General features: G+C 36.7%; 4 protein-coding genes across 4 annotated transcripts; 2 read left to right on the forward strand and 2 right to left on the reverse strand.

Annotated features, from left to right (window-relative positions):
* Window positions 1–19,778: 19,778 nt before the first annotated feature.
* On the reverse strand, window positions 19,779–38,519 carry LOC139696414 (serine/threonine-protein kinase dyf-5-like). Its single transcript, XM_071595169.1, has 10 exons — window positions 38,419–38,519; window positions 38,287–38,341; window positions 38,090–38,211; window positions 35,784–35,996; window positions 33,670–33,841; window positions 29,440–29,615; window positions 27,831–28,028; window positions 22,156–22,329; window positions 20,116–20,445; window positions 19,779–19,997 (listed from the first exon to the last, which is right to left on the reverse strand). The coding sequence occupies exons 1-10, from the start codon at window positions 38,517–38,519 to the stop codon at window positions 19,985–19,987; spliced, it is 1,554 nt and encodes a 517-aa protein (XP_071451270.1). The 3' UTR covers window positions 19,779–19,984.
* Window positions 38,520–72,360: 33,841 nt separating this feature from the next.
* Window positions 72,361–111,957, forward strand: LOC139696416 (uncharacterized). Its single transcript, XM_071595170.1, has 3 exons — window positions 72,361–72,501; window positions 107,723–108,091; window positions 110,636–111,957. The coding sequence occupies exons 2-3, from the start codon at window positions 107,837–107,839 to the stop codon at window positions 111,035–111,037; spliced, it is 657 nt and encodes a 218-aa protein (XP_071451271.1). The 5' UTR covers window positions 72,361–72,501; window positions 107,723–107,836; the 3' UTR covers window positions 111,038–111,957.
* A 2,330-nt stretch (window positions 111,958–114,287) lies between these two features.
* Tcs5 (TP53 regulating kinase) lies at window positions 114,288–115,630 on the forward strand. Its single transcript, XM_071595069.1, has 2 exons — window positions 114,288–114,674; window positions 114,789–115,630. The coding sequence occupies exons 1-2, from the start codon at window positions 114,479–114,481 to the stop codon at window positions 115,361–115,363; spliced, it is 771 nt and encodes a 256-aa protein (XP_071451170.1). The 5' UTR covers window positions 114,288–114,478; the 3' UTR covers window positions 115,364–115,630.
* A 6,581-nt stretch (window positions 115,631–122,211) lies between these two features.
* On the reverse strand, window positions 122,212–134,838 carry Dhrs4 (Dehydrogenase/reductase 4). Its single transcript, XM_071594841.1, has 7 exons — window positions 134,602–134,838; window positions 134,336–134,513; window positions 134,086–134,163; window positions 133,817–133,963; window positions 133,571–133,705; window positions 128,776–128,831; window positions 122,212–122,962 (listed from the first exon to the last, which is right to left on the reverse strand). The coding sequence occupies exons 1-7, from the start codon at window positions 134,736–134,738 to the stop codon at window positions 122,848–122,850; spliced, it is 846 nt and encodes a 281-aa protein (XP_071450942.1). The 5' UTR covers window positions 134,739–134,838; the 3' UTR covers window positions 122,212–122,847.
* Between the last annotated feature and the right edge of the window lie 9,341 nt (window positions 134,839–144,179).

Genomic DNA, 144,179 nt, shown 5'->3' on the forward strand with positions numbered 1-144,179 from the left:
CCGGACTTCTTTCTGTTCCCGAAGATAAAGAGGAGTTTGAAAGGAACGCGATACGGGACTTTGGACGCCGTCAAAGAGGCCGTGACGACGTGTCTTCGAGAGGTTCCCGATGATGCCTTCGCGGGAGCGTTCCAGGAATGGGAACGCCGCTGGAACAAGTGTATCGACTCACAAGGGTCCTATTTTGAGGAATATTAGCTTAAGATATGTAAAAGTGTAATAATTTTTTTTTCCTGAGCTCAGTACACTTATTTTCCGGACGAACCCTGTATACATATGGAATAAGATCCTAAACAAAATATGGAGCAAAATCAACGTAAAATGTGTCTGCACGATGACCTCTGTTGTGGTGCTAAGGTGCTTGGTCACTGTGTGGATTATCTTAAATTTTCACCAAGGATGTATCTGGATATTTCATGGATTGAAAACTCATCTTTCCACCTTTAAGTTACTACTTGATCATTGGGGATAGCAAAAGGAAAACATAATTGAGGAGAAGATTGGCTTGGAGAGCTGAACCAGGCTTATCTTAAGCATGTTGGCTGAGGATAATGCAAAATATATTTTTTTCACCATTTTTCCACATCATTCATGAATGCATAAATTTAATAGTTTTAGTTTTTTTTGTTTCCTTCTGATCTTGATCCAGTGGCCTGAAATTACTATAGGATAATGATTACCCAACTGGGTACTCAATTATTGATGAATTCATAAAGAAAAGATAAGCTACAAAAATGAGATCCCTTATTGAGTACTGGTACCAACAGCAAGAGCTAAGTACAGAATATATACCACATGTTGAAAGTTCCAGCAACAGAATTTTTAAGCATCTCAAAGCATCCAAAGTTTTATCCAGTACTTTCCAGGCTAATTAAGCATGTGGCCTATGAAAGGGCACCTTCCTCAGAAAAGAACCAGCTTACTGCTCATCAATGGTTCCAAATGCAGATGTTTTATTCTTGGTTCTGCATTTCTCAGAAAAAGATGCACGTGACCTCATGAGTAGATGCTAGTCTGTCATGTTGCTTTTGAAGATTTCCCGGATCCATGTCAACAAAACTGATAGCTGACAACAGACAATGAATCTCTGATAGTTCATAATAGCTATATGGGACAGTGTATGCCTTCATTTTTCTTACAAAAATGATTCTAATACTCAGGTGATTCCCTGAACCATCATCCAATCAGAGCATGCACTCCTAGAAATGCTTCAATTCCTGTAATATTTGGGTTGGACCAAGCATGGTGTGTAGAAAATGGATTTTCTATTCCACTTGCCTGGGAGGCAACAATGCTCTTGATAAGTAATGGTCACTGTAATGTTAAAAGTTCCATCAATTTTGAAGAAATAATAAGCACCTTCACTTTTGATTGGACAGGTACTTCCTGAGATCTGCAGGTCCATGCTTTTCCTTGACGATATTGTGACGCCAACACTTGTAAGAATTTTTAAGATATATCCAGTGCCTTCTAGCAAAGTCCACATCTCACATGTCATAGTCATTTTCAGAGGTGTCACTTCAACAAAAATTATCTTCTGATTCTGTCATAATTTCTGGCTCCTCATTACTGCAAGAATCATCACTCATCATCAAGAACATTTAAGATGAACTTTTCATGCAGAATGCGGCACCCATAAAGATCAGTAGGCATGGTTTGTGTTGCTCCATACACTAGATTGATACATCAAATGTGCACTACAAGCTGACATGTGGACAAATTAATTGTTTCACAAGGGCTACTGTGACCTCCAACACTACCTAGCAACACTGTTCATTCTACCAGTACAATATGTAACTTAAAAATACTTAAACAATATGCCAAGATTAGGACAAATAGTACCAAAGTTTGATTTTTCCTGATTTACAAAATAATAAATGCATGCATACAATTCACAAACTTTCAGATATCTTATGGATGCATACATGAACAACGAGAATTTTATGAGTCTGCGATACAACAATTTCAACTTTAGGTCATTTTGACCAAATCTTGGCATTCCATAAGTTAATAAAAGACATTTTTAAAAATTGTATTGGTTTTTCCTTGAGCAAGTAGGTAACAGAATATGAAATAATCAAATCCAAAAGCTGGTACATAAAGTAAGCCTGGCAAGAATGTATGAATAATTTATGCACAAGATTTATTTATAAAGTTTGGGTGACAATTTTTTCCTGATGTGTTCTGAATTTTCATGAAAAGCTGAATTCAGACCATTGGTTAAGTGTGCACATGATCGCAGATCAAATTGGTATTGATAAGATGATAGTGCACACCATTATCACTGAAAATTTGGCAATGTGAAAGAGATACGCTTCACTTGCCCCAAAGGTCTTGTTGGACAACCAAGAGCAGAGTCGAGAGTCTACTTTCAAAGATATGTAACGACATCGCAACAATTTCACAACTCCCTCACAGTTTCAACTTGGCACCAGCAGACTATCTCCTATTCCCTAAAGTGAAATCCTCCCTCAAAGGACACCACCTAAGGACCCTAAGTGCCGTCAAAGAAGCCTGCATGCGTACCCTGAATGACCCTCCGGAATCCACCCACCCACAGGGAGCCTTTGAGTTGTGGGTTAGCCTCTGGCAAATGTGTGTCTACCCTCAAGGGATGCACTTTGAAGCATTTTGAAACATTAGAGCAATATCTGAAAAAAATCTATTTTTCCAAAATATATCCTGAGACTTTTTATATTAGCTATGTAAAGAAGTGAAAAATGAGCTATGCACATAAATATCAAACTTCATGCAAAGGCAAAGAGTATGTAAGTTTTTCTATAAATGCCATGAAGAAAATAAAAAAATTAGTGAGAAAAAATTTCAAATTAAAGTTGATAATAGCTTCTCTTTCCCAAAAGTTCTAGTTATATAGTGTTAAGCTTTGTCTGAAGTTCAACACTAATTTTCAGAATATCATTTTTATCACCCATCTTTATTTCCCTAAATTGTCTATGTAAAGTTAACAATTTTAAGTGTTAATTTTATTTCTTAAACAAAAATTTAAAAATCAATAACCAAGAACAAATATATTTAATTTAAATTGACAAATAACTAAGTTTTTTATTATATACATTAAAAAAACAATTTTAATGTGGCTTTTCAATCTTCATTAATAAAAATTAAATCAGTATCAGCAGTTTGAGGCAGCATACAAAGTAGTGGTGAGCCACATACAGCAATCAGACCACAAACTGTGCATCAATAGTACATTTTTTGTGTGTAACCTCATTTATATACATGAGAGAATGTTTTGTCAGAAAACTAAATTCATACTATTAATCAGGTAACTCAATTTATATCATGAGACATTGTCATTGATAATTACTCTACACATTTTTCATTACATTAATTGTGTATGCCTACCATTGGTTCAAGTCCAGGATGAGGATCCGGTGGCTCATGTCCTAACAGTTCTCCTGTGAGCAATTTTGATAGTAGCTGACAAGCCAAGAGTTCAGGTTTCTGTACGGATGGGTTGTTTGATCCAAATGCAGGAATTTTCCATGAATTTGATCCAGGTTGAACCTTCTCAGCAAAATTAGGCCCATACATTGGAACAAGGAAACCCTCTCGAATGATAAATTGATCAATCACTTGATCAATACCGTTCAGAAAAGGATTAACCCGGCAAAGAGAAATATAATACTGGAGAATATAATCCATGTGGCTCAAGTGATTCAGTAAGTGTATTATCTAAGAGAAAAATATTCAAAACATATTGTAAGAAAACTGCTCTTTTGGGGTACAAATGAATTGATGCCTATTGTATAATATCTTAACATGACCATCATAGTATCTTTAGATTTTTTTCAAATGGCATATAATAAAATTATAAATAATTTCATCCCTATACATATAATACAAAATTGACTATGTCTTTGTAAGAATTTTGATAATAATGATGTGTCAAAATCTTATTTTAGGGAAGCTGTGGGAATGGGAAAGAGACGATATTGACCTTCGATTATTAAAATATTTTTGAAAGCTACAGGCTTTTGCCTGTATTATTCTTATGGTAACAGTACCATACTAGTAGGCAGCAAACATTTGGTATATATGCATTGCTATTTCAGCACATAGCTATATAATGAGTACATTACTACTGCATCCATCCATACTTACAAAAATCATGTCAACACAGCAACTTAATTACCATTTTTTCAGTTTTTCTTCATGTTCTTTTGTGAGGCAGTAGGTCATTTCTTTTTATATCACACTGTCATTGAAGGTATTTTTACATTTTATTAAATCTTATACTTAAAATGCTATTTTCATAAGGAAAGTACTTGAATATAAATCCAGTCATTTATTTAAGAAGGCGAATTAACACCAGTCAAAGGTTCATTATGAGCTTCATTTAAGTGTTGTACATCATTGAAATATCTCACATTCTTCCATGGCCGTACCACATTATTTGATTCCTGACTTTCACATTGATTGATTACTTGAACTATGCATTTACTCTGCATTTATTACATGGAATGTCATATTCTATGAAATACTAGTGCACTGTCAGCTGAGTGGATGAATTTTAAAAGTGGTGTCATGCTTTTTCATTTAATTAAATCACCATTTGCATTAGGTACTTCATTAAACATTCTGTATGAAGCCCTGCATGTTGTAACTACCAGTTGTAGTTTTCATGATCAAAGCAACCTGAAATTATTAACTATGTATGTTTAAGTTAAGAATACAGAATTTCATTTGAGTGCATGGGTCATGTAAATCATAGCATCAAAAGTTTCTGGCCTTACTTTGTGAGAGTGTGATACGGGAATTTCTTAAAGTCCCTATATAAAAGAGGTGTGTAATATCTGTTTTTGAATGCAGCAAATAACTGCATGAGATAAAGCATACTTTTCTTATTATTCTCAGAGAGACTCAATGTTAAAATCTCATTAGGAAATTCTCACCATGACCTGTGCAGTGTATGGAGTAGGCCCTGTCCAACACATTGTTTCCGGTATACAGGTGTCACATTGAAGCTCAACTTACCTTAATTGCAATAAACTTTGTAGGTAATATTTAAACAGTAATTATAAAACTACAAAGTACCTCATTGTTTTTGGAGTAGGCTATTTGATTACAACGACTGTGGCGAGGAACAATGTCTAGATGCTTCTTCAGTCCACTGTAATGTTTCTGTATGGCCTCAATGAATTCCTCCAATGGTATATCTGTAATAAATTATGTAATTTAAATGCCCTAATGCAATGGAAACATAATAACTCGGAGTGAAATATAAAAATAATCCACCTACTTCTTGGATTGCCATTTGTCAATTCCTTTATCCGCCCCTCTTTACCTGAGAGCCACCAAAAGGAGGGAGAAGGAGAACATTGGGGTAGTTCCGATACGATCCGGTATAAAAGTTGCAATATTGGTTTAGCTATTTTTGAGGAATTAACCACTGCTACACTGAATTGAATCCATATTGTTATCTGTTAGTTGTGAATACAGGCTTATAAAACAAAGTAATGAACCCGAAGGTTGGTTGGATAGGTGGCTGCACATCTCACCTTGTCAAATAGCATATGAAATGTATACATCAGGTTAGGGGGACCAGTTCCTTTCCCCACGTTGACTGTGGTTTCCCATAAAGTTGTGGAACCCAAAAAATCACAAAGCTCTGGTGAAAATGAGGGTGCCCAAAGAATCAAGCCTTTGTCCTATGCCCACTAGTCCTGTGACCCACCCACTGGAATGCTATGTCCCTCAGACAAAAGGTCATACCAACATTCAAAATTTCAGTTGAATAAAAGAATATTGATAAATCCATTTCTGAAATTTGTTTTAAATGCAGGGAATAGTATACATAAACAAAACATTGCGAATTGCACGAATAAATTTGTAAACATTTTCATCGACTTTTATGTCCACTCACGAAAAACTATTTGAAGAAAGACGATGATATAGTATGATGAAGTTCTCTAGGGTCTTCCACCGGGTCAGGCGTTCCATGTTGGCCGACGTTTCGATGCCCGACTCGTGCATCGTCTTCAGGGATGATGATTGCCACTCGGTTTTTGGCCGCCTTTTATACATGCACGCTCGGACTCATGGACACTCATCAATACCTTAGAATATTCTGCAGCCTCATTCTGAAGTTCATCATCCCTGAAGACGATGCACGAGTCGGGCATCGAAACGTCGACCAACATGGAACCCCTGACCTGGTGGAAGACCCGAGAGAACTTCATCAAGCCGATACGCCGGGAAAGCACCAAATCTTAATGATATAGTATGTCGAGATCATAACATTTCAAACCTACATTAGACAATTGTTTTGTGAAGTGAAGGAAAACTTTTATCATTTCGTCTTCTCTGATAAAATCGCAATATTCGCAGGGGTCATTCGTTTGGGTCAACGCGGAAACTATGCCCTTTTCTTAAACCCCCTCTCCACTCCAACGAGCGAGATTTTGACCAATAATTTTGTTTTGCTGGGATAACAATCTATTACCCTGAGTTTTTTTTTAAATGCATGCTTAAAAAGTTCAATTACGAAGGAGAAAACGTTGACTACCTGGATGGTTTTGGCTGACGAGCTGGGTATTTTTCATTGTCTTCCGAATTGCTTCGTCCCCATTTTTCCATACATTGGTCATGGTTTGCACGAATTCTTTCGCTTTCAAATTTTTTGCGGACTCCGATTGCGAAGCCATCGTCCACAGGGCGTATAGTTTAGAATCAACCAAATGAGTGAGCTGAAAGAACTCCTTCAAAGATTCCTTGTGTTGCTCCTCCAACGAAACAAGTTTAACAAGTTCTCGTTTAAGTGACAGAATCTATAAGATATCATATTATACTGTTATAATGTTTAAGAGACATTACGGAGGGTTCTGCATTTATCCATTCATTAGTATTCAACAAAACTCTACTTACATCCTTCTGCATGCTTTCGATGATGGAGCAGCAAATGACAGGCCGTAACACGACGTTGCCCGCGTTATTTGCAATATTTTCTCTCAATACTGACATGCTATCTGTCCAATATATCAGTTTAAACTGACGCAAGTGGTAACTAATATTAGGTATTGGGTATGAAGAATTAATTTCTTCAATGCTTGAAACAAAATATCTCTCTTGTCTTTCAACTTTGTATCAATCAGAGATATCTGACGAATCCATTTACTAGCGACAATGTAAATAGGTTAATTAAGTTAATTACTGATGACGGTTGGCTTAGCCTAGATTCCACAATAATTGTATTTTAAATAAAATGATGGACGATATGCTACCATGGGAATAATATGTAATTAAAAACAACATTTAAAGTTTAAAATGCCACTCAAGGCGTTCACCATTGTTGCTCCCCACCAGGTGGACGATCTTCATGAACAGAGGAACGTTGATTAAACAGTATAATTTAAAATACAAGAAAGCGAATTTGAACAGCTACAGACATTAGCAAACATGCTTGATGAAAACTCCGCCGAGGTTTGCCGCCCCTGAATATTTTAAAGGGCAATGACGGTTTCGACCGAGGAGGATGTTACCCGAAAAAAACCTAGTTTGCGTAAAGCTGCGGGTGCCTGGGGGCCGGAAATCCAAAAATAGCCACAGGACTACAACATCCCTAAACTTCAAGAAATTCATCGAATAAAGCACTGAAATAGTTGACTACTTATTTGGTTGACTAAGATGTTTATGCCATTGGGGTAATAAGGCCACTACTAGAGAGGTAAATAGAATACAATCAGGATGTATTAGTCTATTTCAAGAAAGCATTTAATAGTGTGAATTGGTAGAGTTAATGAATGTATAGCAGAAAATAGGATTCGATTGGAAGGATAGGAGAATTTCGCAACATGTACGTGTCTCAGACTGCTCAACGGCGAGTGGCGGAAAGAAGCTTTCGATCAATTGAATCAATCGAACTTTGTAATCTACCAGCGACTTCTTAAATATTATTTCTAGATACGGCACAATTTCCAAAGATAGATCCTTAAATATAAGAACGGATATTTCATCGGGTCCGGAGGATTTATTAAGTTTGATATTTTTCAGCAAAAGTTATACTCCATTATATGATATTTCAATTTTGGTTATTGGTTGACCGGCACGATTTGGTAAGCTATCGGAGGTATTCTGGGAGGTATTGGTGAAGACGCTTTGATAGATGGAATTTAATAAGTTAGCCTTTGCCAAACTCCAGGTTACTATTTCGCCTTTATCATTTTTAAGTGAATAAACAGTTGACTTATTTCCCTGAACTTCTCTGACGTATAACCGAAATACTTTTGTATTTTCTTTCGAATTTTTCGCAAACCTTTTCCCTTTGAATCCACTTAACGCTTTCCAAAATTCATTCTTGGCATTCGCCCTAAATATCTCATAATCAAAAGTGAACTCATTCTTTTTGCCGCTAGAGATATCATCCGCAATATTTTTCATCTTGGCGTGACATAGCTTTTGACGTTGTAATGCCTTTCTAACATTTGCGTTGTTCCATCTAGGTTCCGTGCTATCTTTTATAAATTTCCTGGGAATGAACTTGTTGACCGCCAAGCGCATGATTTGAAGGAATTCAATTTCTGACGGGCATTGAGAAGGGATTATGAAAACGACTCATCAGAACTTGGACATGGAGCGTGGTGGGGACATGGTAATTGAGGGAAGATGATAGACGCAGATTTGAGGTGTTTGAAATGAGAGAGTGGAGAAGGATGGAAAAGGTGAAATGGGGAGAAAGGAAAATAATGGTAGAAGTTCTAGGCATGGTGGGGGAGGTAGGGGGATTTCACGACACTTGGCGAATAACTCATGACGTTTAGAACGATCTTTGAGATCCAGCACTTTGATTTCACACAATTTAAACCACTCGGCCGAATTATTTCATAGTTGTTTGTTTTTCAAAGCCATATATACACGCATGTATACATGCACAACTCATCACCTCCACATTTAAATGCCTCCCAACAGGGCTGAGGTAATTCCAGGTAATGGCTTGGAAAGCGTTTGGTGCTCAATTTAAAGTCCTCGATTCAAAAGAATTTATGTTTGCGCATTTTACAGACCGCCGAAAGACAAAGATAATTCATTACTAGAATTAGATCAGCAAATCAAAGGTTTCTTATCCCAAATTGAGCAGCCTCAGGCGTGATGTGGTGGAAGTTCAACATAATAAATAACTGATCGTAGCACTTTCCACTTGATATCAAGTGGAAAAGTGCTACGATCAGTTAATCATTACGTTTCTTATCCCAACACAATGATCGCGACGTTATAATCGGTCGGGATTTCAATTACTGGACTACTGACTGGAGCACATATAGTTTTCAAACTGGAGGTAAAGACAAAGATATCTGCGAATCGCTATCGAATTCTTTTACGGTAAACTCCTTGAATCAACTTGCCACTTCACCAACTAGGGGTGATAATATTCTTAATTTGTTAGCAACGAATATTCCCGAAAAAGTCTTAACTATGGAAACTATTAAAGGAATTAGTGACCACAGGGCAATAAATGGCACGACCTCTCCTGGATGAAACACACACGGGGAATATGTGTACAAGCTAACAAAAAATTAGGATTTATTAGAAGAGTACTGGGTAAATGTGATGAAAAGGTCACAGAGAAATGTTATCTTTTGCTGGTTAGGCCTCATTTACATATAGAATATGCTGCCATTATATGGGATCCTCACTACGTCGAATAAAATACCGAATCGGATCTCGTACAGCGTTGAGGAGATAGATTAGTAAAACGTTTTTATGATAAATTTAGTGTCGTATCTAAAATATTAGAGCAGCTAGGCTGGAAATCACCCATGGAGAGAAGGTTAAATTACAGATTAAATCTCTTGCGTTAATTGGAAGGACGTCTCTTTAGCAGTGACGTTGAAAATGTAATATTACCCCCATCGGACTGCGGTAGGAGAGTTCATGTCAATAAAATTAGAGAGATTAAATTTAGAACAGATAGACTTATCATCATCATTGGTCGTTCAATCCTAAGATTGGTTGACTGCAACCCTCCACCCTACCCTATCTACATAATGCTAATTTGCTTGCTTCCAGGAATTTTTTGCAATGTACCTTCTTCTACATTTGTTCTATGTATTTATCCCTTGGCCTTCCTCTTTGGACTTTTCCCTCTATTATAATCTTAACGAATCCGCTGTGCCTCAGGGTGTGGCCTATCCATCTGGTTCTTCTTTTCTCTATGGTGTTCCATAAGGTCCGTTCTTCGTCTATTCTTCTGTATACTTCTTCATTTCTTATTTTATCCGTCCATGTGATCTTAAGCATCCTCCTTCAGCACCAGATAGACTTAAGATGTCACTTTTTCCACAAACGATAAGGGATCAGAACAACGTCCGACCGCGGTAGGGGTACAAAATTTGGGTCAAATAGTCAGTTGTGTTTTCACCCCCTGCCACACCCTAGCGGTGGCTTGTAGGGTACATAAATAATTAAATTAAATAAATGTCAGACTAAAATCATGACATTATACACTTTTGCCTAAATGTGACATAGCAATAATTATTTTATTCTAATCGTTACTCACTAAGCGGTCCTCAGCTTGAATTGGAGTCCTTAGCCTATCAGACGCGCATCGATCATGAAACAAAATGTACCTCAGCGCCTCAAACCGTTAAAAACAGGCAAGAGAAGCTTGACTCGGCTCACTTCAGACCCAAGGTCTTTTCATACTGGTCCAGCAGGACCGACCATTCCGAAACTCGTATGGTCCTACAGATAAATCGACCATACATTTGACCTCAGAATGTTCACATGGATTTTAACGATTCCGAGTTGGTGGCGGACCTCACGTTTGGCCCAGAGGCTGTAAAACGTTTGGCCTGCAAGGAGGGCGGTCAAAATTCGGATCTTAAGAAAAACAATCCAGGCACCGGAGCTAAGAAGAAAACGAGCTCTTATTCTTCATATTAATGATAACGAGGGACTTTTTTGAGCAAATAATGTTGAGAGACACTCGAAATGCTTTTCAAGTGAAAGAGCATGTTTTTATGAGGTAATTTCAAGCGTCTAAAGTTATATCTTCATTCCTGCGCGAAGCTTCGGAGATGTTACCGAAGAGAAAACCACGTATCACGTGGTCTCAGCACGCAAAAGTAGTCAAGTGATTTGGAGTTCCACGGAGTTTATTAAATTCCATTTTAATATTACCAGTTGCGATAATATTACCCTTACGATAGTTCATGGTTTGCTTGCAATAGATAAAAAAATGTTTTACGCGAAAAAATAACGACGATTTATCCTTGGTTCGTCGCCTTTTTCCACAGATCGATATTTTTACACGGGGTTTGCCTCGACAAGAGCTATTGCAACTAACGACACTGCTTCGCTCCTATTATATTTGCTTGCGGACCCTCCGCAAATCGTCCGCTGGCAAAATATTTGCGCTCACACATCAAATTGATGTGACGTTCGTTCACCCTGGCACCTCTATCTGTGATTTCCATAAAAAAAACATGCAAATGCATTGATGAGCGCAAACACCAGGGAGAAGTTAAAATAGGCCAGGATATAGCAATAAGACACATCGCAACATCTGGGAATTTCTAATTTAACGAAAACTCATGTGCCATAATATTATCGATATACCTGTATGCCTTAGCTAATTCTCTCCATTTTTATTCATTATACTCCGTTAATATTTTTAAATGCAGCTTATGTTCCTGCCTAATCGGTCCTCTATGATCACCTTGTTAAGGCAATTTCGACAACTGCCACTCTATTCCATTGACGGTGGTGACGAAAGTAATTTGGACCCACTGTACTAAAAATGGCTCCCATTTCATTTACGTACGTTAGGCTCAAAATTCGGACCTTATGATATGAGTCCCAACGCTCAGAATCGCAGCACTCCATAAGTTTACTTAAGGACAAACCTTACGTTTGGCCGCCGTTACGTATGGTCTGGGATTGCAGAATAATCCTGCCCGGCTCCCTTCATGTCTGTCCCCGATCCCATAATGTAAGAGTCATTGCAATCCCTACAGAAGGCCACAGTTCATCCGCCTACTTTGTCAAGCCTGGACCTGTGAAAACCTGATTTACTTTCAAAATCGAGATGCTTGGCAGTCTTTCCCTTGCTGTTAATACTAATTTACCCGTGAAAAGAATGACCGCGTAATATTTACAAGACAACACAGGAAAATATACTAATACGTCTATCTTTTTAATATTTCTTTTCGAGAGCAGTAGTGAAGAGCTGAGAGAGCCAACTAACATACCTAAGCTTTTCTTATTTCATATAAAATTTGTCTTCACAGAAACAGCTCCACTTTCTTTTTTTAATATGCACGAAATCAGCAACAAATAGACAATTTAGCATTATCCTCATATCTTTAAGAGAACACTTGTCATAGGAATCACCTCTTTGTAGATTCAGATCAGGAAGTTTACCTCCAAATTTGTGATAATTTGACTGCATAGCTTTTGGGCTTTTACTCATATTTGAAGCATTCTAAACTGTTCTCACAAAGGAAGGATACACAGCAAAAAAACTGATAAATCTGTCGCAAGAGGCAAAATCATACATTCACACACACGCACCTGCACATTACATTGTTTGTATTGGGAATTGCCGGATAGATGCCAGCTAAAACTACATGTACTGTAAAGAGATAGGAATCATTACCACCACCAGGAGATACCGGCTTCCTGGGAGGGCCCCAGGAGTAAGACAAGTCCCCTTGACGCCATCACTGCTGCATGCGATGCGTGAGTAGACCTTGACATTACTTATCAATACTTATAAAGAGGTTCAAATTACTGAGGTACCCGTGATTGCATTGCATTGCATATTGGAGAGCCGAGTTTGATCAATAAACTGTTTCATTCTGTTTAGCAATAGTGACACCATAGATAGGTATTCTAAGTACATTGGACCCTATTACATTGGAGTGATCGGGAAATTCATGTGTGATGCTGTGATATCCCCAATAACAGAAAGTGGATTTATTTCATTTCCTTCAACAATTGCCAGTTATAAATACTTTTAAGCTGGTTCAAGCTCTTTGATTACCTGATAAATATGAGAAACTTTTTTTTATCTAGTCTTAAAAATAGTTAATGATCTTATTAAATGACTTCATTAATCACATTTTTCTTGTACTTGTAACAAGGTAACCTTTCCTTCATGAGTAATAAGAAGAAAATTGGCAGTGATGGCTTATTGCTTAGTTTCATTTTAATACTTGAGCATTACGAAGATTGTCTACTAGCCTAAAGTCTCTTTCTTATCCAAGTTATCTCTTCTGAGAATACAATAATACTAACAATTGAAGTGAACTTTGTATTGAAATTGCCCATTTCAATACAAAATTCATAAAATGAATGTCATTATTTCACTTACAAATTGATTAATCCATCTTTATCAATTTGGAAAGCACATTAATTCAATGGAGGAAATACTAGATATTTTCATTACCTGGGATGAGTAATAATTGAATTCTAATTGGCAAAACCAAACCAATTACAATGCAGATTAATCATCATATTCCTATGTTTGGCAAAATCACAATGGCTGAGCTTATTACTATATTTCTAGCCCTCTTAAGAATTTCAGCTGTGCATATATGCGGGAATCAGTATGGTGTGGTGGCTAATGCACTGGCTTCCCACTGAGAGGACCCAGGTTTAAATCTTGGAGATGGCATATATTTTTCAATAGTATCCTGATCCGTACTTATTGTGCTTTGTGGAGAGCACTTTGAGTGAGTATGCTGAAATATTAAACTGCAGACCCTTGTCGCCTTTGATTGAGAGTAGGCTAATGCCGATGCCGGGTTTCTCTGCACCCTTCCTCCTTTCCCGTCCATCTATAATGGCACAAATGGCCTTAGCTATTGGTTGCATCCCATAAAACTACTACTATGTATACTATTCTTTTAAGATTCAACATTTTCTACTCAAAATGTATTGAAAATCATAAGAGCAGAAACAGCAATTATTTATAAAGAATCTACAACAAAATAATAAAACAGAATATTTTAAATAAAACGAAATAACTAAAATAAATATAAATTCAATTTTGAGTACCAGGGATCAGATATGTATGTGCATTTTTGAAGATTGAAGAAAAACTTAATGAATTTCAGGAAAATTATTAATTTCAGCATATATGGTTGTATCACATAGGTGACACCTGCAGCTACTTACACCTTTGGCTATGAAAACAATTGAATCAGATTGAAAAATTTTAGTGAAATCCACAAGTTTTGATTGAATCTTTGACATGAAATATCACTAGGTCTTTTCACGAGACCATTTTGGTTAATGTCAACAAAATAGTTACAATTACAGCATGGAAAGGGCATAAAACTTTTTACTAGTAGTAGATAGGATAGTTTTTTGCACCTGATGTTGCACTATAAACCGAATCAACTTGGAATAGTGTGCCTTACTCTTGTGGACTGAATCAAAGTTATGAGACTGAAAGTTTTCTAGAGCCAACTTAGTTTTCCAATCATGTGCTTTGAAACAGAGTTATCACAGAACTTTTGAGTGAGCACAGCAATTAAATGTCATATTCTGGCTAAAAATTTCAAACTTTGTAAATAGATAAGAACAATTATTCTGACACCTGCCATCTTTTCATTCAATCTTGGTCTTCCTCCGAAATTCTTCCCATTATTGTCCCTTTACATTCTTAGGTAAAACAATAATTTTCTAGTTCATTATATAAAGTTAAATAACCATTATTACAAAAGTGCCAGTTCATTACCAGCTAATTCAGTTCATGCTCTTCTCAAGTTATGCCAAAGCATAATGGATAGTGCATCCAGTACATGTGGTAGGTAAATAACTTTTTGTCGGGGCTGAAAATAGGCTGGGCCAACTTGTTGGTCTATATTGTTTCATATTCAACTCCAGATGTTAAAAATAGTTAAAGCATGAAATATTATAATTTAAAATAAAATATCTAATATGGACTTCATTTTGGCTTGGGAAGGGAAGGCGATCAGAGACCGCACCGCAGGACTGGAGTGTCACTATAGAGGAGATTGAGAGGGATTGATTGAACCCCCCCAAGACCAAAAAAATGTATGTAAAAGAAGGTTGGGCAGGGTGGTTGGGGCAGTTAAAAAATAATTACATTAGGCAAAGAAGCAATTACTGTGCACAAGGTGAGAGTTGACGACAGGTACTTAAAGTAAAGATTAATAGAAAAGATTAGTGAAAACATCAATGCTGAGCATAGTTTTGTATGATTCATGAACTCGGTCTTTGAGGCAAGAATATAAGTTTAGACTGGAGGCTCTTGAGATGTGAGAGTGTAAAGAAAAATAGAAAAAATAAAATTAACAATGAGGAAAACAAGCAAAATTCTAGGTATTTTAGGGGAAGAGAGAGGTTTTTTGATGACAAGTGATTGACGTTGATGAGGACAAGTGATGGATGTAGGAGATGCTGGAGGGCAATTGGATGTTGAAGAGGTATTAGAGGAGAGAATGCTGGGAAAGTGAGGTGGAAGGGGAAAAGAATATTCTACCACTATTTTGCACTGCTGGTAGGAATCCAACAGTATTTTTCCTCTGGCATTTCCTTTCCCTCATATTTCATTTTTCAATGATAATTAAAGTTTATTCTCATTTTAATTTTTTTATTTTTAATATAATACATATTTTATTATCTATCATTTAATCTTCATTAAACTGGTTTATAAAGTGAAAAATTATGTCATTCCAAAACTTTGAATTCACCTATAAAAAATTACGACATGTTTTAGACTCATAGAGGTTATAAAAATAAAAATACAATCCACATAACTGAAACTGATGACATGTTGTCCAATGGGTAGAGTGCTGGGCAACTACCTGGGGGACCTGAGTTTGACTCTAGGTGATACTTCTGGGCACCCTCAACTTCACCCAATTTCTGCAAGGCAGCACAGGTCGCCTAACCTGTGTGAATTTCACATCCCATTTTGCTTTAACATAAGGTGAACTCTACCATCACCTATCATTATGTAATGATGGGGTGGATTGCTTTAACTGTTAACTAAATGAAAGTACAATGCTTACAATCAAAAAACACACTAAGGGGCATTTTTCAAAATGACTTGGCCTCCTCAAAAACATGCATTAAATAAAGGTATCCCATCCTATATATTTTTTTTAATTCCATCAGGACCATGTACAGGCCACTCATTAGAATTGAAAGCTTTCCATGCATAGATTTTATTTTAATTAAATATGAGGATAATGATGTACCCAGTGGAATAATTATTTAGATAATTTGGCATATTTTGAAATAAAATAAAATATTATACAGGCCCTCAAACCTCTCCTGCCTCAAGCTAGTCACTTATCAGACTGGCCTTTTCAAAATTTTGGAGCCAATATGATTTCTGCCCACTGACTCTCCATCATACATAAAAAGATCTAATAAGAGTCTCGGAGTTCAACAATAATTATATTGATGAAGGTATAAGAAGATATCACTACTATCCTTGGTTGGAAACTGTATGCTTCCATTATATTGAATCGCTAAAATTCAGAACATCTACGCAGTTGAACTGATCTTGAAACACAAAAACTTTTGCAGTATGCACCTATCACTCAAGTGGCAATAGCTTGCTTGGATTTTAACCCAGGCTTGCTAATTTGGTCATGAAAAATGTGCCAATTCAAATCATATAACTTATTTTAAGTGATATACGTACCACAATATCATTTTTTTCTAGCAGAGATGCGAGATTTCTGGGCATCAGAAAGCTATGGAGTGTTGAATCGCAGTTAAAGGATAATTAACTCAAGAAAAAGATTCAAGGATAAAAAAAAGAAAAAATGTTGCTCACGTAAGTGCGATACTTTCATTTTCCTTAAGTCTCATTTTCTCCAGAATAACTCCTCTTAATTTTTTTTTGAACCTTTGTCACTCTTTTCCTGGAACTACCTGCAAATATTGAAGTTTCTTTAATTTTTATAAAAATGTCCAAGTCTCCCCAATTGTAGGATCTTAATAGTACAAACAACCAAAATCATACTATGAACACAATAAAACAGAAATTAATAGATGGATAACAATATTATAATGAATGAGAAAAATAAATCAAAATGACCTCGAAAGAAATGTATGTAAAGAAAGAAGGGAGGGAAGATAGCAAGAGAAATATTAGGATTAAAATGATTCATTGATTAAAATTACAAAAGTATCAATCATGAGGTAAAGGGCACACATTAAATATAGAAGAAGGATGAATTCATCAACAGTCTCCAACTGGATAAAAAAATGGTGAAATTTCCTGGATTCCAAAAATAATTCAAATCAAACCCTTTCTTCCAACTGGTTTTCCAAAATTTTTTCCTTGAAATCAAATACCTTTTAGAATATGTGAAATGCTGCTTGTAAAATAGTATGATTTTTTTTTAAACCAATGTTTTCTATATTAAAGACACCCTATTGGCCAGAATGTTAGTAAGTTAAAGTAAATCCTTGTCAGCATGGGCTAGCAGGAGAAAAATTTCTCTTGTTCATGGCATCATAATGTACTGAACTACATTTTCCAGAAATAATCATAAACCATTTCTATCCAAGGTTTAATTTTTGTTCATCAAATGAAGAATTGCATATATTTATTACTAATAAGGATTGACAGAATTACATTATTTACTTTTTTTGTTCCAATGCATTGAATTTAAAATAAACTTTTAATGCATTCACAATATGAGCTTGGTTTTATCTCAGATTTGGGCAACAACTAGGAGGAAAAGAATTTTTGAAATAATAAAAGTGTATACTAAGTAAATACAGTAATTTTGTGAATAAATATCTGATAAAATAAGTAAAAAATTTTGGTTGTGTCAATTATAGAACTCTAATTAAAGGACAGAGAGAATAATAAGGAATGCACAGGCAGTACTGCATAATTATAACCAATGTGCACATAGGTACTTATACATACTTTGAAACTTTTAGAATGCTTCTGCATCATTATCATGGATGAATGTCATTAGTTGATTCTGCTATTAATACTATACATTCTAGTCCATATAAATCTGAGAGAACTCTCCATGGAAGAAGTAAGCAGTGCGGTCTTTGTGGATTTTCCACTGGATCAGGGTTTAAGATGCTGATGTTACAATGGCTGAATCCACCATCTTCCTCAGGGAGTTGATACTGGGTCATCATTTTTGCCAATTTTTATAGCAAAAAAGATGACCCGGTATCACTGCCCAAAGGACAACAATGGAATTAGTCATTAAATGTTGGCAGCTGAAACCCTGACCTAGTGCAAAACCCACAAAGGCCACCAGAATTGTATACTATGAAAACACCAAACATTCCATACAAGCTGAGGAAGTACTAGGAGAGAACACTCCATTATTTCAGACTTTTGAAATGAATACAATGCGGTTTTTGAGCACACAAAGCTTCTATCAAATGTAATGAATTTATAAAACTGGAAAGCAACTGAAAAATGGAAAGCAGATACTATGCAACATAATTCTGGTTATAATATATTTCCTCATATATGATCTAATTTTTAACTCAGTGGCTTGTTTATCTCGGGCTGGTTTAATAAATACATTATGCTGAAAGAACTAAAATCTCTAGCTACTAAGTTAAATAAATAAAATTTTAAGTCATCTTGATACCTTCCTGGTCAATTTAAGACCAGCCCAACAGAAAATGATCCATTACTGTTATTCTAATAGTATCTTGTACATTTCTGGCGACACATGACATCGTGGCCCCATGACCCCAAAAGAATGAAGTTGGCAAGGGAACTTAGGGAAGTTTTCAGATATTATTCAATTAGGTGAATATGGGCATGAGCAAATTTCAGCTTACTATACATTTCTCCAGGTTTAGGACAATCACCAAAAGCCATGTGCTTTGTTTGCATACCTTAATAATATTTGTATTTGTATGCCTAATAAGTTTTTGATGTGTACTCTATTATTGTTGCATTAGCTAATGTGAATAGTAGGTTATTTATGCCAGATATATGTTAGCAATGACAACTTCCCCTGGGTGGTAAGCCATTTTGAAGAATGTATTAAGTTACAAATTAAGAGATAAAAAGAAAAGGTTGTAAATTTCAATGTCTCTGCAATAAGAGATTACATTCTCAATCTGTTCCATGATGTGATGCATAATTTCTAGCCAATGATTCATAATTTTTGTGATGTCAAACTAATGAAGCTACTAAGATTGGCAGCTAAGAATATTTAATGCATATTATTACAAAATGGCAGTGCATGTAAAATGTTATGCAAAGTCTTAAAAAAGTGTAATAAATCATTATTAACAGTTTCCCTGTTGATGCCCTAATCCAGATGACAAGAAAAAAACCCACATTTAATGCAATACAATCCTGAAATTTGTTGAAGTTAGCTCATATGCGATTATGTATAAATTCATTGCTGATAATGAGAATTTGAGATGGCTTGTGGTTTTTTATAGATGGAGATTATGAGCTATCATTAGATCAAGATTCTACTGTTATTAAGGAGTCACACAAATGCATTTTTTTATTATAAATAACGGTAAAACCAGATAATTTTAGGTTAAAAAATCGGTTATATATTTACATATATACAAATTATTACACACACACACATTATTAACATTTGTTCATTAGGTAAAATATGCAGCACAGCATTTGAGGCTCACTCAACACACTCAAATTTATTGATGACATTAATTCCCAAGGTTCCCAGTATGGGAGATGTTACACTTCCATAAAAGTATCAGTGCAGTTAACGCTTAGTTTCAAAGGTTAGTAGAAATCTTGACAGCAAAATTAATTAGGAGGTCATGATTTGTCAAAAGTTATATCCAGTAAAAATAAAATTACAAATTTTTGTTTGAGCATAATTGTAAAATTATGATACTTCAAGTACCTTTCCCTGTATAGGAGGAAACATTCTGTGGAAGAAGTCCATTATACAACTTTCCAGGGATATATGAAATGAGGGCCACCACTTAGTCACACCATACATCATTCATTGGGTTTCATATGAATTCTTAATACTTCAAGATTTTCTTAATTCATTCACTTAAGGTACCTGGAATTCAAAGGTTTTCATTTTAAGTATTCTGGCCGATAAGTATAATACATAAGCAGTTTCATCAACCAATATAATATGTACTTGGCCAAAAACACCAAAATAGGAATTCACTTACTTTGCTGCCCAATCAATTCTTCCAGTAATTCCTCTACCAACATTTATGCCATGGTTCCCTGGCGCAACACTCAACCTTCGTGGAGGAATATTACTCCCCACAAGACTTTGATTAGCACTTTTCTCAGATAATTTACTTTCTTCGTGCTCCTGGTATATCAACACTTTGCTCCCCTTGTTCAACCCTGGCTGTTTAGGCAAACCATTGTTTTTTTGTAACGAAGGAACAACTGCACCTCCCTCAGGGTCAGGTCTTCCAATATCCATATTCATCAACCATTGTGGACTCAAATAAGATGCTCTTCTATCATCATATTCTATCTCTTTTGGCCTGAATTTAAGAAGGGAAAAATAAAACTAAGAGAAAATAATGTAATTTCAAACCCAAACTAAAAGGTGAAAATCCCAGAATGTCACATGAAAAAAAATTGAATACATGAGAGAAAGAAGGATAGTATGCTATGAAATATGTTTTGGAGACATGAAAAATGATCTAAACCTTTCAAATATGGTTGAGCACATTTCCATGGAATACAATCATCAAATAATAACAGCATGCTATGTCATATATACATACATATGTGCCAAATATTTTAACCAACATTTCTGACATAAAGAAATTATTTTTCCCTTTTAATAATTTTGAAGCTATTCAAGCTTGGGCTGGTAAAAGGGACATCAGAAACTCTATCCTTCAACATGGGAGCCATTTCCTTGGTAACACACCCAATGGCTGATTTAAACATGCACACTTTCCTTCTACTTACCCAATAAACCTTAGTATATTGCCTTATTACATTTTAAAACTGTAGGCTCTGATTAAATGGAAAATTTTAGCCTCTATTTAGTATAGTATTTAGTGTTTGAAGTGGCAATCCAAGGCCGACAAAATTTGAATATCTAAGGTTGCTTATCCTTTGTTTTTCCTTAAAATGATGTTATGAAAACATTCAAGAAAACTTTTTTGATTCCAACCTAACCACAAACCAAAAAATATTTTGGAAAATCACCCCTAATATGCATGATTTCTTAGATAGTTTCAAGTGACCAGTGGCCAACAAACCTAATGTACATGCTCAGGCGACATTATAGTTTATAATTTCCACAAAATAGTCCATTTGCATTACCCTGGCTGATGATGTCACATAAGAGGGGTATCATGAGCAGGAGAGGTGGCAGGAGAGGAACTTAAAGAGCTATGTTTACAATTGACATCATGTGCATTCCATCATGGACTTTGGTCCATGTGAGTTCAAATTTAGAATATTCGCCATTTAGGGCAGTACATTTTAAAGGTGCATGTGACGAGATGTAAATGAGCTCACCTACTTGGGTGGAGAAGAGAAAACTGACCCCTCTTACTCTTTTCCTATCATCCTCTTTTACCCCGAGCTGATGTTCATGCATGCCGCCCCTCTGAGTAAATATTGCTTTCCCTATTATATGAGATGACCTAGGTACACTCAATCAGTAGGCTACTGAGTGTGGGCCAGGTTATCCTGAATGGAATATACCTTCCCACATACCAACATACACAAAATGAGATATTTCAATTTCAAGCCACTTGCCACAGGTTAATAGGTCAAAAATATAAAATAAGTACTGGTATAACATGGTGACAAACAGTCAACTAGGTACATATGCAGACATTTATATTATCTCTAGTCTCTTTATACTGTATGAATTGATCATAAAATCATGCAGTGGCTGCTATTTTGAGGGGCATATGCCAAAAAATTCAAATATATGCTTAATAACATTCATTAGATTATATATAAATTGCATCTATATCATGATGGATCAACACAGAAAATGTCTTCCGTGGGGGATGATTGCACATTTTTTCTGCTACTAATCACACATTTGAATTCTTGGCAGGAATTAAACTTGATAATTTAGGGTCAAACTCTTTCATGCATTCCATTATACTCCAAAAAAATTCCTTAATTTCATGACTAAGAAATTATTATATAAAAAGAAAATTTTTTCTCTAATATGCCTAGTTCCTTCCACATTTGTATTGATGCAATTTTGCACAAACCTGGAAACATTGGTGCTTTGACCTGCAACATATCTTGCCATATTCAAGCATTGCTGTTTTGCACTTAATTTTGTCTGGGTTTGGAATGTTGCTGGAGCTATAAGAGGATCCCACGGTAACTTTTCTTTGGAAGGAAATTGACTTCTTCTGAAATCAGGTTGCTGATGCGAGAAACTGAAACAAAAATAATAGATAATGACAAAGCGTAAGCAGATCATAAAATTCAGGCTTATTTAAAGCTTTTTAAACAATCAATATATTTCCTACATGGAGGTAATCAATTCCAGCATAATTAATCTCAAACTATTTGCGATGACTTGACCATAAATTTAAAAAAGTAGGAACTGGATGTCTTTGAATAAGAAAAATTACTATTTCCTATGCTGATTTCATAAGAATACTTACTCTGTGATATAGATGGCTTTCACTCAATTAGCTGTCAGACTCATTAACAAATTTGAGGAGCCAATGGAGTAAAGATACCAATTGGAGGTGGTAGAGGGTGTTTATGGTAAGGATGGAACAGGCAGGAATCAAAAGAGAGGAATTATCACAATTTGTATGCAAGATAGGTACATTCATATGCTGTTATCTATTCTTTTACCATTTTCATTTATTGCTCTATTAAGCTCAAACATCTTTGATTACTACATTGAAGAAGTGGTCATACATACCTAAGTTTTTCAATCCCTTTCCTTTTACCTTTGTTGTAGTGATAATTGCAATATTTTCTTCACTCTATCGAGTTCATCTGTGAATGTGACCTAAGTTTAACGGACCAACAGGGAATAAGGTTAATAATGGGTGTTGAAAATGGCCATCAACGATAAAATTGGAAGAAAGAAAGAAATGGTATGAGGGAAAAGTTAGGGTCAACAAGGAATTACAACTTATGGATAATGCTAGAGAATCCACTGATCACAGACATCTGCAGACGCAGTTTGATGTTACAGCACTTGGATTTCATATTGAGAGGCACAAAATAACAAGTTGTCACGAGGTTAGGGATGCAACATAAAGGAAGATGAAGGAAGAAGAAGGAGTGTACATGATGGACAAAGGGCACTTAAATAAAAGGGTTAAAGGAAAGAGAAAAAAAGAAAGTAGCTATACTAGTTTGATCGAAATGTTATCTTCATTAGGCACAAAATAAGCACAACTGATGATAATAAAGTAAAACAGAAAGAGGGCAAGGGGAAGGGAGAAGAGCTAGGGGAAAAAAAGTAGTGGAAACATGTGAGTAAGGGTGGGAGGAACAGGGTAGGAGTATGATAATGTGGGATTGAGAATGAGAGGTCACACCTACCCACACCACTACAAGGTAAGGGGAAAAAGAGAAGTGGGAACATGTGAGTAATGGTGGGTGACCTATTTCTCCCCTCATCGAGTCATCACATGTTGGCGATATATATAAACATGTGTACCTATGCCACGTACCATTAATGTTTAAATGCTACAGCATAGAGAAAAAAGTTGATCCATAAATATATTTTCTATGGAATTCCAAGTCCGTGTTACTCTCCTGTCAAATTTTTACATGGAAATTGACCGTCCTCTATCAAAAAATTTATAATGAACCGAACTCCAAATCTTCAGACTTACAACCAAATTCAATGTGCCCCTCTTCACAGTATTCCAGGAATATAATAATCACAAAAAGGCTGAAGTATCGGTCATTGACGTAGCATGGACATTTGGAGGAAGATTCTAATCAGAAAGAGGGAAAATGAAACTGTTGAATTCAGGGTCTATTCCCAGGGTCCATAACCTTTGAGTTGAACATCTGTGATTGTTAAATTTAGCATTATTTTCTAAATTAGTTCAGCACAGGGTGGCATCTTACCCTTTTTGAAGCGCAACAAGCAGTCATTTTGCAACATTTCTTTCAATGCCAGCTGCTAGATAACTAGGGTTTGCAACCACTGTAGGTAAGACGTGGCAGTAAGTCACAGCGGTGAGATGTAGAGGCGAGATGCATGGGTATAATGTGGAGATCTAATGCAGGAATATAAGCCATAGTGGCTGCTATGTACTGCATTTGAGCTGCAGGAATTTATTTGCATCATTTGCTATCATTGTTCATGTTCTTGGATCCATCGCGGGTAAGCTTGACTAATTCTGAGTGGCTATCACCATGTACAACTACTTGGATATGTTTACAAGAATTTTGAAATACCTAGGGGCTGACGACTAGGGTAATACCTGCAGGCACTGGCTATGCTTAACTCTTGCTCAAAAAAGGTGGTTATTTCACTTAACATTAATCAGGTGTGTAATTACAAAATATTAACATTAACAAAAAAGCAGTGCTATATGATTTTGGAACTAAAAATCAACAGTAATTTGCAATTTAATGCTGAATTCCAAAGATCTATTGGCTCTGATGGTAACATAAGGGCACCAATCTATGCAGTAGGGAATATGAATCACCCAGCTAACTGCAAGAGTTCATGATCCACTGGTAATTTGTCGCACCATCCAGTACCCCAAGTGGATGTAGACATCATTCAACTATTCACCAAACAAATGACCAGTTGTTCAGCTGAAGTTGCTCACATTTTCTTGGAGTTTATTTTATTCGGAGAGTAAAACTAAGTAGGTGATGCTTAAAAAAAATACTGAAAAACACTATCCAGCAACATTCAAATGTCTCTGTTTTACTGCATATTTAAATCGAGGTTAATGGTTTTTTATTTATTGCAACCAAAAGCCTATCACATGCATGCAGACCACTGTATTTATTGTATACTTGTGAGTGTATGTTGAAATCAGATGGTATCCAGAGTTTCAAGAATAGGGTATATACCTGGTTACTTGCTCACCCACTATACTCATTGGATGAATTCTTTTGTGACAATTTTCATCACATTTAAGAAAGTATGTTTATATGTTAAATAATACTTATATTGACGACATTTAATATGGTTGTACCATTTTTAAAATGAATAAAGTATTATTATTATTATTACTATTACTAGACTATAATAAAAATACTTCAACCGTTTAGCTGACTGGATCACTAATTCTTGATTATCTGAAACTCTGATTTGAAGAGCTACCCACTACTTTTCCTCCAGCTGCAACCCATTCCATTCCTTGATTACCATATATTTCACATATCGTATAAATTGAAAAAACAGGTTATAAATGATACCCGTGTCTAGTAATACTCATCCTGACTCTCCATTTGCTATCCACACCTCTGCAGTCTGAGACGTACAGGTTTCAGATAGATTATGTATCCTTCCAGTCTATTCCTATCTTCAGAAAAATATCCACTCATTCTTCCTGGTTTACTATTTCAAATGCCTTCTCAAAATCTACAGAGCATTTAAACGGATCCTGGTAGTACCCTATGTTCCTTTCTACTAGTGACCTCATTATAGCTGGAACTTCATATGTACCACTATGTCCTTTTTCAACCCAAAATGATCTTCCCCGAAGGACTTATTTTCTCTCTTCTCCATCTTTTTGTTGTTGATCCTAAGTAATACTTTACCATGTCTGAAATCGAACTTATAGTCCTATAGCCATCACATACTGCTGCTTCCCCATTTTTTGCCACAAAAATAGTCTTCTGGCCATTTTCCTCCCTCATAAATGCTATGAATGAGCCCATTCAAACCATTCCTTCTTCATTTCTCTTAAATTCTTAAGTAGTTCTGCAGGGCTGCTATCTATTCCCACGGCCTTCTTTGGTTTCCTTTCCTTCAATACCATTTCTATCTAGCAATAAAATATTCCTGGTTCTAAGCTATTCTTATCAATGTCATATTCCATTTAAAAATCCAAAATTCTTAGCCTACTTTTCTGCTCATATAGTTCCTCTATATATTATTTCCATAATTTTAAAACCTCATCTCCTTAAAGTAATATGTTACCAATTGAATCTATCATAGTGTAAATGAAATTTCCTTTTTTCCATCCCGACAGTTCCTTCACTTTCTGTACACTGATCCTATGTAACCCTTTCTATGTAAATTCTCCATAAACTTGCAATGCTCTTACTTTCTTATCCAAAATTCTGGGTTCACATTCTCCCATTTCCTTTTTTCATGCATCTGCATAACCATCCTCCGTAATCCATGACTTCCTCACACTTTTTCTATTCAAAATTCCTATTTTTGATGCTTTATATATTCCTTGCCTGAGATATTCTCATCCTTCTAATGTACCTATCCTCTTTCCCTCACTCAGTATTTTATCAACTGGCTCCTGGTAATCCTCCCTTTTCACCCAAGTAAATTATTTTATCATTTTTATATCATTCCTTTTCTTCCTCATTCTCTTAAATATAACATTACACTTTTTGAGCATTATACAGTGATCCGAGTTCATAACAGTCCATTGGAAACTATGTGAGCTGATCACAATATTCCTGAATCTATAATAGCCATAATATAATCTAAATGGCATCTCCTGGCATTTTCCAATAGTACCTACATCTACTGTGGCGTTTAAATGATGTGTCAGTTATCATTAACCCTTTTTTCTTAAAAACTCTTTCATTTTATACCCAAGGTCATTCCTTTCCCTAACTGTAATTTCTTACTGTACTCCCATTTCTACCTTCACTTACCCCCACATTCCAATTCCACAGCACTGCCAGAGATTTTCTTTCAGAAAAATTGTCAATCATTTTGTGTAACTGATTGTAAAGACTCTATCTCTTCCTCCCTATGACTGCTTGTCAGCATTTACACCAGGAATACCACAAGACTGACTGAGTCTGCTCTTATTTCTATTATTAATATTCTTTCATTCACCTATATAAAACGTAATGGAGAAAGTAAAAATGGCATTCTTAACTCTTCAAGTACATTCTTATTCTACAAAATCTAACTCAGACAAAGCATTGTCATAGTCAATACTTCAACACCAACAGTAATTCACATCAATAAAAAATGATAAATACAATGCTGAATATTCTGAAAAGCCATTGCTGACAGGACAAATAAATCTGGAAAAAAATTTGGACTGGGGGAGGACACCTAAAATACCTCACTTAAAATGCACATCAGAGAGTAACTCCACTGAAGAAACTGTTTCAGCATTCCCAACAGTTTCTTTGAATGTGTCAAAAGCAAACAACAATGCATTTAAATGTTAGCTTCAACCTCATGAACAATGGGTAATACACATGACAATTATTTTGTGAATTTACTCACAGTAATTTTCCAGAAAATCTCATTCTTTTAAAGCCCTTAGGTGTGTACATGCCTTGGCTTAACTGGATCAAGCAATCAGCTGGAAATTGAGGTAAGTTTCCATTCCTAGTTAAGATGAATATTTTTCAAAGTGTAAAATTCTCAAATTTGTTTTCTGTTTTTTTTGCATTTTAAATAATTTTTCTCTCATTGCCCACTGCTGAAACATGATTTCATGTTAATCTTGTCAACTGCTCAACATTCATGGAGTGAATGTATAAAATCTGGCTTGTGGGGAACAAGTTGTTTTAATGAATTATTATACATACCAATGTCATAAAGAATCTGAATCATGTCATGCCGCAGCACACAAGGTTAAAGCTAATGTTTAAACACAGGTATTAACCTTAGAAAACTTTTTAAAATTTTCCAAGGTCAATATCTTTTTCTGCAATTATATTTAGCACCCATGAACAGCAAAATTTACTTTACTAATTATAATCAAGAATGTATTTATTCCTATCTTACTCAAACATGTAGTCTCCTTCTTCCTGAAATCTCTTCCTTGTGATATGTGACGGTACTGTGTGCAAAGGCAGAGGCTGAGGTACCATACTTTTGGGAAGACCAGCATTAATTTTGGACCCAGTATTGATGTGCGTCAGACTCTTAGAATCATGATGATGAAGTTGACCAAGTTTCTGGCTCATCGTAAAATATGGATACCTAATCAGTGGGTCAAATGAAAGAAGTCACATTTAGTTCAACCAAAGTAATGATTGAAGTTCTTTCTGATGCTCACATATCACCAGTTCCATGAAATGTAAGTCCTGTTAATGATAGGTATGACATATTATCATTCACAATAGAAGTTACAATTTTACTGCAGCTTTTCCATTTTTCATTTTTATTTTCCAATAATAATAATCTGTAAAAAATGTTATCCGGTGGAAGAGTACTATGAACTAGGCAATTGCGATTACATATTCAAATGAAAACCTGATGATATAACCTGATAGGACAAAAAATTAAGGTCTAGATTCTTTTCTAGGAATTCATGGGTTCCATGAATCACATGGAATATGTACTTTGGAATCTCTGTGAAGGATGTATTAAATTCAAATTATGGAATCTAATTTTAATGGTGGCACCTTAAACAGATTCTCGGAAAAAAAATGAATTATGACTTTTGCTGTTTATTTCAAGATTATATAAGCTTCTGAAGATGCCATTTACCTGTGCTCTTCTTGGTCTTGAATAATTTGAATAACATATGACTTCATCTAACAAATCATCCCAAAGAAGTAACAAAATGAGAGAGATACTTAGTAGCATCTGCTAGTAACACTCCAAGAATCAACATAAAAAAACAGCAATGCTGACTGTGCAATAGATATTGAATAAAATCTCTTTGACAAGGAAAACTAATATATTCTAAGGCTGATTGGAGTGGCAATTGAGCTTCACAAAACCTCAGAAAATGTCAATGAAGATAAAGAATGCATGCTCTTTCAGAATTTGGAAAAGTGTGTTCAAAGGACTGATTGAATAGTATAACAATCATGTAAGCCTCTACTACCAATGAGCTCTGTCCTGATTACACATGGCCCCAGCATCTAATCGCAAATGTTTCTATGACATTTCAATATGCTAAATTTCTTCATTTTGTAGGTTTAAATTCTCAAAGTGGCAGGATTTCTCAGTGGTATCCTGACCTCTATTTGAAGCTGTCTGTTCTGTCTGTCAGAAAGGATATTAAATTGTGGACCTCTTGGTGCCTTTCATCAAGAATAGGCTAATAGCAAACACAGAGTTTCACTCCACCCTTCCCTCATCCCCTGAAAACCTTTCTTAAATACCCATCTATCCCTTTGGTGTAAAAGTCCTCAGCTGTCAGTTACCTTCCCTTATAACTCCATCTTCTACCAACAAAAATATCACCTCAATATTTGATACTTAATACATTCTTCTTCGAAAATGCTATGTACCCTTAAAAAAAGTCACAATGAAGTGAACCACAGGAAAATTGCCTAAATATTTAATACAAGACCAACATGCACCTATATTAATAAGTATAGTATGGAAAATACTAATAATAATTCATAATATAATGGATTTTAAATTTGAAATAATTTACCTAAGAGACTGGTGTGCTAATGGCCTCCTGCTTGGATTCCAGCTCAGCATGTCATTCATAAAATTTAGAGCCTCAGAACTGGCATTTTTTATAATTGACTGAAGAGGAATGCTAGGAAACTGTGGAAATTTGAACTTCATTGCTCCAGCTAAGTAATGTCCTTCTGGCCAGTCCCGCTATAATAAGAAAAAGGAAATTATGAATCAGCCAGAAATACCTATAACAATAAATTATTGACATGAAACAACTACAGAAAAGACAGCAGAACGAACTTTTACAAAAGTAAATCTACTTTTAATTACATATTATTTAAAAAAAACAGTGGAATCTTGCTTATGGAATACCTCGTAAAGTGATTAATTCCCATAAAGGGCAATAACATTGGTCCTGAAAACGACTCACTAAACTCACACCTTTTTGCATAACAAGTTATGAGGAGAGGGGAATTCCCAGATTCATTGTGCACCTGCTGCTGCAGTTTGTCTCTAGCAATCATTCCCCTTGCATATTTAGTGCATGGTTTTAAAATTGACCCCAAAAAAAATTCGTAAGAAGAAAGCCATAAGAGAATGAAAATAACAGTAGAAATGAAAAGTAAAATCAATCGGGAACAAGGTATGAGCATGGCTGATCTAGAATGCACATCAATAAATGGTCAACATCAACAATTGGCCTATTCTTCAAGACGGCTAAGACTAAATAGATAGATGCTTCAAATAGAGTGATGAATATCTATGCAACAATCACGTATTCTCAGTGATGTTGAAAGGTTGCTTCTCATATGTATTAACAGAAGGCAATTGCAATGCAACACCATTACCAAAAATATAATTTTTGAGGAAGGGAAAGTGATTTTGCCATTAATGAAATGCATTACTCCTTTCTTTGTTATAGCTGCTTCCCTACTTTCACATCATCTAATCACCGCTGTCTACTTTCAATAAAGTGAATGCATCATGCTTCTATTATTGTAGTTTATTCAATTTTTTTGTAGCAGCATCATATTCCAATTCACAATGTTACAGGCTTTTTTCAGATGAAGGAATGGAAAATTTCAGTTGATCTTTCTGAATACTCCTCTTTATGATGAGCCAGAGCAGACCTATTTTCTCTTGTTCCACTTCTACTTCTAAATCCAAAGAGGACTTTATAAATACTCTTGAACTCTCTTCTCCAATTTTTTAGTTTATTTTTCTTGCAAGAATGTCTGATGCCTTGGTCATATCACTGATAGTTCAGAATTTTTCACATATTCTGCAGTTTTCTTTTTTGGTATTTGGACAACTGCATTCCTTTTGAAGTACAATGGTGATCCTCCTCTCATATGCATATCACATATCAAGTTGTATATCTGTATCAGACTCTTATTTCCAGAATTTTTCATTAGTTCTGAGGGTGCATACTAAATCCTTGGTGCATTGTTTGCTCTTATGTCCTTTACCGCAGCATCATATTCAGACCAAAAGCTAATGTCAGTGCCTCCTATCTCATCATCATTAACAGTATCACCTTCATCTTTGTAAATGCTCTGAAAAGTGTGTTTTCCACCACTTACAGGTATTTGCATTATCTGCAGACTTCCAAAATCTTTCTCCTTTTTTATTCCACATCACTAGACCATATTTTCTGATTTTCCCCTTCCTGGCCTTCTCCAACGATTGCAATCCAGTGTAAAGTTTAATAGATTTTTTTCCTCAACAAACTTTTTATTACTTCAGCAACGTCATCATATATCTCCTCCACTTCATCATCATCATAGTCAGCATTCAAGTTAGCTTGTAAACTTGAATTTATCACTACGATATACATGGGTTATGTTGCAAACTTCACCAAAATGATCTTTATGTTTTATGTTAACAAGAAATTCACTCTCATTACAGCACTCTTCAGCAATATCATGCAAACTCCACATTTCCATTCACAAAAACCATGCGAATGATCTTGTATCTGCTGCTCCAAAAGACTCTTTCTTTGGGCTATTCCATTGCACATAGCCTAAGAGGTGTAACCCTACTCTATGCATCTCTACCAATACATTGTCTACCCTTCTAATGCCCAGAGTGATTATTCATCCCAAGTTTTTACCCTAAATTGATTGATACACTTGACTGATGTAATCTCTACAGTAGGTCTGACACACAGGTCTAAATGAGGAACTAGTTGACCTGAAGAATGTTTTATTCAAAAGTGTTCCATCATGTCTGTTATTTAATTAAATAAAAGAAAAATTAGATTAATGTTACGGTGGTTTCCCATTGTTTATGAAAGTACTGCAGCCATCAAAGTAATTTTTGCCATTCCTGCAGTGAGATGGATGTCACTATACCGACCACTATGATCTCCACTTTCACTTATACAAAGGAGGAATGCCGCCTCATCCTCTGGGTAATTGGTAGCCTAGAGTTTGGTGGCAGCCATTTTTCAAGCCATAGCACCTTCAAATTATTTCATAGAATGTTTGGGCCATTTTACCTAAGGATGGTCTTCTATGTTCTCAAAGCCATTGATGCACTTGATGGCTTAAGGGTCAGCCATGAAGGGAATCACATTTGCACATAAACATTTTTTTACATAGTTTACATAGTAAACACATTAAAATATTTAAAATTACTCAGCATGATCTTATTCTCTCATTCACTCATGTTATCCCATTCCTCATTATTCATACTCTCATGATGATGCTGATTTTAAATTTCTCTTTTTCATGCATATCAATCATCAGTTTGAGAAAACATAGATTTGACTAGAGTTGATGGTCTTCAAGTATGCAGAAACATATACTTGAAAATTAATACATAATTTCTAGAAAATAAATTATCAATATATGGCAATGACCAAAAGGCATGTTATTAATTTAAGAAAACACTGCATGGTCATTTGATGAGGACAAATAGAAATGTTGCATTGAAAAAATAGTAGTCATAAATAAAAACAATTGAATTAGTAATCAAAGCAAATATTATTTGGGTAAAATAAGTAAAATACAGTGATGATGTATCTAGCTGTATTACAGCTGAACAGGCCAACAAGCGATCATAAGGAGAAATAAGTGGACAGTATATACAAACAATTAGAGGAAGAAATTGGAATGGAAGCACCTGATAGTAATGGGGGATAGGAATACAGTGGTGGGTAAAGGGGGATATTGAAGAGAGTAGGAGAGTACAGCTTAGGAATTGTAAATGATTGTGCAGAAAAATCAATTGATTTTTGCAGAAGAAGGGGCTTGATAATAACTAACAACTGGTTTCAACATTATTACATACAAAGGAATCCTTGGAAAATACCAGTTAGATGATACCATGGTTTAATATACTTAAAAAAAAATAGCAAAACCAATTATTTTGGTAGATTTTTTATGCTTCAACATAATCTACTTTTGACTCTAAACACTTTCCCAAGCATTTCTTTAACTTTTTTAAGTCATCAAAAAAGTAGGATTTTGGAAGGCTCTTAAAATAGGTATCTGTGTTGGTAATATTTTCCTTGTTTCACACAAATCATTTTCCACGGAACCATTTTGTCAAGTTTGGAAATAAAAAAGTCACTGGGGGCCATATCTGGTAAATATGGTGGATGTTGTAATAATTCAAATTGAAATCCCATAATTTTCATCATTAAAACTGCACAGGTGTCCACCTATGCATGTCTTGATGGAAGAGAATTTTGGTCTTTGCTAAATGATGACTTTTTTCATTAGTTCTCCACTCAACCAAGAGTGCCAACACTTGGATTTTCTAAGGAGTAATTGAACAAATTTAATTAGTATCTAAGTTAAGACAGGAGAATGAAAATGGTTGGGGTAAGGTGATTGGAGCTTGAGAACAGGATAGAAAGAGCAGCAAAGAAAATTATATGAAAAATACAGGGTAAGAGAATTAGAAGCCATGGATCATGGGAGAGGTGCAAAAGACTATGGATGAAAGAAGAAAATGTAACGGTGTAAGCACAAAATTGGAGAGAAGATTATATAGAGGACTAAGTATTATATTTTTGAGAAATTAATAATAATAAGGGAAAGGCAATGTGGTGGAAAGATGATTGAGGATATGGAGAAAATTTAAAGACAAGGAAAAGTTAGAGGCTCTACATATTTTGCTCATTCATATTCAATTAATATCCAATGTATACATTTTAGTCATGGATCAAAGACTCAGGCACTGTTTCTATGTACTTAATAGCTACCAAATGAATTTCTGTCCTTATTAACTTTGATGCATACGTACGTACCTTGTCTGGAGTCCCAAGAATGGATGTAATTTTAAAGAGCTGATCAATCTCACTACTCCCAGGAAATAAGGCTCGAAAAGTATATAACTCAGCTAAGATGCAGCCCACAGCCCAGAGATCAATAGGACTGCCATAAGTTGTAGAATGAAGCAAAACCTCTGGTGCTCGATACCTGCAGATGAAAATACTACATAAATATACAATGTGACACTGCTAAAATATAATACCTGTACTTCAATGAAAGACTTGTACAGGCATTTAACTATTTTTATATAGTACAATGGTGTTAGCATATATTTGAATTTATTTATATTAATTGAAAATGTGTGTGAAAAGTAAAGATCACTTATCTGAAACCTTTACATGGGAACAAATATGTTCAGTGGTTTGCCTCAAACAAACCTCATCATAATTACATGTACAACCCGTCATGAGTAGAGTCTGCAATGATCTAAATATGCTGGTATTATGTCCAACTATTTTGATATCCAAATACCAGCCACAGTAACTTAAAAATGCACATACTTATGCCTATATTACTATTTGAAAGTAAAAAAAAAACATTTTCTATAAGACAAGATCAAGAAAGTTCTGTATTCTGCTAAAAAAAAATTAACTCTAAAGAAGAAAGAAAATGAAGGACCACTAGTATTCATTCTTGAACATGCTACTGTTCCAGCCATTTGGTAAATGTGTAAGAAGTTTATTTAAATTGCAGCTTCATTCAATGACAGAAATTGGAGTTTTATCAACATGTGACCAAGATTGTTAAAGGAGAAATTTTTGAATGCTGAAATCAAAATTTCCCATTGGGATCGGTCATTTATACAAAATTTGACTAAACTAAATGTGGCATAACCCAGATAATAATCACTTCCTAGCAAACTGTAAGTTAACAAGGAGGAGGAAGAGTTGAGTTTTTGGACTGACATGCACAATTAATGAAAATATGGATGACAATATAAAATATAAATAAGATTTTTTCTGGCACTGAAACAATCTGTGAATAGGTACCTACAAACATATTATAATTCTGTCTGCTTTATAACTACCCATTTGCATCCATGAATCAAAAAACGAATGAGTTGTTTGTGGAAGCTAGTGCTTAAGTATTTGTTAGAATTACTGTAGCAAATCCATCTAAAGCTTCAAAAAATGGTTAAAATGGTTAACTCCAGATATGCATTCCACAAAGGATCCATGATATGGCAACCTATGGGGGTTATGTTAAGAGCCTGCAGTCTGGATACTCGAAGTACCTATAAAGTATATTACAGCTTATTGAACCATTGTTATCAACAGTGAAATTAACCTGTCACCTATCAGAAAGACTGAAAAAATGTACACATGGAACCATTACAGATATTTCTTAAACTGTAACAATAAACATCTAATAATAACAAGAAAATAAGAAACACTGAAATTTCAAACTGGAGAAGAGTACAAAATTTCACACTTATTACAACAGAGCCATCAAAATAAACCCTTGCTTTGACCCTTCGGGATGAAAAATAAACAATTATGCTGAGAAAAATTGCACTACTAAGAACATCACCAACATTCACACATATCTAAGTTAATATATAATTGAGCAAAAACATAATATGAAAATTCATCAGGCAAATCAGAATTTGATCTCAGATTTCTGGCTAAATGTTAGTCACAGATTTGAACTGTAAATGGAATAATTTTATTAGAAATCCTAGCAATAAAAATTATTTTCCACAATTTTTGTATTATTAACAAGGCAGAGGAAAACATGCAGGAACCTCCTTTCACAGAATTGTGCCTAACAATTTCAGTGGCCATCTCCTCTGGACCACCTCGCAAATTAAATACAATAGAGCTGTGGAAACGGCTTAATTTTTTAAAAGCCATAACCTGCCTATTGCATCTCTTTTGGTTCCTTCAAAGCCACTAGCTACACATGAGTCTCCCAACTCCCAAATGACTTGAGCCAGCCCGGCCATCCCAAAAATATTTTTAAATGACAGTAGTAAATTAATTATATCAATAAAAAATTTGATACAAAAATCTTTATCTCTTGAAAAGGCAATGCTCAACTCTGAAGGACTTAATTTAAAATGCATTAAAATCAATAGTTTACACATTACCATCTTGTGGATACATAATCAGTATAAGGAGGACTGGAGCGAATTTCTCTCGCCAAGCCAAAGTCTGCTATTTTCACCAACTCTGGACCACAGCACAAAAGATTTTCTGGCTTTAAATCCCGATGAAAGAAACCATGTCTGTGCATGAATGATAATCCTTGCAACACTTGATGAACAATATTTTTCACAGCTGACTCAGGGAAAGGTTTTTTCCTAAAAATAAAGTTAGAGGCATATTAACTAAATTCCTAAACATTTGTGTATTGACCTACGGGTGAACGGCTCGCGATTGACCCATGATTTCTGCTATATATTTATATTTACAATGTGATACTACATGAAATTAGTTTAAAAATCTCCTATTTAAGTATATCCATTTATAGGACCAAATGAGTTATCCATTATTTGGGATAAAAAATATTTTAAACTACTGCTCGTAAGTAGTAGCCAACTTTATGGTACATTTTTGTTTTAAAAATTAGCACCTATTTCACCAAATTCAGGCATTGTGAATATTACATAAAGGAAGGATGAATGATTTCCCTCTAGTTTGCTTTTACTCACAAGACAAATTGGGAGTTCAATGATTGTGAATGCTGACAAGGGCCCAGGCAATGAACATGATCATGATCACATGTTCTAATAACAAATCTACCATTATGTATGGCTACATACAGATATGCCTGTAATATCTTAAATGCAACTATGATAATAATGCATGTATTTTAACAAGCTATTTCATTGGCATACTAAATACATCAAATCCCACACCCATTATTAGTTTTCCTATAATTATTGTGAAATATCGGAGAATATTTGTGTGCGTGTGTGGCAGTAGTCCAAGGGTGGAGCATTGGACTACTGACCGGAGGGCCCAGGTTTGATTCCCGGGCAGGCCTCTCTGGGCACCTGCAGCTCCACCCAAGCTGACCTACCAAACCGACCTTTGGGTTGATTACTGTGTTTATGGTTTATACATATGTATATATGTGTATATATATATATATATATATATATATATATATATATATATATATATATATATTTATATATATATAATATATATACATATATATATATACACACACACACACACACACACATATATATATATATATATATATATATATATATATATATATATATGTATATATATATGTATATATGTAATCCAGATAATCACCAACCACTTTGTCTTAACTGAACTACATTTCATCTAATATCTTTATAGTATATGGAAAACTCAACAGAATACCGGAAGAAACAGCTTCTAAAAAATTTGAGGGATGCGGGCAAAATAACCAAAAGGAAAAAATGAGGACTCTCAAATTCATAGCCATTTTCAGGTGTTTTGTTAGGTTATTAGATGATGCAAGCAGCTTGAATTTGAGAGCTCACTGCAAAATTAAACAATATGCAGCACAAAAAACCATGAGTTTACTGCTGATATTATGGAAATTATCTTAAACTTTACTATATTGGTATGCTAGATCAAAGTCTTTGAAGATAAGACCACTGGAAAAGAATCAGTTAAATGCACTCTCAGCCAGATTAAGGACAATAAACATACAGTGGATATTTTCATAACCTATCTACAGATACCCCTGGTGTATCATATCTTCAATATTTTGGCAAAAGGATTATCATCAAAGGATGTTATATTCAATGAGATGGAATATTTTACTTGCAGACTTTTCTTCGGACTTCAAATCGCTTATGGATTTGAAGTACTTTGGCTAGACAATCTAAAATAATAAATAATAATGCTTCCATATCACAAGTGTAAAATACAAATAAGATAATATTGCATTGGAACTATGAAACAATCTATTCTCTATTTTGAAATGATTTGTCATATGGCTGCAAATTGACACCTGAGATCCTATCCCATTGCAAAATGAAAGATCTGAAATGAATTTGTATAATTACAGTAATAAAAGGATGAACGATTAAGCATCCTTCACTGGATCAAATAAAAGCACTGATAAAAATTATACTTATTCATTTCCAATTAACCAACTAATTAAAAAAGAAGTGACTTGCCAGTCAAAGGTAATTTGATTTATTTGTATAATGATATTATATTATTATGATAGATTTTTGAAGATTGTGTCAGAAGGGCAATATGTATTTACAAATTAAAATATTAATAAATTATTATTGTGAATAATTGAAATTAGACTAATTAAACTAATACTTAAGACATTGAGCACAATGTGCAATTGATCCCTAAGCGTGACTCCTCTACCGCCCTTTCTACAATGAATTTACCCAGGCTAATATTATAAATGTCAATTCATACATACCTGTCCTTCATCAACTGGTACAAGTTCTCCTTCATATATTCAAAAACAAAATATAACGTGTCATTCTCTCTGATAACTTCTTTTAACTTAACAACATTTGCATGACTAAGTTTTTTCAAAGACTGGAAGAAAAATTTTAATTAATATACTCGAATTCCGTAAAAATCAAAACAAAAACATAATCCACCTATATCTACCTTAACTTCACGCAAATTCATTGCCTCCTCCCATGAGTAATATTTCCTTTTCATCCTGCGGAATATATTCAAGTTGAAGGAGCTAACACTTAATATTTATCAATGGAAATAAATTGTCATTGCAGTAAATACCTTTTTATGGCCACCATTTCCCCTGTGTCAATCTTTTTACATAAAACTACCGAACCGTAGGTTCCATCACCTAACTGACTGAGTGTAGCATAGCGATTCATAATATTATAAGAGTTAAGTATTGTCTAAAGGGAATAAACCATGAAATACATAGTAGGTTCTAAAAATGTAAGTCATTCAATTAGTATATGGACGCTAACCACTAGAGAAATGGAATGCAAAAGTTGTGGAACTTTCTCATTGATGACCCAGAACATCGGAAAATGACAGAGAAGCTGCAGATTATATAGGGTAAAAACGGAATGACCATCAGCGTAAGCTAAGGTTATTGATCTTAAGAAAAGTAGGTCCCGAGGGCAGCCTTCACTCGAACAGCGATTGCAAGTTGCTGATTGTCATGAATTCAAACCACCGTTTCCATGGCAACAAAATAACGCCCGATGCGCCTCTATAGGCAGATGGAAGGACTACTTGGATGGAGAAATACCTCTAGTGGTAAAATAATGCACTTTCAAACCAAGCCCGTCGAGGGGGATGATGTTTAAACTGGCAAAACCAAGGCAAATTTATTTTGTAAATTAGAACTTTAAATTAAATTCTATTTATTACGAACAAATGATGATTAACTGCATGAATACATTTGACTAATTATGAATCCGTTCAAAAATTGTACTAGTAATGCTAGTCTTTCGAGGAGTAGAAAGCTTATCATGTGATACCATAAACTAAAACCTATATAAATGCATAAAATTGAGACATTTCATGTAGAAAAGTGGATTGTATTTAATTTTAGAACTTTAAGAGGTAGTAAACTGTTTCTTTAATGTCCTAGACTCAATGGTGTGGATCAGTAACCTAGATATATTTTGATTCACAACTCACTAGGCTTTGCTCTACGTTTAACAGTTTTTGCAAACAATAGTAAATTTGAGAAAGGCTTTAAAGAAAATCATAAACGCGCTATTATATATAATTTTAAATATCGCCTAGTTTTTCGAAGGTGCCAATGAAATACTAATTTCTAAAAGATAGACCAAATAAACGAAATGCATTAAAATTTTATCCCGTATAAACATAATCGATAGAAGTCTATTGATAATTCGTTCACATTGAAACAAAAAAATCAATTCCTCTTCAGTGGAGGATCGGTATTTTCCATCTACCCATCGTCAAAATTACTTCTCCATGCAACCAAATTATACGTGTGGGTATGGAATATTCTAGTTTTGGTTTATAGATGCATGAAAGTTTTAAACGCACTGTCACAACTCCCACATTGCGACATGTTTTGTTTAAATTGATGTATTATTTCCCTTTAATGTTGAAGTTTTTAAATCACCCGAACTATCATTTCACCATTGTTTATGCTGTCAACGGTGTGTGTAGAAGCATGTGATCTACGTATACGTAGATACAACTTGATTACCACGTTACCATATTCGATCCTAACTCCATTATCAAACTTCGACCAGCCAACAAATCAAATCATAAATCCTCTCCCGAAAAGGTCGGCGCCTCGCCGCACCAGCCGGAATTAGTCCGAACGGATGGAAACAATCGCCCATGTATGCAGCAGATTTGGAATAATCCTCGTGACGCAGAACGCGCAAAATAGAGGAGGGGTATGCCGGAAGCAACATATGACGTGATATTCGCAATGCACACAGCAACGGTTCAATATATGAAGGCGTGGATTAATGACTTCCTCTAGGCAATATTTTTCCGAGTGCTCATTAACGGAATATTGCACCTCCAAGAAAGCAGGCTTACACCAAAGAGAGCAGGGAATCAAAGCCCCGAAAAAAATCACATAAATTTGGATCATTGTGACGTCCCATCGACTCTTCTCCGCGGATTAATACCGCCGGATCGATTTCTGAACGCGGTAAACGAACGTTTTTCTAAGAACCGGAGATCGTTTTTGGTTGCCCAGGCGATGAATGGTCAACGAAGCTTCTTGGTTTCGGTTTCTCTGACCAGACTACGCAATTCCTCCCATCTTTTCAATTAAATTTTAATGGAATGAGCCCGGTATAAATTATGAAAAGGCAAATTCCCTTCATATCACGCTATGGGTAATGCGGGGAGCTTTCATTTTTGCCTCAGGAAAGTTAAAAGACTCAGAGGGTAAACTCGAGGAGTGTCTCTTAATCTCTTGCATAGAGAGCAGCACATCTTTATCATGCATGAACATTAGAAATTATATAAAAAACCATAATACATTAGATCTTACACATTTTTACATGCGTTATTATTATTATTATGGATGACGAAATAAGGCTTTACCATAATGTTCGATGAATTGTTTGCGATTGCGCACAACTAACAGAAGAATTAACTCAATTTCCGTATTTCTTCAAACAGATTTGAGGAGCTCACAACTACAATATGTGGGTTCTTCTCTCTAAACCTTAAAAGAAATAACGTAGAATGAATAATTTCGACAAGCGATTGATGTAGATAAGCTCCAAGACAATAAGGCGTTTACTATGGAAACGCAGACCGTACTCATTCAAATCAGCATTAGGAATTAAGGAGCCACCGGAGACATACGATAGTGTATGAACTGTGTCAATGCTGATGATTGGCCAACAAGTTCATCGAATCAAGGCGTTGAAGTAGTCTAATAAAATTCAAAAGGGGTGTCCGAAGCCGAGAATGATAAGGGTAACACGGAAGAAGCATAAAGAGATATCTTAGGATAAGAAATAAACAAATGGATGGATCATCAAATACTACGACACAACGAAATTTTGAAGCAAAAACATAAGGTACAATAAAAAGGTTAAAAAGAGGAAAAATAAAAACTCTACCGGCCAGGGCCTTTAATGAAGGCTACTACTATGAAGCTACAGGTATTTAATAAAGAATGGTCATCCATTTTTTTTACTTCCATAATTGATCATGCAAAAATTTCAATTTAAAGTTTCAGTGTTGGCTTGATAAATAATTTATATGTGGTATATGTTTCGTTTTTTTCACTTCACTATTGCTTCCGTGGTAGCCGTTGCAATTTGTAACATGTTCAGTTCATCAACGGCTACAATGGAGGTTACACGCGACGAGCAATACGCTGAAATGAAATTTTGCTTACACCTGAACACATCGTCAGTCAAGGCACATACAATATATTCGTATACTACCACAGAGAGCTATATGAGAGACTGATCTTCACGTAATAAACGAACTTAGAGATCCTAAAACTGTAAAAGTGACATTGAGAAGGATAAATAGCAGACGTTATTAATCTTCGGTTTGAAAATCAATTACAATTATTACGTAGATCATTCCTGTATTGACCACGTTTCCTATCAGTCATAAGGAAATTTTATGAAGTATTCTATAAAATCGTTTTCAGACAATTATGCCATCATATCATTATCAAGTCACCCCTGACTGGCAAGTTAAAACTAGTTTCAGCTTTTGAGACTTGGTAAAAGATTATAATCGGACGAATTTTGAGACCATGACCGGAGGAAGACAGACAACAAGGAAAAAGTAAGCAAGAAGAATAACAGAGGAAGGCCCCGGAATGGGAATGGGGGGTGCATGTAACATATGTTTAAGGGACACTTTTTTAGGCACGAAGAGTTTGGTCGATCGAAGAATGGAGAGTACAATTAGGTCGAATCAATTTTAGAGATGATTAGTTATGACATTAAAGATAAACGAAAGGATTTAAAATAATCATAATCAATGAACTTCGAATATTATTTCAAAGTTTAGTGGTCGTCGTTCGACAGTTGGAGCTTCGAGCAAGAACTGCGATTTTTCATATTTAGGGTGGAAAAACTAAAAGAAAAATCTTTAAGAATAACCATTCGGATCGTCCATCGTTATCGCGTATCTTAAGAAGTCATTAACGATGGTTTCATTTTTATTCAAAGCGCATGAATATTGAAAGACGGAGACTAGATCCAGGAATTTCTCTCTTGTGTGGAAAATGTGAATTCTGACATTTATGGCTTCAGTGGTTCAAATAAAAATCTTCCTCCCCTCTTCAGAGGGCAAAGGCTTACGAGCGCTGCCAAAGTATGGTTGTGAGGGGCTCGCGTTCACAAATAACCTCTATCATTGGATAAGATCCTCTATCTTTGGGGAAAATAATCTTATCTAGCGGTTTGTATGAGTGCTAATCTAGCCTGCAGTTTACGATCGACCGGAATTCACTGCCCCAAATTTTCCTCAGGAACAATAAAAACGCATACCAAGAAGATATTGAACTTACAGGACACTTAGCCTCTTCGCAGGAGAAATCGGCAGACCATTCATTATATTTCTACGAGGCAAGGGCTACCTTAAAGTCAGTTATCAAGTTAAGACGGCTTCAAAAATCTTGTCATTGCGTTCTTTTCCTGGGGCCAAGTGTTTTCCTCTATTGTCAGCAGAGCCCGGGATCAAACCTGGATGACCCTGGGCTTCCTCACATTGAAAGGAACAGGTCATCCGTCCTAATGTGTGAATTTCACATATCGTAAAGGCTTAGAGTGAAGTAAACTACTGCCAACTGTAAAATTAACATGGAGATTCGTACAGTCATTCCTGTTCCTCACATTCGTATGATTTTTCAAAGGCAGTTTCACATTTTTCATTTTTTATATTTTAAACTTAGGGTGTTATAATGTAATGAGCCGTCGAAACGTCAAATAACATATTGTGAGCGTCCTTTCTTTGTGTCTGTATGGTCTAAAAATCTACATCTGTGTTTACATATATATATATGATATGTATATATATATGCTAATAAATATAATTATTATTTGAGGCATTAGTAATAGTTATATATATACATATCAGGTGTGTTCAAAAAGTATCGCGACTTTTGTGTTTTTTCAAAAATTATTTATTAATTCATTCATATCTATTTTGTCCCCTTCAAAGTAGTCCGCATTAGATATTATACACTTGTGCCAACGTTTTTTCAATCCTCGAAGCTCTTCAAAAATCATTTTTGTGATCTTGCTCAGCTCCTCCTTCGATGCAGTCTTTATCTCGTTAATCGTAATGTAACGTCGTCCTTTCATTGGCCTCTTCAGTTTCGGCAACAAGAAAAAGTCACTGGAGGTCAGATCTGGGGAATACGATGGCTGCGGCATCATAATGTGTTGTTTTTGGCCAAAAATTCGCACACAAGTAACGATGTGTGAGCAGGGGCGTTGTCGTGGTGCAAAAGCAAATTTTTGTTCTTCCACAAGTCCGAGCGTTTGTGACGGATTGCTTCGCGCAAATCGCGCATAATTTGCTGGTAATATTCCTCATTTACCGTTCTACCCTGTGGCAAGAACTCATGATGCACCACGCCCCTGCAATTGAAGAAAACTGAAGGCAAAAATTTCACACTCGACCGAACTTTTTTCGGTCTTAGCTCGTGCTGCAGCTTCCATTGGGATGATTGAGCTTTAGTTTCCACGTCATAACCATAAGCCCAAGATTCGTCACCAGTTATGGAGCCAATTTGGGTCGTCGCAGACGAAGTCCAACACCTCATTATCAATGCTAATGCGTTGCTATTTTTGGTCAAAATTGAGTAATTTTGGTTCGAATTTTGCGACGACCCGTGTCATGTCCAAATCACTGGTAAAAATCGATATGTTTAGGTTCTTAGCAACTTCTCTAACGGTGATTCGTCGATTGGCCAATACTATTTTCTTCACTTCATTTGTATTCGTCTGTCGTTGACGTGCTCGGGCGTCCGGAACGCTCTTGGTCGTTCACATCTTCTCAGCCCTCTGAGAACATTTTTTACCACCGATAAACTCTGCTTCGGTCCAAGGTAGCTTCTCCATATGCCACAGTCAACATTCGGAATGCGTCCGCGAACTTAATTTCGTTTTTCACACAAAATTTGATATAGATTCTTTGATCCATTTTTTGGAACATGCAAAAGTCGAAGACAAGCCAAAACAGCTGTCAAAAATTAACTGAACATTCAAAATGGCCGAACTTTTCGGCATAAGTGAGAGACATTATTACTAACATAACGCCACAAAAAATCGAAAATCAAAAAAGCGTATCCCGCGAAAATTCAAAACTCGTGATACGTTTTGAACAGACCTCGTATATATTATATATATGTATATATATATATATATATATATATATATATATATATATATATATATATATATATATATTTTCACCTTGAGATAACGCGCGTCAGCATAAAATCCACGAATCAGTATGTATAAGCTACCTCTTTTACAACTTTTTAGTTGCTTGGGGATATTAATCACATTTATTACGATTGCGATTGATTTTGTTCGGAGAAGAGAATACCTGATATCAGCTATACAATCCAAGCATGGAGCTTACAGAAATCTTTATCCTCCTAGAATTCGAAAAAAAGTCCGTCTTATTAGCCCTGCATAAGACATTTAACTTCTACCACGGTGTCAAGCAAAAAAAGGTCCCATTTCCCTTTAATATAAAAATAGCCAAATAATTCTTGTGTGTATTTTTTTCACCATGCATGCTTGTAGGATTAATATTTTAGAGACAAAACATTTCATTCCCCAGGTACATTATTTACTAAGTAGGAAGTAACCATAATATTTGGGTGGCCTCGATGAATAACGATTCAATACTATTCTTTCAATGTTTTTTTGTACTGCCTCGTAAGTAGCTATTATTTTTTTTAGATGATTTGAGTATCTCAGAGTAATTTGAAATATAAGAGACCACACTTGGCGCAGACAGATGATCGCTCACATTGTCGATCTGGACCATTTTATCCATCTTAAGATAATTGACTTTTATCCTGTGAATTAATAATGGCCCAGACAAAGGTAAGCCTCACGTTGACAGACTCATAAACGCTATTTCCGCTTAAACACGCATGCCAATATTTACAACCCACGTGGTTCATCTCGCAGATACACATCTTCAGGCAGTAGGGGACCTTACTACCGATAAGGGGAAATTTTAAAGCATAAAAAAAATTATCAACCTTTTATTAGAAGCCTTTGAGATGTGGGTGTGGACAACCTTGGAAAAAATAAGCTGGACGGAAAACATAACAAACGAAGAAGTACTACCATGCATGGTGAGGGTCATGGGAGGATTGTCATTTCATATTGAAGAAGGCAGAACAAGTGAATACAGAGAGGAAAACGGATGCTGGAGACGGTGATTCAGGGAAGAATTTTGGGAAATTGAGGCAGAGGTAGGAAGGGAATAGGTAATTTGCCAGGCAGGATTTTTTGTGTCGTATTAGTTAGGCCTTAGGATTACAGCATTATAAATGCCAGGATCCAACAAAAACCTACCCTCAGCTGGGAGAATAGAGATAATAATACTTTAAAAACTAATAGAGCGAGAATTAATAGCTTCACATGTTGCAATAATAAATTTCCCATCGCATTAAATGAGTATCAACCGTGGGATTGGCCTGACCACCTCTCAACCACCTCTCATTTGTCGAGTGCTTCAATCGACTATCTTTTTGTCTTCAACTTTATTCACTTTCAAATATATCGCTGTTCTGTTTCATTCCCATCTGCTAGTGCACATATGTGCGGCGCAATTAGCTTGTACTTCACTTTCACCTCCACAAATGTCTTCAGAAAGCTGTCAAGTATCAAATGCGCCCTATTAATAGCCCCTTTTTCTTTGCAATGATTCCATAGGCTTCTTTCTCCTCCGGCATCATAAACATCATGAGGAGAAAGAGGATAGTTGTCAGAGAACCGGAGCATTTTTGTGGTAGTGAGAGCAGGCGAAGAACTAATGGGGAAGTGTAGTGAAAAGTACGCTCACAGGAAAATCGATTAAAAAATTAATACTTCGTTACAATCAAGCTACATAAAAACTGTCCGCCGTACACAAAACCAACGGATACACATTTACGGGAAGTATGAGGCATTGGAAAGATGAGGACGTGGGATTTGGGATTACGTGCGTCCTCGAGGAATTGCACGGATGTTAATAAACGCTTGAAGGATTCAGGGATAGGCAGAAAGAGCGGAGGCGCCTCCCATTGCTACATCTACCGTCAAGTTATTTTCAATGAAGCCCTGGGAAGAGGTGAAATCTCGCTAACAGGCGCTAGACACTAGATGAAGTACCCTTAAAACTAATGCAAAGTCGTACAAGGTTAGGGACTTGTTTTGTGAGTGGGAAGGTCCGTTTATCAAAGCATTTCTCTCTTTTAGAACGGCCATTTCTAGAGAATTTCTATCTTGACCAAGGGACATTCTAAAATAATCGGACGGCAAGGTGACCAGAAATTGGTACAAATCGTTGAGAAAAAATTATACTGCTAAATTATGAAAAAATTGCTTTTTATTGTACATGACTAGAAGTTTATTAGCTGGAACACAGTAAAAATTTCTTTAAAAAACAATAATTATATAAAAACATCAATAAATATCATAAAATATATAATAATTTCACACAATAATAAATTAATCACAAACTGTAAATATTTTTCATTCTTCGGATTTGAACTACCCTTATCATAAAGTTATGAATACTTTCCGTACTGAAAGCTAACCCAACACTAATCTGAGATAAAAAGGTTAATACATTTCATGTTGGATTCGCTTACAATTTCTTTTAGAATTTCTGCATTAGGAATTATCCCCATTGAACCCAATTTAAACAGATTACTTTCATCTCCATTACACATCATGAATTCTATTGATTGGTAATAAGCAATTGAAGCGATATGTTTTGAAGAAGCTTAATGATAGGCCGAAAGAAATAATAATCCATTACATCATTGAAAAATGTTGGAAATAATTAGTTCTTCAAGTCCATCGCAAAAAAGGAGAAGCACAACAGTTTTAACTCCCAAAACCTTGAATGATTTATATGTTCAGCGATGGCGATGGATAATATATTCATATTCTTCTCCTCCACTAACTGAGAGGGGGAGTGGGTGGAGTGCTGATCTCAGAGGACTGGATGGCGACGCAAGCACACGCATATGACACTGTCTCGTTAGTTGGTGCACTTAGAACGATTTCTTTATCCGACCGCCTACTCCAGAATGTCACCTCCAATGGTGCCGTTAACTCCATACAGCGATAGTTTCCGTAGATGGAACACCTGCAACCCCCGTGCGCACACCGAACCCTCCTGATGACTCTCGGAAGCCTCTCTTCGAACACGTCCGTTTCGTCCACCCGGTAAGCGCAGATGGGCTTGATGTGCCTGTCCTTGAGGGGGTACTCGTAACTCATCTGAGAGTGCATCTTGCAGGGCATGATCTTCCCGGCCAACTTCTTGGAGGGCGAGGGCTTCCACGAGGGGTCGAGAGATGCCTCACTCCGGGAATCTCCGAAACCCAAATAGCCGGCGTGTTTCACTCCCGGCTCCCTCGAATGGTGAGCGACGGCCGGGTGTCGAACCCAGGGGAGCTCGGGCGGATCCGTCTTCTCCAGGGAATCCACTGCGTCGACGGAGTCCTCCCTGCGGCGGTGAAGCCGTCCGGGGTGGAGCGCCGAGTTCACCTCGGGCGCCTTCAGAAGCGTCAGCGATAACAGGGCCAGCAGGAAAGCGAGGTTATGCATTGCGAGGGTTTTAGTTGGTTATTGGAATCACCTCTCGAGGAACGCTTCAGCTTCAGAGGATGCCTAGGTGACTAGGAGTTGCCTCGACTCTGTGGTCTGCGGCTGCGGAGAGAAATCCCTTCTCTTATAGGCATCCGCAATTGCTCCGATGGCCATAATTCCCACCGATTCGCAAAAAAAATCTTCCAGAAGTCATTAATTTTTTTCCTCGTTCGGTTTTGGAGCTTTGTTAAACAGAAAGGGATTCCCTCCCCACCACTGCCATGCGGTGGGATACGATTGGAAGGCGGCGTTGACACCATAAAATGCTCTTCTTCCTCTTCCCCCAGGCAAGGGGAACTACCAGTGCATCACGAAGGGGTGGACCACGTGGGCGAGTAGTTGAATAGGACATCTCTTGCGGAAACAGAAAATTTCCTCTTAAGTCCTTCGCACCTCCCTCTCCACTGCCAATCAGTAATTCCACCTAGTCACATCCCTCCTTATCTCATCAATCTACTGTAATCTCCTCCAAATGTGTCCTTTGGTGTTTTAGACTTCCCCTTCCTTGGCTCGGATATTACTCCTAACCACTCCCATCCTCCTCCTCTGTGATGGAAAAAATAAAATCCAGAAGAAATATTTTCTAACGCCGGGCTGCGAATCGGAGACTTCCTTCCTTAAACACGTAAGGGCGATCTGCATGTCCTGAAATAGATTGACTTTTATTTATTTCATACCAAAATTACATTTGTGACGTCTTTTTAAGCAAGGGTCCAACTTAGAATAACTCTCTCTATGAACTTTTTCTCCAAACTGAGCAATTTATCAAATAGTTCCCTAAATTTTGGTTTGAGAAAGTCAGATTTGCCTCCTTGCTTTCTCAGGTTCTTTGAGCATACGTATTAGTTATTGCCCCTTCTTCATCGACAACTTCTTAGCTTGGCAATACTTCATTCGATTTTGGTCAAATTTCTGTCATCCCAAGTGATACTGGGCTTCACTTGCTCTTGTTTCCCTCCTTGGATCGTGATACCGGTCTCCTGTTTCTCTCTTTCACACAGAAAAATTTTAATCTTTTTCCTGTTGATGCACACATTGTAAATGTAATATTCACCATGCACTTGGTCGGTATCATTCAGACTTGCTTGTAGGTCCTCTCGTGTTATTTTGGCTTCTTTTTTCCAACTTTTTTTCATTCCCATAGCGGTCACCTGGTTCTCATAGAGGTCATTGATTATTTTTCAGTCGCCGTGCATATCCACAAATGGGACGTTTAATTGCTAATTGATGGCCATCATTTTTTATCCAGAACTCTCGGGCTCAGTATTGTAGTCTCTCTTGTTCCTCGGTCTTACTGAATCCAAATTAGTTTTCTATCAGGTTTTCTTCTACGCATCTATCCTTCTGCCCTTCAGCTAATAATCTGAGTTTATTGTGTCGGTAAGTATAGCTCATTTTCCGAGTAAATAAGCTTTAATATGTGGCATAATTCATGTATCTACTGCAATTGGTGAAAATACAAAATAATGCAAACGTCAGCAACTTTTTTTCATGCAATGATTTTTAGATACGATATATCACCCGAGATTAAATTACATCAATTACATAACGTTAAGTAGAATCAGAGGGTTCAGTAAAAATTATTTGTTGAACCGAGGTGGAATGTCCGAACTATCATTTAACTTGGTTTACGGAATCCTTTTGCCCCCACAGAATACATTATCCAAAAAATAGAAACCCATACAAAGAATCAATCAAATTACTCGTGATAGAATATTTCCTCATCTTGCAACATTTTATGATAAAAATACAACCTCCCCTAATGTCTGGTGGCCAAAAACTTTCTACTTATACACTCCTGTGATGGCTAGTATAATAGGAAATAATATATACATGAAAAAATATCGAAATACATTTTTATTATTGACATACATAATCAGTATGGGAAGATGATTTCATAAAATTATAATTAGTTCTGCTCTTCAGAGAGCAAGTGCTCAATTCCCCCGCCCTTCTCACCAGGGCTGTAGTTCTATAGTTGAATCAATTTTTGATGGAGCTTGAATTTTGCTCTAAATCGTGACCATTGAGTCCCGCCACTCTTCTCATTAGAGTAAGGTATATGGCATGCGACTCTCCTAAGGTACCATGTCTCATTTCTAATTGATATGCCATGGTATTCGTTGGGTAATGAGAAGTCATTTCACGAAATCCGGCCAGGGTAGGAGAACACTGAAGAAGGGATATGAATAACCACAGTAACAAACCCGAAGGTTGGTGGGATAGATGATGGCAGAGCTCACCCAGCATTAAGCCTAATGGCGTGTGAAATTCACACATCACGGAAAGGGAGGCCGGGCAGGACTTCCTTTCTCTGTACCGCCCATAGTTTCCCGAAAAGATCGGGCACTCGATAAAATCACAAGTCCGGCGGAGCTTAGTATGCCCGGAGACGTCAACTGGAATCGTACCCGGGCAGATACACATGTGATAAAACCTGGGTCGTGTGTTTCAAATAAAGTGTGTGGAATTACAAAGTCAATAATTTAATTTCAATATGTTGTTGCAAATTCTATGTAGTTATGCCGGAGACAACAAATTTTTTGTTGTTACATGTTTGTCATGCCACTCTACTCTGACGCAGTTGACCAGATTTTCTCCTACACAAATACAAATAAACCTCTTAAATGCCCCTGGATAGCAAACATTATACTATCTACGTTTGCACATCCTATATCCTCAGCGTGAAACCCCTAAAGTTTATGCAAAAGATATTATCCTCATCTTTTATAACAAAAAACCACCGCCAACCTACTGTTCAAATGCCCTTCTGTAATATTTTAACATCCAGCAAATCTTTCGAACCTTCTCAAGACTACCAGGTCCCTTGCTAAATCCACACCGATTAACAATACCTGTGGCATGTGGTAGCCTAGGGGGTGGAGCGTTGTACTAATAATCGGAGGGCCTGGATTCGATTCCCGAGGACTCCTAGGGATATTCTCAGCTTCATCGAGCTATGAAATCTATGGATACCAGCACTTCCTGGGCATAGGGAAAGTAACAGGCCCCCGTACCCTGATGCGTGACTTTCAAGCATGGTTGGGCTCTGTATTAGAATGGCTAGACCCTCACCTATTTGAAACGACCTTCGGGATGATAACTGTTTTATTTGCCAATATCCCACCGAATTAAGGCAACTGCACCAGGTGCAACACCTACACCATACTCGTGACGAACTCTCTTCCCCAACAGCACCCTCTCAAATATCACCCATCCATTACGGCTTCCTGAGCGCGAAACAATGTCGTGTGACTCCTACAATGACAACTCTCTTCCAGCATTTAATACCGGCCAGGGCACGTACCCCTGAATATAACACTAATAACTACAGAGTATCCGGTATCTCTTCCACGCCATCGAGTTCCCAGCCATTCACCTACCCATTAAAATCTCTTGACAAATGCTGCAATATCACAATAATTTCACCTCTCCCGTTAACAGCCACACCAATAAAATTAAAGATACTAGAACAGGCATGCGCATATTTGGCTTTCTTAAATCCTTTCAATGTTCTGGGTTAAAACTTTTGTATAAAATGGTATCCTCCTCCCCTAATACCTCAAAAATATTCATCCATTAATCTTTTCTCTTCCACACTCCCAAGTCCTCTTTTCTCCTTCTCTACTCTTTCCATCAGAAATTCCTTTCACACTGATAAAAATGGCTGGATCCACCGAAATATCTTAAAAAATGAGACGTGTTTTATTTTGAGTGTGTTCCTTTTCCAAAGCTGTGTGTCACAAAAAACGTTCCACATCGTCACATTAGCGGAACTTCCTTGAAAATTTTATGCATATGCATACACGCAATTATACACATACGAGGGTCATCCGGAAAGTAGTACCCGTTCGTGCCGCATGAAGTGCTGACGACGCGAGTAGCCGCTGGACGAGGTCAGATAGCTTCAGTGGCTTGTCTGCCTTCTCTGAGCCAAGTTGCGTGACGCTAGCATTGCCTGTGTTGTTTCTGTGATTGTTTACAATGTTTAAAAAAATTGAGAACGCCGCCAGTTGTGAAGTGAGGGCAGTGATTAAATTCCTCAATGCAAGAAACGTTCGCCCATGTGATATTCATCGCCAATTAAAGGAGGTGTATGGAGACAGTGTAATGGACGAGTCGTCTGTTCGGCGGTGGTGTCGCAACTTCAACATGGGGAGGGGGAACACACACGACGATGAGCGTTCGGGGAGACCGTCTGTCATTACAGACCAACTGGTGAGCTCAGTTGACGAATTCGTGAGGAACGATCGGCGCGTCACAATTGATGACATCTGTGAGCATTTTCCCAATGTTTCTCGAACAATTGTTCATGAAATTGTTAAACACCATCTGCATTATGCAAAAATTTGTGCAAGATGGGTCCCTCGCGTATCTCAATGAGCTGGCGGCGAAGGACTATGCAGCAGGAATACAGAAACTTGTCACACGTTATGACAAATGCCTTAATTTGCTTGGAGATTATGTTGAGAAGTAGTTTAAAGTATCCTCTTTCAAATAAAATTTTTTATGTTTGTTAATATTTACTTTTGTGTCTTTATTTCACGAACGGGTACTACTTTCCGGATGACCCTCGTATATTTGTACATATTAAAGAGAGACGATTTTTTCATAAATCCCAAATTAGCAAATCGAATTTCGCCAAACATGGGTTCGAAACCTGGAGACCGCAGATTTTTTCAGTGGTATCCCGATCCCTTCTTAAGGTGCGTGGTGGGGAGAGCACTTTGATTGAGTACGCCGTCTGTCAGATGGGACCTTTAAGCTGTGGACCCTTTGGTGCCTTTCATTAAGAGTAGGCTAATGCCGACGCCAGGTTTCTCTCCACCCTTCCTCCTTCCCCATCCATTCCCAAAGGTGATAACCTCAGCTGTAGGTCACCTTCCCATAAACTACCTTAAATGCTTTGCAAAATGTGACTTGCCAATTTGGGATTTATGAAACAATGGTGGTGTCCCTCGGCTCTAATTTTTATGTTTCTCCCATTTTGAGCGATATACTCGTAGTAGTAAATGTTGTCGCAGTTTTTACATAATAAATTTTACACATCCCTATATGTTCCCTGAAATCCCTCTTACCCTTGGGTCAAACAAGTTGTACTGTGAACTTGATAATTAAAAGCTATAGGTAGCAACGTATTAAATTGTATAATCATTATGCTGTCCTTATAAAAAGTCTCGCCGGAGTTCACGAAGTTCAGACCAAAGCTTGTTTATTTACGCGCCGTCTCTTAGGTCTTCTTAATCGTACCTTTCAAGAACGGTAAAAAACCACGTCATCACGTTAGTGCGCCAACTACGGTCCACTTCGCGTTTCATTACGTGAAAACTAGCATGTGTTTACGTCATAGATATCTAGCACACCGTCATTCAGTACGGGGAAAACAGAAATTGAATGAGTTCTCCGAAAAAGGATGTGCTTTACGAAGAGTCAACACTTGATTAAAATGTGCTAATTAAAGGTGTTTTCCCTCCTCCTATCTTCCTCGTAATACACTCAGCAAACCTACCTCCATTTCCTCTCAAACCCTAGCAGCTTGGGAGATCGAACGAAGGAGTACGACCCAGCTTGAAGTTGGGAAATGTTTACCACCCTCCGGACCGTATAACGGCTTCCCAGGAAACGATTTTTTCGGTGAACTGAATTAAAACTTCTAATTGAAGTTTGGAATCCTTGACTGGAAAGATGTGGAAGATTCTGAATACTCAATTTAGAAGGCGTCTGCCGAGAGATGAGGAAAAGCACCCAATGATATGCATCGACGAGAATCAAAACGTGGTGAACCGACGTTGATTCTCTCTCAAATCTGTTCTCAGAGTAGCTACACAAACGCCATCTTAAATCACCGGACTTTGTATTGGTTTAGATATTATCCAATACATTTAAATTCATTTAACTTACTAGCACGTTGAAATAGTAGCATTTATACTATTAACAAAAGTAACATGGAAATTTCGCAGGAAGTAGGAAGGCTAAGATTAACATTAATGCTTTGGGACACAAGCCAGAGAGGATACCCAAATAGGTGAACTGCAAACCAGTTCACCTTTTTGGGAAGCGTTTAGGGTGAAAGTGATGAGAGTTTCGGCGATATTAAAGGAAGAATCGTGTAAAGTAAAGAATCATTTACAAAGAGACGGGAGATGACAAGTACTTTAAGGAAATAAGAGCAGAAAAAGGCTAGTGAAAAATTTTATATGGGGCGTACTTTTATGTGGTTGGAAACATGGCCGTTGAGGGAAAAGTATAAGCAATGATTAGAAGCATTTGATATGTGGGTGTGGAGAGCCTTGAAAAAATAAAATAGACGGAAAAGAGAACAAACGAAGAAGTAATACATTGCATGGTGAGGGACATGGGAATATTGTCGCAATCAATTTGAAAAAGACAGATCAAGTGAATACAGAGAGGAGAACGGATACTGGGGGCTGTGATTCAGGGAAGAATTTTGGGAAATTGAGGTAGAGGTAAGAAGGGAATAGATAATTTTCCAGGCAGGAGTTTTTGTGTCGTATTAGTTAGGCCTAAGGAGTACAGCAGCGTGAAGTGCCAGGATCCAAAAAAACCTACTCTCAGCTGGGAGAATAGAACTAATGATGCTTAAAAAACTAATAGAGTGAGAATTAATAGCTGCACATATTGCAATAATAAATTTACCATCGCATTAAATGAGTATCAACCATGGGATCGGCCTGACCACCTCTCATTTGTCGAGTGCTTCAATCGACTAATCTTTTTATGTCTTCAACTTCATTCACTTTCAAATATAGTATCGCTGTTCTGTTTCATTCGCATCTGCCAGTGCACATACAGGGTTGCACCCAAAAGTGGTAGGACTGATTTTCTCTGACGAGAACGGAGCGGTGGAGGGGGGTCTGCCTGGCAGGGTAAGGTGGAGGGGGCTCTTAGCAACAGACCGACACCAACCTAAGTCACCTGCATGCTGTCGTTGAGTGAGGACACCATTTTTAGTTAAGCAGGTTTTTTGTCCGCGTCAAAAAACAAAATGAATCTGAATTTAGAGCAACGTTATTCCGTGAAGTTTTGTGCGAAACTCGGGAAGACGGCAACTGAGACCCTCGATATGATCAAGCAGGCTTATGGGGACACTGCCTTAAGCCATTCCACAGTATTTTAGTGGCACTAGTTGTTTAAAGAGGGTAGGGAGCTCGTTGAAGACGACCATCGCTCCGGACGGCCGTCGACGGTAGGAACCGACACGAATGTGGACAGAGTGAGGACACTGCTGAACACAGACCGACGCTTAACCAGTGAAGAAATTGCAGAGCAGTTGGGTCTGTCTGCATCCAACGTCCAAGGCATTATTTCACAGGATTTGGCCATGCGCAAGGTGTGCGCCAAGATGGTGCCGAAAATTCTGCCATGGCGCGCTCATCGTCAGACAGCTCCTGGCCAAATACGGCGTTGCCATGTTGCCTATATATATACGGCGTTGCCGTTGCTTATATTGCATTTGTGTATATATATATATATATATACAAATGCAATATAAGTATTGCTACATAATAAGTGGTAAACTTCCATCCTTTCCTATTCCATGTTCTTGCGCATTTTCAAAGGTATGAGCTGCAATGTAATCGGGGATTTGAAAGCATCTCATTTTTCAACTTTGAAACTAAGAAAAGCTACTCCCTAATAGAAGTATCCACCGTTGTCCCAGGGTAAGGTCATTAATCAATATTGGTACGTATAAACGTTTTATATAAGGAGTTGTAAGCCACTAGATTTCGCTCGTTATTCCAAATGAGGTAACCTGAGAATTGTTCGTATTTGATAATATATCTTTTTTCCCCGGAGAATGTGAATAAACTTTCATCTCTGTTTCTGTAAATGCAGATATTCACAGCAAAAACATATTTGTGTGGGCTTATCCTCCAACCCACGCCAGTATTCCCACAGCACATACCAGTTTCGCAAAACAATCCACCTATATTTAGACGTATTCAATACCGCGAATCAGTTTAGTTATTTAAACAGTTTTCCAATACCAAGATAAAGAAACGAATTATTTTCCATTTTCTCCCTTCGCTCTACGACAACACCTCGCAATAAATGTCTGTCGTCAAGTCTGTTGTCCATCGTGAGTGAGTTTCCGATTGGCGTACTCATTCATGCTTTTATTCTCATTCATCCGCAGCTAACTCCGTGTCGATTCAGGTTATCGGGGAATATAGAGCCAGATTGAAGAACATGGCATGCACAGGTGACGCTATATATAGACTACGACTAAGATTTGATCAATTCTGCCCTAAAATTCCCAACAAACGCTGATCATTCAAGGAATGCTCTTGGTAGAAGTTAGGTACAACGCAGTTTACTTGGCATTCGTTGAAACTTGCATAAAACGATCTGGTAAAGTAATTAAATTCCGTATAATCGATATAAATATAAATAAATAAATAATATATATATATCAATTATACGGAAACACTCACACGGTAAATTGTTTGAGCTTTCGGCCTTCTCCGAGGCCTTCTTCTAGTAAGAGTCTTTCTTCTTACTTATAGAAGTCTTACTTGAAGAAGGCCTCGGAGAAGGCCGAAAGCTCAAACAATTTACCGAATGAGTGTCCTTTTAAATGTTTCTATTTTATTTGTGTTATATTGTGCCGTCCCAATATTATTTGAACATATATATATATATATATATATATATATATATATATATATATATATATATATATATATATATATATATATATATATATATATATATATATAATATATATATATATATATATATATATATATATATATATATATAATATATATATATATATATATATATATATATATATATATAAACATGTATGTATATATGTGTGTGTGTTTATATACGTATATAGAGTTACATTTCAATTTACAATATTACCGAATTATGTATTTCTTCAATCTTCTCTCAATATTAGTCAAGCATTCCGCATTGGGCGTGTTTTTCACATCCGTCAAATACACACTCATACTCAAATGAATATTCTGTTTCAAGCAGTACACCATTTATTTTCCGTTGGAAAGGTCCGAGACTCAAAGTCCCATAAAAAATACATTTCAATCAGTGACGTAAGACAACACGCACGTGCGTCCAGACTCCTTATTTCCGCCAAGGAAAGTGTATTCATCAACACCAGACCTTTCCTTCCCCTTTGAGTCACAGTTGACTTTCATTTTCCTGATTTCTTCCTTCAAACCCCGCTAAAGTGGTTTCTTTACGTTTGGGTTTGGTCGAATAAACATTTACGACTTCGTATCATTTGCAATTAAGTTCTTTGCTCACCTCCGTCGCCTGCAAATCCCACATCACTAATTCCACTTTATCTCACCGCGAATGACGTTAACCGGCGGAGATTTCGTCCTGGTCGTTGACGTAGCCAGTGACCGCCATCGTCAGTTCGACAAATATTTCTCGCCTTTTTGGGATATAACACCATTCGAGAAATTGTGTCGTCAGCTGGGATTTGGTCCGAGGACGTTGAGATTTCCTTCCAACTCCCGAGGCAATAGAGTCAACGAATCGGATGTGGATGTGCGTCACTTATTAATTTTTGGATTTTTCGTCTATTCCTTATTTGGAACAGGAATCGCATTCAATATTTCTATGTTCTTTCAGCGGTATTGTGTTCATAGAAGAAAAGGCTTGCAGCAAATGCACTGGTGGATTTAAATCGCTGCCATATTTGATCATGTGATTTTTTAATCGCGTCTTTAAATTTTCATTTATCGTTTCAATGTCATTTTTAAGTCTTCTAAAGTGCACTTCTGTAGTCGTGTTATTTTAAATTTATATCTTGAATATTCTTCACTTTACAGTCTAGCCGTCACCATCTTCTCTTCCAGATTTTAAAAATACCTTGCAGAAAATCATGAGAATAATATTGAGGGTTGACATACTAGTAGTCTCTTTTGGTGTTGCAAGGATTATATTCCAAAATTCTTCTTTCACTGTAAAACACACTTCTTCCGTTTCCTACTCCACCATCACCATTCTTGAAACAGAATTCATTCCACAACCACACATTCACTACTTCATTGCTTATCAAACCTGCTAACTATCAGCAATAGCAATATTTTACTAACCGCAACTCAACCGATATCAAACGTTCGATTCCCAATTGGCTCTCAATCCACAGACTCCGGATTCGCAGCTCCACATCATTCCTCAGCATATGCCTTCACAATTTTCCTTCGAACCCTACAGTCTGACCTGAAGACGGCCTAAGAGAATTCCGAAAGCTCAAACTAGCGTATATGTGAGTGTCTGTCTGCGTGTTTACTATGCATATTTTTGTAATCTCTTGGGTCGTCCGAGTGTTATCTTAATCTCACAGTGCTTCTGCATAATCGATGTATCAATATGTGTGTATATACATATATAAAACTTGGAGAGCAACAAACAATATAAGAACACATAAAAAGAACACTCGCTTTTGTGTGTCCTTATATTTTTTGTTGCTGTCCAAGTTTTTTATTAAACACTTCCGAGTCACTTCGACGAAATCATCTGTGTGTGTATATATATATATATATATATATATATATATATATATATATATATATATATATATACAGAATAGCATATATATAATAATAGCGTATAGCAATATAAGAATAGCGTATATATATATATAATAGAATAGCAAAATTCAAAAGGACACTCACACGGTAAATTGTTCGACCTTTCGGCCCTCTCAGAGGCAATTTACCGTGAGAGTGTCCTTTTAAATGTTGCTATTCTATTTGTGTTCTATTGTGCCGTCCAATTATATATACATATATATATATATATATAAATATCTGTTCTGTCCCTCTCTTCCTTGATAAAGGTGGTCACGACCACCGAAAATTCGAAAAATAGTGAGTCTCTTTTTTGTGTGTTTCTGTGTTTTTGCCTGTGTCCACTAGTGCTAAGTGTTATACATTATATATATATATATATATTATATATATATATATATATATATATATATATATAAGGTAATCTGATGGTTAAGGTAGGTTTTGGATGGACAAAACTGCCAAATAAATATTTTGTTAATCCTAACAAAACACAACCCGACATCCTACACTATACAAGTCCCTGTTCATCTCTATTGGTACTTCCTTCATCCCTATCCTATTTCTGCCCTTTCCTCGTTTGCCTAACATTCTCCCCTATATTACATTCTTCAACTTCCCACTGCCGATCAATATGCTTTTCATCCATTTTCCTGCCTCCTTATGATTTCTCCTAACAATTCTCTCCTCGCTGACCAATACCTAGCACTTCGTTATTTGCTGTCCTGTCGATCCGTATCACCTCCTCCATTTTTCTCCACACCCACATTTCAAAAGCCTCCAATCTGCGTCTATTCTTCCTGCTTCAGTGACCATGTTTCCACGCCGTACATCACTACGTTCCGTTTCAATGCTTTAATGAGCCTTATCTTAACATGCTTACTCAATGTCCCTGTCATCAACTCCCTCCTCCTTGTAAAAGCTCTAATGGTACTCATGGAAAATTCCGGAATATACAGGGAGACAATAATTGGATTGAACTATAATTCGACCCACATTTGGGAGCAGTCTTTCAATTCTCATTATTTCCAGGGATTGGGACAGAGTTCGACCAAAATGCAGTTGCAGTTAAATGCAAGCCATAGTTAAAGTGTAGTAAAAAAAGCATGGAAAGGATTACGTGAGTTTTAATTAGAACATTTAGAACGGGAATTCTTCAATAAATTTCTGACCATGATGGAACCGAAACGCCAGAGAAATGATGGTAGATTTTTAAGAAAGGGTAATGAAATAATTTATTTTCTTTCCTTGAGTAGTAATACGTTCTATTCCAAAAAATATCAGTTTTGCAAAGCATATATCATGAAAAACTCCAATAGCCTTTATAAACTAAGTACAAATGAGATTAGTTGGCTAACACCACAAGTCAGGAAGGGGTAAAAGGTAAAAAGGTAAAGGTTTTCTTGATCGTGCAATTCCACCTCCCCCTCACTACATAACCTATCTTTTCAAACTCCTCAACTATCAGCTTTGTCTATTGGCTCCCGTCTCTTTCACCCACCCCCCCCCTCCCCCCACATGTTACACTATATGTACTTCGGATTGCCCTTACCCTTTCTCACTTCGACTTGTGTTGTCGTGACGATTAACCTTCAGTACGCTGAAGAGGGCTACTTTGTGGCCGAAATACGCGTATTCGTATTCACCTTTCTTATCCCTTTACCTTTTACCCCATCCTGACTTGTGGCGGTAGCCAACTAATCTCATTTGTACCTTGCTTAGAAAGGTAAACTGTTTACGGCTATTGGAGTTTTTCATTTATTTAATACTACTAGCCGTAAGAGCTCAATTCTATCATTATTATATAACATGAATTTCCATTTTCGGGGGATTTCTTAAATTGCGATGAAAAGCACAAAAACCGCGGATACTTGCTGTTGCTGGATGAAAATAGGTACTGAATACAACAAAAGAAGGTTTTACAAATATAGATGTCTATTGTTCCAACGTATGTATGTACCTCGACATTTTTCAAATTTCAAAGATTGATCTTTTTAATATTCGCGTACCGTATTTTGAACTGGATGCATAATATTATACTCCCCGTAGACGGAGATTGAGATCCAACGGTGCCCTATTACAATTCATATATTTCTATTCCTACATCGTATCCTGCTAGATACCACTAGGGAGTGATTCAATAATAGGCATACAGCATTAAAAATTGAGTTTCTGTAATATAAGTTACAATATATACTAATGCACAACAACTCGAATAATTTATATCACGATGAATATAGGGGCGCGCACTTGGGCATTAGAGTGAGATATCATTCTCCATGGGATCGAGATGGTGCGGGGGCTAACGTACTGGCTTCCCACCCAGAGGGCCCGGGTTCAAATCCCGGCGGTGTTGAATATTTTTCAGAGGTATCTCGATCCCTACTTGAGGTGCTTTGTGAGTACGCCGTCCGTCGGATGGGACGTTAAGCTGTTAACCCCTTGGTGCCTTTTATAAAGAGTAGGCTAATGCCGACGCCGGGTTTCTCTCCACCCTTCATCCTTTCCTGTCCATCCCCTATGGCGCAAATAACCTCAGCTGTCGGTCGCCTCCCCTAAATACCACTATCATTCTCCATTCATAAATTACCTTGAATATGAAACGATGTGGAATCTGCAAAAATCTCTGAAATCCATGCAAAGTTCTCTGGCCGGTGGTACTTGAACTTTCTTGACTTGGTAATAAGACGTAGTGAAGAAGATCTTTAATCCTCTTTGCCTCGACATAGTACATAGCAAATGCAAGTGTAAACCTGCACAGTGTTAACTGCAAGGGAGCTTCTAGGGTCTGCCCTGGGCCTTACGTACTTTGATCCTGTGTAATTTCAATATTTTCACGTTCCTAGCAATACCACTGAAGAAAAGGCTAGCTGATAATATGCTGGCCTTGTCATCATCAAGTAAAAAGAGGAGAGGAGAATAGGATGCGAAATACGTAGACGTTTACATAATTAGTTTTCATCTAGCTTCATACTAAAATACAAAACTAGTATTTGTGTCCTTTGGGTAAAAAAGACAAGACCTTAAGATAAATGTGTTCTTCACGTGAAGAACTAAATAAATAAATTGTTATCGCCATTATCCTAGAAGCAGCCGAGAAATATCAAAGCACAGTGAGGCACTGAATGCGTAGCCAACCCATGAGCACAAAACCTGCTCCGGCTTTTTTCAAATTCGTCGCCGTGCGTATAGAGATAACTTTATCCGAGGATATTCACCTAATCTGGTAATCATGCACTCGACAAAAATTAAATGGAATCTATGGCAAAAATAGGAGGTAGCCGCTAGATAGACTAAATGGGTAGTCGGATCGCGAGGTCGTTCACTCCCGAAAAGAATTTTCGCGTTTGTCGGGTCCTCAAAACGCCGCGAGGGTGGAAAATTCCCTAGTTTGACGCCTCCACTTCTTACAGAATTGGAGAGGACTCCAATAAAATTCACGCGTCTGTTTGATAGAATCAGCACGGCCGGGCCAGATGATAGACGGCGAGCACGAAATCCGTTTATAACGACAGATACGCAGATCAGGCGTCATTTGGCGATTCCCTTCTCTACTAGATATTTGCTTTCACACAATGAATGCAATCGGTAAGCTCTCTGAACAAAGACAAGTGAATTCAAAGATACGGATTTTTTTAATTTTAATGAAATATTATTTGCTTTTGAAGATTTGTTAGAAAATATATACTTGTATGCACGAACTGATAAAGTTTTGAAAAGAATTTGGAAAAAAGATATTACTATTGGGGATAACTATAATACGTTTTAGAATCGTTTTGGAAATTGAACAAACTGAAAATTTCGCTTAACAAGACACAACCAGACACCCTACATTACAATGAACCCTTTAACAGTTCTGCAAACATTCTATCTCCCTTCATTCCGTCTAAAATGCCTATCCTTTTCCTTCCCATTCCTTGCTTGCTGAAAAATCTCTCTGTCACAATCTGCAACATTCCATTGCTAATCAAAATACCCAACATCGCCTTTCCTTCCCCCTCTATATGTCTCCCAAAAATCCTCTTTCCTCCCCCACCATTTCTAGCACTTCCTCATTAATTTTCCTTCCTGTCCATTTCACCTTTTCCATCCTTCTCCACACCCACATTTCAAAAACTTCCAATATACGCCTATCATTTTTCTGTATCAATTTCTAAATGGTACTCTGCAAGCCATCGAAGGGTATCATTTCCTTATTCTAACAAAAAATCATCCTAAATACTTGTATTCATCTTGATAATTGAGTATTCTCAGCCTTTCCATTGTTATTTGAGCCAATAGATTTACTTTACATATGATCAAAGTTACAAAAATTAGTGTGATATAAGGACTGTATTTGTATTAATTAAAAAATCTATGCTAGTGGGCAATTCATTTCCAACAATATACACTGAATATACTTGAAAAAATTGAAAATTAATAAAGAATAGGATTTATGAATTAAACCTATTATTTTTATGAAAATCAATGTAATCAATTAGGTTCCTGAAGTTTAGATTCCTAGCAAATTTGGTGACCCATGAAAGGCTTATTTAGTAAATAAACTGCTATGACTGAGGAAAATAATGGACAGTATATGTAGACTGAGTCCAGGTACAAGATTCAGGATTTTCTATTGCGGCATGCATTTTAACAATTTGTAGTGAGCAAAATAGAAGAGCCAAAGTCTACACTTTACCATAGCAGGATGCATACTGAGTATAGGGGCGTTTAGACATCAAGATGGTGGCTCCAGCCCAACCCACCACCGTACTAGAATCAAACTTAAGTTACTTTCTTGATATCCCTGGTAGAACACATCTCCTGAAAATTTGGAAGTCTAATCTAGTCTAGTCTAATTGATAATTAGGTAGATAATGAGTTTTAGGTGATACACATTTTAAAAAATATACCCAGATTGTATTATCACCTCAGAACCACATTTAACAATACAATTTTACAAACCTCAGATATGTTCTCTTATAATCAGTATTATATAGAAAACATGATTCCAGTGGATACTGTGGTTTTATGGCATACCAATTTCCTACATATTACTGAAAGCATATTCACATATTCATGAGATTTAAAGAATATTCCAAACACATTTGGCCACAGGGTTTACATTTGGTTATATTTATATTTTAGAAATTGCTCTTTTATAAAAAAAATCATTCTGAGATGGATAGCTTCAGAGAGGCAATCTTCTGGCCATGTGAGATTTACCTATTTGTTTATCCAGCCTTAACAATATGAAAGATTTTTGATGCTGTGACTCTGCAGAGTTATTGCAAATTGAATAAATTCAAACTATGAGGCTGTGTTTCAGGTGAGGAATAACTTTGGGAAAAGTCATTGATATAAAATAATATAAATGTATTTCATCATTTGAGATATGTGGGAATCTATTTTCCTATAGCCAAAATAGTGGGTCTTTGATCTGATTTCAATGTGGCTGCAATAACTCAAGTAAACAAATATCATTAATTTACAACATTTAATTTAAGATTCATATCACACAAGAAAAATATCATGATTGGGAAATTTTGCTATGTGATTTTGGTGCTAACGAAAGCTGCTGACATTATGTGAACCCCTGCCTTTGCACACTCATAGAGATCACAATCTCAGCAAATCTGAATCACAAGAATGGTACATAAATTATTACTTATTTCTAGTATAGGAAATGAAATAATTGAAGATTTCATATTAAATGAATTAACTGGGATTACAGGAGTTACAATAAAGCCATTTAAATAAAGCTCTGCATTTTATGATGTTTTCAAGGGAATCAATGTATTATGTGCATCAATTATTGAGATATGTTTAACTCAAAAGCATATATGTAGGTACTTGGAGCTAAGCAACTGCGAGTATTTTTTAAACATTCAGACATTACTTGAGTTTTAGTTCTAAATTATTTACCGTTAGTTATTTCAATAAATGTGTATCTTTTACCAATATATAGTTTCAAATACTAAGGATAACATTTTAATTGCCATAAGTAATCTAAGATTGGAATGTCTGCTAAAAAAGGAAGGTAATAAATGGTATGCATTGCATAAAGTTTGAATTTGATGGCATTATGAAATATAAATGAAATGGCTTTTTTACGACCTTATATCATAAAAATCTGCACCCTGAGGTACAAAAGTCTACATTGGTATTTTTAAAGCTTGGAATAATTGAACAGACGATGGATTTGAGTAAGGGTGAACAGAAATTTTTGAAAAGTCATCACTGTAGGAATGTGGACAGTAATCATCCAACATAAACTATCTATGTGGGAAAAATTAATTATATTTCTAACAAGGTTTCCTCTAGACCTTCCACTTAAAGTAAATGTACTATTAAATACTGACATTCTTCCTCCTTTTATCAACAGTATCACTCCTAATTCTGATCTCTATCACTAATTAGTATTTAATCTATTAATTGCATCTGAGATACTTCATGGCACTCTTCTTTGTTTCAGTAGAAAACATTAGTTTTATGGACATATTCTTGAATCATGAGATAAGGGTTTTCAGTCAAAAGTAAAAATTCAAAATAAGTCATTTTTTGGATATTTTTCTCATTTGTATTGTAATCTTCGAACATTTGACAGTGCAGAACACCCTTTGTTGCAGGAAAAATTTGTACATTTTGGAATAAGGGGAATAGCAAACAAATAGTCAAAATCGTACCTCAAATGTAGAAAGCAGGTAGTGGTGATTAATAGGTACCTACTCCAACAATATACAAATCAGTTAATTACCCACTACAGAATCAGTAAACTTTGGTGAGCTACAAGGACGTATACTAGGTTCCATACTGTTCTTAATTTATGTAAATGATTTAGTAACCTATGTGAAGAGTGATGAAATAATTTTTTATGTAAATGACATGAATAAAATACTAAGTAACAAGAAAAATCCATTGCCGGAGTATAATGTCAATAATTCCCTAAACTCTCTTAGGGGACTAGTTAAAAAAATGAGCTTGAAATAAATTTTGAAAAAAGAAATCATATACAATTTAAAAAAACGAAACCCCTGAAATGGATCTTTGCATCAAATATAATCTTCTGAATAAAGTTAGCAGTACCAACTTTTTAGGTTTAATATTTGATGAAAGCTTAAACTGGAAAGAACATATTGGGCACTTTTTAGTAAACATTCCAGAATTTGCTACGCCCTGAGAAAAATAGCAATGGTTGTAGATAAAGCAGTTTTAAAAATAGTCTACTTTGGTACTTTCCAATCTTGAGTAAGTTATGGAATTATCTTTTGGGGCTCCACTGCGGTTATTAACAAAGTATTCATCACGCAAAAAAAGATTTATTTGATACATGGCCAAAATTCCAGAAAGAGAACCATGTAGACCTCATTTTATAACTTTTAATCTTACCTGTAACGCGTTTATACATATATTATGCATGTGTATTTGTTTGAGAAAATGTGTCTATTTAAAAACAAAGAGGGTATCCATTGTTATGGTAAAAGACAAAGAAAGAAGGTGCATGTAATACAATATTCCTTTTGTTTGTTCCAAAAACGACCCCTTTATGCTGGCATTAAAAAATATAATTATTTACCAGCAGGTGTAAAAGAGAGCAACTCATACGAGATGTTCAAATCAAGGTTAAAATCTTTTTAAATCAAGACTTCACTTCATGACCTGAATGAGTATTTTTCGTTAGGGTATGACAATGTGTTAAGATTTATTTTTTATTATAACCACGTATGTATACATTTTTCTGTTTTTTATTGGGCATATCAAATATTTTACCTTTATTAAATAACAAGATGAAATAATAAATAATTAAATCAAAAATAAATAAATATCATGACACATGACAAGCCAGTGGGTAGAGTATTGGACCATTAACCAGAGCTTCTGGGTTTGATTCCTAGGGATGCCTCTGGGCACCCTCAGCTTCACCTAAGATGTATCATTTTTTGGGTATCAGGTCTTTCTGGGTAATCATCGACAGCACAGGGAAAGAATTGGCTTCCCTACTCTGATGTGTGAATTTCCCATGCTGTTGGGCTAAGCACTAGATGAGCTCTGCCTTCAGGTGGAAAACTGAAGTTTTTTGTTATGTTTCAAACTACTCCATTGTGCCTCAAGGTCCAAGGTGTGCCCAATCCCAAAGTTCTTATTTGGCATAGTGTTCTCCATATAGTCCTTTCATCTTCTGCTCTTCACTACACTTCCTTGTTCCTCATTTTGTCTGCTCATTTAATCTTCAGCATTCTTCTCCAGTGCAATGTTCAAAATATTTAAGAGGCTTCCATTCTTCCCTGGTCTGTTTTTCCAAAATTCCATGTATATGATCCATAGAGTACCATCCTCTGGAACAACAGTTTGATGGACTGCTTCCTTGTTTGAAACCTTAGGTTTTTTGAAGAGAGCTGCTAGTTGCCTCTTCTTCATGAATTCCTTCTTATCTTGAAAAATTCTTTGCTTGACATTGGTCAAATTTTTTCATCTCAAGTTATACTGTTTCCCATGTAGATAAAAAAATTCTAAATGCCTTAGCTTCACTTCTCAAATTGTGATACCTATTTCAGCTTCTCTCGTCCACACAACAAAGATTTTGAATTTCTTCTTTTTGATGCTTATAGTATACTACCAAAGTACTAGTAGCATAGCATTCAGATGTCAAAATTAAGGATATCTTTAATGCAATATGTTATTCACTGAGTTCAATATCAATAGGTAAACTAGGGTTTGGATATCTGTGGTACATTAGTTTTATTGATGAACATGATCAAAACACAAATTGCATGAATTGTTGATACATTGAGCTCTTACGGCTAGTGGTATTAAATAAATGAAAAGCTCCAATAGCCGTGATCAGTTTACCTTTCTGAACAAAGTACAAATGAGATTAGTTGGCTAACGCCACAAGACAGGATTACACGTATTTGTATTCAACTTTCTTATCCCCTTCCTTTTTACCTTTTATCCCATCCTTGACTTGTGGCGTTAGCCAACTAATCTCATTTGTACTTTGTTTAGAAAGGTAAACTGTCTACGGCTATTGGAGCTTTTTCATTTATTTAATGCATGAATTGCATTGCAAAGAGATGATTAACTAGAAGCATAGTCAAAATCAATACAAAGGTCAAAACCATGGGGGAATTATTTTATTCCATTTGCATAGATGATCTTTCAATATTGAAATAAAGAAGATTGAAAATGTTTTGATAGTATTCTAATAAAGAGACATGCAAAAAAGGGGTGCGCATAAGGAAAGCATTCAAAGCAAGAGTTGAGAAACGATCAAGGTTTCAAAGATAGCATGAAATCCAGGACCCTAACACCATAACCAGAGGAGAGTACAGTGAGAGGGAATGAAGGAGCACTGGGCAAAAATCAAAGCAGAAAATGTTGATTTGTATTAATGTGGTCCGCAATCGGCTAAAGCAAGGTAACCTCACTCACTCGCCATTATGGAAAACTCACATATTAAGAATGGAATGCATGCATTGGACTGTTTTGATATTTTTCTTAATAGTTAAACTGGCAGAGAAAAAAAATGTTTTTATTACTGTATCTCTTCACTGATTATTTCATTTGCTTGAATAAGGTGTCTGTTTGGCATATAAGAAACTAATTACTAAAATATCAGTTCTGATTAAGGAGGGGAATGTATTCATTCAATTATTAAGGAAGGGAATGTAATTCAATTATTGCTGAATGAATAAACTTAGTAAATTTTCAAAATACATTTATTTTGGTACTTTATATAGGTAATTTAGAATGAACATATCTCTAAATAATTTTAACTTATTCTCAACTTTATTCTTAACTTACCAGTTTACCTAACTCGATAAATTTAAATTAAATCTGACAATAAATTTACTTTGGTGCATTATTTTGATAATTTATGGTGAAAATATAGAAGATTACTCATTCATTGATCAAGATTTTTTTTCAAAGTGGAGCCAGAGACCATAGAATTCTACAGGGTTATTATTATTTGGAAGTCTACCATTTAAAGCACGTTTTCGATTTTGGACACAAACTGTACACCCCAGTTATTACATAGTCTCAAGTAATAAGACACAGTTTGATTGACCAACACTATAATGTATCCTTCTTCAAACCTGCATACCTTCCACCTTTTTTCATTCCACCCACCATGCCTATTCTTTTCCTTCCCATACCTTACTTACTGAACATTCTCCCATCTATCACAGTCACTATCATTCAATCGTCAGTCAAAACCCTCTCTATCTACTTGTGCTACCTTCTTTGGACATGAAATCGAGATAGTGCAGAGGCTAATGTACTGGCTTCCCACCCTGAGGGCCTGGGTTCATATCCCGGCAGTGTTGAATATTTTTCAGAGGTATATCGATCCCTACTTGAGTTGTTTTGTGGAGGGCACTTTAAGTGAGTACTCCGTCGGATGGGACGTTAAGCTGTGGACCCCTTGGTGCCTTTCGCAAAGAGTAGGCTAATGCCGATGCCGGGTTTCTCTCCACCCTTCATCCTTTCCTGTCCATCCCTTATGGTGCAAATGACCTTGACCTGAATTTTGATGATTTGATGAGCATATAATACAGGATTTGATGACCTGTATTACTTCTAATATCTGAATCAATCAAATTGCAGTAAACAAGAGAATAAGATAGAGAACCAGAATCTGCAGTGATTGATACTAAGGAGCAGGATGTAATATCAATTATTACCCATGCGATGGATATTAAAACAGAGTAAATGATAAAATAGGCATCGGGAAGAGGAAAGAGTGGAATTAGGAGATGATGAATTCATTTTATGTCAGTCTAATTAGACGGTATTTGCAATATTCCAATATTGATGAGTACATCACAGAATCAACCTGAGATATGGGCTGAGGATGTACAAAAAAATGTGGGCATTGAGATCCTCAAGAACAAGGAAGGATGACCTAAATATATATAAGTGAACTAATATGAAAAATGAAAAGTGGCAAAAGTAAATTCTTGGCCACTTTTTGGATGGAAATGGACCAACCAAAGATGACACAATGGGTAATAGAAGTATCAATTCGGAGATTCCAATACAAATGTAGTCAAAATTTTTAATGGATGCAGCATGAAATGTGGCTAAAGTATTTGTATTTGGGGAAAGATGAGCTGCATGTGTTTGTGGCTTCTACTGTGATACTATGATATCAAAATTATGATGATGGGGGAAAAAGGTCAATACTTAACTCTAATCCATTGCCTCCTAATGTTTGGTTTGTTCAATTTCATCAAAAAGGAAGTGATGATGACTTTGTAAGTCGAAACCCGGGTCGTGTTTAATAAAAATATATGTGAAATAACCAAGTATTTATTTTTCTGAAAAAAAGGAAGTGCCCGAAAATTACTGCTCCAATCTGTTCTTGTACCTATTGGTCTACTTTTATACTTAGGTCAACCCTTCCTACTTTTTTTGAATATCACTACCTACTTTTTTATAAGTACATCTTCATATCATTTAGCACATAGTGTGGGTTTGGATAAGAGTGGGAAAAACGTGTTGGAAGGGGAGGGTAAATGAAATAGTTTAAAACAGACTGATAAAACAGAGGAAGTCGGGGGGAAATTAAATGAATTATTGACAAGTGCATGCAGAAGTTAATTTGAGGTAGTCCAGCGTTGAAGGGTGTTACAGAAGGATCAAGCTTGGGATAGAGCTAAAAGAATATTCATGATTTCAGCAGTAAGAATTGAATACTATAAGGCTTTGGGGAATAAATTTATGCACAGCAAAGGTTTTATGTATTATTTTAGAGGTTTTTCCAAAGATATAAAGGATACTAATTGTTTTCAGTAACAACAAAGACATTCGTCAACATAAAGATTACTAATTAACATATAATAATGGAAAACATAAGGTTCTCTCTTTTCCAACATAATATCAATTTCGTGAGATGCCCTAACAAGCAACTAAGCAGGACTACTTTAATGAGAAGTTATCTTTTATTAAATTTTTAATGCATTCCTGATGGGTATAATTTTGTTGTGATTAGGGCGAATGTATGGCAACCTATAAGTTTTGATATTGCCGCATTATTTTCGGGATTTTGACGTAATTTCGGCAAAATATTTTTCTAAGGTTATGCCCTTTGAGTAAAAACTGAAAAATGCTCACACACGCACAAGTTCATGACTCGACTGATTACCGAAACGACAAAAAGATCTTTACAACCAATAAAATGTCATTCTTTTTGGATGCATTATGAAATACAATCATCATAAGAATCGACTATTGGTATTTCTCGCCGAAGAATCACGGAAGCATAAAAATTTCAAAAGTATGATTTAAATTCGTTGATGAGAACGAAAAAATAATGAACAATTTTTATTTACAGGGTGGTTGACGGGTCACCCACTGGTGATATTCTTTATGTGGATAAATAAGATTATACAATTGCAGGGAGTCAGGTAAAATGGCAATCGCCTTCTTTATGAAACCTACAAAGAGTAAGACGAATTCCGCCATCGTATCCCATCGCCTCGTATCAAACACCTGTTTCGAAGCACTCGCTGCTCGAAGATGCGTCATGACGTCCGAAAAACTCTAGAGCGATGGAGTGGAAAGAAATACTAAGAGAGGAGGGATAACCAGCGAGGATAGAGATGACACAGCTCACTTCACGTTCAACGGTTTGGCTGAAACACTAGGTCCGTGAAAATAGCATTTTGTAGCGAAGTTTTACAAACGAGGGTTTGAAGTTAATGACAAATTTTTGCCACCACACAGTAGAAAAAAATACGAGTATAACAAATGTAAGTTTTTGGTGTCGATTTGGTTATATGTGACTGCAATTTACCATGGATGTAACACATCGTTTTTCCAGACTCCTAGTCTCTTTATATTAACTTTTAAAAAACTCACCCTACAAGAAAAATATTATTCCGAAACGAAAAATGTTGTCCTCAATTTCTTTGAAAGTTAATTTAATTTATGAGGTGCGCAGGTCCCACGATATACACGTTATACATACTATTATGACCTGAGAGAGAGAGAGAGAGAACTTAATATATACATAAAATCAGTGGGAAAAATGCTTGAAAAATATTCTACAAATAGTAATTCGTGAGTTTTTCATGAAAATAGATACATGGTACATTCAATAATTCTAATTTCACGACGAAAAAAGCTGGTATATTTTTATTAATTTCATTCTTTATTTCTTTAAATAAGATCGAAATGCGCAGTTTAAAACGAATGAAGTAGTTTTGAAAAAAAATATACATAGCATCATGTTCTTTCGTTCCAAACGCACATTTCATGATATTGTGGATGAAATAAAGTCATTTTTTAATAATCGGGCTCACACCGGATGTGCGCCAAACTCAGGATGTTAAAAATAAACACTAGAGACATTCACGGAAGGGGATTGCATCAATTCAGTGGAAATCATTGGGTCATTTGTGTACGAGAAACACAATGGAAAACGTGGACGAATCACCATCACCCAATTTTGGACCCTCACGTGTCCCGAATCACCGGAATAAAAAAAAATTCGCATACACGCCGCGACCCACACGAGGGCGAATCGTGGGGCACGCGTCCTCAACCCTCTGGAAGGGGTGTAAGGACGCAAGTTCTCCCCCACCCCTCACATGGCCTGCCATCGATCGACCTGCGCACGCATTCCGTCCTCCCCTTCCACGCTGCCCAATCCTCTGCCACCGCCACACCACTACCCCCAATTTCCCTCACGCCCGCCCTTCGTCCGAAGATCCCTGACGACGGCCCCCTTTCGCCCTCTTCCCGCTAGCCCAACACCCCCACCGCCCCTCGCGCCGCGGAGGAAAATCTGTGGTGTATCGCGGCGACGGTTAGTCTCGCCTCCGAGCAGGCGACACCCACCCCGTATGGACCACGGGAGGGCATCTCGCGGCAATTATCCGGGAAAGCGATTAATAAAAGGGATTGACAACGGTGACACTGCCTCGCGGCAACGGTCGCATTCGTCGACGTCCTCCGTCGCAGCAAGGAGAGAGGTAAGTGCGCGTATTGGTCGATTTGTGCGAATGTTTGTGCTCCGGACGAGGGCGGCAATTGAGGAAGGGGAATTCAAAAGAGAACGACGGAGAGGAAGTCAAGAATGGGGAAGCACCTGTTTATATGGGCTGTCAGATCAATTACGTAGATAGCGGCGTGATGTTGTGGAAGGTGAACATGATAGCTTGTTAAACCATCACACTATTCCACTCCATAAAAATTTACTACCCGAAGATGACGAAGTAACGTCGAAGTTATGGTCGAAATAAATCTTTATATGGATGAGTAGCGTGATTATTTGACAAACAATCATGACTAACAAGCTACCTGTCTGATCGCACACGTAACCTCAAATACTCATGACTAGATAGATTGGGGAGTTTAAGAATAAAAAAAAACAGCTTCGATTTCTCAATGTAGGGAAGATCTCAATACTCTGACCAAGCAGGATTAACTGCTATATAATAGAATACTACTTTCAAGTTTATAAGGCTAGGTAAACTTATGAGAATTTTCTTCAAGATTCATAAATAAACTTTGAGCTTAGGTACAAACAAAGGTATAATTGTCAAAAGGAATTACTTCAACGCTGATTTAGGTAAAGTAATTATCTGAGGGGAAAATATAGTTACATTCGCGAATTCTTTGACCTAATAGAAATATTAGCAACTATTCTAAAATATTTCAACATATTTTGTTCTAACTTATAAATACAGTTTTTTTAATGTATTTATTAGGAGCTTATAAAATTCGATTCGGTCCATCAAGAAGACGAGTAAGTGAATCATTGCGAACATGTCATGTGTTACAAAGAACCATGAACCCACTAAAATAATTAGGTATGGACGAGACCCATCCACTTCTATGTAAACATTAGCTTTTAGTCAATGGGCCTACATCGGAAGTGAGCGCTGTCTCATTTTTTTATGAGATTTAAATGTGAAATTCCCATGTTATGTTACTGGTCTTTACGCTGCCGCCTAAGCATTTACCCTATGAGACATGTAAGCTCTCCGTTGACAATCGTGTAAAATCCATCCCCACCCACGACCACGGCCTGCATCCACCTGCTAGTCTTGTTAGGTGTGCCACCGTTCGCATGCAGTTAAATGCCTCATTTATCACCTTTCCCTTTCATCGCACCGCGAATAATGTCTGCAAACTCAAGCAAGCGTGTGAAAAAGACGGTAACTCCCCGCACAGCCGAAAGGAAGTGGGAGGGGCACAGTGCGACGCAATCATTTACGGCGATCGACGGTTCGGATGATGCGGGAAAAAATGTCAATCAATATAGATTCCTATGCCGAGAACCTTATGAATAAGTATGTTACTCTCAAGCTCTTAAAGGACAACAGGAAGTGTTGATGGCGAAAACGCTCAAATAAGACTACTATCCCATTTATCACCTCTCTCTCTTTCATCGTACCGTGAATAACGTCTGCAAACTCAAGCAAGCGTGTATGCATTTTGCCATGTGAAAAACGGTAACTCCCCGCACAACCGATGGAAGAACGTAGGGGCACAATGTTACGCAATCATATCCGGCGGTCGAGTATTCGGATGATACGGGAAAAAATGTCAATCAATATAGATTCCTATGCCGAGAACTTTATGTAAAAGCATGTTATTCTCACGCATTTAAAAGACAACAGGAAGTATCGATGACTAAAACGCTATTAATTAAGACTACTGTCAGGAAGGGCGAAGGAGAGAGAAAAAATCTTAATATGATCTTAAAATGAAGGTAATCTCAGCTATGGGTTATAATTCAGATTCATCACCTGTCGCACTTTAGAAAATTACATCCTCTCAAAGGCAAAGAAACCCGACTCCCCACCCTGAGACATTTTACATCTTTTATCCTTCATTTTCCATTCACCAAGGCTCCTAAACGAGGCATCTATCCTGTCATCATCCAAGGAATATCAGGAGGAGATGGGGTGGGTCTTTGTTAGAAAGACGTCTATCTATTTGACAGCAGTGGAACTGACATTTTTATTTCCCTTTAGAGAGATGAATGTAATCACAAAGCCTTACGCACAAAAAAGAGCTCTCAAATATTGCCCCAAGAACGAGGTTGTTGGCGTCGTTTTCCGTATCAGGTCTGAACAACTTCCGCTGAGTGAACATCCACCCGCCTTGGAACCACCCACGCAGGTTTTTGTCCCCGAATAGGAATAGCGACTGGCGCAGCATCTAACGCGGAGCTTCGAATCGTTATTCTGACCTTCAAAGTGACATTAGCATGCTCAGAATATGCTCATGCGCAAATGTAGGGACTAAATCTATAATTACGTATCTTGATAGACAAGAGTTGTATCCGAACCTTGATGAAAATGTTGTTCCGTAGGGCGCAGGAGGCAGATCGGTAACGCTCAGGTCTACAACCCCTGAAGTTGCGTGTTCGACTACCGCTTCGGGCAGTTAGGCTATGTTCGACCTTGAATTAGTCACCTAAGGTCAGATGTTATCGATAACCATCGATATTATTCGAGGTGCAAATCATCTACAGACAAAATATTATAACTCCGTAAAATTCCAGGTCTAATGAAAGCGGATATATGAGTTGAATCTCTCTGTGGCTCTAACAAAGTTCGCAAGAACCGGGCTCGAATCACGAAAGTAACGGACATTTTAGTCTTATTTAGATTTCTACTTGGAAGTCGTATGAAGAGCACTTCACAGTGGCCCGTCAATTGTGTGGTACGCAAAACTCATTCTCTTCATAAAATCCGAATTGTCCTGGAATCATCTCTTACGGCTCGAATAAACTTTATTGTAGTTCGCCTCCCATTACAACTATTCAATTAACTGACGTAACTATGGAGGAAAATCGAAACGTAGGACGTCAAAAAATTCCAAACTACCACAGGATAAGAGCAGCTCCATGAAAAGGTTTCCATCCCCTTAAGGGCTGAGAAGGGCCACAGCTCCGAGATTGGCGCCGGTCCTTTGCGCCAGAATTTAGACGTCACGGTGAATCGAGCGCCAACAGGTGGTGGGGTTTTAGTCCACCATTCCTCCCTCTTCGCTCTTCCCTCGTCTCACCACTACCCTTTTGTGTCAGACACGTGCCCCCCGACCCAGCTGCCTCCTCGGGAGGGGGAACATGGAATAAAAGGGACGAATGGGCCGGTCCAACCAACCCACGCCAAATCCGCATTCCTTCTTTCCCTCCCGGTCGTCGATTTCCGCCCCCGCGAGAGTTCGTTGCAAAATTTGAGATGGGAGCCCCAGAGATAGGATTAAAAGATTTCAAGAGATCCCGCCCGGTTGGATTTACCCTCAGCATCTCTTTCCACCAACTTCAGCCACCACCCCCTCCCTCCGACCACCCAAACGCTCAAGGAAAAAAACAAGCCTCTCTGGCGGAAACTGGATTGGCATGTGACGGAAGCGCTCCAATAAATACTAAAACAAGCCTTTACTGATCTCCAATTTTGTCAGCCAACTCCTTACTCGTCTCCCACGTTGTTTCCGCCAGTTGCGAAACTTATTTGTTTCGAGATTAATTCCTTACTTTCGAAGGGCCCCCTATACATTACCGTTTTATTTAAGATTTACCCATTACTTCCTTCTTGTTCCGATTCCGCATTCACTGAGATGTAATGAAACTGCGTAATTCAGCTGCTGATCTAATTTATGTCACACGTTTCCCCCCATCAATGAAAATTTAACAGCGCGAACTGAACTAAATTTACAATACTAAAGCTTTTAGAATGATGGAAAGAAAATAAAACAACATGCTTTTTTTCCCTATTGCTTCGCATTCAAACTCAAAAGAAAGACTAGCTTTATTTGTTATCGTGCATAATATGAGATGTAGTCTTAGAAGAATACTATTACGCAAGCTATTAAAAGGGTAATACATCTATACCCTTCGCTTACGATTAATAACTTCATAAATACGCTATGAATAGTGCGTGGGAAAAATGTTCAAAAACATAATCCACAAAATATGTGCGTGATTATTGACGAAATAAAAGTATCCTTGCGTCAAATATAAATTTACTGAAATAGTATGAATTTACACGAATGGGATATTTTATCTTTATTTTGTAAAATTTGGTGGGATTCAGATTACCTTAGATCTTCGAGCATAAGACCAGAAATTTCCTGAGCAAATAACACCCTAGGCAAATTATTGCCCACGTTCCACTCAAGAACTTATTCAACCAAGTTTCGTGTTCGAAAGCTAACTTTAATGGGTCAATATTACGACTTCTTAAGGCCATGGAAAATTGATTTTTTTCCGCTTTGCAAGCAGATTACTGTAAACGCTTGCATTGGTTACTTGGTTGGTCTTTCAGTGTCCTAATTGTAAAATATCGCAAGAACTACCGATAATAATGATATCATCATTTTAATTTCTCTATGAATATGATAAGCTTGCGTATGTATGAAATACTGCATTAATATTCCCTTCCTATATTTCCATTGGTTAATATACAAATCTTCGCGTCCATATTGATTGATTTTTACGGGACCAAATTCGGTTGGTTGTGCTGTATCGAACGTGTAAAATACAAAAGGTAAGGCCTTCCGTGAATTAATTAACTCGGAAATGTTAATTTCAAGGGTATGATAACGAAGCACTCCAGCTACACTCGCTGTTTTTGTTTCACGTTTCAAATAAAACACTGAATTTTTGACCGGCATTATCATATTTTCTGGACCTTTTTTGTTTAATTTACGCCTATGCTAAAATATCACACTCAAGGATAAAACCTATGGTGACTCACGACATCGTCATGGAAGGATCAGTTAATAACTTATTTCTTTTTTGATATTGTTTAATTTCCCACAGTTCTCGCCCCAGGCATACGAAATCAATAAGAAATAATGGATAAATGAGTTGTCGTAGGATGTGAAGGAACGATACACATTTTATTAACCGCCACCTAAATTGATACTTACACTTCTATAACTATTTCACTCCAGATTTAAGTAAACAACTATATATTATCACATTTTCAGTTTTCATTTGGCTCTATAATTTAAAGTAGTAGTATTTACGGGAGGCGACCGACTGCTGAGATCATTTGCGCCATAGGGGATGGACAGGAAAGGATGAAGGGTGGAGAGAAACCCGGCGTCGGCATTAGCCTACTCTTTACGAAAGGCGCCAAGGGGTCCGCAGCTTAACGTCCCATCCGACGGACGGCGTACTTACTCAAAGTGCCCTCCACAAATCACCTCAAGTAGGGATCGAGATACCACTGAAAAATATTCAACACCACCGGGATTTGAACCCGGGCCCTCTGGGTGGGAAGCCAGTACGATAGCCACCGCAGTCTATCATTTAAAGCAGAAACGTCTAAGTTCACTAACTTCGTCACCTTTCAAACCCTGACGTATAATATTTACAAACCAAAGAAGTATTGAAAAAAGCAACAAAATTCCCGTACGAAATATCTACAAACATGTAGTGTCACTGGGAGATGAGCAATAAAAATTATAGTAAAAATATTATAATAAAAATTTTCTTTCACAAAATGCTTTGCCGTTACAGGTGGGTTTCGGATGGATCAAGAGACTGATAATTGCTAAACTTCTAAGCCCCGCATAACGAAGCTAAATACCTTCATACTCTAAGTTACGATAAACAATTATTTAGATCCATATACTTTCCATCTCTCTTTATTCCGTCCAATCATTTAAATATACTCTGCCTTATACCTGGCATACTCAATATTTCCCCCTCTTCTCCCGATAGAGCAAGGGAATGTCTTCAACATTCCCTTGCTCTAAACATACCTGAAGTCAACGTTATCTCTCTTCTTCGAATTCCTTTCAGCAATTCTCCCGATAACCTATAACTTCCATTTTATTTATTTTTTTAAGCTCAGAAGTAACATAAAAAGAATTATAGATTTTTTCAAACAATTTCAGAAAACGGTAAAATGGAAGTCATACACCAAAAAGTGATCAATTTCTCATTTCAATTCTTACTCAGCACTTAAAAGAGTAGGCATTTGTCATGACTCAACTCGTCACGCAAGAAATTCTCTTTAGCTCTCCATCAGTAGACTCGCATCCAATTTGCATAGGTAATGGTTGGAAATGAAGGGTAATCACTAAGAAGAATCAATCCAACTCGACCGTGATTGGAAGCGGAACCTCTTTGTAACAACATCTGAGCGTGACTAGATTAGCTGGTATTGATAGAAATGAGCTCTTACGGCTAGTAATATATAATAAATTTGAAACTCCAATAGCCGTAAACAGTTCACGGCTATTGGAGTTTCAAATTTATTATCGATTAGCTGGCTTAGAGTCTTCAACGTTTCTCTGGCTAGGGAACCTAAAGCACATAAAAATTTCAAACTGAAGGACAGAACAGTTTTGCAAGATCATATGCATAGGCTTTCTGGTCTTAACCGTTTGATAAGGACCATTCTCGAATATAGCCATTTCCTCTACTACGATATTATATATATTATATATTTTATATGTATTAGGAAATATTTTTATATTGGTGATCTGCTTGATTCCGCCTTCCCCACCTCTCCTGTGATCGTCCTTTATGTGTGTTCCTATCCCTTTTCCTTACTCCTGTTTCTATATAAATGAGTTTATATATATATATATATATATATATATATATATATATAGGGAATTTTACTCGTCTATTAGAACAAAGGAGTTTTCGTATAAGTGACAAAATAATGTATATTCTCAGTCATGTTTTGATTAAATATTTCGAGACTTCACTAACACTGGCGGTATTCAAAACTTCTAAACGTTTTCGGTGTGTCAACAGATTTTAATACCGAGGACATTAATGTTACGACACAATGCCGTCCTAGAATGGAAGAGTATCCTAAACTCGCCGTTATTAATTCTTCAGAAGAAATCCAACTTTTTTCAAGATATCCCATGATAGCATGTTAATACCGGATATATAAAGATTTTATAAAGGGATGAAATTGGTCGCTAAGAAATCCACAAAATCAGTAATTAGAAAAAATGCAAGAAAACTATGGATTAAGGACGGGATGATAAAGAAGATACGCGAGAGAAAGGAGCACAGAATTGGGTAGAAGAAAGCATCAAGAGAAAAATAATGAGCTGAGGCAGGAAACTAATTGGACGAAAAAAAAACGAGAAGATAAACATGGCGCAAAAATATGGAAGGTTAACAAATGGCGGGTGAAATTGGTACGCTACTACACAGGAAGGTATAAGCAGTGTAAGGAAGTAAGAAGACAAAATCCGTTACAATAATCAATGATAAGACAGGAAAATCATTAATTGAACCAGGGAAGATTCAAGAGAGATGAAAGGAATATATATGTAGAGGGACTATATAAAAAAGATATCAGGCTAGCAAGCAAAGATCTAAAAATAGATTATGAATTATATGCTTATACAATCTCGTATGATTAGCTTAGGTCCCGGCATTCTATTGCGCGAGAGAAAAGGCATTAAAGGAATTGAAATTAAATAAGGTTGTGGGGAAAGATAACATACCAGCGGAACACTAACTTAAAGGTTTATAAAAAAAGGGAAAAACAAGCGAAGATTATTTGCATAGTTTGTGGAATTGAAGAAGGGTTTATTGTCAAGTTGAATTTAAAATTACATTTTTTAGGAGAGGCTAAGAAAGGTATCGCTGTTGAGTCAGTGTTCACGCAAAACTTTCCTAAAACGGTGGAATTCCTAGTAACAATAAATGTTAAAATTGATTTTGAAGCAAACCCTCGGCCGATGGATAACAATTCATTCCAATCGGTACCAAATGCAACAAGATTTTCAGAAAATTCAGAAAAATTCTTTTTGTTTCGCCGCCTCTACCAGTCTTTCTTTCCTTCCGCCGAATGTCTAAGGCAACGCCAGAAGCTTAACAATTTTTTATGAAAAATTGCATCTTGTAGCTGTAGTTTCGGAAATTTAGGAAACCAGTCAAGGTCTTATTACTAGACTTCTTCCCAAGGTTTCCAAACTCCTTCTTGGCGGAAGATTTTGAATATACGTAATGTTGGTATCTTGAATGACGAGTGACACCGAAAGCCGTGACCAAGAGTGCATGTTTTCAAGAACGCAATTGGAGATGAAGCTGCAAAGAACAGACATGGTAACATGAGCGCGGGCAGGGAGGGCAAAGGTCATCCCCTAAATTTTGGACGCTCTTTCAATTTTCAGATACATGATGTATTTGGTAATCTACCCCATTAAATCTATTTTGACTGTGTGCTGGAGGGTAATATCATTTCTGGAGAAGGTTTGCGGGGAAAGAGAAGATAACGACAAACCTTCGTATGGCATAATCATCCCTTTTTCGGATTTCAACTAGCCCAAACTCATGCTTAGGAACATTGGAACGCAACTAGGGACAACATCTACACCGATTTTAAGCGACTTTAAAATCACAGGCCGACTATTGTGTTTTCAAAGTAGACTATACCAATAAAGTGCAGGCTTTCATAAACGTTATGGTCCGGTCACGGATGTAAAAGCACTAATAGTACATATCGTAAAGATGCTTAAGCTTACATGTTACCGAAGAGTAGCATTAAAGTTGAGGTTAGTGTAAATTACGGCTTTCAACGATTCCACTTTAAATTTCTTGGTTGAGTTCCACATTCAAATTTAAGGTTTTGGTGCTTGAAGGTGTTTTCCATGACAAACCTGGATTACTGGTGAGAAAAAAACGTGAAAAGAGCCATGAAAACCCTGTTACAGGACAATACAACCTTCGGATTTAAACATACTCCTCACGTCTGTAGGACACGGACGGATGGATACAATGCTGCCCGGGGCAAACCGATCGAAGACCGAAAGTCACCTCTTTGCGTGCCTATCACTTTAAATTCTACACCGGCCAAAATTTTTTTTATGAAACTCGAATGAGCGTGATGTGGAAAACTCTTCGCTAGTAGGATGGTGATAATTAGCCCACTCATAACACTTTCCGTGACGTGGAGACAATGACGCTTGCGTGGTGACCAGGCAAGCAACCTTCTCACAGGAAAGGCGCAAAAAAAACCGCTAATTATAACAGAGGGAATTGCGTGATGGCCAATCTGATTTTGATCCAACTTACGGGCCCAATTATCCATCTTTCAATTCTTACAATCGCCATCAGCACATCATTCAAACGCAACGCCTTCCCTATTGATAGAGGTCTATTATAGACCTCTGTCAATAATATTTTGTTGTCGACAGGTAGAGGTGGCGATCCCAAAATGAGCACCACACCCACAATGATGCCAGTAACGAAGAGGGTTTGTGGATGCTACGGTCACTTACGTAAATTATCATAGGCCGGAAATTGTGAGTAAAAAAATTAATCAGGAAGAGTCACCCCTGATTGCAACTTGATATTAATTCTTAATGAAGGTGCAAAGGAGTAACGTCGTATCTCAAAAATATCACCTCACCGACGAAGTCGGTACATCATCCACTTAACATGCGTTAAAGGAAGGGCAGGAACACCATTGAGTAAATGTGCAAGTACAATGGATCGAACCCAAAACTCTGGTTCGGACAGCCAGAAGCTATGGCACTTTAGGCTGTGTATCAATATTATACCGGTATCAACCATAGCCATTGAATCCTCTTTCGCGTGCAGGTAAAAACGAAAAACATAATTTGAATGAGCATGCAAGGTTATTTTACTTTGTTTTTCGCCTTCCGAAAATTTCGGAAATTTAAGAGGCTCTTTAAATAGTTAGATTTCGAATGATTATTGCCGGACGGGCTTAGTGATGATTAATTTGTCTTTACTCGACGTATTCTTATAAAGTATGAACGAGCTGGTTCTGAACTGGATTGGATAATGGTTCTGAATTGAGCCATGATACCCTGGATTCTCTGCTTTTTTTGCATCCCGCCCCTGGAAACTTCCCTTACGGTCGAATCTTGTCAGTGGCGATCTCTCCTTACCCCAATGCCTGTGCGAACCAAAGGGCCCACCAACGATGTCCTTTTCTGGCGATGCAGACGGACATGATGTTTCGGCATTCTGTTAACTCGATTCGATGCGGCGTTTTACTTTCCAAACACATTTTTTTCTCTCTCCAATAACCTCCATTTATCGTTTAGAATGTGCACTCCGGTGTTTTTCGCTTATTCCTTTATTTTTTAATTAGCTATGAAGGTTTCATTTGACAGATTACTGCAACAAGTTTTATTCACTGCACCATGTTGAAGCAGGTGAATCCATTCTGTGACGTTCACCCAATTTTTAATTGAAACAATACCGATAAATGCCATACCATAATACATCAAAGAGTCAATAGTTATTGTATTTCATTCACGAAGGAGGCACAACCTCCATTCGCCGAGGCTCGGCGGTATCAGGCGTACAAAGAAATTCCTCTTTGAAGAATTATTTTATTCGTCGATATCAGCTCAAATGTGAGCAGCCACTTTCATGTATCTGATCGTTTAATTTATAAATGCATTAGATTTTTGAACTCCTTAGAGGGTCTCATTGCATTTTGCATCAAAATATATTTTGACGTAGCGCAACTAATCCAACCAGCTGTCATTCAGTGCAGTTGCTGGACCAAAGGCTAAGAAGAAATTTATTTGGAACGTAATGAAGAATATGAGAATTATTCTTAGCAATGAAGCTTCAAAGCAATGGACTAAAAACCAAGCAGGAATATGAATATCTTTCGCTGGTTAGGCCTCATTTAGAATATGCTGCTAGTATATGGGATGAAGCTCACGATGTTGGACTGATTGCCGAATTGGATCGCGTGCATCATAGAGGAGCTAGAATTGTAAAACGTTGTTATGATAAACTTAATATTCTACCAAAAATATTAGCGGAGCTAGGCTGGGAATCACTCACGGAGCGAAAGTTAAACTACAGATTGAATCTCTTGCATAAATTGGAAGGACAACTCTTTAGCAGTGATGATGAAAATATATTATTACCCCCATCGTACTACGTTAGGAGTGATCACTTCAATAAAATATGAAGAATCAAATGTAGAATAATTAGATTTAATATGTCATTTTTTCCACGAACGATAATGGATCAGAATAACACAGTCCAACCGCGGTAGGGGGTCATATTCGGTTCAAAATTAGTCTGGTGTGTACTCACCCCCTGCCACACACCATAGCGGTGGCTTGCAGGGTACAACAATATCTGAAAAAAATATCTCTTCCATGAGTACCGTCTCGTACGTTGTTTTCGGCGGCAATTGCACTCACTCTCCTGGTCTTCAGCCTGTGTCATTGCCTAGTGCGTGTATATATATATATATCGGCTAAAACTGTTTCTTTAAAATACCCCGAGGAGGAGTTATTTCCTATACCGGAGATTCCGGGTTGTTTTGTCTTTTTATACATTTAATGTAACCTTTTCTTCTAACTCTATATTTTCTACGGCATAGTAAAAACCTTAAAAACTGAATTGAACCTTTTACAAATCGCTTCGATCTGAAGAAGCTTCCAGAAGAGTGAGCGAAATCCTTGTCACCTGAAACAACGTGCGAGAGGGCGATTCCGGAAAAAAGTATGACTCCAGCAATGAGACGTCTTGAAACCCTACAGATCAACAGATAGATTAATCCTTCTGTGCTAGTTCACTCTGAATTGTCAATTTATTTAAGATGTTTAACGTTCAAATCTTATCTCGAATTTTTCAAAGCTTTGATTACAATTTATATAAATAACTTTTGTTGGAAACTACTGATTAAACTGATTCTATAATGTACATGGCTGAAGTAAAACAATATTACATGTTGATGGCAATCTCACGGGCTCCATTTAGTGTGTATAACACTCCTAAGTTAGTTTTGAGCTCCGTAAAACTCGCATCGCTAAAAACAGAATGTAAGCAATTTGTGAAGTTAGTGCAATTTATATGTATTTAGCCCTCGCCCTTGTCGTATTTCTTTCCCCGTGAGACTTTAATAAAGTCGCTTATTACTAACATTGGGGGGGGGGGCGACCGGGGTATGATGTTACAATTTATCTTAATCATTTTTAATGGCACGACAAAGGTAAAAACTAATTTTTACGTATTTTAAAGTGATGAATTCTCATGCGTCATTTATAATTGACTAGTTTCTTAATTTTTTCAAATAAATACTTAGAATTTTTGTTTCACAGTGAGGTAAATTGTAACACTGACTCCACTCATAGTGGGGTAAGTTGTTACTTAATCGGTTTAAGTCGTTTCATCCTAACTATTCAATTTTCATTTCATTTACTTAAATACACCTTTTCTCTTCGACAACTATTGCTTCTTTTAACATGTGTTCATGCATTTGCAGATCCTCTACTCATCTTTCGTTACATGTCATTGCGTTCTTTCAAGAGAAATGCCATAGTTAGAATCATCGACACTACCTCTGACTTTGGACTTTGTTAACATTTCTCAGACAACCCTTAGGCAGGGAAGACAGATACTCATATTCACTAACAGCTTTATTTTCACAAAAACCGAGTCTCAGCGCATTGCAACATTTATTTATTCAGGGTAATAATCAAAGCCCTACCTAGGACCTAGAACGAAAGTTCTTACTTTATCTCGGTACCTTGGTACCAACGCTTGCTATTCATTAGAATTGCAAAATGTTCAGTAGTTGGTGGTATAAATCCCATGAGTTTCATGTTAACTAGGTGCCGATACTGATTCCAACATTTGGTGAAAATAAAATGGCGATTTATCAATTTTAAATATTTTTTCTTAACCAGCACAGGATGTTACCATTATTTGGGGTAAGTTGTTACAGTAACAACTCATCTCGATTTCACTGTAATAACCTACCCGTCATTTAAATTAAAAGCTTAACACTCAGGAATCATGCTGTTTTATAGAATTGATAACTGCATTAATTTAGAATAAAACTCGTTTTCCTTGTACAGTAAATGATTTCACTAATACCTTAATGCTTTTTCCAAAACGATATCGCGAGCAATGCAAAAAAATACTTTTGACCCAAAAAAAGGTAAAAACTTGAACAACATCCGCTTCCTTTCACTCACTCAATATTAGTGATAACGACTACAAGGCATGCTGACCACCTGACCACGCTCTATGCAACCGTTACTCTCCTATCGACACATATAGTACAGGGTGAGGCAGAATAAACTCTTTATTTTGACGGGTATATTGTAGATAAACCAATCAAGATAATTAAAATTGATTTTAATGTCTGAAAATTTAATTTAACGCCATTTTTTTCATTGGACTTTAAAAATTATTTCATCCAGGTGACGACCTTGGTGAGCGATGCACATGTCGAGTCTTTCAAAAAAGTTTTCGAGAACTCCTCTCGACGTATCTTGCGTTATTCTAGCGATGACATCTGTAATTGCCTCCTTAAGAGCTTCCAAGGTCCATGGTCAAACTTTGTAAACCTCAGCTTTGAGATTTCCCCAAAGAAAAAAAATCACATGGGCTCAAATCGGGGGAGCGAAGGAGCCGTGGAACATCCCCAGAGATCAGGCGGCCGGGAAATTGTTCTTGTAGGATTTGGTGTGAACGACGGGCGATATGAGCCGTAGCACCATCCTGATGAAACCGAAAGGTTTCTGTGTCATAATCCTCGCCATACTCCATTCAACTTTGGGGAGTAAAAAGTTTTCCAGCGCAATAGCATCTCACAATAGCGCACAGAGTTTACAGTAACACTTGAACCTCGAGGTGTAAAAAGTAAGGCCCAATAATACCTATGGAGGACACAGCGCCCCAAATTGTCACTTTGGAGCTATGAAGAGGTCTTGGGTGAAGTTTGCGAGGCATATCAGTCGCTCAGTAACGGAAATTTGCTTATTTACTGAGCCGCAGAGGCGAAAATCCGCTTCATCGATAGAAGACAGCGCCCTCTGCATCGCCACCATAATATTATCGTTCTTAAAGAAGGTTTCTACGACAAAGCCTCGATACTCACTACACCACTGCATGGTAATTACTAAAAATGGTGTTATTTTTCCCAGCTAACGCCACTACTCTCACTCCGCTTATTTACCTGCGCGCTCTTCAGTGATTTTTAAAAACTAAGGAGTTCATTCTGTCTCCTCCTGTATAATCTACCCCGAGTAGCCCTAGTCTTATCTATGTATGAGCATATCATCACTTCCTGAACGAGATCAACTGAGTAATGCAAAAAAATAGTGACGAGCGTTCAGGTTTCAATATTCTCCTCATTTAGTAAAGTGATAGCTTAGCGTTTTTAAGCAATCGGTTGTTAACCAGGGGGTCGTTTATTTGTATTGTGTTCATCGTTGGGGACTAAATAAATGATGCTGTACGCCTGTAAGTATGCCCGATATATTGTACGGATCGGAGGGAAAAGAAAATACCCTAGGCACCAAGTCCCTAGGTCACGCCCTTCATCAGTAAAGTGAGGGAATGAACATTATTCTCTCAATCCAATTATATACTTGTATATGTCGTAGGTACTGATGCAATAAAATTCTTTTGTACTGACTTAAAGCTAATACAAAGGACATTGAATATAAGGTTCTTTAGCAGAAAAGGTCAACGACGGTCTCCACTAACGTCACAATTGTACTTCAGTGTGAACCATTTAATCACAGCACCCCGCCCCTACCCTCATCAGGACACGAAGCGGCAATCTCGGAGAGAGTCGATGAGGACACTTCTCTGCGCACTAATACGGCAGACTTAGCTCTCCGAGCATGATGAACAGAGGAATAAAGGCGAAATGTGGGAGGTGGGAAACATGTGGTATTCTGTGAAGTAGCGGGGGCCTGTGGTAATCCATACAAACATATAGTGGTCACGGTGTGAAGGAATAAAGGTCAAAACATCGCTCTCATTTCCTGCGGCGCGTGGTGAGTGAATCCTAGGAAGGGCGCCCCATCAAACTAATGGATGTATGTTCGCTCACCTCGTTTCGTTTAGCTCGGGGGCACGCCAGTCCTTTACGGTGAAACTTACTTGACTTCACGCCTAGTTGGCATGCAATTTCGGCCACACAAATGATGAAATACGGGGAAAAAGCCATCTTGGACTGTTTCTTTAAAACTATTGGCGGCGTACATGCGTCTGATATTTTGGGCGTTCCATTACTTTCAGGCCTCGTAGTCACATGTATACTATATACATACTATAGAACAGTAATCAATATAGATAATGCACACACACATACCTATATAAAACTAGAACTGCTAATAGTGCGTATAATACTGTAGCAATTTCATGTTGGGATATATGATCATGCAATGGTACACATTTATGATGTATGTACCGTTACATAACCATGAATCCCAAAATGAAATTTTTATAGTTTCATAGTACCGACAATGAATGCATTATATGTAATTCTACGTAAAAGTATGAATACAGGTTTATCATATTCAAATGGGAGAGCTGTTTGGATTATTCGGGAAAATAACTGAATATTCCACCAACTAGCGGATACCGAGATTTTGCGGATAGCCGCTCAACTCGGACAACAATTCTGTCTCTCAAGTTATCCAAACTGACGACACTTACCCAGTTTGCTGGGCACATTTTAAATGAAGGTGAACACACTGAGGTAATGGACATCATTCAATCACCATGGTAGAACAAGTTCGGATAAACTTATTCATCAAAAAACTTCATCAAAGAAATTCATCGAAAAATCCAAACGAACATTCAAAAACAAATTTTACTTCGCGGTACATTCATCAGTACGGTGTGTTAATTTATTAAGAATTGATACCTACGCCCGCCATCATGGCGAACATAGAAAAGCACGCGATTGCGGACAAAAATTTAATCGCTTAGTCAAAATTTATGAACGGTTCTCACATTTTAATCCTAAAGATATCACCACAACGTTCTCTTGCCCAACTTGTTACATTTCTTAACACACGGAAAGCAACCAAGCACTGCCTTCCTTAAAGATATAGAAAATTCTCTTTGACGCGCTGAGGGTCTGAGACTCCGCGTTGATATTAGCGATCCTTGCCCTCGTAAGCAAGAGCCTACAGCTAAGCGAAACTGGCGGCATGCCCCCGATTTTCACGCTGCCACTGAATTAATAAACCTGATAACGCGTAACCAATTAACTTCATACGCCGAGAACGAGAAAGGGTGACGTATGGGGTGGAACGTGAACGAAAGATTGAGTCTTGAGGGAGGGGGAGAGGAGGTCACTGAATTCGGAGAGGTGGCTGGGGGGGGGGAGGGGATTAAAAGGGAGTGTAGGGACACACGCGATCATCCCCTAGGCAACCACCCACCCCACACTTTCCCCCAGATCCTATCGAACTCAGGCTGAAAGGGCAAGGGACCGGTTCACTGAGTTCGATGCTTTGAGGAAAACGAAGAGGACGGAGAATCAGGGATAGGCAGGGATGTAGGAAGAGAGAGGAGGAGGCAGCAAGGGAAGCAGTGATCCCTGTCTCTGCTATAGGAGACAGTTATATCGCTCGTACATCACCAACAGTGTCGCAAGGGCGTTTAAAGGAGAGAGTAAAGACACCAAGTAAGTAACAGAGAGAGAGGAGAAAAAGATAAAACAAGAGGAATTTTTGCTGTTTCAGAGGGTAACAGCTTATTTCTGTCTAAGTTCTGGGCTGGTAAAAGTGAAACACGATTTCTTTGAACTGTCCGTGGTAAGATTCAATAGAGATGGAAGGAACATAGAGCGGGACTATGTGGTATAGGGTGGCCTATTAGGCTTGCAAGCATACACATAGAAAGCGAATATGATGTAGATGGAGCTAGCTTAGGTCCAGTCATACTTGACGGCGAGATAGATGAGACTTAAAGAGAATTGAAATCTTATTAGACCGTGGGGATGTACAACATTCCTCCGAAACTACTTGAAGGTTTAGGAAAACGCGGGTGGAAGAATTTTTAGGAACTAATCGTAGGATTTATGAGGGAGGTTTTTAACCGGAAGATTCGTCAGATCAGAGTCAGCTGCTATCCTCAAAAAGAGAAAGGCACCCATATGTGAGAACTAGAGAACAATACACTTGAGTAGACAGGTAACTTAAGTAGTACTTAAGACCAACGAACATAGGGTGGCGAGCAAGGCAAATGATTACTTAGGAGCTGATAATTTTGGGTTCAGAAATATGAGAGGTACGCGTGATTCCTTAGTAATAATGAGGGCACTAATAGAGAGGAACATACATAGAATATAATCAGGATGTATTTACTTGTTTCGTGGATTTTGAGAAGGTGTCATTTAGATCAAACTGGGTGGAATTAATGAATGCGTAGCTGAAGATAGGAATAGTTTGGAAGGATAGGTGACTTTTCACAACCTGTACATGCCTATGACTGCTCAGGTGCGTTCGACGGATGATGAGTCGAGATGGGTAGTATTAGGCGGTGGAGTGAGACAAGAATGACCAATGTAACCTCTTCTTTCAATAAGTACGCGGAAGTTAAGGTAAAAGAGGAAAGGGAAGGGCTGAAGTCAGGAGTATATATATATATATATATATATATATATATATATATATATATATATATATATATATATATATATATATATATATATATATATATATATATATTTATATATGTATATATATATATATGTATGTATATATATATATATATGTATATATATATACACACACATACACAAACTCACTGGATATCAAAGCAACTAATAGTGCTGGTTATAACCCGTGACCAGTCTTGATGCTCATCACTAACAATTGTTAATAACACGCAACGAATGTTGAAAATGCACGCGAAATTTGCAAAATCCAAACTCACAAGACAGCATTGCATTATTGAAGGGGTTGAAATCGAATTATGATGCCACTGGACCATTGCAGTCGCCACATTGTAATATCATAGAACATTACCCGCCTGCGGCGAAATATAAGGTCGCTGAACGGAGCCGACCCTCACAGACTGGAGAGGGGACTCTGCCGGTAATTGGAGGGAGGGATGATTATAGGGGGGGTATGGGTGTTCACGGGGACCCGGGATCCACATCAATCCCGTGGGAGCGCGTAAGCCGCATGGGGTCACCCCTGGGGATATAGGATTAAGCGCGTACGACATTTCCGTTCTTAATGGTTAACGACCACTCTATACGCCGTAACTATACGAAAAGAGAAGGATTAGTCTTTATGCGAGTGGAAAAAGTAAAGAATTTTGAATGGTCTTGAAAAGGGGAAAATGTTTAATAGCTTTTAACGACTTGGAGAAAGGAAAATGCGCTTCGTTTGAGTCCCGTTGCGATTTTTTTCTTGATTAGAACTACTTTGTCATAACTTCCATTTAAAATAGAAGAAATAAGCTGCCAGCAGAGGAGTATTCCCTGCAGATAGGGCTGTGTGACATCGGCATTTTGATTTGCCACCCGACATCAGTTCAACCTGCCCCATTTTTCGATGCGCCGATATCGACGACATCAGGGACCATGTCGATGTCGGTGTTGAACATGTCGATGTCGGGGTTGAATATGTCGATAATGTCAAGGTTGATATCCTTATGACGTCGACTTTCAGTGTCGCGTAGATCAGTTAAATTTCTCTATTTCTCATATCGTCTATTAAATCGGATTGCTAAACCCATCACAGAAGAATTTAACTTAGAATAGTTAACTTGTCGATACACATCTGATAATGGTTCCCATAGTGAGAGATCAAACCGGAAGAAGTAATCTTTAAAACGTATAGCATACCGTATTTTTGTAACATTTCCTTTATCTTTACCAAGGCTGGCTGAAATTAGACGCTATTATTGACGCATGTGCAATTCCTCGATCCTTAGGCGTAGTTTATCCATAGCAAATGTGTCGCACACCTCCCATACATATGGAGTCGATCGTTTCTTTCTCGAATTTATTAAATGTGTCGAGACAGAAGATCTGCCAGTGCCCACCTAGATGAGCACATCAATTTCAATCTCAAAATAAATATCGAAGTCGACATCAGTATCGCCTTGGGTAAAAATATCGATTTCAACATGCATATTACCTTGGACATCAAAATCGCCCACCATGTGTTAACTACATCTTAATTCAGTATCGAAAAGTCAACATTTGAGGTAACGTCGAAAGCCAATCGATATATCAAAGTTTCGCAGAGCTCTATCTGCGGCCGTACCTCATAAAAAAACGAAGACCAAATATTTCATCGTACCATGACCTAGAATTAAAGGTCGACCAGCTACTAATTGCGAACTGCTCTTTGGCAAATATTTTTAATTGGGAGCCGTGCATTTCGCTCACCGTGGAGATAAACGAACGCAATCCTACTGCACTCGACATTTTGTGAAGCATACGTACTAGCTACATGGAGCAAATAAGCGTTCACTTGAGATCACTAACGCTCTCAAAATACTCTCCGTGTATTTGAAAAGAAAGAAACTGCAAAAATAATGCAACAACAATGATGGATCCGCAAAAAATGCTGAAAAGGGCCATTTTATGGAGAGGTGTGTTTCGCGACCAGGGTGGATTTAATGACATATTTCGTATAAACTCTTCAGGGAGCTTCATTTTAAATGTAATCTTTTTTTCTTGCACATAACTTGGAAAGCCTCCAACGTGAATTTTACTTTAGAAATGTTCATTTCCAGGATATTGGTCATCTTTCTCGATTCGATGTTTATTTGTGAAACCAGTTGTTTTCAAACACTTCTCTAAATGCCAACATTTCAATTGACGTATAAGAGTTTCATCTAGCGATTCGCAAAGTTGATAATTGTCTTTGTGTAATCATGAGTTACCCTTATGCCCAGTCTTTTATTGATAAAAGTCACCATGAGCCACCTTTGATAAGACCATCTTACTCAACCAAAAAGAACGCCTCAAACGATTTTTGAGTTAAAAGATAGGTTCAGGATTACATTCCATTTAACTGTGTGTGACCTGAAATTTAAGTTTCCGAGAGAATTGTATCCAGCCTAAAACTGAAATCGAACTTTTGATTTATTACCAATTAATCTTCCCATTAAATTGTAGAAAATCGAAATGCAATGCGCAACATTTGTTGCGCATTGCATTTCAATGCAACACTGTCAAAAGCTCAATTTAACTAACGGTAAATTGAATTTTGGTTAATTTGCCAATCCTTTGGCATTGTCTACTTCCATTAATGTAGTAGCAATATTTATTCTTTGATTAGGCCAGTATATTTGCCTTGGGGAATGAAAAACAATGTTTATAATTAGGTTACAGGTGCTTTGACAGTTGAGGCTTCTTTAAAGCATATACTCGTACATAATACTATAGAGACCATTTTTAATTAAATAAAACTTTCACGGCTAGACTAGTAGGCATGCGAGGGAGAAAAATTTTAAGCCAACAGGAAGGAAGGAATATAGTTACAGGTAAGGTGTACATACATGAAGCCTTGTTGGTAATATTTAAAAGCAATGCACCTGATGATATCGTTAAGTGCAAAACCGTTTGAACAAATAGATAAATCATCGTGGAATTTTTAAAAAGGGTATTTTATTTGTTCAAGAGTAAGTTCTTGCCTAGCCAGAAATCATATGGGATCCGTTAGGTCAGACAGGTTTTTTCCAAACAGAATGAACCCTTAGGCGCCAATACTACTGGTAAATCAATATATAATGAAGCCCTCCACAAGTCAATAAATTTATCAACATCTATACAGTTACGCTTTGAAAAGATTTATACAAAACTATTTAAAATATTACAATAAATAAAATTCAGAAATCATAAAAATATTCCTTATCAAATGAATTCTTTAATACGTTCTTTTCATGCGTTGTGAAAATTAAAGCACCGCAAATTACCATGGCTGCCGTCGATGCTTATATATACATAATATATAAATGTATGTATATATATATATATATATATATATATATATATATATATATATATATATATATATATATATATATACACATATAAGTATACATTACACGAAATCCGGCCACATGATGAAAAAATATTCATTCACATGGAAATAGATATATGGAAAAAGGATAGGAACACATAGAAAGGACGAACGCAGGAGAGGAGGGAAAGGCGGAATCAAGTAGATCACAAGGGTACAAATATTCTCTTAACCGGGACTTGAACACCGGATCTTTCCACTTGCCGGGCGGATGCCCCAATCACTTGAGCTTTCGAGGAAACGCATTGAACAGTGAGATCTTTGGGTCTTATATGTCACCAAGTGCCCCGATTCTTTGGTATATATATAATATGAGCTGGCACTATATATATATATATATATATATATATATGTATGTGTGTATGTGTGCGTTTATATTATTATTAGGTAATCTACCGGTTAAGGTAGGTTTTTGGATGGACGTAACTACCAAATAAATATTTTTGGGATTCCTAAAAAAAGCAATCCAGCAACCTATTCTATATCAGTTCCCTCTTCATCTCTGAGTACTTCCTTCCTCCCTTCGTCCCGTCTAACATCCCTATCCTGTTCCTTCCCTTTCATCGTTTGCCTAACATTCTCCCCTCTATTAAAGTCTTCAACATCCCACTACCGAACAATACGCCCATCATCCATTTTTCCTGCCTCCATAGGATTTCTCCCAACAAACCCCTCTCTTCGCCCACCGAGTACTTCCACATTTGTTTTCTTCTCTGTCCATTTCACCTTCTCCATTCTTCTCCACACCCACATTTCAAAAGCCTACAGTCTACGTCTATCCTCCTGCTTCAATGACCACTTTTCCGCGCCGTACATAGCTACGCTCCAAATCAAAGTTTTTACGACTCTTTTCTTAAAATCCTTACTCAACGTCTCTGTCATCAACTACCTCCTCCTTGTGAAAGCCTCTTTGCCTAGCTCAAGTCTTCTCCTTACGTCTCTACTACTTTGACCGTGTTGGTCCAAAACACTACCGAGATACGTAAACTGTTTTACCTGCTCTAGTTTTTGCCCTCCTATTTTAATGTTTAGCTTAGCCTTTTTATTTCTGGGTAATCGCATAACCTTTGTTTTATTTATATGGATTCTCATCCCATATCTATCTCAATGAATTTCCAATTCACTCAGCAATGCTTGCAACCCCTTGGCTGACAGACAAACTAAAGCTTGGTCATCAGCAAACCTAACTGATTTTACGAATTCCCCGCCCACTTTCATTCCTACCTCCAGTTCTTCCCATGCCTCTTTAATCATTTCCTCTGCATATAGGTTGAACAGCAACGGCGATAATGGGCAACCCTGCCTTACGCCTCTTCCTAACACTGCCCAACCGGACTCCCCGTTCCCAACGCGCACCTCAGCAGTCTGAGACATGTACAGGTTGCGGATAAGCCTCCTTTCCCTCCAATCTATTCCTATTTTCTGCAATATACTCATTAGTTTTTCCCAATTCACTCTATCAAACGCTTTTTCAAAGTCTACGAAACAGGCAAATATGGCAAGGATACCGATAATGTTGTGGTCCCGGAATTCTCATTATTTCCATGAACTACCAAAAATTAGTTAAGTGTACTTAGTTTTGATTAAAGTATTAGAAAACTTTAATTTTCAAAATAATTACCATTAAGTGTTCCACCGATTTTAAGGCACTCTACGAGATTTTAATTTTATTTTTAGAAAACTCGAATTTACAAAATAATACGCATGGGGTATTTTGACGATATTTTAAAAGAGACAAAGGAATTTTTGCCAAAACAGACCCGAGGGTAATTATTGAGGCTGCAGATAAACCGTCGTCAATAAAAAGTCCAACAAATTGGTTTTTTTAATGTTGTTGAGAATTCCTTTGATCCCAGTCCACTTCCTGATCCGACTCATAACGGTCCCTGTGCGTGATACAATTTACGTATAGTCTGGATTCCAATTTCAAAAACAATAAAGTGTTCCATCTTTCCTATCATTCTAGTTAATTTTACAAAACACGGAATGCAGACCCCTGGTGGAGTCTACGCCATGAGATGAGTTTTATTTGGGAAGAGACTACATGAGAGTTAAAACAGAAAGTAAAAATAAATTCAATGGGCCAGCGGATGAAACGAGACCTCATTCCATGATTTTATTTATTCAATGTCGATATCCCAATTATAAATTGGACACTTTCCAAGCTCTCTCATTTTCCCATCTCCTACATAACGGAGATGACCATTATTTTCCATTTTTTTTCTCCTTTGCGCAAGGTGAAAATTTTAAAGCGGTGATCATGATATGACATGATCACTGCTTCATCAGGTCAGTGTTTGAAGATTTTATACGTTGAATAAAAATAGTGTTCTGCGAGTGGCAATGACCAATACCAAAGAATTCCAAAAATACAAAACATGCCAGACTATTCAACGATATGAATTTCTAAAATTTAGCTTACATTCAAAATATACTATGGATATTCCAATATTTATGGCGTCGAAGACGAGAGCAAACGAAAGCCTATGTCTCTAACGCACGTAATAATCCAAACTTCGCGGAATAGAGCTATTGATCGCAAAGGAAAGGACTCCGAATTGACTTTTTTATCGTGTGCGTCACAGTAAAGTCATGAAATCTATCAAGGAGTTGAATTAGGGGCAAAAATAAACATAAAAGCTTTAAAGGGCAGTCTGCCCACGACGGGACAAGGAAAATACCGTATTACATTTCACTGCCTTTCAATACCCGCCAACAATATTTACAACCACTTACGCATGCTAGCAAAATTTCACTTCTTTCCTATTTGAAAATAACAAAACGTTAAATGCAGTCCCTTTCTAAAAGAAATGCTATTTGTAAAGTCTAATGCGTCCGCGCAAGGTTTGTCAATCCAGAAAAGTCCAGTTCAGACTGTTTATTCTGCTCCGTGCGGTCAATGGAGTCCCACTATCACACTCCCAACACGTCTGCTCGAGAAGTAATTGAAGTGGGATGCGAAGCACAACACGCACCCAGCCATGGGCAAAGGGAGGCGGAAGAAAAATGACCTTGGGTCGTAAAAAGGTATAAGATTGAACGTGGGAGGACATGAAATGGGAGTCGGGGAATGGCACTACATCTCATTAATAACGCTGTGTGAAGAAAGACCAACTTGAATATTCATAGGGTGAAAGCGAAACTGGTGACAAACGAAAGAAATGAATGGATCAACTAACGGTAAAAAAAATATACCAGCAATTTTCTTTAAACCACGAGATTCTATTTTACCTGGAATATCTTACACTACACTCTAGCTGAAGATACGCCGCAAAAAAATTGCCTAACTAACACTTTCCTCTTTTCACTTAACTTTTCACCAAATTTCAGCGCGGTTTTAAAGAGTAATTATTTCCTCAATACATCTGCTTGAAACAACATGACAATAAATTAACTGATCCCCCAGTTTTTAACTTCACTTACTATAAAATTTAAAAATGTTATTTCTCAAGCCAAATGTGAAAGAAAAACAATATGATCTTAGGTTTACCACGGTCTTTAAGGGTACTGTCTATAAAATTTGATGTGAATGCTGATTACAATCATACAGCTTGTAACACCAAATATGGACGTACATTTCACTATATTAGATGTGAGTCGGGAGAGGAGAAAGAATCAGAGGCGCGCTGTGGGACAGACAAAATGGAATATAGTATTATTTTTTTTACAATGATACACGTACTTCTCGGGAATTAATGAGTATTCCCAAGACCCAAAAACGTGTGCAATTTCACATTGAGAGGCACCGGAATATTTTTTTTCCTCAGGTGATACAAACCCTAATTGCGGTTCTGCAACGTATATGTTCTTTATAACAAATATTCCAATCTACCTTTCTCACACTGTAAATTACCTCAAGCATATCATTACCAAATTTCACAAGTTGCCCCAGTAGTCACCACTTGAAAGGACTTCGGTGTTATTTTTGGCATTAAGGTTCTCTTTCGTGAAAACATCATAAACGTTTCTTTTCGTGCTAGTTTAGTGGATTTCATTTACCTCCGTGGAGAAGTATCTGACTTCTCTCTGTACTCTGTGTTTCCACTGTTTTAATCTTAGCCTGTATTTCTCTTCCCCTAAAATATTGTTCCCAAATGACGTCCGCTACCCTGCTAACTATTTCCCTCTGACTGTTTGAACGCTCGACAAATTTCTTCCTGCGAGCAATTTGAAACCGTCATTCACATTTCCGAAATATCTCTCTTCATGAAATCTGCCTTCTGAATAACTTCCTTTACCGAACGCTCTGCCCAAAATGATTACAATTTCTGTATAAAATAATCGATGACAATAATAGGTCACCTGATCTTCTTTCCCTTTCTCTTCTTCGAGTGCCTTCATGCACGATGAGATTAAATGGACTGTATAATTCTATCAAATGCTATCCAATCAATCAGAAAATGCTATTTCATCTTCAGATTTCTGTTTGCCTGTGATGCTATTTTGAAACATAACCAACTTTATATTCTTCACACATCCCATATCTGCCACATACCCTCCGCTTAATGTTATATTGGTCGAATGAAATAAGAATACTAAGGTATTTTTCACAAAATACCTAGAAATACCTAAACATTTTACAAAAATACCTAGTATTCTTCTTTTATTCGAAAATAAATTTTCACATATTCTAGCCTGATACCAAAGAGTGTTAAATATTGGTCTACTACTCATTGTCCAACACTGAACTCTTGTCTATGACTCCTTGAATTTCACGACTCTTTTATATTTGAATTGAATTTTTTTAAGTGCTGATTTTTCCACAGTTTTATCAATATTTTTTATAATTTACCCAATGAAACTGGTCTTGGGCTGTTTTTCAACTAAATAAATAAATATGTCGACAATGCACAAACAAATCATCTTGCTAAAACCTCTATACGATCATTATTTCATTTATTATAAATCATTATTTTTCCAAAAATTTTACGCAGATGGCTAATTATAATTTTCATTTAATTCGCAGGGGATTTTCAGTTAATTGCGGCTCGAGTGATTCCCACATTAGTCGCAATTCCATCCGAGCTTCTAAAACTAGTGTAATAAAATCGAATGCTAGTGCTCATTTTTCCTTGATATAAAGATACTAATGAAATCATTGCATGCAGGTCAGTAACTGCAAAGCAAAATCCAATTTAATAGCTTGTGCGGGTCATTCTGATGGGTAACCATGCTACCCACTCACGAAAATGTCACGAGCTTGATTCCTCCTCTGACGTGATGGTATGTAATTCTGGTTGCTCGGCCACTTGGTAGCTCCATATCAGGAACCCAGTAAAAATATGAGCCACCGGGTTCACCAGGACAAAAAAAGAATCTCGTTGAATTAATGAATCAAAAAAGTGCGAAAGAATGCGTTGTTCATTACATTTTCTTTTCAAAATAATCGAAGATCTAACTCGTTTAAGAACGTAGGCATTTAAGGGTAACATTTCGTCGGAACCAATAACCAAAATGGATCCTAGGCAAACGATTTGATCGATACATCCTACGGCGTTGCTAACAAATGCGCAGTTTAAATATACCCCACGGAACACACTTATTATTTGCCTCACTCCTGCGCTGGTTTTTTTTCGCGCGTTTACAGTGATTCCTTTCGCACACAGAAGTGCTCACTCGAGCTCGCTGTGGTTGGAGGAGAGTGAAGTGTGGCGGCAGAGAAGGGCTCTCGACAACAAGTGCCTCTGCCACTGAAGAGTTGGATGGGGGTTTCGCCTTGTGTTCTCAAACTAAAGCAAGAGAATAGCACGTCATTTGCATGGTAACGACATGGACTTTCCTCTCAAACCTAAACTAAATTAAACGATAGTATATTATGAACAATTTTGTGTGTTGTTTATGTGAATATGTTTATGTGTGTTGTTTATATATATACATATATATATATATATATATATATATATATATATATATATATATATATATATATATATATAGATGATTTCGTCGACGTAACACGGAAGTGTTGAATAATAAATTGGACAGCAACAAACAATATAGAAACACATAAAAAGATCACTCACACGTTATCTCTTGATCATTTCGACGGAATTCGGCTCCGTCTTCATCAGAAGATATAGAATATATATATATTTAATAGAATATATATAATATAGAATATATATGTGTGTGTGTGTGTATATATAATATATACATAATATTTTTACAAAAACATTTATATATATATATATATATATATATATATATATATATATATATATATGTGTGTGTGTGTGTGTGTGTGTGTATATATAATATATACATAATATTTTTACAAAAACATTTATATATATATATATATATATATATATATATATATATATATATATATATATATATATATGTATATGCATATTTATATATGTATATTATACATATTTATACATGTATACATACATATATATTTATACACAAACACGCAAACTCGCCTTATGGTGAACAATACATACATACATATGCACACACCGTCATACAGCGTTATAGGTGATGACAGAGCTCAACTACTAGCCGAGTTCTACCATCGGCTATCAAACCGACCTTCGAATTGATAACTGTGGTTTATAGCAGCATATTTGACGAAATCGGTGTATAATAAATGACCGTTTTCCTATATATCTCTATTGAGGTAGCTTAACTGTAACATCAGCTCACCAAATGTCCCACTTACTTATATCAATGACGTTTTATCGGCAGTTCTGAAAAATACATGGAAGGAGACATTTGCGAGGCAATATAAAGGAGAAAACGATGATGTATCCCTGGACCTCGTCAACCCGCGTATCACAAACCATTTCACAATAATAAAAGCAGTACGAAAGGCCGAAATTTATCTGCCGTGGTACGTTTTGCGGGGACCATTTCATTGGTTATTTTTGGTGTTGGAAAAGATCGTTAGGGAAATTTAACACTGACTTTTCAAGGCTCGACGAATTAAATTTGTTCATTGAACGTACATATAACTACAATCGTATAAATATAACACAATAAGTTGTTAATTACCTTCGCAGAAAGCGTTTCGGATCACTGTAAATCCACGCAAGTCATTCCAGTAAGGATTGTGGAAATCCCTGAAGTTTCAGGTTAGACGAAAATATTAAAAAATCTATTACTTTCAAAGCCATTGAGTGCCAAACGATTAATTTTTATTTTGTGGGTACACTACACGCGATACTTAGTACTGCAAATGTTTAACTAACTGCAATAAAAATGATATTAAACTAGCTATCTCACTACGATCGATTTTCACATCTACCACAACGACTGAAATACCCTCTAATAATGTTCTCTATTGAAAAATGTACACATTTGTGAAAAGGCACAAAGGTTAAACTTTCGCTATTTTATGCATGTCGAAATTAGCATTTTCTAAATGAAAATGTTCTATGATGCTAGACATTTTCATCTAATAAAAAATTGCAGTTTTTCGCGCACATTATTTCAGATTTAGCATATTGTTCATGGAATTCGTTAATAAAGCGTCTGATGTACGCAATATAATACCTGTAGCGTCACGCTTTCTCGTATGGTAAAATTCTGTAATAGAAAATCTTTGGAAGACTAGCCTTTTGAATAACGTTTATATTTGTTGTGCAAATACTTCTCTTTGAGACTTTATTCCCTTAAACACCGAGATAGAAAAGAATCTTAAAAAACAGCACGTGTAACAAAAGTGTATATTCAGTAGTATTTAGGAGATTAGAGGGATCACACCATTGGATTTCTCAAGATATGCTAATTCTCTTTAGCATCTTTTTCTCGGCGAGCGTTCTCGTATTAAGACTTGCTAAATCACTCTCTGTTCCTTAAACCTTCATCAATTTCTAATTTTTATAGCAGGGTTGTTACCCGTAAATTTTCTGTCGAAATTGTAGTAGTCAAAACCATTAAGTCCACAAAATGTTAAAATATCGTTGTTTCTAACCTCCATTAAATGCTTCATATTCCGTATTCCGTTCATAACTGGAGAAGAATGACTGATAACATCAGATAAAGCCAGTTGGCACCAAAGAAAGTTGCGACCTTCAGCGTTGACTTTCATGTTTTCTCAAAGGGCAAATTTTCTTGTTTCATATACCATTCATCTCCACGGCGTGGGACGAACTAAAGTACAATTTGCATGCGGGCAGACGATTACTCTCGTGGCTCCCAAAGAGCACGATGGAGGAACCACCTTCATTGTGGTCGAATGGAGGACGTATAATTTTGATAAACCCCAGAACGAGAATATCCTCGAGGCACGATTTGTCCCTGCAATTGGTTCGCAGATGAAAAAACCACGTCCATTTAACACGAACGACCGAACGTGAAAGTTGACACTATTTCAAATAGCAATCCTGAAAACAAGGAAATCGATGACGAATATAATCTCAAGTTTCATCAAAAGGACGTTTGTTTAAACGAAATAAGCTAACGAATAACACTACTAAATTAATTAAATGTCCTCGGAAGAACACTGGAGTAGTATAAAGCAAAGGATCGCGTCTCGATTTTCAATTCCTCATTGGTACCTCTAAATTATGTTTAATTCCCAATCTCATTTTCTGCCACTAGAGTAGAGATAAATCAGGTTGATGTATTAGAAGTAGGATGAAGGTGCTAGCGCCTTGGCCTAATTTTTTTGGCCATAAACGTCTGAAATAATTTTGTACTATGAATCCTATCGTATCTCGTACAATAGCCATGCCATATCGTAATGGCTGTCTCCCATGTATTCTATCACATATAGAATTTAGACTGTGTAGGAGATAACAGCGAGACTGTTGTCTAATGTCACTGCAACAATTACTCAATATATTTTATCCACCAAGTGAAACATTTAGACTTATAAATCAAATAATAAGGCTTGGGGCCTGGTTGAGGCTAATAAATTAAGCCTCGGCCAGGTCCCGAGAGCCAAAATTTTGGTAAAACAACTCTGCACCTCTCATTCATAATTTAAATACCACATTCAAGCGAAAAGTTTATAATCATTGCCCCCACGAAAATATCTACAAAATCCATATTCCAACGATAGTTGATTAAAGGGAGCCGACTCCAGACCACCGCAAAGATTTTTTATAATGCCCTGCGCATTGACGAAACTATCGAAGGGCAGAATCTCCGAAACTTTTCCCTCGCTGCATGGAATTTTTAATAATAAACTTATCTTCAACTACTACAACCAAAATATCTCTCTATTGAAATAATAGAAATGGTTTCTTTATCCCATCAGCGTTTTCTAGATCTTAAAAGCTAATTTTTATGACCATAAACAAAAACGACAAAATGGAGTGAAATGACAATCATTTCGAAAAGTTGTATAATTGGGGAAAAGCGACATCCCGCTCACTTTGTTGACATTCAATGGCCTTCAGGCACTTGGCTGCGATACTTTTACGTCCCTCTAAGAGGCAAGAGTGCTCGCCAATCATTGAATGCCAACATAACGAAAGTTTTCACCTTTTCCCAATTCTCCTTGCATCACTGACTGCCTACAAACTTTTAGAATGATTGTTAATAGCCTCTAAAATCAATTAGAAAATGGTTATACCTTCAGCACTCGAAAAGTTTCTCTGTGCCGGTCTAATTTGAGGAATGCATTACACCATAAATCCAGCACCAATTTATACATCATCCAATCTCTTATCTTCTAATCGAACAATTTAATTTCCTGATAAACTCCTTTCTTTTCCTCCCTAAATCATTGGTCCAATAACAAATGGCAATTGGGACGAGTACTTGGAGTAAAAAGCAATAAGAGTGAGTATGCAAAAAAGAAATCTGAAAAGCCAATTTCGCTCTGAATGACACGTCACTTGCCACTAACGACGCGAAATGCAAGCAATCAAAGAGGGCGAAAGGATAACGAGCGCTTTTCCACCAGAGTCCAGGGCTCCCGGCGGCGATAGCCCGCCTACCTCGGAACGGGGGAGGCTTGCGGGGTACTTAAAATGGACTGCCTTCGCCTTCGGCTTGAGAGTGACATGGGGAAAAGGAAGGGGAGGATGAGAAGGAGGGTGGTTGAAGGAGGGTGGAGGAGGAGTGAAAGGAAAGGGAGAGAGGAGGGGATTGGCAGTCCCTTTGTGGGCGTAACGGAGGGCGATGCGTGGGAGGGTAGGAACGAGTGAGAGATCAACCAAACAGCCCTCAAGTTATCGACCGCGGCGCCGCGTATCGGAGCGTGGGCGAAGGACGAGGGCGAGAGAGGGCCGGAGGAAGGGAGGAGAAGTGGGAGGGATAATATTCTGGAATTGGGGGAGAGAGAGAGAATGAGGGGCGATCTTTTTGTAAACAAGTTTCCAGTGAGCAGATTTCCGTCACACCAATGTGCGCGTTGAGCGCTCCAAGTTACATTCTCCGGAGTCACGGTGAATGATACACACTGGAAGGTGGGCTCTCAAAACCTTGAGCAAGCCCCATAAAAAACAGCATGGGCCTCAATTCCTCGAAATAATAGCTTAAACGATAAAAATACTAACCTTGAAGGTGACTGAAACCTCTAGCAAATAATAGACAGATAGGAATACATGTACAACTCCTGGCATATCTCAAAGGTTTTGAAACATATTATGCAATACACATCTAATTATCGCCAAAAAGTCACCATGCCTTTGTTTTTGTTGTAATTTAAGGGTAAAAATGTTCATTGAGGAAACATACTGTAGGGTTCTCTTTGAAAAATTTGGCAAGATCTTGCCTTTTGACCTTTCTATTATAGGTAGCATTATAAGCAGGATTGTAATCCTCAGCTTCAGAATATGTATTTCGGGTAAATGCAAAGGTCAGAGGGAAACATTTTGCTGAGTTGGGGGAGTTGAATGGGAAATGGATATGGAATCTGGCAGGAGAAGTGGGGATTGTAGCCCCCACTAGATTTTCAAGGGCTACCATAAATGCCAGATTCACACAAAACTGTTATATTCTCAGAGTCTTTTCAACCTATGCTGGAATATAATACCATCCAGTAAAAGGAGCCATGGAAAGGGGGTAATAGAAGACAATTATGAGTGAGGAAGCAGTTTTCATCATTCTATCTACCTATATATTTAAATATTTCAACCCCTCAGTGCTAATGACATTAGAATTGGAATTATGAGCATTTTTTGCTTACCTTTAATATATATCCAAATTGTGATCATTCCCTTCTACTGGCTCCTTCATCTGTATAGGAATTTCCAATTCAGCTTCCTCCACCTGAGCCTTCATGAATCAATGATAGCAGCTCCACTCCCTGGTGAATGCATATTTCGTGCTCACCAAAATGGAGGCCAAATTCCAGAAGCATGTTGAGAGGTTCAGCGGTAAAGACATCAATAAATCCAACACTGAAATGAATATGTTTATTTTTGAGAATTTAGAATTTGCCTGCCCTTTTAACACAACAAATTATGTGAGACATTTACAAAATCCCATTGCATATAAATGTGTCATGCTATTTTTGTAAAATTAACTACTTTACTGATAATTATCTTAATCAGGTATTTATTAAAAATTCACACAAATTGAAGGACTGAATAGATCTGCTACATATTAAAAATAATTAATTTAATTAATCTTATTTGCTTGATAGTAAAAGCATCATGCTTGAATAATGGTCACAAAATTCCATTGCCAAACATTTATCTGAGACAAAAATCATTGCACGGCTCAATTGCAATAGATGCGAAATAAAAAATACATCAATTTCACGATTATAACATGAATGATATTTTTATGGTATATTTTCCAGATCACATAAAATGTATTAAAATCAGAGTGAAACAAAACTGTAGATATTCAAACATCAATACATAAAAAATAGGTTCTGCATATGCAGAGGCTTTTAAAAGCACTAATATGATGATAATAAAGAATTAAAAAAATATTAATATAGGTTGAACAAAGGGGTTCTCCTGAACTTCAAGGAATACCATCAGGCCTTGACAAGCTTGGGAGTAGGCAACCTTAACCTTGGTAATTATTCCCAGCAAGATATAATTTGACAGTTATGGTTAACAGGAGTACATTTTTTCAATGATGCATTTATTGCTCTTTTGAGACAAGATTAACAAAGCATCTAAAGTTACATCCACAATCTTGCACTTACTGATTCATTCAAAATAAAGGAGCAAACTCTACACAATGTAATCATATGAGGATGTACTTTCAGGTTATAAAGTAGGAGTGATTATTAACCGTCAAACTGTACATTTCAATCCATTTAATAATACTAGTTGTTCAAAGATGGCATGCATTATCATAAATCTTTTGCAAAGTGAAGAAATAATACAGATACATACATCTTACAGAAAAGCAAATCAAACAAGGATTGTTTATTAAGGAGTGATCACAATTTTTATTCAAATAATTTACTGTGCAAAAATTTAATTTTATGTTATATTGCTGGCTTAATGTATATATGGTAAAAATGTCTTTCATTTGCCTTCATTTTCATCCCTGGGATCTATCGAAAGTTGAAACATCCTTGGTGTGCACGCACTTACCTCTGATAGTGAAAAACACTTGCCATGAAGGTGTTTCGTCACATTGAGAATTGCAAAAAGTAACTGTGGGGCTATGCCTGGACTATAGGAAAAATAAAAAATGCAGTAGTAGTTTTAGGGAGGCGACTGACAGCTGAGGTCATTTGCACCATAAGGGGTGGATGGGAAAGGAGGAAGGGGGAGGGAAACCTGGCACATGCATTAGCCTACTCTTAACGAAAGGCACCAAGGGATCCTCAGTTTTAAAATCCCATCTGACGGACAGCGTACTCACTCAAAGTGCTATCCACAAAGCACCTCAAGTAGGGTTTGGGATACCACTAAAAAAGATCTGCTGTCTCCAGGACTTGAACCCAGGCCTCTGTGTGAGAAGGCAGCATGTTAACCACCGTACCATCCCAATCTCCAATGCAGCATGCATTTCACTTTGATCTTCATGTTATAATTTTGATTTTGCCTCATGTTTTTTTTAAACCTACAATGCACATGGAATTTATAGGCAACGCAAGGGTGACACTAAAGAAATTTTCAACGTTTCTTATCATGCTTTTGAAATTATTAGAAGATTTTATTCCACACTTGCAGCAATTATACTAATATTCACCTCCATCAGAGCATTGACTAGTATTTAAGGTCCAGCTTCCTCTGACATGGCCTCCCCTGTTTAAAGAGAACATCATTTTTGGGATTTCACCATGTAGGTTGTTTTTCTGACATCAGTTTCGCCCGTGTTTCAACAAGCGTCTTCAGGTTGAAGTGAATTTGACCTGAAGACACTCGTTGAAACATGGGCGAAACTGTTGTCAGAAAAACAACCTATGCGGTGACATCCCCAGAATGGAGAGTCTTTCATCTGAACACCGCGAAAATCTACGATCCCATAAAGAGAACATCTTTTATCCAGGCCACAATGACGATAACTCTCTCCATAAGCTTCCTGAAGCTTAACATTAGGTTTGGCTGATGATTTGTTCAGGCAAAAGGAAACTTCAAAATGCAGAATTCCAAGTCACCTCCACTATTTCCATGAATGAACTGAACATGTTTAATTTTACAATCGCTGCTGTTGATGCAATACTAGAGTAAAAGCAACATCAATTGCAACAAATTTACATACTTTTGATATTAAGCCAACAATGTAGCATCAAATTAAATATTAACACAATAAATTATACAAATTAAAATATTATAATTGCATTAGTTGACTGTGTCAAATATATAAACTGCCACTGAAACATAACAGGGAGCCACAACCATTCATTAGACTCTCAAATACACTTTACCTACCAGGCTTATACATTTGTTAGCATTTAAGAGCTTTAATTTAATCTTAGAGCATTGATAAATAAAACAGTTTCTGTCGTCACTTGGTGGAAATTCTTCCTATTTAAATTAAATTTAAAACACTTCGCTTTCCCACTTTATGTGGAAAAGCGAAGTGTTTTAAATTTAATTTCACTTTATATGGAAAAGCAAAGTGTTTTCAATTTAATTTCAATCTTAGAGCATTGATTTTCATTAAAGTATTTTTTCCAAGACAGTCTGCTAAAGTACAAGAAACTGTATGTACCAACTAATTAAAGTATGTGCAAGTATGCTATATCATCTGCCATTGATTCATGTTGGGCCAAAATAATTCAATTGATAGGATCTAGAAAACATACTTATTAACCATATACATACACTCCTTTTCCGGTTATATGCATGGCCATTGTGGTGAATAATACTTTTCTGTGGACTGACAGCACCAAACAAAAAGCTGTTATCACATATTGCTTTTACTAGCATGTTGCATCCACTCCTTGTCACACAGACTTCTCATAAGTTGTATGAATTATCATTTCAATTAAAATAATATCGATGTGATTCATAAGAGGCAAATTCTACTTGCTGCCATTTCAATTCTTATTCCACTCACTCCAATGCATCCCTTTAAATAAGTAAATTCACTGGATGAGATATTGACCAAGAATTTATCTTTCAGAGGTATCCTGATTCATTGGCAAAGAGGGAGGACCGTTGACCAACGAAAATAAGTTGACCAAAGAACACATAATTGTAGAGCTGAAGAGGTGACTGCAGAACTGAGAAGGTCAGCATGGAGAGAAGAGATGATGATGAGGATGAAGAAAAGCAGGCTATAGGTTCCATAACAAGTGATACCAAGAGCAAACAGGAAGAGGGAAAAAATAATAAAGATCACGAAGTGGCAGAGGAAACTGAAAACAATGCATCTGGAGAAAAAAAGCCATTTGCTGACAATTCTTGTCCTTCATTTGGTGTCAAAAGCTACCATCATCAATTCTATGTACCGCAGCCAGTAAAGAATCCAGATCTCTATGAATTTCCACAGGTGAGAACTCTTATTAACAATACACTTGTAAAAATAGCGGTTGGCCTAGCTGGTAGATAATATTAACTGGAGAGTTTCAGTTTCAAATTTGGGTGATACCTCTGGATATCAACTAAAACATTGCTGTACAGTTTTCTGCATACCTGAATATTCAAGTGAACTATGTATGGCATATGAAAAGGAAATGACACCCTGTACCCTGAGGGTGTTAATTACATTTGTCCTTGGGCTAATTTAGTGCCTCTTGAGCTCTTCAACCTCAGGATGAAGACTCATTTGGTTTCTCTTCAGAAACTAATTTTTGAGGCCACATTATAAATCATTGAAAAATGTAGGCTTTCTTTTAGTTCAGAGAAATACAAAAATTACAAAACTGCAATAATGAATTAAATGGAACTTGTTACAGTGATTAATTTAACCATCCTTGTATTTTTAAGAAATATGACCCATCTAAATTCACGTTTGGGGGGAGAAAGCATAAATAATTGGCTAATTATTCTCCCGTAAGCAGTCATGGGATAGTGTTGGAGGCCAGCTGTAACTGGGTAAAGGTGTCTGATTATATACATTTAATTCACGTACAAGTTCAAAAATTTAGTTCCAGATTGAATATTTTCTGTGATTACTAATTTTTCAAGTGGTATGCCAACTGTTTCAAGATGAAAATCAAAACTCCCCTCGCATTTTGATACATCATCTCTCTCTCTCTGATTTATAAAAAAACGTAATAAGGATTTTGCATACAAACAATGTTCAATGTATATGACAAAAAGAAAAATTGATAGAATATAGGGTATTGCAAGACAGCATAGTCTTAATTCTGGCTCCTGAATTTGGCAAGAGTTATCTCTCACTCCTGTTAGAAGAGTTTTGAGTACTTTGTACCTTCCTTTGATGTTTCAAACAAACAATCTGTTGATCACAAGGTCACCCACTTATTGATAAAAAAATCAATAAAAGAACATAAATGGTACCGAGTCTAATTCCTCACCTTCCCTATTAGATAAACATACCTCTCTCGCAAATTACACATCTGACCTTAAAACATTTGCTCGCCAATTCTCCTACTGGATTTGAATGGGAATTAGAATAGTGTAATCTGCTTCTTTCAATTCTTTCTCTGTCTCCCTAATTATCTCACCTGATATACTTAGTTTAAGTGTCCTTTTCCAGTGTACATATATGAATATCGAAATCTTCATTTTGAGATATTCCCCTATTTTTTCTACTTCACCCATTTCCTAGTCCTACCCCACTCCCATTTCTCTCTTCACCTACCAACACATTCCAAAACCCAGCACCACCAATTTTTTTCCTTTTCCAGGATACATGCAATTATTTCCTCCATTTGATCACATAAATTGTCTATTTTGTGTATTTCTTACTCTTTATGAATACTGGTTGATCTAAAGACTCAAAATAATGACCAAGTTCTTCAGTTCAGATTTTATCTCTACTAATAATACCTATTCTATCACTCACCTGCTCTATATTTATTACACTTCTTCCTACCTTTTTGTGAATACTTTTGCCACACCTCACTGGCTATCATCCCCTGCACTGTATATTACTCTATAACCAATGCTTCAGTAATACCCACTCCTTACATTGCATCTCATGCCGCCCTAAAATGTCTATGCCTCCTCTATTCATCTCTCATTGGTTAATATTTTCTAATATCCCCGTCTGCAACATTGTCCTAATGTATCAATTTCCAAGTGTAAAAATGATTCACTTTGACTGGACTGAACCCAGGTCCTTCGATATCCAGCTGAGTGCTTTAGCCAAGGTAAATCCTGGTTAAGACAATTGATTTTTACAGTTTGAGATTAATGCATTTTAATTGCCATCCATTAAAATTACTGTTGTGGCATCTCCTGCAGTTCTTTGAATTATCCTAATATTTTAAGTCCCTGTTCAAATAGATTCAGTCCTCTTCGTTATCATCTTTTCTGCTGGTGCTCTCCTGAGGAAATTTATGATGATTTCACGTAAAGATTATCCTTGAATTGTAAATTCAAGTAAAGGGTAAAATGCCTAATAATAATTTGAAATTTGGCAACATATCATATTTTTTGCCATTACCAACTGGGTTACCAGCCCATTAGTCTAAATCTTCATCTGTGTCAATCCAATCTCAATATGATCATCCTCTTTCCTTTAGGAGCCATATCTAAATCAATTTTATTACTAATCTTTTCTTTCAGCCTTTACTTAGGATGTACAGCATTCAATCAATACTTTTTTCATAATAATATAATAAGTTAAAAATATCATTAAACAATTATACATACGGTACAAAAAAATAAGAAAATCTAAAGCATATGGATAAAAACTAAATTTAAGTGGAGAAAATGATGAATTTCCTCAATAGCTCAAAGAAGTCTGTGAATTCCAAGGGCCCTCAAATGTGATTAGGGTCACACAGCTGATGTATTTCCCAGTTCCAATGATATACGATGCAGTTATCTATTCTATGTCTAAAAATTGAGGATAGTTATTTTAATATTAATCATGATGATAACTTTTAATCAATACCCACAGATGAACCTGGTCTACCCTGATGAAGGTGAGGATTTAAAAAGGAATGGCTACAGTACCATATTTGTGGTGGTCATTTTGGCAGGTCTCCTAATGTCAATCATCAGTGGAGTAACTTTAAGTCTGCAATACCTAGCTCCTTGTCTATGGCAACAGATAACAGAAGAGTTTGAAGCCGTGGAAATGTGGGCACTTTCTGGCTTTCTTGGTGGGATACTTATCATAACGATGGCACTCCTGGTTCGATTGGTGATGATGTTTAAAAACAGTATTCGTGGGGTTGTGGGACTTTGTGGGAAAGAAAGTTCCCATCGAGCAACCAGTCTGCATGGTACTATTCCATTAATCCAAGAAATCCAGGCAATTCAGCCCCCAAGAGATTTACTGGCACCTAACATAGAGTAAATGTTCCTTGAATATGGCACCACCCCATATTAAATGTGTATGCGATGTAAAACCTGCAATATTTATCCAATTATCATGACAACTCATTGGAAAAATATTTCCATGACTAAGTTGAGTGTTCACCAGAGTAAGCTCAAATCGATGAAAGCGGTTATGCTTACAGCAATATAAAATATGTACCTACAACAATACCACTACAAAATTTTTCAACTAAATTCATTAGTCTATGTATGATATGCTTCATGATGAGCATCTATCTACATTCATTCCAGCAGTATCATGATTTTCTACCAACTGGTCTTCAACACCAGTAATCTGTTTCATTCACATGGGGGTCAGCCATGTCCTGCATTATCCTGGCAAGAATGATCATTGAGAGAAGAAAGTTTCAAGTTCACTTTGACAGCACAAAGAACATTTAACTTTAGTAAGACCCATTAGTGCCTTTTGTGCAAATAGAATTATGGTGACTTTATTTTCCTCTTCCAGGCAAATATTCATCCTTTGTCAAAATAATTCATTTGCTGTTAAAAGTTAAAATGACCTCAACTAATTCAAATTTTTGAAAAAAATATCACATGATAACAGCATTCATTTACTATCATAATAAAATCAATTGCATTTGCCTTCATCTACATTAAAAAATAAAATTTTCAACAAAAATAAATTATTTGGATAAATATTGCAAATAATAATTTCATTCGTCACAAATGAATTTGAAGAAATGACAACTGAGCATAAAGTTCATGATAAATGTTATCTTTCAAAGTATGTTTGAAAATATAATCACCTGCATGGCATGTTCCATCCATTACAATTCAGTGAATGAGTTACTAAACCTTTCTGAATATATGGAAGGGTTATGTGTTGTAATGAAATATTTTAATGGTGTCACATTAACTGTATGGCTGTGTTATAATGTCGATTTTGTGATTAAAATGGTTATTTATTGAAGCAAGATTTTTTAATGCAAGGATCAAAAGTTGCACCCAAGTTTTTATTTTGATGCATTATTTAGCAAGTGGGAAGAGCCAAAACAAAACATAAGCTATAGGTAAATTATGGTTTAGTATGACTGTAAAATATACTCACATTCTGTAGGGCCATATCACCTATTATTATTATTAGGTAATCTACCGGTTAAGGTAGGTTTTTGGATGGACACAGCTACTAAATAAATATTTTGTGATTCCTAACAAAATACAAAATCCAGCATCCCACCCTACATTAGACCCCTCTTCATCTCTGAGCACTTTCTTCCTCCCTTCATCCCGTCCAACATCCCTATCCTGTTCCTTCCCTTTCCTCGTTTGCCTAACATCCTCCCCTCTATTACAGTCTTCAATATCCCACTGCCAGTCAATACCCCATATCACCTAATAGAAATAAATAAAACTTGATATAATCTGCAAATCACTCTCAAGGAAAAAAAATAGAAAAAGTTACATAAACAAGATAACAAAATCCTGAATGCACCACTACTAATTCAAAAAATTATGTATAATGACGCAGAGATAACTGAATCATGTTACAGGACTCCATGTACCAGGATACAAGGCTGTGTACCACCATTCAACAATGATGCACAAATCTGTATCATGGGAAATATAACTCAAACTAATCATAAAGAAATATTGTATCCAAATCAGACCCTCTCTATCATGACAGAATTTTATATCACCTCAGTATCAATTTTCTCCTGGGATACCAAGGCTATTACTATGTAATGGAGTGAGTGGGAGTGTGGATGATTCAAGAAGGTTGGTAAGTGTGATGGAGAAATATGGAATGATTGAAAAAAAAAATTTGTTGTCTCAGGCGTAACTTTGTGGAATTTGCATAACATATTATATATATATATATATATATATATATATATATATATATATATATATAGCCAGCGTGCTTCTATGAGGATCACCTGATGATGACATTCAATGTCGAAACCTGGGTCGTGTTTTTAAATAAAGTGTGTGGAATTACAAAGTCAATTATTTCATTACATTTCAATATGGAATGATTGATTAGAATTCACCTCTTACAATGAATGTCAAGGCCCAATTAGTGGAAGGCTCTACGATATCAAATAATGGCAAATTCCATGGTTTGGACTGTGAAGGGTGGTGCGCGTAATGGTAGGGAATGTAATAATGAGCTATGAAGCAGTCTTAAGAAATTCTTCTTTGGGCTCATGCATGAGAAGGAATGAGAAGCTGAGAGAGGAGCATTTGTATGATGCACCATAGTTATTAATGCCAGGATTGAGTGGTGTGTCGCATTTGTTAATGTGACATGCAGGGCACAGTTTGCATTGTAATAGGTAAACTACATTTGTAGTAAGGCATGAAATGGTGGCTCAAACAGAATGAAGGATCCCAAAAGTTGTTTGAGCCATTGTTACATGTATTTCTATGAGCATAGTTTACTTTTACAACCACACTCACTAATCACATTAATAACCACAAGTTCTAGCTAGGAAAAACTCCACTCCGCTCCCCATTCCTTCCCATGAGCAGACATATAAAAAATAGCAAAACTGCACACAATGGATGATGAGCATAATAAAATGGGAGTTCAAGTAAAGACTACAAAAATTAAGCACAATTCATGCTCAAGGACATTTGTGCTGATTTGTCATCCTCCTGATGGTTTGATAAACAAGGTTAACTGTGGCATATGTCACAGCCAATTTCCCCAACCTATATTCTTTAGGAAGAAATAAAGGTTAATGCCACTTCAACATACCCAGAGCACTTCTTCCATCAGAAACATCATTCCATTTAGTGTTGAAAACTGGAGTAATAAGTCCAGTGAAATTTATTTAGAATCGAGGTCCTCCGAATAATTTGAAGAATGAAAATTGAAAGATAGAGGAAAGAATTATGTACTAGTATCTGATCATGTTACTATATTTTTAAAATTAATAAATGGCATATAACCTTTTACCCAGTAATATGACATCTTTAATACTTCATTGATGTCTTCGTTAACACCAAAAAAAATCCAATTGCTAATAAAAAAAATATTCGTAAAATTTAATTATAAACAGGAAGAAACGCCTTAAACATTTTAAAATGTAAGAATGGCTCATAAACAAACGTTCGTTCATTAAATTTACTGCTTCGAAAACGCGCCGCTCTGCGACCTATCTCTTCAAAACCGTAGCTACCTGCAAAATAGATCGATATATACTGAATCGATGAATCGCTATTTTCGTTATTCAGATTTTGTTAATCCTATGAAATTAAAGCATGGCCGGAATTATCGTCCAAGCTCACGTCCTTTGACTCTCTTGTAAATAATAAATAAGCTCTTTGCGAAATGCTAATCACTGATGATGACATTAGGATAGGATGTTCTATAGATTTCACAGGAAGCTCAACGTGAATAATACTTTGTCAACCGAATTTTCCCCAGAACAAGTTTTATACATTCACACAAATGGATCTACTGCTGGGTTACGAGTTGATGAAACAGGGCGCAGAAGCCAAAATTTACTTAGGAAAATTCTTAGGTCGACCTGCCGTGTTAAAAGAGAGATTTGAAAAGAAATATCGTCATCCTATATTAGATGCTACAATCACCAAAGACCGCATCAAAGCCGAAACTCGAGCGATCATGAGATGCAAAACTGCTGGTGAGTAAATTAAATTATACTATTGCTTTGCTGACCACTATACCCGTGAATTACATAAACGGAGTTATACATTTAATAATGAAGACTAGGTTCATGGTGTTTCACCTTCTTCAGGTATATCCACACCGGCGTTGTACCTAGCCGATCTCAACAAGAGAATTATTATCATGGAGCACATTAAAGGGATCACTGTGAAAGAATACATAAAAAGCATGGAACCGGATTGGATGGAAGCCACCGAAGATGCACGGGGACTATTGAAAACCGCACTGCGGCAATTAGGAAATGACATAGGTATATTGGTGGGCAAAATGCACGCCTCGAATATTATTCACGGAGACCTGACTACTTCGAATATCCTTATGTGTGCAGATCAAACGATTGGAAAAAGTGATGGCAAAGAGGACGCCCTATCACCAAGTAAAGTTGTGCCTCGCGCCAATTGGCCAAGACTAGTGCCGATAGACTTTGGTCTAAGCAAAATTGACCCCAACGTCGAAGAGAAAGGCGTCGACCTCTATGTTTTAGATCGAGCACTTTCAAGTACACATCCTTGCGTTGGAGCGTCTCAAATTTTTCCTGCCGTACTTGAAGCTTATAAGGATCACGGAGGTGGAGGTAGTAAGGATGTACTTTCGAAATATGAAGATGTCCGCATGCGTGGGCGAAAAAGGACAATGGTTGGCTAATTAAAGAACTTAAGTTAGAAGCAACTAAATATCCTTTTCATCAAATACGTGCTCATTATATTATTAAGTGCTCCTTGGATATAATTCCTTTGGCTTTTGATTCATTGTATTCATGGTTATCATAGATCTGCTAAGTGAAAGAGCGCCATTTTCATTTTTATGCCCTTGTGTTGATGAGACTAATGAGTATTTTAATGTGCAGATAACTTGTCATTCAGAGAATTAAATGAGATTAAAACTAATTGTGTCAATAAATATAAGAAATTAAACCATTTATAAAACATCTGGCATGGATCAAATGTGTACAACTGTTTGACAAATAATTTTAAACACTGCCCTCTTCATTTATGGTCTAGTCTAAAAAATCCACCCTTAAAATCCCCTAAAGTGCGTTCAGGACATTTTGTTTGTTCCCCTCTCTTCTACAGTAAACCATTAATTGGTAATCATAGCATCTGTAGATTTTAATTTCCTGGTTCTGATTGGTTTGTTTTGCGCAAAAACGCTAGCAAGTCTTGATTTAGTCATAACACTAATTCGGCGTTTTTTTGTGGGTGAGCGAATCAATTGTAAATATCTTTAGGCTTTGTTTACATTATCGTGGCATTTAAAACACTAGGGGAATTCGATGAGTGTTCTGAAAAACCATGATTTAAAGTAAAATTTGATTTTTAAGTGCAATCAAACACCAATTTATTAAGTATTAGTTGACCTAGTATTTCTCTTCTCCTTGACAGCCTTTGCCTTACTTGACCTTCAACTGATATGGTAATAATTGGGGCAAACCTGAAAGCAAAGGTCTAATTTTATTTTTTAATTATTTTACTTGGTCGTCCACTGTGCTTCAGTATAATCATGATTTTTTTAACTTGGAGGAAACACTTTACTTTGATCCTCAGCCATCCCATTGCCACTTTCTTGTGTGTGTGATTTTTCATATTGGTCTATGAGAATGATACACCCTCAGCATTATTGGAATTATGTGATATACTTGATAATAGAGGGACTACTATAGTTCCTTTTCACGTATGACATCCCAAATTATAATACAATCAATATTGCTGAAAGACAATTGTTAACGATTCTTTGGGAATCACATGGAATTACTTGATATTAGGTAGTGAACACCGTACCTCATACCTGTGAATCCACCAAGTGCAAGGTGGGTACAGGAGCTTATAACTGCAGTCTGGTATATACAACTGAAAAGATTGAGTGAAGGAGTAGTATTATTTTGGGGAGGTAATCGATAGCTGAGATCATTTGCACCACAGAGGATGGATGAGAAAGGATGAAGGGAGGACAGAAACCCGCCATTGCTATTAGCGTACTCTTAACGAAAGGTGCCAAGAGGTCTGTGGCATAACGTCCCATCCAGCGGATGGCATACTCTCTAAAAAGCACCTCAAGTAAGGATCGGATTACCTCTAAATATATCAGCTGCTTCCAGGGTTCGAACCCGGGCCCTCTGGATAGGAAGCCAGTACATTAGCCACCGCACTGTCCCAATCCCCAAATTGACTGAAAGGATAAATATTCTTGGGCATTTGCAAACAGTTGATTTCTTTGTGACTATATTCTTCCATAATGTTGTAGAAACAATTTACCATGAACAAAGTATTGTTGTAATATCCTTAATTGGGAAGGGGCACCGAAGAATCTATTCTTTCTATGTTTCAAGCTCCCCATTTATTACCAAGGCAGATAAAATCCAAGTCTTCATCCTAGTAATCCCTGCAATTGTTTTTGTCATGTTCCACACCACCTTGTTATTCATGAAAATATATTCATATTTTGTGTTATCCAAGTCAAATATCCTGAGGGAATACTTCCGTATTTCTACCTAGGTTGAGATTCATTCTTTCTCAGTTGGTTTTTGCAGAATCCAATTTTTTTAACAATGATTTGTGTGTAAACTTAAGGATTTCCATATGTGATAGCCAAATGGTAGCATTAAAAAAAACCATAAGCATAGTAGTTAACATGAAGGTCTGTTTGATTGGTGATGGTAGAGTTCACCCAGCACTTAGCCCTATATGGCATGTGAAATTCACACATCAGGGTAGGGGGGCCAGTTTCTTTCCCTGTGCCAGTCATGGTTTCCCAGGAAGATCTGGTACCTGAAAAATGAGATAGCTTGGGTGGAGCTGCAAGTGTCCAGAGAGGCTTGCCCGGGAATCAAACCCAGACCCCTCTAGTCAGTAGTCCAACGCTGTACCCCTGGACTACCATACATATTTTATCTAAACCAATGTCTACTCTTCATACAGAATGCGAGGATTCTCAGTTTGGCTAACCTCACCATAACCATAGATCAAAAGAAATAATGTCATAAAAGTGTCATGAAATATTTGAATACATGTATGTAAAAGGGTGGGTCGCGGTAGTCCAGTGGGTAGAGCGTTGGACTGCTGACCGGAGGGTCCCGGGTTCGATTCCCGGGCAAGGCACTCTGGATACCTGCAGCTCCACCCAAGCTAAAAGTGATTTTTCGGGGACCATGTCTTCCTGGGAAACCATAACCGGAACAGGGGAACTGGCCCCCCTACCCTGATGTGTGAATTTTCACACTCTGTATAGGGCTTAGTACTGGGTGATCTCTACCATCACCTACTAAACCGACCTTCCGGTTGATTACTATGATGATGATGTATAAGGGTTGCCCTGAAAACAGGTCTTTCCTCTAGCCAATTATACCAATGGGATACTATTTAATTGCTGCTGGGTCTGAAGTGCCTTATTTTTTTTAAAAATTCTTTGAAAAAATGGAAATCAGACCATATGATCTTTTCTAATTTTTTGGTTGCAAATATAGGATTTTGCAGGAAACGACACTTCAAAATTAATAAGCATAGAGGTATTGTTTTTCAAAATGATTATTTAAAATAGTCTTTTAAAAATGTTATTAATTACATGATGCTCATGTTTTCTTCATAAAATTGTAAACATAAGATTACTTATTCTCTTCTGTTTGGCTGAGTAGTATATTGGCCCAAGTGTTTTTGAGAGGTGCTGAGATCCTTGTACAAATTGAACCCCGTTTTTATCAGTTTCATAAAAATTAAACGTTGATACCTTAAATTAAAATGTCATTTTTAACCCCACATACTTTCAACCTTATTTTAATTCATACAAAATACCTGTTCTTTTCCAATCCTCTGCTTAGCCTCTATCTTATATTCAGTAAAATTCCATTGTCCATGAGTATTCTATGCCGTCACTTTTCCTATCATCTTATTGTCACGAGAAACTTCTTTATTCCATTGCCATGCCCATGCTAGCAATTACTTACATAATTTTCTCAGTCCATTTTATTTTTTCCACCCTCATCATACCTATATCTCTTAAGTCGACAATCTATAATTAGCCTTTTGCCTCTATGACCAAGTTTAGGAATATTGAACTGCATCTGCACTGTATCCAAGTTTTCTGTAATCTTCACAAATTTCATTCATTTCTCAGTCATCAATGCCATCCTCTTTGTAAAAGGTTCTTTGCAAGATGCTGTCATTCTAATCTCCTCTCTCAGTTTGACCACTTAGAAAAATTAGAAAAGTCAGGAATTAGTTACTTAATTTCACCAAAAATGGGGAATAAGATCAAATAATTTGAAAAAATGAGAAAAGGATAATCAAACTTGAAATTCCAATGAAGATTGTTCCTTTTATTTATAAGACCAGGTTTGTTTTCTATCAGCAATCGTGTTTGCAAGCTCTGAAAAATGCCAAAACTATAGTACGTCAACTTCAGTAATTCCAGTGGAATGTGAAACAGAGGAGGCAATCATCCATGAAACGAGATAATGATTTAAAACGAGAATTTAGGGAAAAAGGATGGCATCTGTGCTGGGAAAAAGTTTGAAATGGGATTCTAGACAATGAGTGGCCACTACTTAGCCCATTTTCTTCATCTATAACACTTCCTAGATAAGAGAATTAATACATTCAGGAAAATAATACTCATCTTTTCACAGATATCTGGGGTTGACTTTGTCCAGTGCCTCACAAACAACATCGCCTTGCTCCAGGTAAAATATCCTTAGACAAATTCCAAAGAAACTGCGGGAGATGCCGCAACAGTAACTTTTAACGGAGTCTTCTGCTAATGTGCATTTCAATGCAACAATTTCAGAGTGTAAAAATCATTTGCCTTGACTGGGATCCCAGTCAAGGCAAATGATTTTTACACTCTGAAATTGTTGCATTGAAAATATCCTTAAATGACCCTATAAAGTTGACATTTACAGTATGTGAGCATCATTCTTTTTTTTATTTTTAGTGCCCCATTTTCTGAAAACATCCACATTAATCACTGGTCATGTTCTCTTAGGATGAATCCGCATTGATTATCAAAGACCCATTCACATATCCCTCCTTATAGGCTTTTTAAATATCTTTCAGATGCTTAAACCCCATTGGCCTAAGTATTAATCCACCAGATCAATTTACCTCGCGACATAACCTTCCATCTTTTGATCGGCCCCTGACAACTGCCGTAAATACAATACACTGACACAAAACAGTAAACCACTGGGGGCTTAAGGGTACGGAACTGCCCCTTTTATCAATGTGTGAATTACACATGCGGTTGGGCTTTGTATTGGGTGAGCTCTACCCTTGCCTATAAAACCAATCTTCAGGTTGACGACTGTGGCAGAGTCATGAAATACCACTCCTCTTTCCTATCCTTCCCATGTCTTTACTATCACACAAAAACACTCTGTGTCATTATGAGAGAAAATACTTTGTAAAATCCTTAAATGAAGAAAGAAGATTCTTTTGAATCTGATCAATAGCGGAACCATTTAAAAAATTTATAATTTTAAAGGGTTCCCCAAGCAATCAGTTTGAAAAGAGTCATTTTTCCTCATTTAAGGATTTTAACATATTTTTCTTTTCCTATCTTAAGTCAAAGTGATCACACCTATGACTTCCACAGTCATGGAAAAAATCAGGCAGAAAGTTAGGAAACATTCTCAGGTAAAACTTGGTAGAAACGTAACTGTGGGAATAGCTGTTTTATTCTTTCACTTTTCCTAGACTGGTAGAAAGCTACGGTAGAGCTCCACCTAGTATAAGAAAACACATAACGAGGTGTTGAAGTTCTTGATGAAAACAAAACTTGAATGATGATAATAAATACCATCTAAGACCAGAAGAAATTTAAGGGTGCAAGTTAAGAATCCCAAAACAGGATGATAGAAACAGTAGTATTAGTATAATTTTAACTTGAAAGCCTTCAATATATCTTATATTGATTTCATATTTCTTTTGCCAGGAGTGTTACCTATAGCTACAAAAAGATAACAAAGAAATATTATCTTTTGAAAATTCATCACAGGTGGCAAGTAAACAAAGCAAATACGTAAATATTTAAGTTTCGGAAATCAACAACAACTGAAAATAAGACAAAATCACTTCTTTATCATGCAAAATCTCATCTACCACAAAATATCATGGTGCAGAAAATAGTCAGCTAACACTACTTGGTGTCTGCTGCACTGGTTCAGAAAATAATGGTCCTGGAAAGACTGCAATTATTCTTACACAACAGCACAAAATCTGGGGTAACTTATCAGACTTAGTACTCAATAGCTTCACAACACAGAGATGATTTTACCTCAGTGAAACATTGGTTGCAGACAGGAATAAGTTTTGGTACCGTTCTTGAACAAACCTTTGAGTCAGTTACACTTGAATATGCAAAATGGAAATAATGTGTTGACAGTCAAAAAAAATATAAACATGGCCTCTGAACGAAGTATTAGGAATAACACTGTGAAGTCTTAGGTTTAAGTATAAGTTCAATAAACGTATTAGAATGGACAAAACAAATGCCTACTGCTCCTTCTTGGCACTTAACAGGAAAAGCATCCCCAACCCATGTGAGTAATTTTGAAGAATGGCTGGGTTAGCTATAACATTGATGACTAATGGCTTGCTGTTATTCTCATTCATATTAATTTCACTTTTTGTAGAACAACACAGGTTGGTTTTTTTAACAGTATGTTTTTCTTATTTCTCACCATATCTTTCTCTGCAACTTATTTTGGTGGACATAGGTAAGTTCAAACATTCCTTCCCTTAGATGATTAAACTGATCAGATTTTAAGATAATAAAGAAAGTTATATTTTAAGGAATTCAAATAAAGTACATGCAGTAATTAATGAGAAGTAGTGGGTTGTTGAACACTGTGATAGAAAGGAGAATGATAGGTAGTTAAATTTGAGGGAGGATGAGAATTGGCATGTTAAATCGTATTAAGATGGTAAGAATGATCATGAACTACGGAGGTGGGGAGTAAAAGTGCAAGTAGAATCAGTCCTAGGGGGAAACTCTAGATTCCCATGATAAATTGCAGTGGCTATCCAAGTCATACCTATTCAGTTACCTATGCTGTTCATTTCCATTGTTACTAGGCCAACAAAACGAGGATCACTATTTGCCACTTATGATCAAAAAATTAATGATTATACCAAGCTCTTATTTAGAACTTGTGTATGAGAGGCACCTTTGCATTCTATTTTATTTAACGAATCACTTATAGTTCCTTGAGTGAGCACAGTGACTTAAAAGAAAATTGTTATAAATCTATTTGATACCAACGGTGACATAATGGCTCATATCCAAATTTTTAATGATAAAGACCACCTCATCATAAACTCTACCTCTAGTTTTTCATCAATTTTAGTTAGTAGATACAGTTAAATCCAATTTCCTAATATTTTAATACTTTTTGAGTCAGATATAAACCTAAAAACCTCATCATTTTCCATTATGCTCAACAGGTAATGCACATTGGGAGGAATGCGATATATTGTACAACAAAGATGAGTGATTACTAACCATAAAGTTTAATAATTCATAACATATATTCACCTCAGCATAACAAGATGAATAAATACATTTTTAACAATTATCAGCATCCATACAACCTAACGTACGAGACTTTTTCCCTACACCTTATCTTTCAATAATTCTCTTCATTCACACACATCAACACACAAAAGGAATGAAAATATATTATTCTATTACGTTAAATAGAATTAATTGTGCTGAAAAATTCATTCCACAAACCACAAGACATGTCCATATGAAATATATCAGCCCACATAAAGGGAAGTTGCTGTGATAATATTGTCAAAGATCGAGCAATGTCACATTGCTTCCACAGCAGTACCTAAGTATGGAATTATTTTGAGCAATTAAAATGGAAGCCCAATAAAAGTGATCTCAATAGATTTGACATCTGATGACACAATTAAAAATAATCCTGTGCAGCCAAAATTTCCTCTTTCCTTATCCCCCAACATCTTTGCATTTGATCTCTTCCACCCAAATTCAAATTATCTGCTATTTACCTTGTGAATTATCTAACTATCACTCTTAATGAATCCTCTTGCTTATTTACTTGAATTTGCATCACTTATGTCATGAGACATGCGACCATGATGTGTCATCACACCATTGCAATGATTCAGGTGTTAAAGTCGAGAGGGCATCCCTCCACTGACAACTATTGTTTCACCAGTAACATATGAAGCATCCTCAGAACATAGGAATGCGGCAACACCTCCCATTTCATGTGGAAGAGCCAATCTGAAATAAAAAACAAAACACAGTGAGATTTAAAGGGCTGAACAGTGACAACCAATACACACTACAGACCTTGCAAGATCCTACTGCACATGAAGACTAAATTAGTAGCAATCATAGGGGAAAAACAAAATCATTTTGGTGAAGTGAATGCTCAGGGTTCCTATGGTGGCATATTTTTCATTAGTATTCCATTTCTAAGACATTATTTTAAAAGATATTCCAAATCAAATATGGTATTAAATGTTGGTTCTTGGGGTGTCTGCTTTATGTCACTCCAATGGGCCCATGTTTCTCATCACTCATCCAATGCTCCTTGAATGTCACATTTTGAAGTTCATGCAATGGCTGAAGGCACTTCACATAACACTATATAAGAAAAACCACTGATTGTGACACAATGCCCACACCTGGGATGGGTGTTCTTTCAATTGGTGCAGTCAGCAGTTGACACATTAGTTAGTGCAAGCAGTTGGTAAATGAGATAAAGAGGCAAAATACAATTTCTCGGTTTTCTCAGGATTTACTTTATGCTCATGACCAATACTGTTATGGATATAGCCCAAATTAATACAACCAAACATTGGTGACACACCCAAATAAATATTCTACAACTCTGCTAACACAATGTACACACAAAAGTCTCTATGTCAGTAGCTGCTATCCAATATTCAAAAGAATAATTAATCATAATAATAAAATAATTAAATTATAACAAAACCTCACCTATTTACTAATTTACAGGTTTGTATGATATAATGAAGTATGAGCTGTGTTGCGATTTTAACAAGGTATATAACTTATACATGTGTCCAGTGTTAATATCAACATGGTAAGTACAACTTGAAGTTGGCCCATGCTGTGCATGCTCACCTTTATTGAGAAAACATCGAAACTAGTGACTTTTATCGCTGGCAAAGAGTCTACTCACTAGAGTAAGGTAAGATTTACCTAATAACGACTATTATTGTTTTATAAATTAGATCCACAATATCTAAAAAAATATTGTCCAGAGTGAATGAATATTATTGTTTTCCACATTACACATTCACGGAGCATATCTATCAAAATAAAAATGGAAGCCACAGTACTCTCTTTTCTCCAAGGTAAGATTTCACCTAAATTGGAATATCTGGAGGAAACTTATGCTTAACTAGGGAGAGTAAAAGATACAAGGTATCTATGACAAACCAATTGATGGTGTGGCAATTGGGAACCAGCTCAATTATTTTTCTCATAAATGTAATATGGACAGTAAAAAAACATGATGAATCTTGGCTTGAGACTATTAGGGCAATGTAATACCCAGCAGCTATAGAATCAAGATAGTGGTAGTGGCTATTACTGTATGACTGAAGGCAAAGGACATTTGTGCCATTAGGGAAAGGTAGGTAATTAGGCAAAGGTAGGATTTTTCAGAGAATGGGGGATGGGTTGGCAAAAACCTAAAGTCAACTATTAGCCAACTCTAAACAAAAGGGCCTATATTTTAACGTCCCATCTGATGGATGATGTACTTCACTTGAAGTGTTTTCCACATAGCACCCCAAGTAGGGTTCGGGATGCTCATGAAAAACTCTGTCACCACCGGGATTCAAGCCAATACCCATGGAGTATGACACCAATACACTAGCCACCACACCAAATTGATTACCCCTACCATTCTATTTCAAATTTAAGATATTTATAAGGAGTATGAGAGTGCAAAAGTGGAATGTTGAAGCTCTAACAGGAGAAAAAATGGGAATGCTAAACAAACTGAATAAAAACCTTTAAAAAAATAAGGGATGTGAATTTGGAGAAAGTAGAAAGTTAAGTAAAGCAAAATGAGAGAGCAAAAGTTGTAGTGGAAACAATTGGAGTGATTAATTCAAAGGGAATTAAGAGTCCATGGATGAAAGGAGATAACTACAGAGGGTGGAATATGGAAGAAGGATAAAAAGGAATGGATAAGATTGCACAGAGAACTAATTAATAAACTTATTCAACAAACTAGCAGGACCAAGGAAACATGGTGGAATAAATAGCATGAGGGTATGGGGAGATTTCATAGATGGAAAACAAGATGTACTATATGGGTGTGTAACAGAATTTCCAGGTTACAGAAAATGAAAAATGATTATCAACATACGAGGTAACACAGGAAAGTTATAGATGAAACCTTGCTATTCAACATTATTAACAACGGATTGCCTCCTGCCATAAAAAATTATTTTCATCTTTCCATCTTGAACCATAGAATAACTAAATTATTCTTTATTCCGGGCATAAATTTAGTTTGTCAATATTCTTCACTACTCAGGATTTGTAAAGAACAATATTTTTAGGCGGGTTGATATTCTTAATAAAAAAATGCTCATTCACAACATTAATAAAATGTACTGCTCATGTAGTATCAACCTTGAGACTGCATTTTTTGTTTATTGTCCTGTCATGATATACCTAAACTCTGACTTGCATCTTCACAAATATGTATGTTGTTGTTTGCTCATTCATATTAATCTTTATTTTGATTGAAATCTTTAGTTTTTTTGGCTTTTCTAGATTTCTGTATTGGCAATCATATGTATTTTTCATTTTTTAAAAGCTTTTCCCTGCCACTTTGTGAAAAACATATTAAAAATAAATAAATACAACCGAAGGAGATTCCAGGACAGACAAAGCCAAGATAGAAAAAGGAAATATGATGTGGGTGAGGGTGGCTTGGGTTCATAAATACTAGATGAATATTAAGTGTTATGGGAAACGAGAGCAAACAATGATTAAAATAGATTATGTATCAACAGGATTGATAAATAATTTATAGGAAATTTTAAGGAAGGAATAGGTTCTTTTTGACTGAATGAGGAATTTATGAAGAACAAGTTTGAACAGAAGAATTCAACATGTCAATTTCATTCCCAAACTAAAATAAATTGTAAAGAAGTATGAGGGTTAATGGGCTTCAAATTAAGTTTAATTTCACATGTCGCACAATTATTACTCAGGATCACAGATAGATGATTTAATCATAGCACAATTAGCTACCTAAGTAAAGATCAGTTAGGATTTACAAAGAGGAGTTAACCATATGATGTGATTGTAGTAATGAGAACATTGGAAGAAAGCAATGTAGAATATAACAAGAATGTCTTTGCGTATTTTGTGGCTTTTGGGAGGGTAAGTACAGTGGATAAAAATGAAAGAACATCATAGGCATATAGGAGTAGACAGGAAGGAAAGATGCCCAACTCAAAAACTATCTGTATCAGATGGCACAAGGTAAATGGAGGAAGAATCTAGATGGCATGTGATAGGCAGTGGAATAAGACAAGATTATCCATCATATTCAAGGCTTTTAAACACGACGGTTGCCTGAAAAGTTTCCAACTTCAACATGAATATGACAGCACTCTTCAATAAAAGTTGTGGAATATGTTTGCACATGCATTGAAAGGTACTTGCCAAACTTTCAGCCATTTTGGACACTTGGTTGTCATTTGTCAATCATTTGAATGAGTCATCGCGACGGTTTTTGTGAAAATTGAAAAAATTGAGTATCAAGCAGTCATTAAATATTTGTTCTTGAAATACAATAATTCTATGTATATCAAAGACAAGTTGGATGCTGCATACAGGGTAGCTTCAGCATCATTTACAACCATGAAATTTTGGGCAGCTCAATTTAAACATGGCCATATCAGCTTGGCTGATGATTATCATCTGGGGCAGCCAAAAACCATGACAATCACCGATAACATAAAAAAAATTCACCAAATGGTACTGGACAACCGTTGAATTAAGGTTAGAGAGATAGCAGAGGTTATGGGCATATTGAAAGAATGCATTTGTCAAAAATTGACTGAAGAACTGGAAGAGCATAAACTATCCGTTGAGCATTGGCTGCCACATTTACTCACTATGAACTAAATATGAATTTGAATGGACATTTCCAAGGCAATGTTGGAGCTAGTCAGATTTTTTGCATTGATTCAGAACTGTACATGAAACTTGGATTCACCACGACAAGGCGGAGAAGAGTTGAAGTTTTTTAGTGAGGCTTAAAGAAGTTTGGTGGAGATATTGAGGGTTAGTGTGCTGCATGACATATATAAATAGATTATCTGTGATGATGAACAGTTAAAATATTTCAGGTTAATTTCTTCAGTCCCATGGCTATCACCACATGCAAAGACTGTGAGCATTCAAACTTTATATTACAAAAATCTGATTGGAAAAAATTAAAATAAATTCTGAACTACCCATAATTTTATTCATACTTTTAGTATGTAGGTCTATTTTTAAAATTTCTACCAATCAACAATTAATACTGTTGATTTATATTGGTGGGGTGCAAATATTGGTCAAATCAGAATTTTCAGCAATCAAATATTGTTACTGGTGGCACCAGAGCTAGAGTCATACATATTCACTGCAATTTTCATTTTTTATGCCATATGCTCAGTCCATCTAGCCTCACAATGGGTTTGCTTTGCTTCCTTTATGACAAGACAGGGAAAAATTGTAAAATGGGGTAGAGAAGATTGATCACTATGTAGCTGTGAAACTACTTATTAACTTAATGCTTTGTCATGAAAAATGAGTAAATATCTGAACATCCCAATGAAATGTACAAGCATCTCAAATCTTTGAATATCCAAACAAAAGATTTGCTGGATTTGGGGTGAGGTGAAAATGAATTCTGGGTCAAAATATAATCCACATGGTATGACCATATGCAAGGAGATGCTGACACTTACCCTACTCAACTTAACCTTGAAATATATTATTGAAAAATTATTAGCCAGTGGATCTGGAGCACTGGTAAACAAAATAACACATATTGTAGCATTCAAATGATATATACATAATGGCCAGAACAATTTCAACAATTAAAGCATCTATAAGGAGCTAATACTTAATGGTATTACAACGGAAGTATCATTAATTGAAGAGAAGACAAAAATGCTTAAGAAAACAAGCAACTGCATTTAAATGTGAAACTCCAAGAGAGTTAATGAGAACGCAGGTGAAATATTGACATATCTATGGTGATCCTGCATTATGAGTTGTGGTACCCATCTAGCAGATAATTTTCTCATATTCAATTCCACCGTAAAAATGTTCAGATGACTTCCCTACATCTTCAGCGATTTCTCACAGTTTCAGTCAGCCCATCCTCAAGGACCATTTTATGTCCTTTAACAATAATTTCTGGCATAGTGGCACATTTTGGCCAACCGCTATGCAGATCATCATCTAAGCTGTCCCCACCAAACTTAAACTCATTTATCCACTTAGCAACTGTTTATAATATGAAGGGGCAGAGTCCTCCAGTGTGTTCTGAAAGTTGGCATGCATTTCCTTTGCTTTCATAACTTTGTTTATGAAGTATTTTGTCACTTCTAGAATAACAATTTTTTTCACCTTCACAAAGCACTAAATAGGAACAACAACAGAGAGGCCTCCGCACCACAGATCTCTTCCCATAGCACAGACGCTTTGCGTGTTGACCCATAAAGGATTACCTATTAATATGCGGGGAACTCACTACACTAGCACTGACATCTGGTGGTGATTCTGAGAACCTTTCAAACTACCCTTGTATTTAGTTCAAATTATCAAAAATATGCAGAGGGGGCAGCAACATAATTTCCTTTTTTGAAAGCATTTTGTGTTTGAACAAAGGAAGTTATGTTGTCGCACCCTGTATTATAACAGAACTCTAAGATAACTAACCTCATGCTAGGGCATAGTATTAAGCCCAGAAGAATATTTTAAATTGTTAATCAAGATGAAAAATACATATTTAAGTAACTGAAACAATTTCTACTGACCTGTTCATTGGAATATTTCTTAAAGCTATCTCTTGAGCTTCTTCAGATTCATGGAGCTGAAAAAAAGGAACAATTCAAAACTATTAGCTGCTTACCCATTGCTAATTAGTATTCACCTTTTAAAAATTAGTTCATTATCATTTGCTCTTATTTTGACAATTTTTACTAAGAGGATTTTTTATTGCCCTGCCTACTCTTCTTTAATGCTGTTGCTTTATGATAATTTGGCTTAAATTTAAATAACACTTTAAGAATTATGTAGAAATGTGAACACCTTGATTAACTTTTGTCAAACCTTTAATCAAATTAAATGAACTATTGTATTTACAACACCTATGGCCAATGGAGAACAATACTACCTTGATCAAAAAGTTCCCGGAATAACCACCGTGTGGCGCTCCCATCGTTCCGATTTGAGTTCTGTTTTTTTTGTTAAATTGGTACATCTGTTGTTGATATTCCCTTTAAATCTTAGTGTCATAACTTGACATTTGCAAAAGTTACGTAGCCAAGAGTACATCTATCTCTGTGTGTGTTGGCGATTTTTTACAATTTCAGAAATGGATTTAAATTTGCAACAACGAACTTGTATTAAATTTTGCGTAAAAAACGGATTTAGTGGCGCACGGACGTTGGAAATGTTGGAAAAGTGTTTCGGCAACGATTCTCTAAAAAAACGGTCGTTTACCAGTGGCACGAGCGGTTCAGAAGTGGTCGTGAGTCAATCGAAGATGATGAACGCAGTGGCAGACCATCGACATCGAAAGTCGGTGAAAAAATTGATAAAGTAAAAGAAATGTTGGTCAATAACCGCAAATTAACCATCAGAGAAAAAGCGGAGGACTTGAACATTGCCTATGGATCCGCCCAAGACATTGTGGTTAATGATTTGGGTTTCCGTCGTGTAGCTGCAAAGTTGGTGCCAAAAGACCTCAATTTCATGCAAAAAAGAGACCGTGTTGACGTCGCAAAAGACATGATTTGCGAGGCTGAATCCGATCCCACATTCATCAAAAGGATCATTACTGGAGACGAGACGTGGGTTTATGAGTACGACACGCAATCCAGACATCAGGCAAGTGAATGGCGTTCACCAAATGAGCCGAGACCAAAAAAACCACGTCGTTTTCAGTCAAAAAAGAAGGCAATGCTGACGGTTTTCATGGATTACAACGGTGTAGTGCATCATGAATTTTTGCCAGAAGGCCAGACAGTAAACAAAGAGTATTATTTGGGCGTTATGAGACGTTTGCGTGAAGCAATTCGCCGAAAGAGACCAGAAATGTGGGCAGGAAACTCATGGATTTTGCACCATGATAACGCACCGTCGCACAGTGCTATCATTATTCGTAAATTTTTGACGAAAAATGCAACAAATACCATCCAACAGCCACCGAATTCACCTGATTTGGCTCCCTGTGACTTCTTTCTGTTCAATCGAGTTAAAAAACCATTACGGGGAACGCGTTTTAGCAGCCGAGAGGAAGTAATGGAAAAATCGCAGGAAGCACTGATGGACATACCGAAAACCGAATATAAAAAATGTTTCGAGGATTGGATCAAGCGCTGGCATAAGTGTGTTGCAGTCGATGGGGATTACTTTGAAGGGGACAATATAGATTTAGATGAATAAACTTGTATTTTTAATTTTCTGAATAAATTCCGGGAAATTTTTGATCAAGGTAGTATATCATATCAAAATAACTTTTTAAAAAATGGCAATGGAAAAATTGGGCAGTATATGAAACATTCAGTTGATTACAAACTTTAGTGTGAGCATGAATGGGAATCAAAAGAATCAGTGAATCTGCAGAGAAAGTCTTAAAGTATGACAATTTTTGGCCATGAAAATTAAATTTACCATACATTATGAGCTGAATTTAAAATGGCCAGTAAACTCCGCCCATTGTCATGAAATTCTACTTCAGTTAAAATACAAGCACTCAAAATTTATCACTTGAAAAGACTTTGCAATGCTATTTAGTGACAGACAACCTGGATACAAGTACTTATGGAATTTATTTTGATGCCTGCTTCACCCACTAACAACTTTTAACTAAGACTGCATAGGAAATCTAATTCTGACCAGAGCACAGTGCTCAATTTTTCTTCAGGGAGGTTCGAAATTGTCACAAAGAGAATGATTTAAGAAATAATAAACAAAGTTATCTGAAATAAAGTTTTGAAAGCAGTAATTATTATTTAAATATTGTTAATTTGGTTCATAATATGATCATAGGCAGCGCATTTTGAGTCTCAACATGATCATCATGAAGTAGTATAAGAATACATGCCTGAAACTATAGATACAAAGTCATTTTAAGTAACATAAAAAAATAAGGCATGAGAAAACTATAAAAAACTACAAATTTCACAGACAAAATATTCTTTGATTTCAATTCCAGTAAAATCTTAAAAATCACTTTTCTCATCGTGTGCCATTCTTGAAGTTGGGTTACTTTACTCTGATACTACCAAAAGTAGGCAATATGAATGACTTTTGTTTCCCATCTTTGGCAATCCACTCACTGAACAGTTGAATCATCCACACATTATCTCTTCATTGTCATTTTTTATGCTACATTAAACATATTTCCCAGCCCATTCGATGCACCCTGATTTTTCAGGTTAGAATTTATTCCAACTACTTGGCTCAGACTAGAAAGTATCAAAGTATTTTGATGTTAAAACTTAACATGAAAAAAATTGAATTGATACATTAAAAAATAAGGAGTTAATACATATGTCAATGTTTATCCTTCATGGAATCCCAGATAGTTGACATCACTTGGCCAAAATGCCATTAAGTTGCCTTGCTTTCATGTTCCTAATCATAATTTTCTGATTCAAGTATAAATAAAATGATGTACGACAATCTTCTCCCCTAAGATCCCATGAGATTTTTTTATTTAACTTTTCATGCAATGCTTAGTTTCTGTTATCACTTAAATTTGTATTAAGACCAACCATTTTCTATGCCTTTATGACACTCTCATACTACTTAATATTGTACGCCAGGAGACTCCAAGGTTATCAGGAGGGAAACAATTTATGCATATATTAGCAGAGGGGTGGCATGGCATTTGATTACCTCATCAAGAGATGGGAGGTTGAGAGAAGGACACACTAATGGCCTCATGGGTGGAGGTTTTAAGAAACAGAGTTCATGAAAGCTTCTTAAAAGGGAGCACACAAACAGTTCTGCAATAACTCATTATATACCACCAAAACGTTCTCTGTGTTTTTGGACTTAAGATCAATAAAAGAATACATTTGAAAATTATACAAGGAGCTAAAATATGCACATGCTACAACAATTATTTTTTTGGTAACCATCAAATAAGGTAGGTTTTCTAAGGCCTCAATAAACACTGCCATGTTCATAAGCCTCAAGCAGTATGAGAATATAGTATATGACACGATAAACTATTATAAACCATTCTTCCATTCTGAATATTTTCTGCCTCCCTTCATACTATTCAACATCTCTATCCTTTTACCCACCCAGCATTCTTCCCTCCATCACATTGTTCAAAATTTCATCACCAAAGTTCCAAGCATCTATTTTACTTGCCTCCTTTGAACCACTTTCAACAACCCCCTCCTTCCACTATGCTTGCTACTTCCTCTTTTGTCTTCCTTTCTAGTTCTCAGTTATAGTAAACTACATAAACGTTTTGAATCTTATAAAAGTTTTGCTTCCGACTGACAACTACGTTGATGAAACCATTGTAATATATTAGTTTTTAAAAGAAAAATTGATGCTTAGCAACCCCACAGGAAAAACATTTGGCCACCAAAAGGGGGGTACCAGGTTATAATTCCAGATTATGCGTTTAACCCAAAAAAATCTGAGCAGCATGATCTCGGCAATATCTTTGAATGGTGATGAATGGCAGAAGAGAGAAAGGATCTGGCCCTCCCATATCAGCATAATTTTTCATATTTCACTAATCTTACGGCCCAGTTCAGGGTTCAATCTACCGCAACACATTAACTCAACCTTTGGGTTGAATAGATGGATGGATGGAAAGGAGTGTGGTGACTGCCAAAGATTTATCACTTTTTAATCAGATTATTGGAGAGAGGGATTGAAGATACAACTGTACACGTATACATAACTGCAGGTGCAAACTCCAATGAGTAAAAATCTCTTTCACTAGCCAAAAGAAATTCACCAATTGCACTACTTTTCAAGCATGCTTCGGCTGTTTTAATTGCAGCTAAATTTCTTCAATTTTAATCACTTTTTAGACTACAATTTAGATAACTGGATAGATAACCTTATGTTTATTTCTTAAATACGTCACTTTCTACTAATTTTAAAATGCCATTAGGAAAAAATTAGTAAGATTCCTCAGACAGTTTTTAATTTCTTATGAAGTCAGTCTGAGTTAAAAATATTCAGTTGATGTAGCAACCTCTAAAAATTGATCAAAAATCATCGGGAGACTTCTAAAGGCACCACAGTCCAGATGGTCACCGAAAGGTGTAATGACTTGATGAAATTTCTATATTTTGTGAAAAATCTCATTTTTGAGGTCACCTTTATATAACAGTTAAATAAGAATACCAGAATTTTAAAGTATAAAATTACTGTCGCAGCATCCAGTGCAGTTTCTATGAATTAGTTAATAAGAATTTGGACGCACATCTGATTAGCAATTAATTATCATATTATTTTCAAAAGCACATAATCATACCAGGGAACATGGTGCGCTATGAGGCCATTTTCAAAGCCTAACTTTAAAATAATGATTGATTGGAGGACTAAGACACTCAGATAACTACTTACAGCACCGGAAAATTTGGTCTTCACTATGCCAGGAGCAATGCAATTCACACGTATGTTTTCTGGGGCAAGATCCTGAGAAGCTGCTTTTGTTAGACCCAGAAGTGCCGTTTTACTAACAGAGTATGCTCCCAGTAACTGCAAAGAATTGATTATACATTTCATCAATGAGTAAAGATAAAATGTACAAAGGGAGGAAGAGCTGAACATATACCATATACCACCTTTGAAATTACTCATTAATCTTACATTAAATGGCTGGAAACCAGCAATAGAAGATACATAGATGATTGAACCACCACCTCTTTTTCTTAAGTATGGTAAGGCTTCTTTTGATAAGAGGTAAGCTGCTTTTACGTTCACATCGAATATTTTATCCCATGAACTTTCTTCAATCTGTGGAGAATTGATGGAGTGCTGTAGCGCGAAATTCTATTGCAACACATATATATTTGATCAAGTGTAAATTTAATACTGAGACAGGCAACTATATACTAAAAAACTATAAAATCCGGTACCTCGAGGACTGGGCCGGTTGTGGGATTAACGGCTGCATTGGATATTAAAATATCAATTCCACCAAATTTTTCAATGGCCTGCAATTTAAAAGACTATATTGTACTACTCCAAGATGACGTGGAAATGATTTTGACGCTATTTTGCAAGTATGTTCAAGCTGTTTGTATTGCAACTCAATATGTTCATTTTTAATTACATTGACAAGTATACGGCTAAGATCATTCAGATCAAATAAATGTTTCCCCTTACCCTCTTGAACAACTTTTCCCTATCTTCAGACTTGCTTACGTGACATACCACTCCATCAACACTTAAACCTTCTTGCGAAAGCTTTCTCACAGCATCTTGAACATTTTTTTCTTTCCGGCTACTAACAACCACGCTGGCTCCTTCGTCAGCCAAGCGTTTTGCTATCGCGAATCCAATTCTATTGTTCAAGTGGAAAAGACATTTAGGCCTTAAACATTTTGAGATTCTAATTATAATTGGAGTAAATAACCACAGATTCAAATTACCCATCTGTTGACGCTGTGACAACAGCAACCTTTCCTTTCAACCTTGACGGTGTCGATGACGAGTAGTTTTTACAAGGATTTAGGAAGATTTCGCTGGTTTTTAGCTTGGGAGCTGCGAAGAAAAACGACCTCAGCATATCTGAATAGAAGAATCTCCTCTAATGCCTGAAATTCAGACAACGCAAGAGGAGTATACGGGGTGATAAGAACTGATTACACCAAGTCAACGAATAGAATGTATTGCTAAATGGATACCACGGAGTTTGATGTTCGTTTGTTCGGATCAGCTGTTCAACATAGCCCCGCGTGCTTTTGAGCGACTTTTGACACTGGCTTGGGACCGGCAATGTAAAATGCTCCTAGTACTGCGAAGGGAGATGTTTACGTACATGGGATGCTTAATCAGCCACTAAAATAGTGCCCAATAGACTCCAAACCATTATCAAAATATATCTATTGCTTGAAGTTTTTTATTCCTTTTTGAGTGGTTCTATGCACGGATTCATTGAAGGTTTTTTAAATACAGTTTTACACTTATCAACTAATTTGTAAAAACCTGTATAATCTAAATGTTTATCTAGGAGATATCAGGGAAAATTGTGGATTATTTTTTCTTTCATGCAGCCATAAAGGAGCAAGTAGTAGCATATCCGCCCCACGGCAGATATAAATCTTCATTATCCTTGCCAGAGATCATTATTCTAATGTACAAATATTTAAATTTCAAATAAATTAATATTTATGTAACTCTTTTGAGACATTACAAATCTGAAGTGCCTCTTACGCTTTTCCTTGTGATTCAGCAAGTATCGAAACAATTGCTGGAAGGAGGACCCACATTTAGTTATGAGTAAATTTTACCTGATAATAACTTATACGACTTGTGAATTTCACATACCTAGGAGAGGTGGCGCAGTTCCTCTCCCTGTGCTCCCAATGGACGCTCCATTTACCCCCTGCATGATCAATGAAATAACCATAAACACAGTAATCAACCCGAAGGTCGGTTTGGTAAGTGATGATAGAGTACACCCAGTACTAAGCCCGACGGCCTGTGAAATTCACACATCAGGATAGGGGGGCCGGTTGCTTTCCCTGTGCCGGTTATGGTTTTCCAGGAAGATCTGATACCCGAAAAATCACATAGCTTGGTTGCAGCATGAGTCTGCATTTCATTGATTTATAAGTTTTTATTGTATATTATGAAATAAAAAATTATAATTCAATGAAATGCAGACTCATGCTGCAATTCGAGGGTCAAAAATCCAGTAAAAAATCTCCAAAGTAATATTTGAAAACAAGTATCAAGTTTTCCCGTTGAGGGTAACCCATTTATTGAAATTGCTGATTTGGAATTTCAACGCCTAATGTGCGCAATTATATTCCGTGGTTTTAATATTATTAGAACTCAATTATTACTTGAAGATGAATTAGGTTATAGACAAGAAACTAAATCTAGCATCTAGTAGGAGCATCGGCCCAACGAAATAAGGACATAAAATGATAACATATCGCAGTAGTTCTAACAATTTGAAACTCTAGGTTATACGAGCTCGTATACTTTCCCACAACGGGCTAAATTATGAAACCGATTTTCTTAAACCTTTCTGTTCCATTAAATTCTTAGCATGACTAAGGTCTTACTGGGAAAAAACCTTACACAAGCAAGGTCGCGACGTAATTTTTTCCATGTGGCGATTATCATGCTAAGGTGTGTTGTGTGTTGAGGTCGAGACTAAAAGCCTGAACTCCCTTTCACAAAGTCATGCAATTGCCAGTTCCACTCCTGCTTATTTATCCTGCCGGCCTCATAGTGAAAAGAAGTAACAGCCAATTTGTGTCTTGTGTTACATTTACTCCACCATTTCGTCGCTGAATAGATTCATTGAAGTGCTGAAGGATTATTGGTACTTCAGAAGTTACGCAAATACCCAGGTGAAGTGTCACATCTGGAAACCCACAACAAATAAAGAATTAAGGATACTAGCGGATACTTCAGTATAGCGGGATGGCGCTCAACACTCAAAGTAAGTTTTTTTCGTATTTTCGAAGTTTTGTCAAGTGATTTTTTCCTATCGTTGCCAATGTGACTTTTTTCTATCGTTGCCAATGTGACTTTTTTCTATCGTTGCCAATGTGATTTCATATTCATTTCCGTCAATGAAGATGCGAACAGTTTTTTGGGACAAAGCTCGCTTACGACGGATCCGAAAACTCCAGATCGTCCGTAAATGACAGCGGGATAACTTGAAAGGAAATATTGAATTTGATTACGATCAATAAATGGGTGTGTTTTCGTAATTCGACACAAGGTTTCAAAATTTTTAGAAATAAATTCCTCAGAATATGCAGTGAATAAGTTCATTCATACGAAATCGCTAATAGTCTTCAGGATTGAAATTGAAAATGCGGTTAACTCAAATACCAGCTTAATGAAAGGGTAAGACCCCAGTATTTATTGTCGTGCACGATTTTGAGAATGTCATATTTTGTCTGATGTAAAAAAGTTAAGTTTTTACGACACGAAATATAACCTACGCACTGGATATGCAAATACCAAGTAGCTAACAGTTGTAATGTTTCCTCAATCCTTAAGCATACTTGGGTCTGAAATGCTAGTTTCTCGTTTTGTATCGTGTTAAATGGATCGGATTATGCTTAGATTATGAACGAAGCTCACTTGACCTAGTAGCGTAACGTGGGGTAGTTGACCGAAAGGAGATGAGACTTGAACTCTCAGTTGAGTTCAATACCGCGCAAACGTAGTATGTTGGTGAAGGCCAAGAACTACATCACTTTTAGGTTGATTTAACACACACTCATTTCAATGATAGTAACACAATCATGTTGCCTATTACTGAATAGTAATGTGTCTATGATGGAAGTAACCGTTTCGTAATTTCATTTATACACTGATCACATAAAATGTCCGAACATTCATTTTCCGAATCTCTCTGACACTTTAAGAGCTTGGTCCTTGATGATGAATTCACAAAATTTTGCAATTATTTCGTGTCATGAGCGAGTTCTGTCGCTCAATTCTTTCATTGCCCTCTTCCTTTACCCATTTTGCCTGATTTGAGAATGTCTGAATGTCAATTTTAATTTTGACTCTAATATCGATAAAAATAATTTATAGGGTGCATGAAACGCATCTCCATTTAATAATTCTTCCATTTTTTAAATGTCTACTCAATTAAGTAATTTGTACAGGACATGCGTTATTGCTCTTCATGAATATTGAAAAGCGGACTTAATCGCTTTCATCTAACCGCTTAATAGATGATTAAAAGTGTATTACTTAGAATAAATAAATATTATTTATCTAGTTGGTTGACTTTTTGAATCGCCGACATTTTGACGTGTACATTACCGTCAAGGTAACTCTCCCTTCAAGGTACTTAAGAGAATCACAGCTACTTCCAAGATTAAGATTAAACCTAGGGTGGTTTTTCAAGTACCTAGGAATATGTTATAAATGTGTAAAACTTGGATATATATAGTTTGAAGATCTAGGGGCCTTCAATATGAAAACCTTTCAGTGAAGAATACTCCGCGTATGCACAATCATGTCATATTGTGGAATATTCAGGGCACGAATTTCATTGATCGCCTCCGTCGCCGACGGGCGAGCTTTAGTCACAGAGATTGGTCCCCGATGTGGAAAAGGTCTCAGTAAATGTGGCTAGCGTTATCATTCGCAAGCTTTTTAAGTTGCAACATCAAAGTCCAGCAGAAAAGCTGTACATATTTAATGATAAAAATCTTAACTATTTGTAATTTAGAGCTACCCAAATTGCGCTTAACAAGGATTCCATCAATCTTTTTCATCCAGGTATTCTTAATTTCGGTGCATTCTGCGAATTTCAAGGAGGTAAATAACTAGCTTTTAACATGAAAATCTTAATTTTGCGACATTAAGAAGGGAAAAATATTCCCAGTTTGTTTGTTTCGATGAAACGAATTTTTTTAATAAAATGAAATGAAAGAAATCATCGACACTGCGATTCAGAAAAATCTTTCCAGAATATTAGTTCACTGAATTTCGAATTTTTTTCCATCCAGAACTATTCTTCTTGTCCCATTCCTTACTAAACTTTCCTTTCCCTCCTCCATGTCACTGCTTCTTCACCCATTTCTGCCCACCTTCTTTCTTTATTATTCCTCCTCATGTGGTACTCACAATACTTTAACAATTTATTTTCATCAAAATTACGGAATTTTTTCCTTCTTCTGGAATTTTTTCCTTCTTTCCCTTTTATTTTTTAAACATTAATTTTTGGACAATTAACCTGTTTTTATTTCCTGTATTGTACTCTATAAGGCATTTTTCAATTCTACTTTGCTTCCATTTCTTATTTTCCCATTTTATCTCCAGCACAAGGTTTTGAAGGAGCCTCTTCTTCTCGGGTACGTTTTTGCGATGGTTCATGCAATTATCCATAGATGATCACACTTAAGACGCTGGTATACTTTCATTCACAATCTGCGTTTTGTGACCGTAACTTCTTTGACCATAGCAGTCGACTCTTGATCATAAATGACTTCCTATTGTGAACTCTTGTGCTTTTTATTTCCGCAGAACATCTTCTACATCGCATTATCTACTTCCAAATCAGGCGAAATTATTAAACTTCTAATTCTTCTCCTACCAGAGTAATATTCACCATCCGTTTCTCTTTCCCATGTAGTACGGTATTAGTTTTATTACTATTGGTTTTCATGTTGCATTTCCAAATACTCCATCCACTTCATTCGAAGAAACAGTGGATGCGCTCTCCGCTCCAATTTTGTCATAACTGAGATAAAAAATGGGAAAATAATCACATTAATTTTTTCCCAATCACGTGAATTACTTGGAGGTCTCTTTCTTGTACTTTTTCACTACCTCTTCCAAGTATCTTTAGAATTTCGGTGGAGATATATGACGTTGTTTGCTCTTATATTTTACTCAAGATTAACTTTTTCTACTGCCCTTCCTTCGCATTCTGGAGATCTGGATCATATGGGTATAGTAGATTACTTGTCTATCTTGGTAGTGCTTTCAAAGCATTTCCAGTGATTTGGACATATTTTTCCACTCGTCGAATCAAAAGGCCTTCTACAAGTCGACGAACACCGTATACGATCGCTTACAGAGGTGCACGTTTTTTATTTACCATCACCCGCTGAGAGTTTGACCTCCCTTGTTCCTCTGCATTTTCCGGACCCAAATTGGTATTTTTGACCGAATGGCTTGATTTACTACTTGGACTTACTATTTGACACTAGACTCAAGGTTCGATCTACCTCGCCTTTCTCGGTAACACAGCCATTGCAATCTTCTCTTAATCCTTGAGGCATCTTCCACTTTAGTGGATGTCCTTGATTATTCCAAACATGAAGTGTTTAACCTTAACCTCCGATTTCTTCGCGTGAGTCTGCCCCGATGGTCTTGCTCATCTCAAGACCCTTTTTTCTCAATCAGATTCACATCCCAACAAATTTAGACCCCGGTCATTTTAGCCCACTCCCTACCTGCTGCTTTTGAGAGGTTCCGACCATGCATGAAGTAAGTCCCTCTCATATCCTATGCATATTCTAGCAGCACAATCCAATTCACATCTGTGATGCTATTCGATTGTCTTGCCCCATAGATTCCTATGGTGCCCAATTGCCCCCGGAACATCGATAGGTAAATAATTGCTTATTACCGGATTTCTCGAGGTTATGGATGAAGGCACAACACCCAAGTTTGAGGTAGTACTCGAGCTCACGATCTCTGGGATGGCAATCGAGCGCGAGGTCAATGCCGCTTGCCAATAGCACTTAATCCTATTTTTCTTGGTTTTCTTTGACTTTCGTACGACTGAGATCAATAGGTTGTTAATGGTCGCTGGTGAATCTGTCCCTGATTTTTCTTTTCCTGCAGAGAGTTTGTGTTCAAACTTAATTCACATTTTATTCTCTTCTGCTAGTTGTGTTACAGGTAGCTGTCCACGATCACTAAGCTGTGATCTTCACCTCTATTGGATTAGCCTTCCTATTTGTCCTAATAAACCTGTATCTGACAAGAGTAGAGTCAATTAGTTGGCTGCATGCGTTTCCAGACATCTTTCATGCTCCCAGTGCGTTTGCCGTTACCACTTTCCTCTCTCCGCGGGAAAACTCCAAATCGGTTCCCTCATCTCGAATTTTTAATGCTGCTTTTACCCATGTCCATCCCCCTTTCTCTTTGCTACGCTCAGGTTCTCTATCCAGTTTTTCATAATGCCCTTCTATTTGTGTTTTGTATCGTTAAAGGCGGGCGCTCGGATTTTCACTATAATCATGCTCACTGGCTCTCATTTCAACATTATCAACAAAATCCTCTTGTTATAACACCGACAGATTTTGCCCCTTATTCCCCATTTTTTCCAGTATCATCTTGAGACTAAATTCCTCAAGACATTAGCGCTTCTTGCCCATTTTTATTTGAATGCGACGACTGAGATAACTAAGGATACAACTAAATTATTGAAATAATTCACTCAAATACGTTTAGTGATACTGACCTGATTGAAACTGACAGCAAATAGCGCACCTAAGTAATAGACATTATTTGTTCCAAATTCACAACCGTCGTGTGTCTTAGAGGTATCGCCTAAAGGAGGGAGGTATCACGAAGGAACAGCTTCTGCCTATGGCTTAAGTTTCAAATTTTTTGATTCCAAGAATGTTTTAAATCCTCATTATTTAGTCTTTATGATGATTTTAGTTTATTTTTTTACTTGGACTATAATTGCGCACTAATATATCACTCGCAAACAGTTTCTTTTAAAAAATGCCATTACGTACTCATATTTAAGGTTAACGTGGGAAATCACTGTTTTTTATTATCTCTTTAATGATAAGGTTGTATTCTTTTAAATTTTCAGTAAATGTATTATTTTATATTACCATAGATAATGATATTTCCAGTAGAACTTAGTTATAGAAAATCTATTAAAGCTACAACTAAACATTTGGCTCTACTATTTAACCCAGCGACATCCCCCTGTATACATGTATTTATATATGTGCCTTTAGCTAATTTAACTTAGCTGAGTTTAGAAAATTTGTCAAGAAAAACTTAATGCGTTTTTTTTATAAATGATTTGATCAGCCTCGGGAAAACCTCACTAACAATTATTGTCTCTTTATATTGCTTATGATTAATGTTTCGGCCCACATAATGATAATACAAGGTTGAGAAAAGAAACTACATGTAAAGCAGTTACTATTCTGAAATAAAATATGAAAAAATTGAAGCATGCAAGCCTTATTCGTGTGTTATTTAGTTACATATCGCCCAAAGATTTGCTGAATGCGTCATTATTTGGTAGTCTGTGCAGCAATTGTCTCTTTTCTTAGAATGGGCGCAGAATGACAAAATTCCATGCCGAATTCACCAAGTTAAATATTATTATCATAGTGCATGTTCAACGTTTGGTGAACGTGGCATCAAAGAAAGAATTTATTTTTAATAGTAAAGACAAAAAGGGTGAACGGATTTAAAGTTTATTAAATTAAACGAACACAGTTTAGTCAAAATTAAGGTACAAATTAGTAGCCATAAATCCCTCTGTTAAGTCATTAAGTAATTTTACAAAACTATGAGAAACATTTACACATATTGATGACCATATGATTTTTTACCTTTTGTTTTACTTGTTCTCAGACCTTAACCCATCAAACCATTGATCTGATAAGCAAAATCGATGGCTAACCATTAAATTGCTCTTGAATATCCTCCTCCGTCAGCGGATTTTGAATGTGCTGAATTTCATTAAGAAGCATTTCATTTTATTTTGTACCAAAAGTTGCATTTTATGCTGCAATTAAGGGAAGGTGCTAATTAACTTTACTAGTACATATATGGAGGCCAATTTTGCCTAGTAAGGCATTCGGTTGCCTTATAAAACAAAGGCCGTATGATGGAGTCTCGCCTCAGGAGCTGTAAAAACTCTTGGTTTTGTTGCAGTCACTGAGAAACCTGAAGGCATGCAAAACGTGCCTTGTCGGAATATCTCGAGTACATACTAATAACATTCAGGGTACAAAATGTTATACCACCGCTCAAAGATAATATGGTTAATTTTTCCGTGCTCCTAGATTCTCCCTTAACTTTGGGCTACCCAGCCGCAACATTCCACGTGCGTATTACATATGAACCGAAATATTTCCTTCGGAAAAATAATTTCGAGCCATAGGTAAAAATGTCGAAAAAATATTTCAAATCGACGTTCACCACTTGGTGCACTGTGAAACCAAATTTATAAGAAATTCTATTAGTAATTTCGACAATATTGAGAAATCGTTAAATACATCAATTAAAAATATTATAAATTCACTTTAAAAATTCAGACCGTAGTGATCGAGATTTCATACATTCATCTTAAAAGTTACTTTTTGTTCTTTATTCAACTGAAAGTACCACGATAAATCTGAAATTTATTGTCTGGACCATTAAAATCTTCACGATTTCAATGGGGTGTGTTTTCTGAAGATTTCGAAAGATGCCAACTCCGATTAACTTGTATTGTTTCAACTTTATCATTTTATTGCCCTAATTTCTCCTTCACCTCCATCCTCTCCGTTAGGTATTATTATTATTAGGTAATCTACCGGTTAAGGTAGGTTTTTCGATGGACACAGCTACTAAATAAATATTTTGTGACTCCTAACAAAACACAAAATCCAGTATCCTACTCTAAATCAGGTCCCTCTTCATCTCTGAGTACTTTCTTCCTCCCTTCATTGCGTCCAAAATCCCTATCCTGTTCCTTGCAGTTCCTCGTTTTCCTAACATCCTCCCCTCGATTACAGTCTTCAACATCCCATTGCCGGTCATTACCCCCTTCATCCACTTCTACTGCCTCCATTGGATTGCTCCCAACAACCCCCTCTCTTCGCCCACCTTACCGGCTTGCATTATATCTTTAGAATTACCCTCGTCAAAAGAATAGCGGAAGACAGCTAAATTTCGCTAATGGCCGTATATTAGAATTCTGTTGATTCTTCAAATAGCTATGCATGTTTAGGGGTAAAAATAGGTCTAGCAAAATATTTGTGCAACTATGGTAGATGGTGTACTGAGGAGAACACTGGGCATTAGGAATATGGACGAGAATTTTTGTTTTCAAATATTTTTTAGAATAGGCATATCTTGAGCAAGCAAGAAAACCGAACAAGGGCTGCGGTTTATACGTTTACGTTGGCTTCTCACCACGAGGGTCTGGGTTTAACTCTCTTAGATTGGTATTGGGTAGGATATTTTAGCGTTATATATCCCTCGCTCCCAACTTCGTTTCATGTGGCGAACAGAACACAAGTATAGGGCAACATTCCACTTGTAAATAGTTCAATTGGATTGTTCATTGTCTTCCGATGGAAATATCTTATATTAGCTTCAATTTAATGTCATATTTAACATTGCAAAAGACCTTGAAAGTCGCGTGCACCACGCAATAATAAACTTTGCTACTCCCAAGTTTAGGTTTGCAAGAATACAACGTCGGGTGTCGTTCAATACTTAACCGTTACGGGATTAAAACGTCGCTCATAATCATCAGCCACGC

This window comes from Hetaerina americana, unplaced genomic scaffold, assembly GCF_022747635.1.
Source record: "Hetaerina americana unplaced genomic scaffold, ioHetAmer1.1.p SCAF_7, whole genome shotgun sequence".
NCBI lineage: Eukaryota > Metazoa > Arthropoda > Insecta > Odonata > Calopterygidae > Hetaerina > Hetaerina americana.

Excerpts from the sequence above, each read along its gene's own strand:
- Dhrs4 (XM_071594841.1), bottom strand. The coding sequence starts at position 134,738 with ATGCTGAGGTCGTTTTTCTTCGCAGCTCCCAAGCTAAAAACCAGCGAA. Across the intron at positions 134,164-134,335 it reads GGGAAAAGTTGTTCAAGAGG|GCCATTGAAAAATTTGGTGG; the intron begins GTAAGGGGAAAC and ends TTTAAATTGCAG. Across the intron at positions 128,832-133,570 it reads AGACCAAATTTTCCGGTGCT|CTCCATGAATCTGAAGAAGC; the intron begins GTAAGTAGTTAT and ends CCTTTTTTTCAG.
- LOC139696414 (XM_071595169.1), bottom strand. The coding sequence starts at position 38,519 with ATGAATCGCTATGCTACACTCAGTCAGTTAGGTGATGGAACCTACGGT. Across the intron at positions 38,342-38,418 it reads GAAATGGTGGCCATAAAAAG|GATGAAAAGGAAATATTACT; the intron begins GTATTTACTGCA and ends TATATTCCGCAG. Across the intron at positions 33,842-35,783 it reads GATTATGTATCCACAAGATG|GTATCGAGCACCAGAGGTTT; the intron begins GTAATGTGTAAA and ends TTTCATCTGCAG.
- LOC139696416 (XM_071595170.1), top strand. The coding sequence starts at position 107,837 with ATGGAGAGAAGAGATGATGATGAGGATGAAGAAAAGCAGGCTATAGGT. Across the intron at positions 108,092-110,635 it reads ATCTCTATGAATTTCCACAG|ATGAACCTGGTCTACCCTGA; the intron begins GTGAGAACTCTT and ends CAATACCCACAG.
- Tcs5 (XM_071595069.1), top strand. The coding sequence starts at position 114,479 with ATGGATCTACTGCTGGGTTACGAGTTGATGAAACAGGGCGCAGAAGCC. Across the intron at positions 114,675-114,788 it reads CATGAGATGCAAAACTGCTG|GTATATCCACACCGGCGTTG; the intron begins GTGAGTAAATTA and ends CACCTTCTTCAG.